Source organism: Beta vulgaris, chromosome 8 (assembly GCF_026745355.1).
Source record: "Beta vulgaris subsp. vulgaris cultivar EL10 chromosome 8, EL10.2, whole genome shotgun sequence".
In the NCBI taxonomy this organism is placed as follows: Eukaryota; Viridiplantae; Streptophyta; class Magnoliopsida; order Caryophyllales; family Amaranthaceae; genus Beta; species Beta vulgaris.
Genome location: NC_079209.1, coordinates 45947574 through 46091752, shown reverse-complemented (window position 1 = coordinate 46091752; position 144179 = coordinate 45947574). Strand labels below are relative to the sequence as shown.

The 144179-nt window shown below is 36.8% G+C and overlaps 6 protein-coding genes and 4 long non-coding RNA genes across 14 annotated transcripts in view; 3 read left to right on the top strand and 7 right to left on the bottom strand.

Annotated features, from left to right (window-relative positions):
• Positions 1–25465: 25465 nt before the first annotated feature.
• On the bottom strand, positions 25466–26593 carry LOC104884350 (uncharacterized). Its single transcript, XM_010668990.1, has one exon. The coding sequence runs from the start codon at positions 26591–26593 to the stop codon at positions 25466–25468; it is 1128 nt and encodes a 375-aa protein (XP_010667292.1).
• Positions 26594–30122: 3529 nt separating this feature from the next.
• Positions 30123–31154, bottom strand: LOC104884349 (uncharacterized). The gene is made up of 2 exons (XM_010668987.1): positions 30326–31154; positions 30123–30148 (listed from the first exon to the last, which is right to left on the bottom strand). The coding sequence occupies exons 1-2, from the start codon at positions 31152–31154 to the stop codon at positions 30123–30125; spliced, it is 855 nt and encodes a 284-aa protein (XP_010667289.1).
• Positions 31155–38063: 6909 nt separating this feature from the next.
• LOC125492523 (uncharacterized) lies at positions 38064–43291 on the bottom strand. Its single transcript, XR_007269133.1, has 2 exons — positions 42271–43291; positions 38064–41442 (listed from the first exon to the last, which is right to left on the bottom strand). It is a non-coding gene; the product is annotated as an uncharacterized LOC125492523 (long non-coding RNA).
• A 7473-nt stretch (positions 43292–50764) lies between these two features.
• On the top strand, positions 50765–68461 carry LOC104884348 (cytochrome P450 72A225). Its single transcript, XM_019247574.3, is given in 7 exon segments — positions 50765–51081; positions 64801–64948; positions 64950–64998; positions 65810–66060; positions 66857–67126; positions 67128–67236; positions 67598–68461. Coding segments are annotated over 7 exon segments (1527 nt in total). The 5' UTR covers positions 50765–50807; the 3' UTR covers positions 68024–68461.
• LOC130589735 (uncharacterized) lies at positions 59406–62377 on the top strand. Its single transcript, XR_008967368.1, has 3 exons — positions 59406–60132; positions 60750–60806; positions 61589–62377. It is a non-coding gene; the product is annotated as an uncharacterized LOC130589735 (long non-coding RNA).
• Positions 68462–94972: 26511 nt separating the features above from the next.
• LOC104884382 (uncharacterized) lies at positions 94973–98169 on the bottom strand. 3 transcript variants are annotated; one of them, XR_788716.3, is made up of 5 exons: positions 97842–98169; positions 97477–97580; positions 96527–96828; positions 96340–96416; positions 94973–95249 (listed from the first exon to the last, which is right to left on the bottom strand). XR_788716.3 is itself a non-coding variant. In XM_048635215.2 (3 exons), the coding sequence occupies exons 1-3, from the start codon at positions 96641–96643 to the stop codon at positions 95384–95386; spliced, it is 333 nt and encodes a 110-aa protein (XP_048491172.1). In that variant the 5' UTR covers positions 96644–97469; the 3' UTR covers positions 94973–95383. The 3 variants fall into 3 exon arrangements, 1 of the variants encoding a protein (XP_048491172.1); XR_008967441.1 differs by having other exon boundaries at positions 96527–96684; XM_048635215.2 differs by lacking the exons at positions 97477–97580; positions 97842–98169 and having other exon boundaries at positions 94973–95522; positions 96527–97469.
• Positions 98170–114621: 16452 nt separating this feature from the next.
• On the bottom strand, positions 114622–123459 carry LOC104884383 (uncharacterized). Of its 3 annotated transcripts, XM_048634962.2 has the most exons (3): positions 122980–123459; positions 122727–122809; positions 114622–122263 (listed from the first exon to the last, which is right to left on the bottom strand). In XM_048634962.2, exon 3 carries the CDS (start codon positions 119040–119042, stop codon positions 117831–117833), a length of 1212 nt encoding a protein of 403 aa, XP_048490919.1. In that variant the 5' UTR covers positions 119043–122263; positions 122727–122809; positions 122980–123459; the 3' UTR covers positions 114622–117830. The 3 variants fall into 3 exon arrangements, with proteins under 3 accessions (XP_048490919.1, XP_048490918.1, XP_048490920.1); XM_048634961.2 differs by having other exon boundaries at positions 122727–123459; XM_048634963.2 differs by lacking the exon at positions 122727–122809.
• Positions 114834–116050, bottom strand: LOC109133780 (uncharacterized mitochondrial protein AtMg00810-like). Its single transcript, XM_019247589.1, has 2 exons — positions 115944–116050; positions 114834–115566 (listed from the first exon to the last, which is right to left on the bottom strand). Exons 1-2 carry the CDS (start codon positions 116048–116050, stop codon positions 114834–114836), a joined length of 840 nt encoding a protein of 279 aa, XP_019103134.1.
• Positions 123460–124371: 912 nt separating the features above from the next.
• LOC125492460 (uncharacterized) lies at positions 124372–126272 on the bottom strand. The gene is made up of 3 exons (XR_007269059.2): positions 125960–126272; positions 125309–125376; positions 124372–124546 (listed from the first exon to the last, which is right to left on the bottom strand). It is a non-coding gene; the product is annotated as an uncharacterized LOC125492460 (long non-coding RNA).
• A 17011-nt stretch (positions 126273–143283) lies between these two features.
• LOC109133781 (uncharacterized) overlaps positions 143284–144179 on the top strand; it is a 4089-nt gene continuing 3193 nt past the window's right edge. Inside the window, exon 1 of the long non-coding RNA XR_002038967.3 lies at positions 143284–143831. This is a non-coding gene — a long non-coding RNA (uncharacterized LOC109133781). The remainder of the gene's footprint in view (positions 143832–144179) is intronic.

Below are 144179 nucleotides of genomic sequence, written 5' to 3'. Positions count from 1 at the left end.
AAAAGATGTTTAGAGTTTAGTTCAGTTAAAGTTATATGCAGATTATTATTTGATTATATTATTATTTATCTCTGCATGTTAGTTATTAGTATCATATTAGGAATGGTTATGTTTTAGTATGTAGTACTCAGCTTTGCTAATTACGTGCTTTGTTTGTGATTGTGATCATGGCTTTGCCTTATTGATCATGTAATGACCCATTTTGGTGAGCAAATTCAGTAAAGCATTAACATTATAGGTTTGCAGATGTGCATCATCGGGAATCTAGAATGGAGGCAATGTATAACTATTTATTTTATTTTTCTTCATTATTAGGAATATACATTATTATATTGGTTTGAATAAGACTCATTTAGATTGTTGATTTTTAATTACTTGTATATTTATTTACTTATTTATAATAAAGAGGTTAAAGTTTAGTTATATGTTTTCCGCTGCAAAATTCTGAATAAGCCGATACGTTATGATCACATGGGCGATAATACTTGGGCAATTCTCTAAGTTTTATATTATAAAGGTATTTCTGAAAAGAGAGAATTATCGGGGTGTTACAAGAAGAGCCTACAAAAATGCACTAGCCAGTGGTAGATCTTCTAGAAAAGGGACAAGATGCCCAATCAGAGTCACAATAATGACAATATGCAGTGAGCTTAGCTGGACTGCTGCTGTTGGTTGTTACATGAACTAACTCAACAGCTAAACTGAGAAGTTGATATCAGGTTTAGAAAGTGTCAAGTAGATTACTTGACCAACTAATCTTCTATGAGGTTCAGGATTTGAGAGAGGTGTGCCTTTATAAGGCTCCAATTTCATATGAGTATCAAGAGGAAGCTTCAAGAATTTTTGCTTGTCTACTCCATATATCTTTAACAAATCAAGTGCATACTTTCTTTGAGAGATAAATATGCCTTGAGATGTTCTAGAAATTTCCATATCTAGAAAGTAGTTAAGATCTCCCAAGTCCTTCATGTGAAATTGAGAACGACTAAGTAGAATTTTAACTCTTGTTATTTGCTTGTCATTATTGCTTGTGATGATTAAATCATCCACATAGATAAGAATGGCAGTGATGATTAAATCATCAGATGGATGCATATACAGAGGATTGTTGTTTTCAATGGTAGTTTTTGAGGTTGCTCCTCCAACCATTTTAGAGAAGTTCAAAGATGAAAACTTCAACTATTTCAACAACGTAATGATAGAAACTTTATACGATAGCCTTTCTCTTACCGTTCTCCAGCACTAATACCATCAAGACTTTTATATAAATAAGGAAAGGTGAGAAGATCAGCTGTTGTAATAAGCATCAACATCAGTAATTTTGGGTTTATAGGTTGGTAGCTCAATGATGGCTCCACCTGAGGTTTTGTATTAATTTCATTAAGGTTTCAATACTATAGCACAAGTGTATATACTAAGTTACAATCCGTAGAATGATCGTCCTAGTCCATGATCCTAGGAAACAAACAACAGACTACAAAAAAAGTCTAGGTATTGTGTTGATATTACTAGAGTCCTGTGCACAACACATGTTCATTACCTATTACTCATATTATTTTCTCTTACAAGAAGCAAAAAGCACTTTTATCTCAACATGAGCATCACAACTAGTCATTTGTTTCGGACAAATAACCAAATCAAGGCAAATAACTCTACTTCAACGACGCATACGAACTGTGGCGGTTTCCCAAGCACCGAAAATTCCAGCATAGGAGACTCATAAAGAGAGGTAAGTTGGTCCGAGCCAACCTCCCCGGAACAGGAACAATCTCATAAATTATATCCTTCTTTATCGGGTCATCAAAATAGGGTCATCATTTCAACACTCTCATGTTTCTCATAATTCCTAATAAGCATTTGGTTCGTAAGTTAACATACGAGCAACAAACGTAGCCTCGCTTCTTTAAATAATTCATCCCTACAGAGTTTTTTTAATAATAATTATTATATACTTAGAATTAGTGATAGTCTATTGTAAGCAAAAAATGGTGAAGAAAGTGCAATTGTTTACGAGGGGGCCTTATGATTCTATTGGTTAGTATCTATCATGATTCCTCCATTATATTCATTAATCATTTCAAAAGTTTTGACATTTTGACTAAAGGTAACTTCTTATCTTCCAAAATAAGATTTATCTTACTCCCAAACCCTAGCATCTCACTCAACCCCTAGCTAGCCACCATTAGTGTTCTGGTAGGGGATTCTGCGGGTAGTTAATAGTGGTTGGAATCCGTGCATTTTTTTTTATTTTCGTCGCTTTATTCTTAGTTTTATTAGTCTATATAGTTTAACCAATCGCCAATATGATGGTTCTATCCATTCTTACTTTGAGAGTCTTAATTTATTCTTTAAATCGAAAGTTTAAAGATATTGGAAATAGTACTTATTGGTTGAATATCAATATTATCAAGATAAAGGTCGTAACACAATTTATTATTACATGAGGCATAGAAATTGTTGAGCGAGTCATCGAATTTTCTTTATGATTCGATTATTATTATATTCAAAAAGCGGTTCCAATACGTGTATATTAGTAAACTAGATGAAGAATCTTGAATTGATGTTTTATCTTATACACAAGAGTTTTTATTATTCTAGATATCGTATGACCATTAATTAATGATAATGTTCCTATTCCGTTAAAAAAATTAACTTCTGTATTATTTGTATATTATTGACCAAATTTTGTCTACAAATAGACTAAAACAAAGGCTAGTATAATACTCCATTCATTCTAAGATATTCTTGACACTTATCAGGGCACATAGTTTTAGATGATAAGTTGCTGTTTAGTTATTAATTGTTATTCTATTGAAAAGGTTTATGTCATAAGAGTTACTAGGTAGTAGGAAGTTGTATTTTATTTGGAAGAGGGAGAGTGTGGACCAATAGTTAAAAACATAGAAAAATTAAAATAGTAATGAGTTATTTCGAAAAATAGATGAATAAAAAGTTATGAAACGGATGGAAAAGCAAAGTCTAAAAGTATTGTGAAACGGGTATAAGAGTATGCAATCTATTGTTAGATTCGTTCAATATACTTCAAATCTCATCTTTTCATAGGGTTTACTAACCAATAATAAAAATCAGTTTTTTCTAATGTCCATTTTATAAAAAGGAGTCCACTTTCTCTCCCGCAAACACCCACCACCGCCATTTCCGTCACAATCAATCCACAAATACCACCATCTCTGCTACCACCACCGGCCATAAAACACTCTCTTTACAACCTACCATTTACAATTAATTAAAGTGTTTTGCGTTGATTAGGGTAGCTTGACTTAAGTTAAGAGATTGTGACTTGAGTTGAGCTATTGATTGATTTGCTTTCATTAACCTAAGGATGTTTCTGAAAGATGAGAACTTTCATTTGATCATTTTAAGAATTGACTCACGTTGAGGACGATTGGAATTTAATGTTAGCCAATGACTCGTTCATGTAGTGTTCGTGCATTACCCATTTTACTTGATTCTCTAGTACTTATTTCATGACTAGTTCTTGGACCCCTTAACCTCCAAGGCTCCAACATCTTTCTTTACTTGGTACTTGTGAAGTTTATTATTATATACTCCCTCCATCTCATAATATAGTGTTTGTTTTTTTTTATACAGTCTCCAAAACGTAACTTTGATCTTTAATATATTCAATTATGTATTAATAAAAAAATATAAAAAGTTAATATTATGAAACTACAAATTGAGACAAATCTAACAAGATTTCACATGAATATGTTTTTTTATATATACAAATGAGAATATTCGGTTAAAGATTTTAAAGTTTGACTTACCAAAAATAAAGTAGGCACTATATTATAATACAGAAGGAGTATTTCATTGCTGATTGATCTTTATCCATAGTTTAGTTAAAAAATCTCACCCTTGTGGCTTCCAGCCTTCCATCTAGCTTACGATAGTTTGCAATATTGGTGTGTAGTTAAATATTCCATGTGGATAAATGACCCTTACTTGACACTCTACTTAACTAAGTTTAATTTGACTTTAAGCGATTAGTAATGGCGTAGGTTTCGTCTCTCACTTCATTGAGGTAGTATATGACATGACTAACTTCAAAATCTACTTTTTTTAATGATAAAAAAAATCATATTTCTGAACAAAAAATCAATATCTACAAACATCATATTTCTGAAAAAAATCAATATCTTCAAACATCTCCACAAGCCTGTATAGAAAATTAAATGCATACACCAAGCATTCAAATGATGATATGAAATCCCCACCCCCACCTACCATACCCGGATACCCCCACATGCATTGTGTCGTTACTTAGCAAGATATTAACCACAAATGAATGGAATTAATTTAATTATATATATCATCTTGCAAAAAATCAAAAAAAGTTAATGTTACGACACTGTAACATGTATCATGTTTCGACCTGTAATATGGAATATGAGATCAAGTTGAACCATAATGCATATATTCCATAATAATGCTTTTATAATATCACACATATTCAAACATACTAATTTGGTTACCTATTACATGTTAGGCTATAATTAGAAGTATAGTATTCTTCCATGATTAAGAATCTTGATCATCCAAACTTCTTTTGACAATTATGTACCATGAAACAACCAAACATGTTATATATACAAAAATGTGTTTATCATCAAATTAATGCTTAGGGACATATTGTCCTAACAAATTCCTCCTTTTTGATGATGACAAACACATTAAGCTTCCCCTCAACACAAGTATATACATTTTCAGATGGGGTTCAAAAACTATATACTTGACTTCAACATATATATAAAGAAAATTATTTTTCAAACAAGTGTTAATATCCTCACAATTGCTAATACCAACAAACACTAGAAAGATCAAGGAGAAAAGAAGAATGTAATCACGACTAATAAAGAGCAAGTGGAAGTCATATATACACAAAACTCTTCTCTATTTTGGCATCGTAAAAAATCATTAAAGCATCACAAGGGTACCACAAGAAAATTCAAGAGCATTACAGCTATTTACTATGAAACCACCGTCATCATGCAATGTTAGTAGCTCAAGCAAAAAATACTAAGGATGCTGGTGTTATATCATAATCCAATTCACAATCGGAACTCATGCAGTAATAAAAAGCCAACTCATAATCCGAAGTTATGAAGCAATAAATAATCACGAAGGATTATGGCTAGTTGGCTAAGACAGGAACATAAATTTAGGTAATTCAAGATTGAAGATTTGATATGGCAATTGGCTCAACAAGTTCTAAAACCTTACTTTTTGATATATAGCTTTCGAAAATTTTGTAGAACTTTCTTCACTATGGTAGTGTAAGTAATTTTGTGCCACTGAACAATCTATTCCCTTGCAAATAACTTATCTTCGCATATTTAGGAACCCAAAATGATCATTAAGAACTTCATAATTTTCTTCACATGAATCAAACTTGTTGTTTCATTATTTTGATAATGACAAATAATTAAACTTTATTTGATTTTAGTTTCTTTTTATTCGTATGTTTCTAGTTTATTTTGTTAGATTTAATTACGTGTGTTTTAACTTAGTTTATAGTGTAGATTTATTCTTTCAGTTTAATTAGTGTATTTATTTTAGACTTCACAAATAATATGTTAAATTACTTATGAAGAATTGATTAGGCGATTAATCAAAATTAAGTTGTTACACTAGTAGAATAAATGCTACTTGCTGCGGTTAAAAAGTGCCCTATTGCTGCGGTATGGGGCGCGCAGCAATTAAGGGCGCAGCAATAGATATTAATTATATTGTTGCGGTTTTAAACCGCAGCAATATATACCAATATTGCTGCGGTTTTTTAGCCCGAACCACAGCAATATATATATTTTTTATTAAAAAAATACAATATATTGCTGCGGTTTCTAGCCCAAAACCGCAGCAACAGGGTCCTGCCGACAAATTTTTTTTTTTTTTTTTTTACATTTTGTCATAAGATTTGAAAGATAAAACCGGGCAACAAACCCATCCACAAATGAGCATTATACCATTTAATATAAACTAAACTCAAAATGAACCCAACATCACTTCTCATTCACAATACATAAAACTAACAATAAGAACCAGAAAATTATATTATACAGTAAAATCTAAGTAAAAAACTGCACCAAATTACAACTGTAGCAACATACAAAAAAAAACAAAGATATAAAAACAAGAAAATCAGATCTAACAAAAAAAAAAACAAAGACCGCCATCAACCACCGTCCTCAACCGAAGAAATCACGGAAACCAATTTCAGATCTTACTCGCCGGTTTCTTAGCCATACTTGAAAGAAATAAAGAAGTAGAATTGAAAACTACAAAGAAGAAAAGTTGAGGAGAGAAGACGAATTTCATTCTTAGCTGTATGAGGGACGAAAATTTCAGATCTGAGGCCGAAACTCCGAAAAAAACTCGCCGGAAATTCATCGCGAGAAGATCTGGCCGGTACCAACAAATCTAAATAATAAAAAAAAAACGAAAAAAAGGAAACAAAAACAAAAACGAAAAAAAACCCGAAGAGAAGATCGGCTTCGTCGCGTCGTCGGCTTTGTCGCGTCGTCGGCTTCGTCGCGTCGTCGGCTTCGTCGCGTCGTCGGCTTCGTGGCGTCGTCGGCTTCGTGAAGTGAGCGTTGAGAGGTTGGGAGAGATGAGAGAGAGAAGAGAGGGTTGAGAGGATGAGAGGCGCTTAGAGAGACTGAAGGTGAGAGAGAGAAAATAAGGAAAAAACCTAAGTGTGAGGCGAGAAACCCCCGTCTTTTTTGATGGGTAATAGTCAGCTAATATTGCTGCGGTTTCCTAGTTGGACCGCAGCAATATATTAAAAAATATTTTTTTAATATATTGCTGCGGTCCTACGTGTAAACCGCAACAATATTTGTTGTTCAGGGCCCCACATTATTTTTAAAAAGTGTCCGTTAGACAATATTGCTGCGTTTTTGAGTGGGAACCGCAGCAATATTGTCAATTTCTATTTTTTCTTTTCTTTTTGCGTTTTATATTGCTGCGTATAGGTAAAACCGCAGCAATATTACCGCAACAAATAGCATTTATTCTACTAGTGTTAAACTTTATTTGTGACAAAACCGTTGATATTATGGAGGTAAAAATTATGATATATTATGAGTCCAAAATATTCTGTCTAGTTAATTTGTGTGCAGCCTTTTGTATATTCCATTAACAAGGAGCCGCCAAAATCTAACCTAAACAAGCGCCTAAAAACGATGCGTTGTGGTAGTTCCTATATTTTAGGAACCACAACAACCAACCTACTAATAAGGAGTGGGAAACTGGAGATGCGCGTGTTAGTGGCTGAGGTTGTGGACCATAACTAACCAACTTCCAACGGTCATATATCAACGGACATATTATGGGAGAAGTGGCTGAATTTAAGCTTCGTGTGATCATGGAGAAGATCATGGAAAAGATCATGGAAAAGATCATGGAGAAGATCGTGGAGAAGAACATGAGAAGATCAGTCTCTACAAATAAGTTGTTTGTAACAATGTTTTTTTGAAGTATGCTTTTCAGAATTTTAAGTGTAATATCTTAGTGGAAGTGTATTCAGTTTTTACTCTTCCTACTTAGTGCATTATAGATTAGGTTGAGTGAATCTAACTCTGTAATCATTTTGAGAGAAAAAGAGAAAGAGAAAGACAAGAAAGAAAGAGAAAAGACTTCGAGTGAAGTCAAGAGAGAAAGTCAACTGTTTAGGGGGAGCAAGCTGGCTAGGAACCAGTTCCTAGTGGAATAGAGTAGGTCCGAGTTTAGGTTGTACAAAAGTGAGTCTTTTGGCCTAAAGTTATTAAAGAGAATTGAGTCAAAATCCCTCGTGGTCAAGGTTTTTCTTCCTATTGGGCCTAGGAAATTTTCCTTGTAAAAATCTCGTGTTCCTAGTTCTTTCTTGTTCATGCAATTACTTCTTTCTTATTCAATCATTCTTTTATTTCCGCAAAAAGTTTGAAAATCTCCCCAACTACAATTCACCCCCCTCTTGTAGTTGTTTAAGTGTTCTTCCTAGACTAACAATTGGTATCAGAGCCTGATTCCTCCAAAATCAGTTAACACTGAGGAGTTAGTTCCTGAAAATGATGAACACATGAGGAGAAAGATTGGAAGAAGGTTACTCAACTCAGAGTACACCCATGTTTAATAGCAAGTATTATCCATACTGGAAGAATCGTATGGAAATTTTTATTAAGCCCAAAGTTATCAAGTTTGGTGAGTAATTGAGATTGGTGACTTTGAAGTCACAGAGAAAAATGAAAAAGGTGAAGACATCCCCAAACCTCTCTCCAAATATGACAAAGATGACTTCGACAAGATGGAGATGAACAACTTGGCCAAAAAGATTCTCCACTGTGGCCTTGGTCCCCATGAACACAATCGAATCATGGGATGCAAATCAGCCAAGCAAACGTGGGAACTTCTTCAAGGTACTCACGAAGGAACAAACGAAGTCAAGAGATCAAAAATTGACATGCTCATGCACAAATATGAGCTATTCCAAATGAAGCCTAAGGAGTCTGTTCAAGAGATGCTCACCAGGTTCTCCAACATAATTAATGAACTTGAATCTCTAGGGAAGATCATCACTCCGGAGGAACAAGTACGAAAATTTCTACGAAGTCTACCTCAGGATGAAAAATGGATGCAAAGGTCCTGCTTGAAACAAAAGATTTCACCACATTCAATATCGAGCAACTTTCCGGTTCCTTCTTGACTCATGAAATCCATCTAGGAACTCATGAAGTTGACTCTAGTAGGCCTAAAGCTTTGGCTCTCAAGTCCGATGATCTGGAGATTTAGAAACTGATGATGAAGAGGCAGCATTGATCGTGAAAAGATTCAAAAAGTTCTTCAACAAGAGTTACAAAGGAAAGAACTTGAAAAAGCCAGGGAAGCTAAGCTGTCACAAGTGTGGAAGTCCGGATCACTTCATAAAGGAATGTCCTCTCTGGAAAATGAAAAGAGCAAAGGAAAATACAAGGAGAAGGGAAAGGAACAACAAAAACCATTCTCAAAAGTTGATATGAGAAGGGCCATGGTTGCTGCCTGGGGAGAATCGGATTCAGACGAGGAGCAGGAACAACCAGAAGAGGAAACAACTCATTTATGTCTCATGGTAAAGACAGACGAGGAGAAAGACTTGCCAAACAACAAGGTACGCATTAATGTTATTGAAGAAGAGTTAAAACAACTTTCAAAGAATCAATTAATAAAACTACTTTTGGAAAATTTGGATGACTATAAGGCCATTTGTCCCAGAGAAGAAAATTTAGAAAAAGCCTTAGAAGTCACCAAAGGACATTCAAATTGGTTTAAATAGTGAATGCAAACATTGAGGAAAGATTCTTTGAAGTTTTTGATGAAAACCGATATTCGAGAAGCTTTTGAAAATGCTAAAAATGAATATTATTTGTTGAATATGGAAATGGCTGAATTGAAACTATTCGTTCCTGAAGGAACCAGTTCCTCTATAAATACCAGATCCGAGTTCGAAAAGTTAAAATTCGAACATGAAAAGGTTTTAAGTAAATATCTGGTACTTAAAGAGAAAATGGAATCTTCAAGAACGAAACTTCCTGATCCAGTGAGTTGGATACAAAAATATAAAAATGAAGGAAGAAGTGGGTTAGGTTTCAATCACAAGAAGAAACAAAATGAAAAAATATGTTGATCTTCCAAGCAGCCGAATATGCTCTTACTGTGGGAACAGTGGACCATTAGTGTCTGACTGTTCCTCTAGAGAAGAACATATTGAGATGAACACTCACTTAATTAAGCAAGTATGGAAAGTTAAGAGAAATACTAGCCCAACAGAGGAACCCAAGTCAGACTGGGTTCCTACCACTGACTGATTGTTTTGATACAGGCTAAAGTGAGGGGGAACAACCTGTGGTACCTCGATAGCGGTTGTTCTAAACACATGACGGAGATAAAAAGAAATTTCTCTCGCTTTCGGCCTATGATGGAGGAACTATGACCTTCGGAGACAATCTTACCGGTAACATTGTAGCAATAGGGAAGGTAGGAAAGTCTAAGTCACATTCCATGGTTGAGGGTTTAAAACACAATCTGCTCAGTATTTCTCAATTTTGCGACAAAGGGAACAATGTGAATTTTACTGATGAGTATTGCGTATTAAGTAATGCAGGAACAGGTACCAAGATTCTGGAAGGAACTAGGAAAGGGAACACTTACATTGTTGATCTCAGCCTTGTTCCTAGGAACAATCTAACTTGTTTAAGTGCCGTCGACAATGAACCACTTCTTTGGCATAAAAGGTGTGGTCACGCAAGTATGGCATTGCTCCAGAAGCTAAGTGGTAAGGACTTAGTTGTTGGATTACCAACAATCAAAGTCTCAAATCATGAAGTTTGTGGACCATGTGCAAAAGGTAAACAAGTTAGATCCTCGTTCAAATCAAAGAAAATGGTAAGTACACAAAGTCCTCTTGATTGATTCATATGGACTTATGTGGTCCTGTTCGAATCCAAAGTCGATCTAGTAAGAGATATGTGCTTGTTATAGTTTATGATTTTTCAAGAACACTTGGGTTATTTTTCTTCATAGCAAAGATGAGACATTTGATGAATTTGTTAACTTTGCAAAAAGAACTCAAAGAATAAGTGGTTTTAAAATTAAGCACTTGCGTTCTGATCATGGTAAGGAGTTTGAAAACTCCAAATTTGATGAGTTTTGCAGAAACGAAGGACTTGATCACAACTTCTCGGCTCCTAGGACTCCATAAAATGCGTGGTAGAAAGGAAGAATCGCACTTTGGAGGACATGGCAAGAACAATGATCATAGCAAGCAATCTTCCGAAGAATTTCTGGGCTGAAGCATGGAACACGCATGCTACATAATCAATAGATCATGCTAAGACCATTGTCTGAAGACCCCTTATGAGCTACTCAAAGGAAGAAAACCCAATATCTCATACTTTAGAATCTTTGGTTGTAAATGCTTTGTACATAACAATGGTAAAGAAAATTTAGGAAAGTTTGATGCTATAAGTGATGAGGCTATTTTTATTGGATAAATAGTAAAGCATATAGAGTTTACAACAAACGAACAATGTGTGTTGAGGAAAGTATCCATGTTATTTTTGATGAAACTAACTCCCTGCAGGAACTAAGTCATGAAAATGACTTTGAAATAGGACTGACTCGTTCTGAGGAGTCAGTGAACATTGATGAGGAACTAACACCTGCAGGAACCGACAAAAAGCATATTCTGAAGAAGAGATAGGTGTTCCTGATCCTGTTATAGAGGAGGAACAGCAGTAGAAATTCAACCAGTAAACGAAACGAATGAAGCTCCTCAAGCTGGAGGAGCAGAGACAAGGAGATTTGAACCAAAACCATGGAAACACCTGAAATCCCATCCATTGGATTTAATCGTAAGTGATATTGAAAAGGGAACTCAAACGAGATCCCAACTGAAAAATTTCTGTGCTTTCCATGCCTTTTTGTCTATGACAGAACCACGAGATCACAATGATGCCCTACTGGAGTCTGACTGATAAATGCCATGCAAGAGGAACTGAATGAGTTCCAGAGGAACAAGGTCTGGCATCTTGAGACCAAGCCAAAAACCAAAAGGTATTGGGCTAAAATGGGTCTTCAGGAACAAGCTGACGAACATGGAACAGTCATAAGAAACAAAGCCAGACTCGTACCAAAGGTATAATCAACAAGAAGGTATTGACTTCGATGAAACCTTTGCTCCTGTAGCTAGAATAGAAGCAATAAGAATTTTGATTGCCTTTGCGGCATTCATGGGTTTTAGGTTGTACCAAATGGACGTCAAATGTGCCTTTTTAAATGGATATTTAATTGAAGACGTCTATGTGGAACAACCTCCTGGTTTTGAAAACCCGATCTTCCTAATCATGTCTCTAAGCTAGATAAAGCTCTTTATGGGCTTAAGCAAGCTCCTTGATCATGGTATGAAAGACTTTCAAAATTCTTACTTTCTAATGATTTTATACGAGGAAAATTGATAGGACCCTGTTCCTTCGATCCAAAGGAACAGACATCCTAGTGGTTCAGATTTATGTGGATGATATAATTTTTGGTGCAACTAACGAATCTCTTTGTAAAGAATTTGCTGAGTTAATGCGTAGTGAATTTGAAATGAGCATGATGGAGAATTAAACTTCTTTCTCGGGTTGCAAATCAAGCAAACTAAAAAGGGAACAATGATCCATCAACAAAAATACGTAAAGGAGTTATTGAAAAAATATGGACTGGATCAAGCAAAAACAAACCATACTCCTATAGGAATAGGTACAAGGTTAGATGAGGACCAAAGTGGTAAGTCCGTAGATCAGAAACTCTATAGAGGTATGATTGGTTCCTTAATTTATCTAACTGCTAGTAGGCCTGATATCTCCTTTAGTGTTGGTTTATGTGCTCAGATTCCAATAAATCCTAAGGAATCTCATTTGACAGCTGTCGAAAGGATTCTTAGATATTTGAAAGGAAGTGATGATCTTTGTTTGTTCTATCCTCGAAGTGACATCTTTGATCTAGTAAGCTATTCCGATGCTGACTATGTTGGAGACTTGGTGAATCGAAAAAGCACCTCGGGTATTGTCCGGTTCCTAGGATCAAGCTTGGTTTCTTGGAGCTCAAAGAAACAGAACACAGTTGCTCTTTCCACAGCCGAAGCTGAATACGTGGCAACTTCTGCTTGCTGCTCTCAGGTATTATGGATCAAGCAACAGGTACGTGACTTTGGCATAAAATTTAACTGTGTTCCTATACTCTGTGATAATACTAGTGCCATTTGCATTTCCAAGGATCCAGTTCATCACTCTAGGGTCAAGCATATTCACATTAGACATCATTTCCTAAAAGACAATGTAGAAAAGGGATTAGTCAAAGTTGATTTTTGTCCAACTCAAAATCAAATAGCTGACATATTGACTAAACCTCTATGTATGGACAGGTTTGAAAAGATACGTTTGGAACTAGGAATGATAAAAATTGTTTAAATGTACACATGATGTTGATTCCCCTCCAATTGTTTCTTACTAAGTATGTCCTGCAACTTTCATGAATTAAAAATTCATACACCTACGGTCAAGTATAAGGACTCACATATGTCTTTGAATATTACCGTTAGTGTCCTTGCACATATTTGGTACGTATGTAGGTTGTACATTATGGATACATTTTATCATATGCAAGAGTAATTTTTGGTTTTCTATTTTTTCTATTTTTCCCTCCAAATTTCCTTGCTTCTCTTTCTTTTCATACCTTTCCTTCCAAAATTAAATACGTTAATATGAATTATAGCCACTATTACGCGTTCAATTAGTCTAAGTTAAATGAAGAAACTTCATTAAATGCCTTCCAAAACCCCATAAACCGTTTCATTAAACCTAACTCTCCACTTCTATTTCACACAGTATCATGATTACTTTATAACCCAACCCATTACATTACTGACCCCTCATAATTTCCAACTAGATCTCACATCAACTCAACTCTCTCTTTCATCGCTCATCTTCAACCTCTCTCTAAAACACTTTCACCATGTCTTCCAAAACCCAAAATACCGGTGATCGCGAAAATTTCCCCAGAGAGAAAACACCATCTCTTGATGAAATCAGTGCTCAAGAATCGTCCAAGACTAAAGAAGATTCTGCCGGGTCAAGATCAGAATCCTCTGCTCCTATTTCTCTCTCTCCGAAAAAAGAAGATGGTGAAAATGAGGTTGAAAGCGAACAAGAAAAGGAGATTTCAGTACCTACCAAGCGAGGTAAGAAAACAAAATCCTCACAATTTCTTGTGGGTTTCTGTATCGATGTTGCATGGTGCAAAAAGTCCAAGTGGACTGAATTATTGAACATCTTAAAATTTCAAAAATGGTGGAAAATTGTCAGTTTGGATGAGGGTCTTTATGAAAAAGAAATGAAAGAGTTTTGTCCAAGCTTTACTATAACTGAGGGTGTCTGTGTGTCTGTAGTAAATGGCTATGTGGTCACTATAACTGAGAAGAAACTGGGGGAATGGTTTGATGTCCCAATTGAGGGTTACAAATATTATATTAAGGGTAGGGCAAAGCTGAACATAAATGGAGTTTCAAATGCTAAAATTCTTGCTTTCTTTAACGACAATTCTAATGCATTATCTTTAGATCAAAAAGAATTGTCTCCATTTCACAACTTGTTATTCTAGTTTGTTTGGCGTTTCATTCTACCTCGTTCCTCAAAAAGAACCCAGGCAAGTCTAATGGATCTTTCCATTATGTATTGCCTTGCTAACAACATCAAAATCAACCTTCCCTCTCTGATTATTTCATACTAGTCTTACGTGCACGCAATGCGTGCGAACGCGTGATAACAAATAAAGTAGAAAAAATAAAATTAATTGGATAGAAAAACTATCTTTTTCTCAAAAAACTGATGTTGAGTTTAAATGTCCTACTTTTCCCCCTTTTTTCGTTCAAATGAAACAGTTAGTTATCCTCTTTCTTTCTTTTTTCTTTTTTTCCTTTTTCTATTTTTTGGTGTCCCCCATGTGTTGCCTTATATAATAGAGATCTCTCTCACTGCATTTCCCATAACACCAAAGTGGGTTATGAAAATCTTTTCTCTTCTATTTTCAAACACTGCAAAGTTAAACTGCTTGCCAATCCCTCTGATCTTTTTCCCTTGAGCCAGAAAATTATCTTACAAAGGACACTCTGACCAGGCTTAGTTTAAGGTTAGTCAATGGGAAGATAGACTTTGAGAGGGAGGAAACGCCTGTCAAGGTTGAGGTGGGTAGTAAGAGAAAGATGGGTGAAGAGGGGGTTCCAAGTGGATCTGTGAGGAAGAGTCAAAGGTTGGCTGGGTCCAAGTCTCTGAAGGAGCAGGATCAAGGTGAAACAGTGTTTATTCACCTAGACTCGGATCCAGTTCCTTCTACTGCTGTGGATTTTCCGTTGCTGTCTACTACTGGGCTCAACAAGTTACTCCGGGAAATTCAGGACTCCTTGACCCTTCTGCACACCAGGATCAATGCCATAGAGACCACTGTCTTTGTTATGGACTCTCAGCAGCAACAACTGATTGCCATCAAGAATGCTGATATGGGGATCAGGAACAAGATTGATTATGTGGTCTCCTGTCTCTTCAAACGCTCCAAGCCCTAACTTTCTATAACTTTGGAACAATTGAACAAGTTTTTTTGTGGCTGTAATTATTAAACAATTTCTTTTGGATTTCTCTTCTTGTGCCCTTCTGAGACACATGAAGCACTTCAAATTTCTCTTTAATTCTTTCGATTTCTTCTACTTTACTCTACATATTGCTTAAAATCTGATGTCCGTATTGTTGCTTTCTGCATGCTTATTTTGTTTATGTGTTTGGATGGCTAATATTATGAGATCTATGTTTGAGCTACTTGCTTGATGCCTAGACTGTTGACTCTCTAGTGCTGCAGGTACATTCCTTGGTTTTGATAATGACAAAGGGGGAAGAGATATTGTGTCTAAAATTTTTTTATCTTAGTTCCTGTGCATGTTTTTCTCATCCCTGTTTCCAGTCAAGTCTGATCCTGTTCCCAGTCTTGGTTGAGTTTACTTAAGTCTAGTTTGTGTATTTGTTTTGTTTTGTGAGTTATAGTCTTAGTCTCTAGATTTTTTTTCAAAACATAAAAATATAAAAAAAAATTAAATTATTTGTCATAATCAAAAAGGGTGAATATTGTTGTTTCATTATTTTGATAATGATAAATAATTAAACTTTATTTGAGAAAAAGAGAAAGAGAAAGACAAAAGATTTCGAGTGAAGTCAAGAGAGAAAGTCAACTGTTCAGGGGGAACAAGCTGACTGGGAACCAGTTCCTAGTGGAATAGAGTAGGTCCGAGTTTAGGTTGTACAAAAGTGAGTCTTTTGGCCTAAAGTTATTAAAGAGAATTGAGTCAAAATCCCTCGTGGTCAAGGTTTTTCTTCCTATTGGGCCTAGGAAATTTTCCTTGTAAAAATCTCGTGTTCCTAGTTCTTTCTTGTTCATGCAATTACTTCTTTCTTATTCAATCATTCTTTTATTTCCGCAAAAAGTTTGAAAATCTCCCCAACTACAATTCACCCCCCTCTTGTAGTTGTTTAAGTGTTCGTCCTAGATTAACAAAACTCTAGAAATTTTCAAAAACAAGTGCCTTACTCAGAATTTCTTTTTCTTCTATTTTTGTCATACTATGCAATATTATTAGCTAGAGTCAACCAATAAGAGAACAAGGAGGGAATAAATTAACTTGGACCTCATTTTGTTTTTCAAACTATCTCTTGGCACTATACCTTGTACACAATAGTAGTGCTTTCATTCTTTCACATATTTTTGTTCCTTGAAACCTTTTCATGTTCCGCATTAACTGATGTATCTTCTTATCTCCTCGTCTTATAATGACGTATTTTCCCCATAGATAATCATGAATCAAGATTAGAAGGACTTGTTGAATTTCAGAGCAATGGATGAGGAAAAGAAGGATGTAATAGAAAAATGAAGATAAGGCGATACACATGAAAAGAATAAATAATGAAGCACATATATCAAACTTAAAAGGAGAAAACTGGAATAACATTGGGCTAGAGATCAAGCTTCTTGTAGGAAAAGAATCAGCATTTCATAGCTTAATAGTTTGGTAACTCAGGATCATATAACTCATTAGCTCGGCAACTAAGGATCACAACATTAGGACAACATCATTAGATCACCATTATGATTGCTACATCATGCTCAAGTTACTACTTTTGAAAAGGTATACCAAGTAACACAAAAAAAAAAAATATTCTAGCCAATCGTCAAGGGAAAAAAATGTAAAAAAGAATATTATTTGCCAATCACTAGTATTAGTTCCGATCTAATTTTTTAATTCATTTCATAGTGAGAGGATTTGAAATAATATACGATAATTGGTGGTCGAAATTGCAATTCAAGCAAGCAAAAAGTATATCATGATACGATCGATAGTCAAGTGTATTCATTCAAGAAATACATTAGAAATATAATTACACACTATTTGTCTCTACAAAAATATCATCAAACCTCAATCAAGTTTAATGAACTGAAGTGTGAGAATAACTTACCAAACTTACCATGCATCACACTTCCCGTTATTAGGCTTTTCTAGTGAGGAGTAAAATTAGTTCAAATTGTATCCATTAAGAAATCATCTTCCCGAGGAGTATAGATTGCTACCTCTCCCCATGCCTACAAAAGAAAACCGAGTCTTGGTTTTCGGTACCCCAAATGAATTTAAGTCCCTTATCTTTTAGTTGGGCACTTAATAAATCCTTTTAGATGCATACTCGATTCACAAACTAACTATTTCTTAAAAAATGTTTTTATTTCCTTTACAATTATTAATTATGTTACCATTTTCCCCACTACAGGAACATATCAAATGCTCGGGTAAATCAACATACTTGCGTTTTTTAAACTCTTGTTCGAATTTTCTAGCATTGTGCCTTATCTTTTTTCCATTGTGTCTTTGGTCATTGTATCCTAAAACAAATATATCTCGGTTGTTGGTTGAATTAGACATATTATTCAATACTTTTTGAACAACTAACCATTTTTTATACATTTTGCGAGCAATATTCAATTGTGATTCCAAGTAATCAACAGAGGTTTTGAGATCTCCATTTCTTTTTTTTTTTGAAATTTACAATTCTTTCTTTGCTTTATCAAGTTCATCATTGAACTTGGCATCATGAGGTAGAATGAGTGGACCAATTATGGATCCTTTGTATTGATTGTTTCAACTCAGTTAACTCATGATTTAAAGACTTAATTTATTTTCAAGATCTAAATTTATAATGTAACAGTCTAAGACATAATGTCAAGAATAATTTCTTTCTTTCTCTAAAGACTTCTCAAATTTTAACGCGACCAAATCAACATTAATCTCTATCAATAATATTGTCGTAGTATGAATTTCTTTCTATAATTAAAACCATTGTTTTCATCTAGTAAAATCTTATTTTCCTTCTCCAAACCAACTTTTTGCTTGAATATAGTTTTCAAATCCTTTTCTGTTTTTGAAAAGTTATATATCATTCATCTCTTGAAAATTATCAATTACATTGCCAAGCAAAAGAACAAGTTTATTTTTGGATAAAAGATGAATTTTGGGCTAAAAGGACATAAGATTTACTCTTCATTATCATGCACATCATTATCGTTTGACTCCTTTGCCATCAAATAAAGATGGGAATCATCAAAGACTTTTGTCTTTGTCTATGTCTCTTCAATGGCATTGAGATTTATTTTTGCTTTATGACACATTGCATCATATTGTTCTTCATCAAAGTATGAATCCTCCCTATAGCGGCAGCCATGCCTTTCTTGTATTCTTTATCTCTTTGAACTCCACTTTCTTGGGATCTTTCATCGTCCCATAAAAGACACTCTTTGATCCTATGATTAATTCACCATACTTGAAACATCCAGATTTATCAACACTTTGATTTAACTTGGAGAGAAAGATTTTACCTTTAAAATTTTGAGTTTCCTTGAAAGAACTGTTATTATATTGAAACTTTGTGTAAGATAAGTAACCTCCTCGTCACTATCACTTTCTTCATTATCATAATCAATTTTTCAATGCTAAGCCTTTGCATTTTGCTTCATGATTTTTTGGAATCTAGAACAAGTTCATCAGTCATTAAAGACCCAATTAATTATTCTATGGAGATCGAGTTTCGTTAAGTCCAAAAGGCCTAATTAATCTTCGAGTGCAGCGAAGCTAGTCCACCCTAAGTCCATAAAGGCCCAATCCTCAAGGCTAGCGAAGCTAGTCCTCCTTAATTCTAATAAGGACAAATACTTGAGTCTCGCAAAGCTAGTCCAGCCTAAGTCCAGAAAGGTCCAGTGCTCGAGTCTAGCGAATCTAGTTCACTCTAAGTCCTTAAAGGCCTAATCCTCGAGTCTAGCGAAGCTAGTCCTCCCTAAACTCATAAAGACCCAATCCTTGAGTCTAGTGAAGCTAATCCACCCAAGTATATGAAAGTCCAAATTCTAGTGTCTAGCTTCCTCCATCAGTCCATAAAGGCCCAAATCCTGGAGTCTAGTGAACCTTGCCCTTTATAAGTCCATAAAGGCACCATCCTTGAGATTGGCAAAACTAGTCCTCCCTAAGTATATAAAGGTCCAAATTCTAGTGTATAGCTTCCTCCATCAGTCCATAAAGGCCCAAATGCTTGAGTCTATCGAATCTAGTCTCCCCTATTGCCATAAAGGCCCGGTCATTAAGTCCATTATGCATGCATAGTGCAGTCCACATCTGCATATGCATATAGTTAGGCCCATATTTGGTCAAAACCATCCTATTCCAAAAGTCTTATCATTTTCTAACCATCAATCTCATGATCACTTCTCATTATAAAAGTCATTTCTAAAAACTTATAAGTAAGGTCCATTCGATTTTTGTTTAGCACATGTGGTGAGATTACAACTTTGCACTAGTGGAAAAAACTTTATATGTCACTTAATAACATATTCGATTTTTGTAAAACCACATCCGAAAATCAACATTAAAAATGGGGGGGAAAGTTGAGAGGACAATATGATGCGGTCCTCTTCTGGACTGCATCAGATTAAGAAAACTGATGCGGTTTTTTTTAAATCTGATGCGGTTTGCTGGACCGCATCAGAAAAATCGAATCCCGCGTCACTTACTCCCTAGTTCCGCTCCATTCTTCCCATTGGTAAATTGGCCCAAATCACTCTCCAGCAAATTCTTTCTTTTAAGCCTGCTTTTTTTTTGCCTTATTTCATAGCCCAATTCTCCTCCCACCCACAAAACCCTAAACTCCATTGTCTCACACTGAACCACCACTCCGGTTCGTGAGATCGAAAACCGCCACAAATCGCCAATTTTCCATTTTGGTTTTCCACAAACAGCAACGAACCGCCACGAATCGCTACAAGATCTTATCGTCCTCTCTCAGCCATCACTCTTTCACACAAGATCTAGTCGAAGTCATTTTGAGTATGCTCCATTTCTTTGTCCTTTTAATTCAAATTCATTTCTCAAATTTCAACTAAAAATTTGGAGTTTTTTTTTTTTTCTTTTTAATAAGTTAATTTGTTAATTTTTTCTGCAATAATTATGTTCAGACAATTGGTTGTCATGGACACAGTATTCGAACCGCTGCGATTACGAATCAATCAGCTAGATTTATATCGCACAACGAACAAGGTTTAGGGTTCGTGAATTCTTATTTTTCATCAATTCGAGTTGAAAAACAACCTAATTCTTCGTTTTCGTCTGTTTTTCTCTACTGCTGTTGCTGAGAAAAGGAGTAAGAATTCATGATTATACCCGTTCTATTCATGTCATATTTGATAATTTTGCAAAGTTTGTTATGAGTACATGTTTGGATTTGTGGTGTTCCCTCGGCTCCTTTGTGTGCGCGATATTATCATGATTGAAAGTTGCCAAGTTAGCTTTGCTTGGTGTTTTGGTGTGGAAACGGTTAGCGTCCTTTACAAGGCCGCAAAGATGTGAGAGGTCACGTCCTTGCTGGAAAGCTGCACAAGACGCAAACGTAAGCTGCCCTCGGGGTGGTTCTGAGGAAACCTCCTCCGACGCTCAAGTCAGCAATTGGGCCCACTGGGATTTAGAGAGAGAAACTAGAGAGAGAGATAAGCTATTTTTTTAGTGTGAGATAATGTACCTGCAGAATAGTACCATTGGGGTATTTATAGAAGTACTATTCTTCTGACATGGCGTATAATCCTTTAACACGTGTATGGCTGTGACGCACTTGACAGGTTGGAAGATTCCCTTTCTTTTGTCTTGTTAGGCGTCCGCCAACATTGTCGGTCCTCAGGGGTGAACTGAATTCATTGAGCCGTAGACAACCTTAACCACACTCGCGTCCAGTACTTTGTTCGCGGACTCACTCCGTATGGCCGCTAATACACTTGGGGTTACACCCATACAACTAGCCCCCCAGCATCTTTTGGGGTCTTGACCGCTAAGGATGTTGTTGGATGGACGCGGACATTTTTGTGGTATTTAATTTTTTCATTTTTTGATGGAGTAGGTTTGACAAGTGCCACGTGCCGTTGCGGGGAGTTGAAGAATTTCGAAAAGTTAATGATTGCCTTTTCCGAAAATCCCGCCCAGCGCTTTCTAAGGTTTTATTACAGTCACGACACTTGGCGCACATCTGAGAGGGAGTTGGAGAGTTTATTTAATCTTGGCCACTTATTTTGATATAAATGTAACAGGCGGTTTATTTTCTGAATTTTTTATCCTCTTGTTCAAAAGAAATATCTTTCTTCTTCCTCGTTTTCTCTGACATAACCTCCATAGCTTGAACCTGCATTGCTCAAGAACTGCCTTTCCAGTGCTCTTTTTTCCTCGAAAAGTTAACCAACCCTTTAGTTTTCTTTTTCCGGCTTCATTGATACCAAGAATTTTACTTTTTCGTGGCTTGCATTTTCTGGGTTTCTTCTTCGTTTTGGTTTTCGCTGCTTCTCGGTGGTTTTCCAGTTAAAGACCTCAGCTTTCGGTGTTGCTTTCACTGTTGTTGGGACTTCGCTCATCTGTTATGGCGACTTTGCTCTTTGTTCCTTTTCTTTTTCCGGCGACCTTGCATTTCCAGGAAATTTTATAACTTCCTCATTTTCTTGATTCTCTTTCTAGGTCGGACCAATATGATAGCCATAATGCTTTTGATGAGGTTTTTATGACCGAAAGTGTTCCCTCTTCCCCTTCTGTTGACCAAAATTCTGAGCCTGATATTAGTCCTGTGGGAAGAACTAGGCTGTTAGCGGATATACCCCCCACAACTGATAGAGAAAGAGAATTGAGGTCTAAGTTTCTTAACGACCCTTCCACTCCTGAGGAGCATAATTTAACTTTGAGGTATTTGACCGCTAGCCAGAGTGGCGATGAGCAAACGCTTAGACACCAAATTTTAGCTAGGCGTACCCGTAGGCACCCGCCAGCAGATGTCGTCCCTGGTCTTGACGTTCCCTCTCTTAGGGAGCATGCTTGGTTAGATAGTTTGGCGGATGCTGGTGTTAGGGTATCATCCAATTTTTACGACCGCTTGCAGGAGTGTGCGACTCCTAACCCTTCTGTTGTTAATCTAGGTGACAACAGCGAGTTGCCTGCTACTGACATGGCCCAAGAAGATAATATTGAAATCGTTTACCAACATCGGACCGATGGCTCTTCTCGTTCTAAGGAACCATTAGTTGCTGAAAGTTCCACTTCTGGCCGCCATGATGAGGACGCCATTGGCCCTGGGAGCAATGCGCTTTGGCTGCCGGAGGATGCCACTTCTAGCCCGTTGACTGTAGAGATAGATATGTTGTGGCGTCAGGACGCTCTGGACTTGGGGTATCCTAGGATTGAACGAAATTTGTACCATATGCCATCTCCCTACAAGTTGATTGTGCCGTCTAAGGGATCTATTATCACCGAGTGCCCTCCCGGCCATGTGGCCGTTTATACTCATCATTTTGAGTTCGGCCTTCGTTTTCCCTTGATTCCTTCTTGGTCGAGATTCTGAACGCGTTATTTTTGTTTGGCGCAACTGACTCCCCTGGTGGTCCGTAACTTTATCGCGTATATCTGGGTGATACGATTTTTGGACTTTCCTCCATCAATAAACTTGTTCCGCCATATCCACTGGTTTAAGAAGAATGGGTCTTCGCGGCTCACTGGGTGGTGGTCGTTAATGACGGCCGACAAAAAGATGACGGTCCAGCACAAGATGACCAGCCTGAAAGGTTGGCAAGATGCTTTCTTTTGGCTGCAAGTTCCCGACGACTATCCTGTTCATCGTCACTTTACCGAGCCTTCTCCTCATATGGAGCATTTGCCGCTGGAGCCACTAACTGAGGAAGAGTTAGCGGCTTGTGATTATTTCGGCTCGACAGATTACGACATTACTTATGAGGATGGGAAGATTATTAGGTCTAAGGAGCCCTCAATCTTGCTTCCTCATTCGAAGTATATTCTGGGAGATAGGCCATTGTCGGCCTTTTTGTTGTCTCCTGCCTTTGAGAATGGTAAGTGTGCTGTCGGATTGGTTTGTTCGATGACATTAGTGAGTAGCAGCATTCTATTTTGCATGTATTTGACTTTGTCATTTCCTTTTACTTGTTTGCAGGTTTTGAGCATCTTGATCTCGACCTCCTTTGTGTTGATGAGGATTATCGTCCCTTAACTCACCTACCGGCCGCTCCTCTAAACGAATACGAGACAATGCACGGTGTTTCTAACGGTCGCCGGGAAGGAAACTGCCATGGTCCTCAAAATCTTCGGAGGGGCCGTGGAGCAGCTACCACCTTCCGCTTCCCAGTGGTCGCGGCCAATCTAGGCGCGCCATCCTCTCCTGCCATCCCCCTTCAGGCATCCACCACCCGAAGTGTGACTAGGGGTGGTCGTAATAGGAGGAGGCTGCGAGAGCCTACTGCTGTTGATGCTGCTGCAAACAAAAGGCAGGCTGTGGAGGATCCCGACACTTCAGCCGCCAGAGAGGTAGTCCAGATTGAGGATCTGGACGTGGATGCTGCGGAGGAGACCTAGGAGCAGGCAGCTGCAGCTACCGGTTCGGGGCCTCTTAGCGGTGCTTCCTGGTTATCAGGCTCTGTCTCTTCCATTCGGGAGAAGAGAAGGGAATTGATAACCAAACCCAGCTTTCTCACCGACCTTTCTCCTGGGATTTTTTACCGGTTCCGGGAGTGGGTAGAGGAGAAAGAGGTTCCGCTAAGCGATTCTGTAGCGGCCGCGTTTGCTGCTCCGCCTGTCACCCCGGGGAGGATTTATCGACTTGACTAGGACATCAGGGAAGATGAATCTCTTTATTCCGACATTTCGGAGAATGGTGGCATCCTTGCCTACCGGATTCTGAAGGGTATGCAGCTACCCTTGGATAGGCCGTCAGGGGCCTTGATAACTCCTGCGGCTCGTTTGGCTCACGACCAGCTTGTGGTACGTTTGATTTCAGTTCTCCCTTTTTTTTATTTTTTTTATACAGGACAATAATGCTGTCGTCGAATTGATAGAGCAGTACTTAGAGTACCAAAGGCTGGTGGGTACCTACAAAGCTTCTTTCGAGACTTGCCAAGGCCTGCTGAAAGATGCTGAGGATAAACTGGCGCCTCTGCAGGATGAGGTGACGACCTTGGGGCAGAGGGCGGCTCTCTTAGAGGAGACTGAGGAGAACGTCAAGGCGCTGACCAAGGCAGTGGAGGCCGCCGTAGCTGAGAAACAAGTAGTTGTATTGGACGCTGCCGCTGAAGTTGAGGCTCGTGGTGCCGCCAAGGCAGTTGCTGATTTCAAGAACTCTGATGACTATGTGGCGGAGCTCCACAAGAGGTATGATGGCGGCTGGGCAGCTGCCATGAGATGCGTCTGCAAAATCGTTACATGGCTTCAATATTTTGTGCTAGGTCTGTCATATGACCGTCAATGCATTTAGCCTGTTATATGGCTATAATTTTTTGTGCTAGGTCTGTCAAATGACTGTTAATGCACTTAGCATGTTATATGGCTGCGGACAAATAATGTAAAGAGATAATGCACAATAAAATTTATCAAAACACTAGTGAAGGTTGTATTATTTACGCAACTCAATCAGAGGCTCTCGGCGCATTACAATCCTTTCATTTACACGTAATATTTTTTGAGAACATCAGCATTCCAGCAATTTTTCAGCTCCTTCCCGTCCATCCCCTTAAGTATAAAGGAACCGGGGCCTATCCTTCGAGCAATGATGTATAGGCCTTCCCAGTTTGCAGTTAGCTTCCCCTCCGCGTGTGCTTTTCCGGTGGCGGCTACTCTCCTGAGAACCAGATCGTTAACGTCCAGTGGTCTTTCCCAGACTCTTTTGTTGTAGGCCTTACTGATTCTGTCTTTATAAGCAGCTGCTTTTACTTCCGCCATGAGCCTTATTTTGGGCAGGAAATCCAGATTCTCCCTGAGGGCTTGTTCATTCGCGTCCAGATTTTGATATTTCACACGGTACGAGGGCAGACCCACCTCGACCGGCAGCACTGCTTCTGCCCCAAAAGCCAACTTGAAAGGGTTTTCCCCCGTTGCCTCTTTTTCTGTTGTTCTGTTTGACCAAAGAACGGCATGTACCATGTCTGCCCATTTTCATTTGAATTCAGCCAGCTTCTATTTGAGAGCATTCAGAATTGGCTAGTTCGCGGCCTCCGCTTGACCATTGCTTTGAGGGTGGCACACAGCTGAATACGCGAACTTGACCCTGAATTCTGTTAAGAAAGCTTGTATTGGACGACAGTCGAACTGAACACCATGTTCGAAAACAATGGCCATAGGGATCCCAAACCTTGTCATTACATTTTGCCAAATGAACTTCTTAACCTGGCTGGCCTTGATCTGTGCTGTCGGCTCGGCTTCTATCTATTTTGTGAAATAATCAATGCCCACTACTAAGAACCTCCTCCCTCCAGTTGCTTTTGTAAACGGCCCCAGAATCTCCATCCCCCACTACGCGAACGGGATTGGACACAATATAGGTTGCAAATCATTAGCTGGTCTGTTAATGACGGGAGCATATCTCTGGCATTTATCACACCTCTTGACATAACTCTCAGCATCTGCTAGCATAGTCGGCCAATAAAACCCGGCTCTCAGCGCTTTTAATGCTAAAGCTTTTCCGCCAATATGATTTCCGCATATGCCCTCATGTATTTCTTCTAGGATTTTCTTCGATTCCCATGCCGTTGCACATTTCATCAGAGGCAGGCTAAATGATTTCTTATACAATTCATCTTGGTATATGATATACCAATTTGCCTGTCGTCTCAGTTTCTTTGCTGATGCGGGATTATTTGGGAGTGCTCCTGTTAGCTTATATTCAACCAGCTCGCTAAACCATTCTCCCTGCTGATTAATATTGTTAACGGTCACTGCCTGCTCTGAAATGCTTTTTTCTTTCTGCATGTCCACTGTGACTGTTCTTTCCACGCTAAATGAATTGGAGCAGGCAAGCTTAGAAAGGGCATCTTCTTTCGCGTTCTCTGCTCGCGGAATCGCTTGCACTTCGAAATGTTGAAACTGAACTATCAGCTCCTTAGCTTTCTCTACATACTTCATCATGTTTGCTCCCCTTACTTCAAAATCCCCTTTTAGTTGGCCGCTAACCAGCTGAGAATCTGTCTTCAGGAGCACGTGTTTTGCACCAGCCGCCAAACACATTCTCATCCCTGCAATTGCGGCCTCGTATTCAGCTTCATTATTTGATGCCGGAAATGCAAACTTGATAGCGTACTGGAAACTGTTCCCTTCTGGACTTGTCATAACTATTCTGGCTCCTGATCCGCTATTAGCGGCGGATCCGTCTACTTCCAATAACCAACTCTCTTTTTGTTCTACTTCCTCTTCTTCATACGAGGCTTTTACCACAAAATCCGCCAGGGCTTGAGCTTTGATGGCGGTTCTAGGTTTGTATTGTATGTCATACTCAGATAATTCCACGACCCATTTCAGCAAACGACCCGAGGTATCCATCTTCTGAAGAGCTTTTTCTAGCGGTTGATTTGTGAGCACCTGAATAGGATGACAATTAAAGTATGGTCTGAGCTTTCTTGCTGCTATTATTACTGCCAAGCCCATTTTTTCCACCAGCTAATAGCGGCTTTCTGGGCCGTTAAGAATGTGACCGATGAAGTATATGGGTTGCTGTCTTTTCTCCTTTTCTACCAACAGTACGGCTGCGACCGTTTTTGGTGACGCTGAGACATGTAGCTGCAGTACATCCCCTGTTTCAGGCCTTGTGATAGTTGGTAGCCTTTTCAAATGCTCTTTCACGGCCGCGAAGGCCTTACTCTGCTCTTTCCCCCCATTCAAATTTTTTGTTGCGCCTCAACAAGGTGAAGAAAGGAAAAGCCTTATCCGCTGATTTAGATGTGAATCGAGTAAGGGCCGCCATTCTTCCAGTCAATCTCTGAATGTCTTTCACACCCTTGGCCTCAGGCAAATTCACAATTGCTTGGACCTTTTCCGGATTCGCATCTATTCCTCTTTTGCTCACCAGGGAGCCCAGAAATTTGCCTGCCTTTACCCCAAATACACATTTCTTAGAGTTGAGCTTCATCTGATACTTCCTTAGCGCCTTGAATGTTTCCGCAAGATCTTCTAGGTACTCGCAGTCAGTCTTACTTTTGACGATAGAGTCATCAACATAAGCCTCTATGTTCGTTCCCATTTGATCTGCAAACACTTTGTCCACCAGCTTCTGATATGTTGCTCCAGCATTTCGAAGCCCAAACGGCATCGCCTTGTAATTGTAAACTCCACAATCTGTTATAAATGTCGTCTTCTTTCAGTCTGCTTCGAGAAGGCTTATCTGATGATAGCCCGAGAACGCGTCGATAAAACTTAGCAGAGCATGGCCCCTAGTAGAGTCTACTAGCTGGTCTATTCTGGGCAGAGGATAACAATCTTTCGGGCATGCCCTATTAAGGTCCTGAAGTCCACGCACATTCTCCATTGACCGCTAGCCTATGAAGCATGGGTATGCCTTCTTTGGACCGAATCCCGTACCGGGGACGGGGACAGGTCGGGGACGGGACGGGTACGCCCCAAAAACGTCCCCAAAACGAACCCGTGCTGGTGGGGACGGCGGGCTCATATGGGTACGCCTTGGGTGTAGAGTGAAGACGTCTTGGGGACGGGTTTAGATGCTACGAGACGTCCCAAGCATTTTCTCTCTCTTCATCTTCTTCACCTTCATTCTTCTCCCTTCATTTTTTTCTTCTCTTTCTCTGCCATTAGAAACCTTCAGCTGCTGTACTTTTCCCCCTTCTTGACCTCTGTTTTCTCTATTATTCTGATTTCTAGTTTCTCTCTCTATTCTTTTGGTTTTAAATTTCTGTCCTGACTGTCAATATGTCGACATATTTTACTAGTTAGCCTTACTTTTTCTTTCTTTTCTGATAGACTTTTTTGCAGAATGCATGTAATTGTTGTACTTATATTATAAATATAATATTCAAATACTCTACATGAGAGAGAATAGGAGAAGAGGAGAGACACCTCATTCACAGCTAAAGTTAATATACAACTGTCATCAACCCATTAAATCTTCCTCCCTTTCTTTTAAAATTTTAATTATTACTCATAAAACATTTGAGCTCACCTTTAACTAAAGAAAAATTGTATAATATGTTTCTTATTTTCTGAATTTTGCTTCAACATTAATTAAATTGTTCATTCACCTAAAAGTTGTATTTTATTTATGGTAGTGACTTATATATGAATATTAATTTATAAATTTTATTTTTATTTTCCCTTAAAACAAAAAAATTATTTTTATTTTTTTTTTTGCCGAATCCAAGCCGTACTCGTTTTCGGAAATTTTGATTTCGTCGTTTTCCGTCCCCGTATCCGTATTCGTCCCCGTACCCGTATCCGTGCTACCTAGCCGCTAGCCTTTTTTACCATAACTACATTGGCCAGCCATTCCGGGTAGTCGCATGGCTCAATGAAGTCAACTGCCAACAGCTTGTCGACCTCTTCTTTCACGGCCCTATTCTTTTCAACCGAGAAATTCCTCTTTTTCTGCTTGACAGGACGCACAGTGCTATCAATGTTCAGGCGATGGACCATCACAGCTGGGTCTATCCCTGGCATTTCGTCTGCTGAGAACGCGAAGACATCCACGTTATCCCTTAAGAGAGCCACCAAATTAATCCAGACTTTTGGGTCCATATCGGTCCCCACAGCTACTGTCCTTGCCGGATCCTCAGCCCGCATCTCCTGCTGAGTTTCTCCATCTGGCTGGGGCCTTGGCGTATCCTCAGGCCTGGCCTCCAGCTCTTCCATAGACACTTCCATCAGTTCTTCCTTATCTTGCACTTCTTCATTCCCTAAGGCTCTTCTCTGAGCGCGTCTTTGCTTCCTTGTTTGCGGATTCATTTCCTCCACTGGCATTCTTTTTGCTGGTTGTGATAGGTTGTCGTACACCCATCAAAAATAATTCCTGCAAAACCTTCTAACAATGTAGTAGGGTAAGTAGGGTCGAATCCAACGAGAGATGGTCGCTTTAATATAGTTTCTAAGGTATAGAGAAACTAAACAAGATCACAAATATTTAAATTAAAGTTCTAAACTAATCAAACTACGAAATCAAACTAAAAAGGATCTAGGGCAATGGTTCACCATGTTTATAACTATAATCTATCAAAATACCATCAATAGTTCAATCAATCAGATATCTAAAGCACAGGTTAATCCTTGGTCAGGCATTAACGCTCTCAAATCAACATATGCTAGTACGATCGCTCAACATAATCAAATTTGCTTATTGTACGTAAGCCTCTAAAGAGTACTATATCTCGATCTATGACTCGATATTAACAATATTTAATCAGACAATTGATCAGATTGCAAGATTAACAATAAAACACTAATCAATTAGAGAAATCAATAACTAATCAAACCACAAATAAATATCAATCAAATCATAGCATACAAACATGGATTCCCAAAACCCTAGAAATAAAAACTACTCTAACATGAAACAAAAGATCATATCTAAAACTATAAAAGAAAACATAATTAAAGAAATAAAGGAAAGAAACTAAAAGAAATCATGAATTAATGAAAGAGATGAAAACTAGGGTTTACCACTAAAAACTAGAGAGAAAAAGAGGAGAGAAAACTAAAACCTAAAAAGAATGAAAATTAACGTGAAAAGGGAAGAGAAGAGAGAAAAAGAATCAAAACTAATCTAAATGGTATCTTTTAACCTAATATGACTAGGAAAGTAATTTACAAGATAAGGAAAGTCTTACATAAATCATTAATAGGCGGATTAGTGATCCGCGCGTACGCATGGCAGATTCCAGCAGAAACAGTGCAATCTTCCAGAAAGCATAACTCCTTGACTAGAAGTCTCCTCGGGGCGTGCCACTTATCGTTGGAAAGCTCTTCAAGTCTAGCTTCCAAATCTGCTGGAATTACTCAATTACAAGAAGCACATCAAAAGTTATTATCAGAAGAGTAGACATGACTCCTTTTTCACATTTCTTCTAATGATTTTCTGCTTCGTTTTTGCTCAAACTCGTACTATGACATATCCATACGATCCTTATTCATTGTAACTCCTTTGCAAGTTCTCCTAATCCTCAAGTTTAGCTAATCATATTCCAAATACGTCTTTAATGCCTGAAATTCATCAAAAACAAGAAAACATACCGAATAGAAATAGAAAAACATAACTTAAGAATATAATGCAATAATGAACCTAAATATGAAACTAAATGCTCTAAAATGCAACTTAAATGCACCTAAAAACTATATATAAAAATGTTTTATCAGGCTGCTTGAGTGTTTTCAAGTAACATGACTTCGCTGCTTCTTGATTCCCTCTTAGCTTTGCTGTCGTTCCCTCATTAGTGACATACGACATTGTTAAGTGATATGCGGAGACAATTCCTTGGACGTCATGAATGAGTGAACGCCCAATGATGGCGTTGTAAGCGCCTGGAACATCAACCACTAAAAATTCTGTCATGACATCCCGAGCCTCGTCATCATCTCCAATCCTCACAGGGAGGCTTACCAAACCTTCTGGAGTCACGGATGCTCCCGTGAATCCTATCACCGGATATCTAACAGGCTTCAGATATTCCCTCCCTATCATCAATTTCTCGAATGTGGAAAGGTATAGAATGTTGGCGGAACTTCCTCCATCCACCAAGATCCTGTGGACCAAACAGTTCGACACCTTTAACGTGACCACTAATGGGTCATCATGCGGATATACCACGTGCTCTGCATCCTTCACAGTGAAAGACATGGCTGGCATGGCTGGCGGTCGCTTCCATTGCATACTTTCGTTGAAATTGACCTGGTGTCTGAACTCCTTCAAGCTGGCTTTAGCCCCATTCACACTTCCACCATGAATAGGTCCGCCACTGATTACGTGGATCTCACTGATCCTAGATTGAACGTTTCGATTTATTGGCTTCACCATATCCCCTTCCTTCGTCTGGGCTTTGTATTGACTGAAGTACCCTCTTCTTATCAAATCCTCCAAATTATCTTTCAGGTGCCGGCAATCTTCAGTTAGATGACCGTTATCTCCATGGAAATCGCACCACTTGCTCTTATCACGATTCTTATGGAACATCGGCTTTGGACGCTGCCATTTGTGGCTATCTTTGTTCATTAAAAATATCTTACTCCTTGAGGTAGTGAGCTGAGCGTACGCATCAAATCTCTCCTTGCGTTCACCCCCTTATCGGCTACTCCTCTCGCGGTCCCTACGATCGCGGTCATACCTCTCGCCTTCCCTTTCACGGTCATTTCCTCTTTTGACCATGTGTAACTCCTGCCTTTTGTCATCTCGGCCACGATCATTCTCGCGGCTCTTTTCCTTTTTATGCTTATCCTCCTTCTTATTGGATTCACGGTTGCCTACAGCTTTGTCAAACTCTTCTCCTCTGATATAATCATTGGCTTTGCCTAGGACGGGACCCAAAGAGGTGTAAGACTTTCGGCCCAGATAATTCCAAAATGGTGATCCCTCCTTGAGTCCAGTCATCAGGGCCAAAACTGCCACATCCTGCTGTAACCGTGGAATCGAAACTGCTTCAACATTGAAGCGGCCGATATAATCCCTTAATCTCTCATCATCCCCTTGCTTGACAGAGAGTAATTCTCCCGTACTACGCTCGCGGCGTCTGTTACTAACAAAATGAGTGTTGAATGTGGACGAAAGCTGAGAGAAGCTAGAAATGCTACCTGGTTTGAGACTCTTAAACCACGTCTGAGCTATGCCAGTCAAGGTAGAAGGGAAGAGCTTACACCATATGGCGTCCACCTCGGTGTAAAGGAACATGTGGCCTTCATAAGCTGCCACGTGATCATCCAGGTCTGAAGTGTCGTCATACTTGGAGGTCGGCATTTTGATCCTTGTCATCGGGTGATTCAGTATATCCATAGGGAAAGGAGAAAGCTTAGGCTTAATGAGCAGATGACCTCCCGTCGAATAGTTACTAGCGCCTGAGGCACTGTACTCACGACCAGAGCCACCTTGGGCCTCTTCCTCCGAACGGTATAGTTCCTCAGTTTCCAATATCTCTTCCTCATAGTCTGATTGATCAATCCTTTTCTCTAACTCCCGTCCGATGTGGTTCAAAGTTCGCATCTTACGAAGCGGGGTACCGTTAGCGTTCCTACTGGCCGTAGCCAGTGGTCGCTTACGGGTTCCGCCAGTTGGCTGATTGGGTGTACTCTGTTGGGGATTACCGGTCAACATTTGAATGAAGAATGCTACGGTTTTTAGCAGTTCAGGAGAAAATTGATTCAGTTGAGCCAAGTTAAGGGGTACATTACTGTTCGGAGTTTGTCCTTCAGGGGTCTGATAGTTTAATTGCGGGTTTCCTATCGCCCTAGTGATGACTGGCTGCGATGATGTCTGACCGGCATCTTTTTCTTTGGGACCTTGACTAACGTTGTTCACGTCACCCATGACTACTTCCTTGGAAGGCTGGGATCCCCTCCTTCTAGCGCCAAATTGTTTCGGTGTGGAAACGGTTAGTGTCCTTTACAAGGCCGCTAAGATTTGAGAGGTCACGTCCTTGCTGGAAAGCTGCACAAGACGCAAACGTAAGCTACCCTTGGGGTGGTTCTGAGGAAACCCCCTCCGACGCTCAAGTCAGCAATTGGGCCCACTGGGATTTAGAGAGAGAAACTAGAGAGAGAGAGATAAGCTATTTTTTTTTGTGAGAGAATGTACCTGCAGAATAGTACCATTGGGGTGTTTATAGAAGTACTATTCCTCTGACAGGGCGTATAATCCTTTGACATGTGTAGGGCTGTGACGCACTTGACAGGTGGGAAGATTCCCTTTCTTTTGTCTTGTTAGGCGTCCGCCAACATTGTCGGTCCCTCAGGGATGAACTGAATTCATTGAGCCGTAGACAACCTTAACCACACCCGCGTCTAGTACTTTGTTCGCGGACTCACTCCGTATGGCCGCTAATACAATTGGGGTTATACCCATACACTTGGGACTACACCAATTGTGTAGATGTAAGATGAGAGATAAGACATAGGTGCTTTTCGTACAATCAAATTAAAATAAGCAAGAAACTAGGAAGTGGAAGTGGTATGAGGCTTTTGCTTTTTTTTTTATCTTGATGAAGCATATGGTGTCCAAAGTCCAATTCGAGTATGCTACTGATGATAGAAAGAGAATTAGAGAGATGGAAGAAATATAAACATGAAACTAAGGAATGGGGTTGTGTGTGCAGCGACCGACAAGGGATGTTCAATGCACGAGGGGATGATGGAAGGGGATGTCAGGGGGCTGGGCAATGCAGGAGGGAGGTTGGCAAGGGATGTGAGGGGTTGTGCAATGCAGGAGGAGGCTGGTAGAAGGCTGTTAATCGTGGATATGTGAAGGGGGCTGCATGTCGAGGTGTGTGAAGGGTGTATGTGTGTGTAACTTAACTTTGTGAATGCAAAATGAACTAGTTAAATCTTTTATTTTTCTCATTTTACTAACTTGATGTCGTCTTTAATGTGCCTAATCGGCCAAACACCCTAAAAAACACAAATATATGGATGTAAAGTAGTTCTTGAATTTGCTCCGATAGCTTTTTTCGCGCATTGTATTACTATTAGATGTACTGGAAATTTGGAACTGTCAGATCAGAAAAAATAAGTTCAGATCAGATCAGATCAGTTCAGATCAGATCAGATCAGTTCAGATCATATCATGCTTATATTTAAAAACTTACTATTAAATATCTTTCATTACATATTAGTAAAAATTATAATAATTGAATACTAATAAAGTACTCATTGAGACGAATCAAACAAGACCCCACATGACTATATTTTTTCTTATATATTGAGAAAAATCTAAAAGATAAGATCTTGTAAATTAGATCAGATCAGATCAGATAAGTTCAGAACAGAAAATTTCAGGTGAACTAAACATAGCCTTAGTGATAGTGCTTGTTTCAAGTTTGGCAACAACTAACTCAAGGCAACAGGGAGAAGACTTTTGAGGGCAATGATTAAGGTAGTGATCCTTAGACCCATAGAGAGGACAAACCTCATGGATGCCTCTCATAGGTGCATAAGAATACACTTGAGTCATTTTCATAAGTCATTGTTATCGATCCTGACATTGGAGAGGTGATATTGATATTAAGACAAATTATGGCGAATTGAGTTTTGTCATCATTTTGTAGGGTAAATTTATCAAATTTTATAAGGTGCCCTATTTTTTTGGTTTAATGTAACACGGTGAGGGCATGACTATAACTCATTTGGGAGGAATGGTATCTTAGCCCGTTGGTCAACACGAGTAATATAGAGAAAGAAAGGTTTGAAAAAGGGTATCCAAGGTCTGTGGAGCCAAACATCATTTTTGTCAATAAAGTTGGAAAATTTTACGAGAAACCAACCATTAGCCAAATATTAAATGGATTCGTCATTACTGAAGCTTCAGTCCCTAGAAAGGTGATTGGTGATAGCAATGGTAGGAATACGGTCTCCCAAAACGTTTCCAAACAAACAGGAAGCTTGCAGCATAACAAGTTGGGCTTCATCAATAATTTGGGTTGAATGATATGCTTGGGTTATGTGTACTTAGAATGACTACGACAAGAGAACTTGGGTTCTCATGTTTATTGGAGGGCAGATGGAAAGTCACTATTATGATCCAGATGTTGGACCACAGTGGATCGGAGCTGGTGGAATATGTCTCACTGGGATTGTAATTCTAGATCGGGAATTGGAGGGGAATTGTCCCTATTAATGTCAGCGGGAATGGAATTAGGAGAGCTAGATGACTTGAGGACATTGGCGTAGTTTGGGGGTGGGGAGGAGTTAGACATGAATTGTGGACCATATGATAGGGGTATGAGAGAGTAAAAAGTAGAAAAAAAATTCCAAATAAGAAATAAAGTAAAAGAGGGAAGATCTTTTAAAAACGCACTTAAACGAAAGTAGGGAAGAACTTTAAGAAGCAAAGGAAGTAAATAGGAGGAAATATGCAAAGAAAGTATCTAAAAGGGGTAGGGATAAACAATAAAGGGAGGGGTATTTATAGAGAAAAATAAGATGAATTTTGCAAAGAAATGCGGTAAAAGGGAGCGAAAATTCAAAAGGAGGGGGGGTTTTAGAGTGGGATTGGGGAATAAGTAAACCAATCAAAATCAAGAAGACAGAGTGTATGAGAAATAACACCAAAACTCAAAATAAAACTTTTGCAGAGACGAATCACATTTGAGAAATAAATTAAGATAGATAGAAAAGTTGTAAAATCGCCTCCCTAAAGAGGCGAGTTTTAATTCAAATTTCCTGTAGATGAGAGAGAATTTGCATCTAGGCTCTTCATTGGTCCAAAAATGCAACTTGTTGGGGTAAGAAATCTTCACTAGTTGTCCGATTAAGGGAATAATTATGCTTTCTTAGTTGGATCTCAAGACGAGCGAGGTAAACCATATTTATTATCGTCGTAATGTAATCATGGCACCTTTGGAATTTCCGTTTAAATAACAAAAACAATAAGAAAGCGGAAATTCATTTGGAAGGCGAAAGGGGTAAAGGGGAAGAGGAAATGCAATTTGGGCTAAGATCTTAGGTGCAATTATATCAAGAGTTTTTTGTCAGAGACAACTTTTTAAAAACAATTTTTTGCGAAAGATAACCTTTTAAAATTTTTTGGGCAAGATCAAACCTTAATGAATTTTTTTTTTGTTGAAATCAACCTTAACCTCATTTCCGACGTTGACTCACCGGATTTCGGTGTTGACTCAACTTTATGAGTCACGTGACTTCATTAAACCCAATTCTTCCCCCCATTTCCCCTCATTCCCCCCCCCCCTAACATTCATCTTCACCTTTCTCTCTCTTTTCCTCATTCTCCATTTTTCCTAAAGTTTGAAGAATCTCAATTCTTCATCTTGTGTCTGGGTAAATTTCTGGCACAACAAGATTGGTTTGTGAGCGTTCAATTAAAGGTAAGTTCGAAATACCCTTTAACTTCGAATTTTCCAGTTTGTCACAAATTAGGGTTTTTTTGCCATTAAGATGAGTGTTGAATATTTTTGCAGGGAAAATGACTCCAATGATTGAGATGAGATGTCATTGTGGTTTACGGGTTGCAAGGAGAACCTCTTGGACTCATGAAAACCCTGGACGCAAGTTCTTAGCTTTTTTATGTAATCCTCTTTTAAAGTACAAAAAAATGAAATTTATGTCAAGTGTACCTTTTGGGTGGTTGAGTGCATTAATTCGCAGCTTCTCCACTCCTCTTGTTTAGTAATGGTGAGAGAGGGGAGTTGGAAGGGCAGTTATGGAAGGGGGGTGAATCATCTCAGGTGGGATGAATGTTAGGGGGGAGGGGAAAAGGAGGGGAAATGGGGGGAAGAATTGGGTTTAATGAAGTCACGTGAGGTCACGTGACTCATTAAGTTGAATCAACACCGAAATCCAGTGAGTCAACGTCGGAAATGAGGTTAAGGTTGTTTTCAACAACAAAAAAAATTCATTAAGGTTTGAACTTGCCCAAAAAAATTTAAAAGGTTGTCTTTCGCAAAAAAACTGTTTTTAAAAGGTTGTCTCTAACAAAAAACTCTTGTATCAATTATAGGTATCTTTTGAAGTGAAGGCGAAGAAAATCTCGGATTTTATGTTCAATAAAGGATCTTTCATGGAGTCTGTTTTGTAGAAGGCATGAAGGGAAGAAGATGGCTGGTAATGGGGCTTTCGTTTTTTTTTTCTTTTTTCCTATTAGGGTTTCTCTCTCTAAAACTCTTAGGCATCTTTTTGCTCCAACTTCTCTCTAAAATTTCCCTATTCGTATTATTGTTAGTTAGATTGCCAGCTCACTTAATAACATATGAATATTCTACTATCTAGTGCTAAATGTTTGGTCTTATTACTTCAAGACGGTCATGTAATCAAACCCCATTAGATGCTCTTTTGGGGGTGAGATTTCCCTTACCATACCCTCCCCCTTCCTTCCAAGTAGGGATGGGCATGGGTAGGGTATGGGTCGGGTTCGACCAGACCCTAAACCTGAACCCTAAAAATTTCTTTGGACCCTCTATAAAAGTTGGACCTAGACCCTTATGGTCTAGGGTTCGGGTATATGGTCTAGCGTATTTCCACTATTTTTATCCAATTTTCAATATTTTTATATTTCTTAACTTAAAATAGTGCCTACGCTGTGTAGGGTCTAGGATGTGAGTCTATGGTTTAGGGTCTAAATGACAAAAGTTGAGTATAGGGATCAAGATATACAGGGTCTAGAGTTGAATTAGCACTTCAAGTAGTCTAACCTGCAAACTTGACTGGTTAAAACTAAGGAAATGTGACAGTTTAGTAGGGTCTTTTATCTTACCTTAAAAAAATAACATGTATTAAATAAAGTCAAAATATAATGTAGTAGTGATGGGTTTTAAAATATATATCACAAGTGCACGGTGCCTGTTTAGCGGAAACTGGCAAATATGGGTCGTTCCACTTGGAGAGTAGTTATGTAGATTTGTGCTCAATTATTTAACTACTTTAAGAGAGGGATTTGATTGAATAATTAATAATTAAACTAGAATAAACTAGCATACAAAAGGATGGAAGTTTATCAAATAATTAAAAACCTAGGGCAATCAATCGGTCCACCATGCTTATCCTAATTTAATCACTACAATATAATTCAACAATACTTGGATTGAAGTTCGAATAATTAGAGTATTTTGTTAATCCATAGTCGGGTCTTAACAACTCTTAGATCAACATTTGCTAGTATGGTCACTCAGCATAATCAGACCTACCTATTGTAATAAGACTCTAATTAGTATGATCTTTTAATTATAACTCCTATCAACAAAACATAACCCATGATATTGCGCAATTACATGATTTAAATAATTATAAAAAATCAATAGGAATTACTCTAATCCAATCCAATTATTGAAGAACTTTAAATCACAATCAAAGACATATAAACATGTATTCTCAAACCCTAAAAATAAAAACTACTCAATCATGAAATAAATAAATAAATCTAAATCTACAAAGAAGAACATAATCAAAGAAATTAATGAAAGAAAAGAGATGAAAAAAATAATCTTATGAATCAATGACGAGCATGAAAAACTGGGGTACGGTTTACTCCTAAACTAGAGAGAAAAAGATGGAGAAAACTAAAACGAAACCTAAGGAATAAATCTAACGTGAGAAGGGAGGAGGAGAGCGAAAAAAAAATCAAAACCTAATATAATTAATACTAGGTAACCTAATATGACTAGGAAAATTATCTACAAGTTAAGGAAAGTCGAAATATCATTAAATGGGTGGAATTAGTGATCCGCGCGTACAAAAACAGATTCCAGCATAAACACTCCCAATTTCGGATAGGCATAACTCCTTGAATAGAAGTCTCCTCGGGGCGTGCCACCTATCGTTGGAAACATATTCAAGTCTAATTTCTATATATGCGGGACTTACTTCATTCTAAGAAGAAAATGAAAAGCTATGATCAGAAGAGTAGACGTGACTCCTTTTTCACATTTCTCCTAATGATTTATTTTCCGTTTCGTTTTTTGCTCAAACTCGTACTATGACATATCCATACGATCCTTATGTATTGTAGTTTATTTTCAAGTGCTCTTAATCCTCAAGCTTAGATAATCATACTCCAATAAGTTCTCAATACCTGAAATTCATCAAAAACCAAGAAAACATACCGAATAGGAGTAGAATAACATAACTTAAGAATATAATGCAATAATGAACCTATATATAGGTTTAGATGCTATAAAATACAACCTAAATACACCTAAAAACTATATATAAATATGACATATCAAGTAGTCATTGGATATGACAATTAATGATTTTAAACTAGACTTACTCTTGGTCTGACAGCTTGGGAGAACCGCATTACCAGCCATATATATACAATATGATAACACAAATCATTTTTTTGACAGAGATAACAAATCGTTATCAACTGAACTTACTAACATGTTGCTAATTCAACTAAACTATACTAATAACAGTTTGATAATACAATATATTGACCAATAACAACAATAATAAGATAAAAAAAACCAACATCTAATGTATAATATCTCCAAATGAATGTATAACCAAACCACTTTTTGTTTAATAAGTTGGTCTTGTAAGATACTGCTTACTTTTCATCTAAAATTAGGCAACAACACATTCCCAATGTTAAGAATAGAACGGACCATCTTTCCGAATAGGAAAAATTGATTTAATCAGTCCCAACTTTGGACGTCCTGACAAAAACAATCCCAACTTTCGTTTTTTATTGTTCAGTCCCAACTTTCGGGGGTCCTTTATACTAGTGGTCCTTCCCGGTAACCAACTTGCTAATGCAGGAAAACTTGTGTCACATGCCTCACGTGATCTAGTTAGTTATTAAAACCCTCATTCTCCCTTTCGTTTTCGGCCAAAAAAAAAATTGAAGCTTGCTTTCTCGTTCCATGGAGCACAATCTATGCCATTGTTTTGCATATCTAATGTGCAGGAGTGAAGAATTTCTTTAAAAAGGTAAGTCAAGTAGTAAGTATCCCCTACCCAGTGTAGATGTCATCCATAATACAGAAGGACAAAATAATTGGGTGGATTTGAAGGAGTTGGTGGCAGACAAAGCGGACCAAGCAGAGGCACAACCCTAGAAAACGCAAGATTCACAAAGTCAAATCTAATAGTCAAAGGAGAGAGATTCCCTCCTCTCCCCATCTCTCACTCTCACGCCAAAAGAGGGCTTGAAACTGGAATTTTAATTTCTTGAGGAGAAAGAATGGGAAAAATTCAGCGATTGAATTAGTTCCGCGAGTAAAGGGAAGAAGAAGAAGATGGGAGGAGCGAGATTGTGGATGAAATTTGATAAGTTTGGACAGGCGGAATTGATTGAGTGGGATAAAAGTACAAGAGGTTGTTCTGCCATGGAAAAAGAAAGAACAAAGCTTCAATTTTTCTTTTTTGGACGAAAGAGAAGAGGTGGTTTACTGATGTTGTGTGGGTTTGACATGGTAGTCAATGGGTTTGGGGTTTGGGGTTTTGGGTTTAACCAGGTGTGATGTGGGTGGGCTTGAGAGATGGGTCATATGATAGGGGAGGGGGAGGGGTTGTTGACGTCCCGGAAGAAAAGTGGTGCCGGCAGAACAACGAGGAGGAGAGAAAGTGGGGATGGGGATGGCAATGTGTCAGCAGGGGTTCAGGGTGGCAACGGGTCAACAGAGGCGAGGGCGGGGCTAGCAGGGGATAGGGAGGGCGGTGGCAGGAAGTCGACACTTGGTAGGGGAGAGGGAGGGGGTGGATGGCTGGGGAGAAGGAAGAGGAGGTGGAAAGGGAGGAAGGAGGGAGAAGAGAAGAAAAACAATAAAAACAAAGTAAAAAAATTTAAAAAAATTAACCTATTAAACCGGTTACTGGTTAACCTGAACTGTTATTGTAAAAGACCCCTAAAAATTGGTACTGAATGATAAAAAACGAAAGTTGGGACTGTTTTTGTCAGGACGCCCAAAGTTGGGACTAATTAAATCAATTTTTCCTTCCGAATATAGTAACTAGTTTAATCTATTTAGTTACCAACTTAACTCACATGCTTGAATCTATTTAGTGACTTATTTAATCCATTCGTTGACTAATTTAATCCATTAGGTAAGACCATCGAAGTATTTATTAAAACTATCTGATGTAGTTCGAGATTCAAAGGGAAACAAATTAAAAAAAGGAGAAGAGAAGGGACAACTAGATTGGTGTCAAATGTTTAGGAACAATGTTGGGTTAGAGTGGGATGGATCGGGTTTCAGACTTGTTAGGATAATGTAGATTTAGATTGTCTAGTTCTAACATAAAAATTATACCACCTATTCTAATAATTTGTATACCAAGGATCCTTGGGTTCAATGGTATGACTTTCTATCTCCCACATATGAGATTAAGGTTTAAATCTTGGTGGAAGCAAAAATTTCAATATTATTGTGTAGGGATAAGGGGTTTGGGGCTTTTTGATTTGTGGGTGAGTGACCTTGTACGAAAGTAGGAAAGAGTAAATTCATCTTACTACAAGATTATCTAAAGGCGATCCAAAAAAATTGTAATGATTTGTGTGGTTGAACATGAAATAGAGTTAACCAATAATATATGGTGCCATATCTCTCAAGTCGCAACTCTCAACCAATCAACAAAATACAAAAACCTATATAAAAAGTAACTTTTTTAAAAATATTTTGTCTTAGTGCCGGTATGGGCCATTAAGCAATATTGAGCACCAAACACGAATCTGCGTTAATGGATTCCCCACTTTGACATTGTCAGTACTGTAATATATATACATGAAATAAGCTTTACCTCGTGTAAGCAAATAGGTCCTTGCGTGAAGCCATTGGACAAATCCCCTGCCATATAGAGGTTTCTTAAACAGTATGATGATCAACGATACAATATCATAATACCTGCATTTAAATTATATATAGAGGTTTATATGTTTCTTTAACAGTATGATCAGTGGCGGATCCAGAAGTTTTTTAATGGTGGTTCACCATTAATTACCATTCATTAAATCAAAATCATTTTTGATAAAAAATACTCCAAACTAAATTTCAATCGAAAAGAAAACAAATATATAACCAATAATTATACAAAATACAACCAAATAGTACTAGAAAAACCAAATATCCAAATTATACTACAAAATACAACCAAATACTAGTAAAAATGATTACAATTGCTCACGAGTTTTCATGTTTTGATTCGATTTACAATATCATTCATGCTAACATTCAAAAACAAATCATTCTCTAAATAAGTAATCAAACAATCATTCAACATTTGATCTCTCATACTATTACGCAATTTGTCTTTCACTTGCGTCATTCCAGAAAATACCCTTTCTACACTTGCCGTTGCAACGGGGAGAAGTAACTCCAATTTTAAAAGCAAGTAGACCTATAACAACTAAATTTGATGTATCTCACCAAATGAAACATATGTCAATTTGTCATAAGCTATAAACTAATAAACTATCATCAACAAAATCAACAATAAAGTGATAACACTCAATTTAAATATAATGTAATTTCAATTATCAAACACCTATAACACACAAATCAAAATACAACAAGAAAATCAACATTTATAACAATTCTACATTACATAATCTGATATATAAACACCTATAACAACTAAAATTGCAATTTATTTTTCAATTCTCATGAAATTGATAAACCCTGATCTACAAAGTAAAACAAGAAATCAAGCAAATTGAGTAGATTAAGATGTACCTAGAGTAGATTCACGATTCTTGGAAGTTGTCCGACCACCGTCGTCCACCAAGGAACGAATTCCGATTTCCGACCACTTGAAGCCACGAATTCCGACCACTTGAAGCCACGAATCGCCCACCAATGAAGCCACAAATCGCCCACCAAGGACGAAGCCACCAGCAGTGACGAAGCCGCCACGAATCGACCACGAAGGCGCCGCTGGTGAGGCCGCTGGACGAAGCCAGTCAAGCCACCGGCGAGAAGGTTTGAGGTTTTATGAGAGAGAAAGGTAAGTCTGCGATTGTGAATTTGTGAGCGAGAGAAAAGAAGTCTGCGGACTGCGTGCGTGATTTTTTGAAATTTTTTTTATTTTATTTTTTTATTTTATTTATTTATTTATTTATTGCTGGTGCACGTGCACGAGTGTGGTATGAGGTAAATCCGCCACTGAGTATGATGATCCATGATACTGTATTATAATAATTGCATATAAATTATAAAGGTTTCTTTAACATTGATGATCAACAATTATTATATCATAATAATGAGCCATTAAGCAATATTGTGATAGAATTTTTTTACAGGCGCATAATTTTGTAATTTATGAATTTTCATTTATTGGAATAATTTGTTACAAACTTAAGGGAGATACATATGACATGTGATATGCAAGGTTCTATAAGAGAACGCTTTCTTATGAATGTGGTAGGAAGTAAATATGACTCCACACTTCTATGTACAATGCTAACACATATTTATAGGAGTGGTATATCTCAATCTACAATATTTTACACTAATCTTATATGATCTAATAATATATGATGCTAAATTATTCTAAATTCTTCATTCCTAGATTTTTCTATAATATGTCTTAATTACAATAGATATTTGTTTAGATAAATCTAGAATTCATCTTGATTTTTACACTAGACTTTTCTAGATTACTATTTCTAACATATTGATCCCCAAACACGGATATGTGTTAATAGATTACCCACTTTGACGTCGTCAGTTGTTTAATATATACACAAAAATAAGCTTTACGCCTTTACCTCATGTAAGCAAATGGGTCCTTGCGAGTTGCGGGAAGCCATTGGACAAATCCCCCCGCCATATAAAGGTTTCTTACTGTCAAACGACCAACTCAACCAAAAGCTTAAGCTTATGGTTGAGGCCCCAGAAATAGATCTATACTCTATCACGCCCCCTCACGCAATAGCCCTTTGGGCTTGAAGTGTGGATACAGCACATGCCTCCCTCATACCTGGCGCGAAATATTCCACTGAGGAAGGAGGGGTAGATGAGATTTACTAAAAATATCACCATACTGTGGTTGATTTTCTTCGACATAACCATTCCTCAGCCACGACCGACAGAGAGCATAGAAAGAAGCCCTATCTGTTATCCTGACCTTTGATCTCTGAGAGTGACCAACATATCATCAGTACCTTTGTCCAACGGATCTTTAGAATCACTACTATCAGCGATAAAGTAGGGAGATGAACCAGCCTTAGACTGAGGAGGATTATTCAAGGGAATGGGCCGGGTCTAGCAGCAGCAGGAGCAGGTGATATATGAGCATTAACAGATCGAAGTAAAAGATGAGCAGACGGTTGATGCTGATACTGCTGATGCTGAGTAGAATTTGGACGAGTGCATCCGAGTGTAGGAAGAATTCCACGTCCCGAAGAAGCTAATGGGTACCGAATAGGCTGAGTTTGGCTTTGAATCGAGGTTGGTGCAGTAAATGGCACAGGCTGAGGATGATGTTGTTGATGATGTTGGAAAGAGTGTTGAATTTGTGGATGATGTTGATGATCAATGATACAAAATCGTAATACTTGCATATAAATGATAGAGGTTTATATGTTTTTTTAACAGTATGGTGATCCACGATACTATATTATAATACTTGCAAATAAATTATAAAGGTTTGTTTGACGTTGATGATCAACAACTATTATATAATAACTAGTTATTAGGTCCGGGCTATGCCTCGGGTAAGAAAAAAATTTCATTTATTAATATAATACTTTATAATAACAACACTAAATACAGTTTAGCCTAGTGGTTAAAACTTTAGTATATGTACTTGAGGCCTTGGGATCAAATCTTAGATTATGCAATTTCTTAATTTTTTTATTATACATGGATTACATGAACTAAAACTCTCTCAGCATATCAAATAATAAATATTTAGATATAAATAGAGTAAATTTTATTGGAAAAAACTGCTCCTAGGTAGAATTGAATCCGCACCCCTTTGCCCCATCCCTTACTACTTTACCACTGATCCAAATGCTTTTCTTTTGTTTTTCTTTCAAACATTTAATACATATAATATATTTCGGGACCCCTTTATTTTTGGGACTCTATTCTGTCGCCTATATTGCATGGGCCAAGAACCGCCCCTGAGTCTAATAAACTAATGTTGGATCTAGAAACAATCTTTAGTAGATTTAAATTGAAAATTATCCGTTTTGGTGGGTTCAAGCATTTAATTTTAGAGCAATATGTGAAAATTTTCTTAAAATTTATAAAGAAAATTTACAAAATATTCATCATAACTCATGTGGAGTCAATTGATCCAAATATTTCTTTATACTACCTCCTCCCCTGCTAGCAGATTATACTTTCGCCTAGATCTATGTATCTATTTGATTTAACTATATTTATAAGATCCCTTAAAAATAAGAGACAATATAAGATCTTTTTTATCCCTAAGTAAAGGCGTAATTGTAGGCTTGTTTTATTGCCCACGCAGGATTAACGCGTATTTGACTACCTCATTTTAATGGTTTTAGTTTTAAAAATATTGTGAAATAGAAGTCCCCAACAAGTCTTTAAAAGGAAGACTAATAAACTGAATTAGATTTTGGGGAACGATAAAGACAACGTAGGGACTTACCCAATGTAGATTTCTTCGTCATGACTTCATGATTGGTCAATGAACCAAAAATAGAGTTTGAGAATGAGGGTTGAAACATGATAATGAATCAAATTCCCATTGTTATCCTCTGCATAATATGATTCATGTCTATATTTATGCAAAAAAGTATGCAAGAAATATGTACAAGTAATATAAAAATTAAACTACGTTGGTTCTTAAAACAAAAAAGACTAATTTTTGGTGATCAGTTATTTAAGCAATCAAAATTACTCAAAACCTATCAGGTTGTCAAAATTATCTAAATTTAATATTGGAACATTTATTTACGTCTTTGATTAGAAATAATAAACTTGCATTGTCTGGTAATTAATGAAAGCGATAAACATATAGCATGCATATGAACTATATAATATGTATAGAAAAGAGAAACATTAAAGGTTAGAATTACAAGACGACGTGAATCTTTTGTGATTTACATCATGAAAGTAGATTGTTAGCAAAGAATTAAATTGAAGTTGATAATCAAGAATTATACCTTTATCGCTTGAGTCTCGTGTAACGTAACGATCCATATAAGAAGTTAATAAAAGTGTTTGATTATGTTTTTTAGAGTTTTATTTCGAGAGATTTTCTTAGTGGAAGCGTATGAAAAGTTCGTATGGAAAGTATAAGTATAACAGAAGAAACTGGATAAGTTTTGAGGATGTGTGGCGCGCATCACGACGTACTGAGTGCATCCGCTTTTGCGCTTCTGAATTTGGCTGATTGTATAGATGTTGAACTTGTGCAATGTTAGCTCACCAGACGCATTTAATTACGCGAAGCGCATATGCTAATTTAGCTTGGTTTTTTTTTTTGTCCAGTCGTACACTCGTACTTTTAAATATTCTTTTTATCCTCATTAAATGTAATCTTTTGGATTCAAGAAATCATTTATCTTAAGGAATAAAAATCTGATTTTCATAATATCTTTGTACTTGGAAAATATTTATCAAAATATAAATAACTATCAGGAATAACTAAAATTTATTTAAAATGAATTAATTATCAGGAACAATAAATTGGTCTTTTCGAAGTAGGGTTTAGAAATGCAATTATTTATCATGAAAAATTAATTTGGTTTCTAAAACTAGGTTTGGAATAGCTACATAGACTTTATGTTCATAAAACGGTTTTAGGCTTAGCTTGTTGGTGCTCTTCTTTTGGACTGTATCAATCAAGATGACGATATGCTTCATAATTGGGTGCTAAATGGGGAGACACAATTATGTGTCTATAGAAACCTCCACTTTGACTAAGGTTCGTGAAATCAAAAGTCAAAGTAGTCTATATTAGGACGGCGAACAATTCTAAATATTGTGCAGTCTAGAATTGGTCTATATATAGCCAATTTATGCAAAACAAAGTTAGTATGCAAGATGATAACTACAAGCTATTTATTAGCCTATAAGAGAAGATATTAGGAGGTAGGTGCAAACAACTAAGATTAAAATGCACATGATGATGCAATTATGCAAACATAGACTCTCTAAGAATGCATGAGATACTATGCAAGGTCGGAGTTATACAAAGCTATGATAACTAGATAGACTCTATGCAAGGTTACGGTATGTGAAGCTAGAAGAGATAGACAAAGACGATATGCAAGGTCAGAATCATCAAATGTAAAATATCCCGATTGATATAAAGAGATAAATTAATCTTTGAAAACTGTTTTATTATATATCGGGGTCCGCAAGTGAGATCCACATATTACAACTCTTTGGAAGTTTAATTTGGAGGAAGCACCACATATAGAGAAAGCCTCACTTTGGGAAAGCTTGTCTTGAATTAGGCACTCTAAGACTAAATAAGAAGATAGTTGTCTTCAATTGAGCATTCAGAGGAGCATTCAAAGTTCTTTTTATTTGGGAGTTAATGTAGGCAAAGTCGTATAATACTGACCATGGAAGTATTGTAGAGTCATTGAGGGACAAGACTTTGGAATGGAAAATTAAAAGGTTTATGATGTGGCTATGATCAAACTCGAGTCTATGTTGGCATCTTGAAAAAATATGCTTCTGAATTCTATAAAGTTAATTAAATCATTTGACCTTGATTAATTTTGTTTTATTGACGCGGTCGGACCTCGAGATGAGGATTCCTACGTATCCTTACATAATCAGACCATTCGTAGTTCTTGAAGTGATTATTTTTGGTATTGGAAGGTTTGAGGTCTACTTAAATGGAGCTTTGAGTTTGAAAGGATTATTTAGTAAGAGATTAATAAATTAGTCGATGGCTTAATGAATTTTTTTGTTGTTGCTTGAAGATGGTTTTATAGATCTAATGGCGTTTTTGAATAATGGAGGGAGAGATAAATGATAGGCGTGTCGCTCACCTAATAAAAATAAATAACCTAAATAATCCTTATAATAATGTAGTAGGGTAAGTCAGGATCGATCCCACATAGAGAAAGTTGTTTTATGATTAGCCTATTGATAATGGTAAGACTAAAGAAAATAAATATCAAGAATGGTATAATCAACTATACTAATGAATATATATATATATACATATATATATATATATATATATATATACATACATATATATATATATACATACATATATATATATATACATACATATATATATATATACATACATATATATATATATAAATAAGAATCTAGAGTTAAGTATCCCAAGTTGAATGAATCAATATAATAATAATTATTCCTACCCTAAACTAATCAATTAAATGTTCACAAAGAAAGGCGACCTTATAAAATATCATAAAAATCTCTCAATTATCTATGGCGGCTTCCCTAATATGCAATACACTACTCCTGTAGAATTTCATATCCTTAATTAAAATGTTCAAATTTGTTAAAACCCAACTCCCGTTGTGATCAAGATAATGGAATGACAACAATACTAGTTACCCCCAATCTAGTAGTATTGGAATATGCACAATCAATTAAGCAATTAATTTGGGAATTTAAAGGTATAATCATGAATTAATTCATACTAGGGCTCAAATTAACCATAGATTATAGAACTACAAAATCATAATTGAAATAAATAAATAAACCTAGACAAGAATATTAAAACATCATAATAGAAAGCAAGGACAAAAAAAGAAGAAAAGATATACTTGAATTAATGGAAGAAAGGTAGAGTCTTGAATAATAGTGGATAAATCTACAAGTTTCTATCTCTAACTTATGGATTAAAATATTCTCTTAATCCTCATTAATTAAATATTATCTTTTGGATTCAAAAATCAGTTTATGTTAAGACATGCAAATCTGATTTTCATGATATCTTTATATTTTGAAAATATTTATCAATATATACTTAATTATCAATAATTAATTAATTAATTAAGATTAATTAATATTTATATAAAATACAATTAATTATCATAAATAATCAATTAGGACTTCAAAATTGGAATTGGAATCAATGAGTAGACTTTATGTTTATAAAACGATTTTGAGTTTTGTTCGTTGGATTGTTGTTCTTTTGAACGATATATATTATATATATCTCATCATTACATGTAAATGAGAAGAGATGATTGTATACAAACTACAATAAATCCGCACACGGCTCCGCCTAGGTAGAAACGTGATATGGAGTTATTGGGTTATGGACTTATGGACACAGCTCCACCTTAATTAGACAATGACAACGGTGATTGCATCTTTACCATTGACCAAGTACTCAAAGATGAGTTTTGACCTAGCTATATGACCTCGTGTTAGAGATGGCCAACAGTGCGGGTCCATCCAGCCTACCCATCTTTTGGGTCGTGTGGACGGATCCCGCAAAAAGCCCGGTCTAGCCCAACTCAAATTGTGAAATTGGTGGTCGTGTGGGTCAGATTTTTTGAGCCAACCCATGAATGCCCGCTACTAAGACTGCCCAGTTCGGTCCAGGAAATTGGTCCAGCCCGGCCCATGAATCAGACCAGCCCAACCCTTGTAAACCAAATATGTATACTTCCTCCGTTTTTTATTAGATGTAACACTTTTCAAATCACGGAATCCTAGGTAATTTTTGGAGAGGAGAGAGATGGAGAGAATGAAAAACAAAAGGGTCCCATGTGAACATGTGATAGGAGAGAGATAGAGAGATCTACTCCCTCCGTTTCGTAAAAATCTTTCCACTTACTATTCCTACAGATACCAAGGAAAATCAAGTTGTGTGGGGCATGGTGTGAGTAAAGTAGGAGAGAGAAAGGGGTTAAGATAAATAAACAAATAAAAAGATGTTAAAGTAGGAGAGAGAAAGGAAGTAAATTGAATTAATAATGTAATGGTGGACCATATGATAGTGACATGAGAGGATAATTAGGGAAATTTGTTTTGCCAAATAAGGAATAAAGCAAAAGAGGGAAGATCTTTTGGAAACACCTTAAACGGAAAGAGGGAAGATCTTTAGGAAACGGAGGGAGTAATTTAAAACTTCCTAAAATAGAAAGTGTAACACTTAAATAAAAACGGAGGAAGTATTTTAATCAAATTGTATGTATTTTAATCAAATTTCATATACTTCCTCCGTTTTTTTTAGATGTTACACTTTTCAAATCACGGACTCCTAGGTAATTTTTGGAGATGAGAGAGATAGAGAGAATGAAAAACAAAAGGGCCCCATGTGAACATGTGATAGGAGAGAGATAGAGAGAAATTATTACCCAAAATAAAAGTGTAACATCTAATTTAAAATTTCCTAAAATAGAAAGTGTAACATCTAAAAAAAAACGGAGGAAGTATTATAATTCAATCAAATTCAAAAACAATGAAATTATTCATTAATATTAATAATTGTATAAATTTTATTTAATTTTAAAAGTTTTATATAACAATATAAACGACTCCAATGATTAAATAATTTTGAAAAAATAAGTCATACTGGTCCGCCAGCTCAATCGGTCCACGAACCGCCAAATTCGCTTTTTCGAACAGTGAAAATCAGTAACAAAGCGATGTGGCCAAGATTTTTCATCCCCTAGACCAACTTGTCCAAACTGTAAATTTCACGGTCCGGTTCTAGGCTATATAATCTCAATACGGCCTAGTAGGGCCCGCAGACCACCAACCCAACCTGCACCGGCTATTTCTACCTCGTATTCTGTGTGTTTTACTCCCTCCGTTTCCTAAAGATTTTCCATCTTTCCGTTTAAGTGCGTTTCCAAAAGATCTTCCCTCTTTTACTTTATTCCTTATTTGGAATTTTTTTCCCCTTTTTACCCTTTCATGTATCTATCATATGGTCCACCATTACATTATTAATTCAATTTTACTCCTTTTCTCTCTCATACTTTAACCTTTTTTTATTTGTTTATTTATCTTAACCCCTTTCTCTCTCCTACTTTACCTACCCCACACCTCATACAACTTGATTCTCATTGGTATCTGTAGTAATAGTAACAAAGATTCTTTAGGAGACGGAGATAGTAATAAGAAATCGTATTTTGAGATATTTTGCATACTTTGTGACGGCCCCACAGTCCACAGACCCAGTATGGGTCGTCCACTCAGTGACTCAACTACTCCATACGAGAGTCGAGATTCTACGGCCTCACCCCAGATTGCATTGCTGTCTATATAAACTACGTACCGACTTTGTTTGCATGATATGGTACTAACTACTAAGCAGTAAAAAGTTAAGAAGCATGGAAAGAGTGCATATTATTTGTGCTGCTTTTTTTATAGTCTTTACACATATAGCATTTTATTTCATCAACAAACTTTGGTTAAAGCCAAAGAGGCTGGAGAATTTCTTGAGAAAGCATGGATTTCAGGGCAATCCATACCGTTCAATTCATGGAGATCTCTCGGAGATCACTCGTCTCACACGATCTGCACTTTCCAAGCCCATATCATCCCTCTCTCATGATATTATTCCTCGCATCATGCCTTTTGTTCATGAAACCATCCAACAATATGGTATTTTTCATCTCATCATATTTACCCATCTTAATCTTTTGTTGTCCAGCATTTTTTCTTTGTACATGCATGTAGACATGTAGCTTCTTTATATTAAAACATTTGTGTATTTTCTTGACTTCATAGTTTATACAATCAGATTTTAATGATCTTTAAAATACTATAATTTATTCAAAAATCACAGTAGTTATTATGCAGAGAGCAAGATATTCCATTGCATCCAAACAAAGAGTGCAATTAATAATTTTCACAAATGAGTAAAAACCAAAAATATCAGCAGTAACACCTAAAGCAGAAAATATCCCCCTACAATAATTGTAAAGGAGTAAGGTAAAGCCAAATGAATATTGACAAAATTATTCGCACACTGTTGCTGTCTTGCGGAAGATCAACTATGGGAATTTCAGATTAAGGCATAATACACTTTTTTTTTTTTTTTTTACATCAGGAAAGTCTGCAAGATTTTGAATAGGTTATGTCTAAGGTCAAATTATGGTTTCACGGTTTACCGCCCTTTAAATAGAGGGTGGGATACTCCCTCCGTTTTTTTAGATGTAACATTGGACTTTTCACATTTGCCGAGGCACAACTTTGACCGATAATATCTCCAATTGTATAAAAGTAAAAATTTTAAAAAAATATATATTTGGAAAGTGTATACCGTGACGAATCAAACAAGATCCCACGTGACAATTTTTTTTCTTATGTATAAATAACAATTAGTGGTCAAAGTGTATTGGATGAATAGTGCCCAAAGTCAATATGTTACATCTAAAAAAAACAGAGGGAGTATTAATTATAAATCTATTATATTATATAAAGGGAGAGGGGCGTCTTGAAAACTTTGAGGCCCCGGTTTTAAAATGAAAATTGGGCCCAATATAAATAAATTAAAAATATTAAAGTTCGAAAGTTAAAGGGGAAAGTTCAAATATTAATGATAAATCGTTAAATTTTTCTTATTAAGAGTGAAAAATAATGGTGATTTGCTTTTTTTTTTTTTAAAAAGGAAAGGAAAAAACTAACAAAGGAAAATAGTCAAGTAAGAAATGTTATACAGAGAAGACTCGAACCGTCATCCTCAAGATGCTATTTATGGAGTATTAAAGTCAAAGACCAACTCCTCCAACCTCTGTAATTAATGGTGATTTGCTTTAATATGAACTAAAATTATTATAATAATTATATTTTGAGTGTAATACTCCGTATTTTTAATACTAATTTCGTACTAATTAAGAAAATATAAAAGAATTAATAAAAAGGTATTTTAATTTATTTACAAATTAATAGGAATAAATTATTGTCAGTATGAATTTGTTAGGAATTTTCGGAGTTTTAAAAGAATAACCTAGTCTTCACTTGACCTAGGGTGACTATCTTTTGAAAGGAGTATAAAAAGAAAAGGAAGGGAATTTCAGAAAACCCTAAAAACCTCTTCTCCTCCCTCTCCTCAGCCGACTTCCTTTGCCTCTCTCTCTCTCTTTCGAATTTTCTTTTCTCTCTTTCAGATTTCTCTCTTTCTCTCTCGGATTCTCTCTCAAACCCTCGCTGAAGTTCCTCTCGCCTCCTCCTTCTAGTCGCCTGCGGTTGTGCGAACTCAGGCGAGGGTGGGTGCGAAGGGGGTCGAAGGTTTTGTGCGGTTCGAGAGTTTGGTGCGAGCGACGAGGTGGTTCGAGCGCGCGAAGGGACGGGGTCGTGCGAGTGTAGCCGCGCGACAAGGCTGGGCGGTGTTCGAGAGGCTGCGAGAAATCGTCGCAGGTTGGTTCGTGGGTTGTGCGAGTTCCGTCGCACGAGGGTGTCCGAAATTTGCTCGTGGTTTGTGCGAGTTCTGTCGCACGAGGGTGTTCGGTTGTTGCGCGGGATTGTGCGAACCAGCAAGGCTGGTGTGGGTGTCCGTGGGCGACGAGCGAAACCGGGCGAGGCTACTGTGCACTCGTGTGGCGTGGTGCTTCGGTCACCGGAGTTCTTTCGCCGGCGAATTTAGCGGTATACCCTATTATGTACCTAAATTATTATATCAGTTTTAGTACTTATATTTACTGTTTTCGTAGTTAAGAAAGGTTTGTAAATTATAATTAATAATTAGAGTGTTTAGTAATTTATTAGATTGTTAACTAGTTAAGTTATTGTTCTGTTTTAAGTATAAATTCTGATTAGGTTTGTAATTGGAATAAGTTGAAAGTAGGAAAAGTGTGTCTCATTATTAGTTACAGTTATTATTGTTTCAAGAGTAACCTGTTTCATGAAATCTGACTTTGGGACGTATGACTTACTTTTGGACATGGAACTTACCTTTTGGACATATGACTTACTCTTGGACATATGACTTACTTTTTGGACATATGACTTGACTTTTGGACATAAGACAGGCTGGACTTATGACATTTTGGATTGGTAAATTAGTGGACTAATGTACTAAATTAACTTAGTTACTCACTAATTCTGACTTCTAAAAGACGTTAAATTCACTAGATTAGAATTATAACGAAAGTTCTGGAATAAGGTTTTAACTATTGCGTAATTCGAATCGTTAGATCGTTATGGTCTTAGTACGTAGTTGTTGTTAGTGTTATCAAGGACGTAACACTTAAAAGCTTTGTTTTAACGATTTAGGTCCCCAATTTCATAAGCGGCTCGTTCTATTAAGTCAGCGAAATTCTCCGCTACAAGGTACGTACGCGTACCAGTTTACTTTCAAAGCTTAGTATCATGTTTAGGTTGCAGTTCATGTTATTGGAACCTAGTACCATGATAGGGAACATTTGATTGTGATTGTTTGGTTAGACGTTTATAACGTGAAATCAATATGATGCATTGAAATATGTTGCATTGAAATGCGAAGTTCTATCGTAGTGTAACATCAGCATTATTAATCTGATCTATAGAGTAACAAGAGTGTTACTAGGGATAAGATTGAGTTTGGTAATTAAGAGAGTATGGAAATGACTCCTTAAAGTTATAAAAGAATGATTGGTAATAAAAGAAGATTATGGCGATACTTGTAGTTGGACTCCCTACAAGTATAGAACAATGGGGGGAGTGTAGGACTTGTCCTACACTCCTACGCAGGCCTACTGTGACGACAGTAGTGTCCTTATATTTTGATAACTCAAGTAGGCGGAAGGTTTCGTTCGATCTTGGGGGTATGCATACTAAGGTGATGGGTGTGAGACGGAACAAAATCGTATTTGCATTTCATCTAATAGACCAAGTTGTCTATTAAGGATTCAGTAGCCCGTATGATTCTAGTAAGATGACGGTGCCCGTTCGATGCCAAATAATGAAAGATTAAAGGATGTGAGATAACGTAGGTTCATATAACAGTTGTAATGTATGCATCATTTATGTTCATATAGTTTCAATGGTTCATTACGTACTCAGCATAGCTGACCCTGTGTGTTATTATGTGTTTGTTGTCCTGTGATGAATATTGATACTTCAATGGGGAGCAGACTAGGTGAGCTGGTGCTGCTGCATGACATCAAGCATATGGGGGCTAGACTGTAGTTTGAAGTTAATTTTGGTTTGATTATTAATGAATTTTATAGAACATTGTTACATGGTTTGAGTTTGAGTAAAGAGGGGTCATCTATGATTCCCGAGTTGTAATTACATTTTCTATTCCGCTGCAGTTTGGTTTTGAGACAATGAATTTGATAAGCTTTTCTTCACCCTAACCTGTCCTGACGAGAAAACAGTGCCCTTAGCTAGTTACTATCTGCAGGGGGATGCCCATTTCTGGTGGACCCAGGCTAAGGACAACCTTTCAAGCCAACCGGGTTTCGGGTGGGAAACTTTTAAAAAGGCCCTAAGAGACAAGTACTACCCTCCGTATCTTAAGAAACAAAAAGCCCAAGAGTTATGATGCTGGACAAGGGACCATGTCGGTAGAGGAATATTACCGAAAATTTATTGAACTGATGAGGTTTGCCCCAGAGATTGCCCCTACTGAGGAGGCTAAAGCCTCACGTTTTGAATTGGGACTTACCCTTGACCTGCAGGGTAGACTGGGGGGAGATACATTCACCTCTCTGGACCATGTGTTTGGCAAAGCTGCCCACCTTTATGCTATCAGGAAAAGGGAGGAAGGGGGTAAGCTGGGCGAGAAACGTAAGGATAACCCAAACCCTGAGGGTCAAAAGTTTGAGAAAAAGCACAACGGGAACCAGAATAATCAAAACCCTCAGAGAAATTTTGGTAAGGGACCCAATAATAACCATAATCCCAACAACAACAACAACAACCGCAACAATAACACCAATAACCGCAGACCTGAGCGTGTATATCGGTGTAGAAAGTGCCCGAACAACCATCCTGGTAAGGATTGTGAGGGTAACAAGGTTGAATGCCGGGAATGTGGGAAGATGGGGCATAGAGCCTATGAATGCTATTCGAAAAACAAGCTAAACCCCAATGGCCAAAGGAAGGGGAACTATGGGGACAAGCCCCGAAACGGAAATGGTAACGGGAATGGTAACGGGGGAGGTAATTACAATGGGAATTCTAACTATTCCAAGCCCGCTACCAAACCAGCAACCAAGTCTCTAATTAACAATGCAACTAGTTCCCAAGATAAGGGCAAAGGGAAGCTGTACATGATGACGGCTAGTGAAGAAGAGGCTCGTAGAGACGTTGTCACGGGTACATTTTCTATCAACTCCACTCCTGTTAAAGTTTTATTTGATTCTGGAGCATCCTTGTCATTTATTGCCCATGCAACTGTTAGAAATTTAACATTGGTCGAGTCTGAGTCGATTTCTATGCCTATAGTCATTCCATCTGGGGAGACTGTTAATTGTTCTAAAAGATTCCTAAAAGTGCCATTAAAGATAGGTGAGGGATACTTTCCCTCTGATCTGATAGAGTTTAACTTATCAAACCTAGATATCATTCTGGGGATGGATTGGCTTGGGAAGTACAGGCTAAGATAGATTGCGATGCGCAAAAAGTGGAACTAAAGGACCCTTCGGGAAAAGAGTGTCATATAGGAGATACCTCGAGAACCAGGAATTAAAGTTATCAATGCGTTACAACTTAAGAACTACGTAGACAAGGGTTGGCCCCTATTTATGTGTTCAGTGAGAAGAATGGAGGATGATCCGTTAAGGCCTGAAGATGTGCCCATAGTCCGAGAATTCCAGGATGTCTTTCCTGAGGAAATACCTGGTATGCCTCCAAGGAGAGATGTAGAGTTCACCGTTGACCTAGTACCTGGGACTGGACCCATTTCGAAAGCCCCGATATCGGATGGCTCCGGCAGAAATGAATGAGTTAAAGAACCAGTTAGAGGAACTCTAGAAAAGGGTATATTAGACCTAGCATGTCGCCATGGGGAGCACCCGCTTATTTGTGAAAAAGAAGGATGGTAGCTTGAGGTTATGTATAGACTACCGGGAGTTGAACAATGTCACTGTGAAAAACAAGTATCCATTACCTAGGATTGATGATTTGTTCGACCAACTTCAGGGTGCGGGGATGTTCTCCAAAATGACTTAAGGTCTGGTTACCATCAGTTGAGGATTGTTGATCATGATATACCTAAGACTGCCTTTCGAACCAGATATGGCCACTATGAGTTTACGGTTATGCCTTTTGGGTTAACCAATGCACCTGCAGTTTTCATGGACCTTATGAATAGAATTTTCCGACCCTACCTAGACAAATTCGTCGTAGTTTCATAGACGATATCCTGATCTATTCTAAGAACAAGGAGGAACATGAGGATCATTTGAGGTCATTTTGCAGACACTTAGGGACAACCAACTTATGCAAAGTTTTCGAAATGTGAATTTTGGTTGGAAAGAGTGTCATTTTTGGGTCATTTTATCTCTAAGGAGGGTGTATCAGTCGATCCTGCGAAAATCAAAGCCGTGAGTGAATGGCCTACTCCAAAGAATGTCACGGATAACGAAGTTTCTTGGGTTTAGCCGGTTACTATAGGAGTTTGTGAAAGACTTCTCCAAAATAGCAAAACCTATGACAAACCTGATGAAGAAGGATTGTAGGTTTACCTGGAATGAGGACAGTGAGAAGGCCTTCCAAACACTCAAAGAGGTTAACCTCAGCCCCTGTCCTAACCTTGCCTAATGGGAACGAAGGATATGATGTGTATAGTGATGCATCCAAAAATGGGTTGGGTTGTGTTCTGATGCAAAACGGGAAAGTTATAGCTTATGCGTCCCGACAGTTGAAGCCATATGAAGTCAATTACCCAACACATGACCTAGAATTGGCCGCCATAGTATTTGCACTCAAAATCTGGAGACACTACCTCTATGGGGTAACCTGCCGTATCTTCACCGATCACAAAAGCCTTAAATATATCTTCACCCAGAAAGACCTCAACATGAGGCAGCGCAGATGGTTAGAGCTCATCAAGGACTATGACTTAGACATCCAATACCATGAGGGTAAAGCCAACGTTGTTGCTGATGCGTTAAGTCGCAAGTCTAGCCATAGCCTGAATACATTAGTCGTTGCCGACAAACTTTGTGAGGAATTCTCTAGACTTCAGATAGAAGTTGTTCATGAAGGGGAGGTAGAAAGATTGCTGAGTGCCCTAACCATCGAACCTAACTTCCTAGAGAGAGATAAGGCGAGTCAACCTGGGGATGTGAAACTTGAGCGAGTCAAGGCAAAGCTTAAGGAGGGCAAAGCAGAGGGGTTTGCGATCCATGAGGATGGAAGCATACGATATAAGGGTAGGTGGTGCGTGCCACAAAAGTGTGAAGAGCTGAAACAAAAGATAATGAGCGAGGGTCATAACACGACTTATTCTGTCCACCCAGGGGGAGATAAGTTGTATAAGGACCTCAAGAAGATGTTTTGGTGGCCTGGTATGAAGAGAGCAGTAGCTGAGTTTGTTTCCAAATGCTTAACATGCCAGAAAGTCAAAAGTGAACACAAGAGACCTCAGGGAAAGATTCAACCCTTAGACATTCCGACATGGAAATGGGACTCGATATCCATGGACTTCGTTGTCGCCTTACCTAGGAGTCGGGGAGGCAATAATACCATTTGTGGTGATAGTGGATAGACTAACCAAGACAGCAAGGTTCATACCTATGAAAGATACGTGGAGTATGGAAGCCTTAGCCAAGGCTTATGTGAAAAATGTCATTCGATTGCATGGAGTACCCACAAGTATAGTATCAGATCGAGACTCTCGATTCCTGTCGAATTTCTGGAAAAAGGTCCAGGAAGCATTTGGTAGTGAGCTATTAATGAGTACAGCCTTTCACCCAGCTACCGATGGTCAAACGGAACGAACTATTCAGACCTTAGAGGACATGTTGCGAGCATGTGCTTTAGAATACCAAGGGTCATGGGAAGACCATTTGGACCTCATAGAATTCTCATACAACAACAGCTACCATGCTAGTATTAAGATGGCACCATTTGAAGCGTTGTACGGGAGAAAGTGTCGTAGCCCTTTGTGTTGGAACGACATCAGTGAGACTGTAGTGTTAGGACCTGATATGATTCAAGAGACGATGGATCAAGTGCGAGTCATTCAAGAAAAGATTAAGACTGCACAGGACAGGCAAAAATCCTATGCGGACCAGAAGCGAAGGGACGAAAATTTCGAAGTTGGGGAAAAAGTGTTGCTTAAGGTGTCCCCAATGAAAGGAGTGATGCGATTCGGGAAAAAGGGGAAGCTAAGCCCTAAGTTCATAGGACCCTATGAGATACTGGCGAGGGTAGGGAAAGTTGCTTATCGCCTGGATTTACCCAACGACTTAGAAAGGGTCCATAACGTGTTTCACGTATCCCAACTCCGGAGATACGTACCTGATGCGTCACATGTCCTTGAACCTGAAAACGTAGAGATAGACGAAACTTTGTCCTATGAGGAGAAACCTGTCCAGATCCTAGACCGCAAAGTGCAAAGTACGAGGAATAAGGACGTCAGAATTGTCAAGGTGTTGTGGAGAAATCAAACTACCGAGGAAGCCACATGGGAAGCCGAAGATGCAATGCGTCTGAAGTACCCTGAGCTTTTCCAAGAGGTACGTGAGTTACGGGGACGTAACTTTTCTTTTAAGGGGGGAAGAATGCGATAGAATTTCGCGCTTTCACCCTAAAGTATGTTAATTATGTTGATTATGTTAGTTATATGCTAGTTATGTGTGAAAATGCTTATCTATTGTGTGAACGTTAGAAAACGCTTGTGAAATTTGGGACTTAGAAGTGCAAAAGATCGTCGTTAAGACGGGCTACCTCAAAGTTTCGGGACGAAACTTCTTTTAAGGGGGAAGCCTGTAATACTCCGTATTTTTATATAATTTCGTACTAATTAAGAAAATATAAAAGAATTAATAAAAAGGTATTTTAATTTATTTACAAATTAATAGGAATAAATTATTGTCAGTATGAATTTGTTAGGAATTTTCGGAGTTTTAAAAGAATAACCTAGTCTTCACTTGACCTAGGGTGACTATCTTTTGAAAGGAGTATAAAAAGAAAAGGAAGGGAATTTCAGAAAACCCTAAAAACCTCTTCTCTCCCTCTCCTCAGCCGACTTCCTTTGCCTCTCTCTCTCTCTTTCGAATTTTCTTTTCTCTCTTTCAGATTTCTCTCTTTCTCTCTCGGATTCTCTCTCAAACCCTCGCTGAAGTTCCTCTCGCCTCCTCCTTCTAGTCGCCTGCGGTTGTGCGAACTCAGGCGAGGGTGTGGTGCGAAGGGGGTCGAAGGTTTTGTGCGGTTCGAGAGTTTGGTGCGAGCGACGAGGTGGTTCGAGCGCGCGAAGGGACGGGGTCGTGCGAGTGTAGCCGCGCGACAAGGCTGGGCGGTGTTCGAGAGGCTGCGAGAAATCGTCGCAGGTTGGTTCGTGGGTTGTGCGAGTTCCGTCGCACGAGGGTGTCCGAAATTTGCTCGTGGTTTGTGCGAGTTCTGTCGCACGAGGGTGTTCGGTTGTTGCGCGCGGATTGTGCGAACCAGCAAGGCTGGTGTGGGTGTCCGTGGGCGACGAGCGAAACCGGGCGAGGCTACTGTGCACTCGTGTGGCGTGGTGCTTCGGTCACCGGAGTTCTTTCGCCGGCGAATTTAGCGGTATACCCTATTATGTACCTAAATTATTATATCAGTTTTATACTTATATTTACTGTTTTCGTATTAAGTAAGGTTTGTAATTATAATTAATAATTAGAGTGTTTAGTAATTATTAGATTGTTAACTAGTTAAGTTATTGTTCTGTTTTAAGTATAAAATTCTGGTTAGGTTTGTAATTGGAATAAGTTGAAAGTAGGAAAAGTGTGTCTATTATTAGTTACAGTTATTATTGTTTCAGAGTAACCTGTTTCATGAAATCTGACTTTGGGACTATGACTTACTTTTGGACATGGAACTTACCTTTTGGACATATGACTTACTCTTGGACATATGACTTACCTTTTGGACATATGACTTGACTTTTGGACATAAGACAGGCTGGACTTATGACATTTTGGATTGGTAAAATAGTGGACTAATGTTACTAATAACTTAGTTACTCACTAATTCTGACTTCTAAAAGACGTTAAATTCACTAGATTAGAATTATAACGAAAGTTCTGGAATAAGGTTTTAACTATTGCGTAATTCGAATCGTTAGATCGTTATGGTCTTAGTACGTATAGTTGTTAGTGTTATCAAGGACGTAACACTAAAGCTTTGTTTTAACGATTTAGGTCCCAATTTCATAAGCGGCTCGTTCTATTAAGTCAGCGAAAATTCTCCGCTACAAGGTACGTACGCGTACCAGTTTACTTTCAAAGCTTAGTATCATGTTTAGGTTGCAGTTCATGTTATTGGAACCTAGTACCATGATAGGGAACATTTGATTGTGATTGTTTGGTTAGACGTTTATAACGTGAAATCAATATGATGCATTGAAATATGTTGCATTGAAATGCGAAGTTCTATCGTAGTGTAACATCAGCATTATTAATCTGATCTATAGAGTACAAAGAGTGTTACTAGGGATAAGATTGAGTTTGGTAATTAAGAGAGTATGTAAATGACTCCTTAAAGTTATAAAAGAATGATTGGTAATAAAAGAAGATTATGGCGATACTTGTAGTTGGACTCCCTACAAGTATAGAACAATGGGGGGAGTGTAGGACTTGTCCTACACTCCTACGCAGGCCTACTGTGACGACAGTAGTGTCCTTATATTTTGATAACTCAAGTAGGCGGAAGGTTCCGTTCGATCTTGGGGGTATGCATACTAAGGTGATGGGTGTGAGACGGAACAAAACCGTATTTGCATTTCATCTAATAGACCAAGTTGTCTATTAAGGATTCAGTAGCCCGTATGATTCTAGTAAGATGACGGTGCCCGTTCGATGCCAAATAATGAAAGATTAAAGGATGTGAGATAACGTAGGTTCATATAACAGTTGTAATGTATGCATCATTTATGTTCATATAGTTTCAATGGTTCATTACGTACTCAGCATAGCTGACCTGTGTGTTATTATGTGTTTGTTGTCCTGTGATGAACTATTGATACTTCAATGGGGAGCAGACTAGGTGAGCTGGTGCTGCTGCATGACATCAAGCATATGGGGGCTAGACTGTAGTTTGAAGTTAACTTTTGGTTTGATATTAATGAATTTTATAGAACATTGTTACATGGTTTGAGTTTGAATAAAGAGGGGTCATCTATGATTCCCGAGTTGTAATTACATTTTCTATTCCGCTGCATTTGGTTTGAGACAATGAATTTGAGTTACCGTATTTCTAATTATGCCTTGCGTTCCATCGCGGCGGTAACACTCCCGAAGTCGATGCGACGTAGCTTTAGACGTGTATGGATTTTGGGGGTGTTACATTGAGGTCCTTATAATTTTGAGGCTCTGTGCTGTATGGCTCTTTGCACACCCTCATCTACCCCTCTGTAAAGGGAAGCGGAAGAAAATGGTATCCCCATTTTAAAAATGGTAAATTATCCTTAATGATCTAATAGATGGAAAAAAGTTATAAAATAAAATTTAAGAACAACTTGTCATTCTAAACAAGTTAAAAATGGTATATGCATTAAATATTCCAATCAAAAAAAAAAAATGGGCAATATATTTTGACATGTACTTGGCATTCTAAACAATTTAAAAATCCTCTATGCATCAGATATTTAAATAAAAAAATAGATGGATAAAATATTTTGATACTTTTTTTAATAAGAGAAATATGACATACATGACGTGCACATAAAAAGTATGAAACACTCACTACTTTTGATACTTTTTCATTCAGTCAAACTAACTCATTATGTTTATTATTTTTGTACAAAATTCAGTCACAAAAAATTAATACTTCATCCGTTCCGAATCAAATGCAACATATACACTTTTTCATATCTCGAGTCATTATTTCAATCACAAATATCTATAATTACATATAAATATACATTATAAAAATTACGTTTTCTAAAAGTACGTCACAAGACGTATCTAACAAGATATCACTTGACTATGTTTTTCATTATGTATAAATCACAAATCTTAGTCAAAGTGAAAAGTGTGAATAATGAAAAAGTGCATTTGATGCATTTTTTATTCGTAATGAAAGAAGTATTAAAAATCACTCACAACCTTTGTTAGTTTTTTCATTAACGAATTAATATATGTAAATTCATCTATGTCTTAATCTTTCATAATTTGAGTGTAATCATAAATATAATACCGATAAAATATATATAAAAGAATGACAACTTTTCAAATTAACAAACCCACTAATGTTGGTACATTGTTAAAGAAGAAATAAGAAAAGTTGTTTGGATGCAAAACTCTAATTTTGATAAATTTGGGGGAGGGTAGAACAGATATAATGACAATATGCCCAAAATTTGTCTAAAACTAATATCCCCACCAACAAGAATGCACAACAATATATATATTTTGTGTCAATTCCTTATTGGATTTCTTTACACAATCAATTATCAGCTATTTGAAATTTGTTTTAAAGAGTTGTTTGGTAATTGACTTTTTTAATAAGCTAAGAAGCCAATATTTTTCATCCAAAAATAAATTTGAAATGTAAACCTAAACAAAGAACACTAATTCATTGAAATATAATATTTTAAGTTCAGATGAACCATAAACTGTAAAATCGTTGGGTTTTATCAAAGATCCATCTCTAATCTTTCTTTCTAAGGGCAACAAGAATTAGGGCATGTTCTCTTCGGTATAAAACAGCTGAACTGAACTGAACTTATTGGAGCTGAACTGAGCTGAACTTATTGGAGCTGAACTGAACTGAACTGAACTGAACTGAACTAAAATTGAATTGAATTGAATTGAATAAAATTAAATTGAATTAAATTAAATATAATAAATATCTAAATAATATTTTAAACAATAATAATATGAATACTCCCCCCGTTTCCTAAAGATCTTCCCACTTACTGTTCCTACAGATACCAAGAAAAATCAAGTTGTGTGGGGCATGGTGTGAGTAAAGTAGGAGAGAGAAAGGGGTAAATAAACAAATAAAAAGGGGTTAAAGTAGGAGAGAGAAAAGGAGTAAAATTGAATTAATAATGATATGATAGTGACATGAGAGGGTAAATAGGGAAATTTGTTTTGCCAAATAAGGAATAAAGCAAAAGAGGGAAGATCTTTTGGAAACACCCTTAAACGGAAAGAGGGAAGATCTTTAGGAAACGGAGTGAGTACTAAATAATAATTATAATGATAAGTAATAATAATGAATAATAATAATAGTATTTTGGATATTTTTAAATGATAATTATAAATAAATAATATTAATAATCATAAATTAATAATAATAATTAATAATAATAATGATAATTAATAATTATTATTTTATATTATTTGTATTAATATATTAATACTCGATGATGATATATAATAACAATAATATCTAAGAAGTAAATTAATATTACTATTTTAATAATATAAAAATATTTAGTAATAAAAATAATGATTGGGTTGGACCGCGAAAATTACATCATAAAACGTCTTGACGCGATTTGATTGGTTTATGGGCTAAAAAAAGTGGGTTTATTTGTGTTTTGGCCTAAACCATGTTCCTCCTAATAATAATAGTAATAATAATGAGTAAAGGTATAATAAACAAAATAATATATAGAAACAACAATAATAATAATACTTAATAGTAATGATATATATTTAAATAATAATAATAATAATGATGATGATGATAATAATAATAATAATAATAATTAGAGTAATTAGTAAAATAAATTATACCAACATAATAATAATATTTAACAAAATGATTATAAAATAATGGAGCTGAACTGAACTGAACTGAACTTATTGGAGCTGAACTGAACTGAACTAAACTGAACTAAACTGAACTGAACTTATTGGAGCTGAACTGAACTGAACTGAAAATAAGTTGGGGAGAACAGACCCTTACTTGATCAAATTAACCGAACGAAATCTATCAAAGAGGATAAAACACAATGTAACTGGTAAAGAAAAAAAAGATGGTTCTCATTGATTGAATGTTATAGTAGGTAACACATAAGATGGTAACTAGAATATATCCACTGAAATTAGTGGAGAAATCAAATAAGTTAAGTAAAAGTTATTATTGGTTCCGAAATATAAGCGATCCTGTCTTGTTGATAGTTATATACAAGAGTAATATGTACAAATGGTGATCAAAATTCTTAGTAAAAGTGAAATGAATAGTGACTATAATGTAGAAAGATTAGATCAATTAATAAAAATCGTTACATGCATGCAGGGCTGAAGTCTTTTATATGGTACGGTAGAAGGCCAAGAATCAACGTCACAAAGCCAGAACACATAAGGGAGATATTCACCAAATATGAGGTGTACCACAAGGAGTGCCCGACGGGGAGTGGAACTTTTGGCCTAGTAATGCGAGAGGGTCAAAATTAGACGAATTCTTAATCCTGCTTTTCATGTCGAGAAGTTAAAGGTAAACATTATTTTATTGACATCGTAAAACCTTTAATCATATTGTGAAAAATGTAATTAATGAAGCAAAAATAATGAACAATTACAACAAGAAATTAATGGAGTACAGATTATCGAATATGTAGGAATAAATTAATTATAAGATTATATAATACCCTACTAATTAACTTAAAACAGAGGGGCCTAAATGCGAAATTAAAACAGACTTGATATATTAAATAGCATATACTGAAAAGTTTGGGGGCAAAGCCCCCTTACCCCCAACAGGGCGTTTCACCCATGGACTTGTGCTTGGTTAATCCTAGCATCAGACAATTAATTCAAAGCATAGTTCAACAAATATATACCTTGAACTTGGGCGGCTTACCGCTTTTTCACATCATTTAGTCTTGTAAGAGAACGTCTACTTTTAATTTAGAAATAGGTGCGGCCCAATTCCAATATTAAGAAGAGAACGGACCACCTTTCTGAACATAGTGACTAGCTTAATCTATTAAGTGATCGTTTTAATTTATTTAATGATCAATTTAATCTATTCAGTAATTATATCGTTTAATTCATTTAGTGGGTGCCAATAAAATTAATTTATTCCTACATATTCGATATTCGATAATCTGTTACTTTATAAAATCGTACTTTTTTTTTTTGTGAATCTTTTACATTCCCAGTCATGCTGTAGTGATTCTGATTACTTTTCCGCACTTAATTCCAACTCCAAGTTCCAATGAAGATATTTTTATATTGCTAGAGCAATTGATGTGTACTGATTAATTCAATGCTTTTTCTCTCACCACGCTTTTTGCATTATGCAGAACATGGTGCCAATAATGCAATTAAGTTGCGAGACAATGTTAAAAAGATGGGAAGGAATGGTGGCAGAAAAAGGATCGTCTGAAATTGATGTGTGGTCTTTTTTAAGTAGTATGTCAGCTGATGTAATTGCTAGAGCAGCATTTGGAACTTCTTACGAAGAGGGAAAACGACTATTTAAGCTCCAAGATCAACATGTAATAATCACCTTTCAACTGCTACGTTCTGTTACTAATTACATTCCAGGATGGAGGTATGATCAACAATACTCCAAAAGATCAAAATTTCATTCATTTCTTTTAAGTTTTGAGCACAAAGTATCGAAAAGAGTAATTTTATATTGAAAATATGCAAATAATACAAATGAATGGGAATAATAAAAATGGTTGGAACGATAAAAGTTTGAGGCAAGGAGTAGTTTATTCCTTTTTTTTTACACAGAGTTCTAGGAGAAATAATGTTGTGGATCATATAAAGAAAGAGAAACTATTATTTTATATTAAAGTTGAATGTACGTGTGATGAAAAGTTAGTGGTCCCACTTCAAAAGTAGAAAAAAAAGAAAGGGATAAACTAATAAGAGACAATCCAAAAAGGAATACGGGTAAACTAATAAAGACCGGAAGGACTATATGATAACGTTGAGGGGTGCTCATCATTGTTTGATTCAAACGCTTTATTTATTAAAGGGTACGATTAACTGTTATAACTATTAGGGATTTAGTATTGTTAAATAGGGTGTGCAAAAATGATTTAGAGTACGAAACCCTTAATTAAATTCTAATATGGTGATGATAGTTTTTTGAGAAATAATAATTATTGCTAAATAACTGTCCTTACGCTTATTTATACGAAGAATCAGATGGCCTACTAGATCAAGTTTTTCCTTCTTTGTTTTTCTTAACTATGGAGAATGGTCTTTTGTTGTTTTATCGTTTTGTACAATAGGGTATCTACTATTTAGAGCGTTAATTAGCGTGATAATCCGAAATCAAACAAGTAGCTAGTAAAATATGTCAAGCTGAAAATGGATGTCGTAATAATTTGCAGGTACATTCCAACAAAGATGAACCGAAAGAAGATCAAGGTTGAGCGTGAAATCCGAGAAATAGTCAAGAATTTGATAGGCAAAAGGAAAGAATCGCTAAAAAAAGGTAAGTACGAGTACAAAGATGATTTACTAGGAATAATGTTGGAGTCAAATGAAAAAGAGATTGAAGAGCATGGAAGTGGGATGACAATGGACGACATAATTGAAGAGTGCAAATTGTTCCATTTGGCTGGAGAGGACACCACTGCAGCTTTGCTTACATGGACAATGTTTGTTAAGTCAATACCAAGATTGGCAAACTAAAGCAAGAGAGGAGGTTTTTAAGCACTTTGGAAAGGATAAGTCTCCCGATTTTGAAAGCATCAATCATCTTAAAATAGTAAGCTAATTTTATTATTTACTCTTCGTACTTTTATTATTCAAAAATTCATAAGCACTACCTCCGTCTTTTTTTTATTTGCTACATTTACTTTACCACATACACCAAGGAAACATGTGGGGAACATTGAAAAGCATTGCAATGAAGCATGAAATAGTTGTCTTTTTGTGCGATAAAAACAAAAATAAGGGTATAAAGGTAAATAATATGTGAGTACTACATACTAAAAGTAGAAATATTTGGCAAATATAGCAATTAAAAAAATATGTCTAAATGGTAAAATGTAGCAACTGAAAAAAAGACGGATTGAGTATATCTCATAATGCCGAATTTCTAAGACATTGTTTATTTTCTATGGCAGGTAGCTATGATTATAAATGAAACTCTGAGATTTTATCCTCCTGTGACATCTCTTTCTCGGATGATCCACCAAAATACCAAACTAGATAAGTTACCTCTACTAAAAGGGAAAGAATTCAGTTTGCCAACTATTCTTGTACATCGAGATCCAGATCTATGGGGTAGTGATGCAAACGAGTTTAATCCGGGTCGTTTTGCACAAGAAGTATCAAATGCAGCTAAAGTCCCAGGTTCCTTCTTCCCCTTTGGTGGTGGACCTCGAGTGTGTATTGGCCAAAATTTCGCATTAGTAGAGGCGAAGCTAGTTTTGGCAAAGATTCTTCAACGCTTCTCATTTCAACTCTCCCCCTCTTATGTTCATGCTCCTAGATGTCTTGTGAGCTTAGAACCACAATTTGGGACTCCTCTTATTCTACACAATATCTAAGTACTTACGTGAATCTTGATTTAATTTTTTAATTGTACTATTTTGAATTTTAGCCTTTCTTTTCAAGTCAATGTTCCTACTGGGAAAGACATGCCGTTACAACGGCGACATGTGAATGAAGTTATTTATTCGAGTTTTGATTCACTATTTGAAATTTAAATTTTTATTGTTAAATCAGAACATTATGACACTTAAACATTATAAAGAGGGTAGTGTTTGGTTTGCAAAAATTGAGGTATAAAAATAGAATTTGGATATATAATCCTTTAAAAATATTTTGGTTGGATGATTATCAACATACTTAACTCTTTAAAATACAAAATCATTTTCCCCATTTTGAAACCATTGCAATTCTTACTCTAAGGTTTTACCTTGTTTTCTTCTAATAGAAGTTGAAATCTTCTTCCCCTCAAAAATAAAAAAAAAGCAACATGTTGTGGCAGGAAGCATATAATAATAATAATAACAATAATAATAATAATAATAATAATAATAATAATAATAATAATAATAATAATATGTCAAGTTATGTTGTTTTACTCCCTCCAATTTTTCATGTTTTGTGCATTTACTATTTGGGGGAAACAAACTAAGAATAATTTATTATAATGTAAGTGGGGTTAAAAAGCAAAAAAAATAGATTGGAGAGAGAGTGTGTAAAAAGGGAAAAAGTAAGAAAAGATGGGAAAAGTAAGGGAAAGTAGGGTTAAAAAGCAAAAATAGATTAGAGAGAGAATGTCCCAAAATAGAATAAAGCACAATGCATAGAACATCACAAATCGTCCATATGAGGAAATTCACAGAACATTAGAAATCAGAGGGAGTAGATACCTTATGTAAACCCAAAAATGCAAGGGTATTGACAATAATTGCTTTGGAATGATGCTGCTATAGGAAAATTGATTTCGGCAGTAGAAAATAGTATTATAGAAAATTAAAAGAATAAACTTGAAATAATAAGAATAAATTGTTTCGTCCCTCGACATAAAGTTAACACAAAGATCTCTAACTTTGTACACCTAGACCTATGATTAGAATTGCTCAGATCAACAACTGTTTGTAAAAGGAAAAAGTAAGATCGTTTGTAATCAAGCAATCCCTAAACTATCTAACTATTTATAACACCTAATTCACCAAAACTAGTGTAGTGGCTTGCTAGATCGATCACTAAGGAATGAGGTTTCGAATATCTAGTTCTTACGCACATAATCTAATTCGAAAACAACTTTTGCATTTGAATTATACACTATCACTACACTGAGCGATAACAAACTAACGCAAGAAAAGTTATGCAATAAGAAGGTGCTAGGGGAATCAGATGCACTCCTAAGCTAAGCAATTGGATAATCGGGATTGCACAAACATATAACAAGCAACAATTAATTGTAATAGAATTTCAACAAATCATGAAGACACTCATAATTCCTAGACCTAGTTCTCACTACAATCTAGCAATCATGAGTATGAATCCCAAATAAAGTACTAGTGATGCAAATTGAGCACATATTCTCATGCCATACTTAATCTACGCACCATGAGTACTATGCAATCACTAGTTTGATCACTCCTAAAGCATGCACAATCATGAAAAATCTATTATTTAATCAAACTAATCACAAGATTGACATTAATACAATTTTAATTTCTCTAATCAACCAACTTAGAAGTATCACCATATTCCTAGCACGAAAATATACTCAGTAATCATCATTAAGCTATTTTAAATAGCATATGAAAAGAAATATAAATCTAAATCCATAATTAACAATCAGAAAAAGGAAAATCTATCCTAATCAAACCAAATAAAATTAAGTAAACGAACAAATCAAAGAATACGCTACTAATTAGAGAAAACAAAAATAAATAAGCAATGAAAGAGGACAAAAGGTATAAAATGCTCATTGATTAATTGTTAAAACTTGAATATAAGTTGTTACTGCTTGGATTTCAAAACATCCAATCTCTCTTCGAGTTTTCTCACTTTATCTCTCTAACCTAAACTATGTAGGTTAATCCTTCTTAAAACCCTAAACTAATCTAAGCTAAATAAAAATGGGTGATAGACTGATACTTTCCTACTTCCTACTGCCCCTCTTTTCTACTTATCTTTCTTAAGATATGAGTTAGGATATTTATACAACCAAAATTAAGGAGGAAAATAAAAATAGGATAAGAAACTACTCCAAAAGAAGTTAAAATGATGGAAAAACAAAAGGTAAAAGAAGGAGTAATAAGAAAAAGGGGTCCCTTTAAAAAAAGAGGAATAGGGGTAAAAAACATGATTGCTAAATGCAACCTAACTTTACTAAGCACAACCCTACAGAATACCTAAAATACCCTTCTTGTTCATAACTCCTTTCTCTCTCCTGTGTCAACAAAATTAGGGCTAATACCTCCATATTCTTACCTAATTTCTGCAACATCAACCTAAAAATGCAATGGTGAAATTATATAATTTTTAAGTTGGACCCAATGGCAAACAAATAAAACCAATCGCACCCTTGGTTTCTCAAACATATAAAATGAAGAATTCAGATGACCGTCATCTAGAAAAGATGACTCAATGTCTGTGATTTTGTACAGAAAATTCCTCTGAAATATAGCATTATAAATGGAGAAGAAGACTAGAAGAGGAAAAGGGTGGTGGTAGAATCTCTAGGATGGTTGACCGAACCCCAAAAAAGACAAAGCCATTGAAGGTGTTGGAGCTTCTTCAATTTATAACTCAACCCTGAACTCTACAAATTTTTGGAAGAATCCAAGAAATCTAAGGAACTTTCTGGCGCGAGGAAATATATTACTTTGCATTGTTTCATACAAGTGGGAAGAAGCATATGTATATGTTTTATACAGTCACCAAGAAATAGTTTAACCTGTTTAGTTCAATTTGCATGAAATAAAGTACTCTATTTCTTGTGTATTGCATGATATAGTGCTAATTATATCATAGAAATTGCACGAAATTTAGTAGTTTTGAGAGAATTTTTTTTTACTTATATCAAATTGAAGTTTGTTTGGTTCCAAATTATCGTCCATTGATTATCAAATTCAAAATTTCAAAATAAGTCTTTTGCAATTTATGTTTCTCCGATAATAGGAAGGAGATCCCCCTCCTCATGTTATGGAAGTTTTGTTCGTCGTGTTTGGAGGAATCAGGGGGTTGATAAGGTGGAAATGTTAAGGAATGGAGTGTTTATAGTGAGATTTCATTCATTGGAGAAACGTGATTTGATTTTAGTTGGAACTGGGATTATCTTTGATAATAAGTCATTGATTATGCACGTTTGGGAATAGGATATGGATGTTACTAGGGAGAGATTTGATGTTTTACCTACTTGGATTCAACATCATGTTAATTTCAAATATTGGGGTGAGAACTGCTTGAGGAAGTTGGCGGCACTAATTGATAAATTTTTGAAAGTTGATCAAGCTACGGCTAAGAGGGAGAACTATGCCAGAGTATTGATTGAAGTTAAGGTGGACGAAGAGTTCCATGATCAAATCTCTTTCATTAATAAGAGAGGGTTCAATGTTATGTTTGATGTGGTGTATGAGTGGAAGCCTAAATTGTGTTAAGGTTGCAAGCAACTCAGACATGGTATAGAGGAGTGTAAGAAGATAGATAAGCGGAAGAATGGAGGCTAAAGCCTTCTCAGAAGCAGCATGAGGTGGTTATTCAGAGTAGTCCTTTGAGGCCAGAAGGTGAGATGCAACAGGATGAATTCCAGTTGGTGAGGAACATGGCAAGGAAAACTGTCTCTCCCAGTAGACCAATAGTGGTAACTAATGCATTTGCTATAATAGATGATAGGGCTACAAAGAATGTGCTTGTGGGGCAAGTTGTCTGTGATGTAATTGGTGTTATATAGGGTAGGGGACTCTCCTGGTGCTAATGGATAGTACAGTGTGTTGGAACGTTCAGGGGATCAACTGTTTGATAAATATAAGGATGTGAAGAAATTTATGAACATTAGGTCCCTTGGATTAGTTTGCCTCATTGAGACAAAAGTGAAGGTTAATAAAATGGGTTGTTTGTATCATAATTTTTTTGTTGGGTGGTGTTTTACTACTAATTCTACCCGTCATCCGGGGGGTAGAATTGTGTTAGCATGGAATCCTTTAAGCTTTGATGTTAGCATCTTGTTGGTTACATTGCAGTTAATTCATTGATGCATTGTTCTTAAAGGTGGTGGGGTGGGTTTTTATTATTCTCTTGTTTATGCCTTTAATCCAGCCGATAAAAGAGAGAGTTTATATAGGGATCTCATAGCCTAGCTGAAAGAATTAGCGATTCTTGGGTGTGGATGGGTGATTTTAATTGTGTTCTAAATAGGGAGGAGAGGATTGGTGCTCTTGTTAGGCCGGTACAATGAAATGAGCCCTTTTAGACAATGTATAGCTATTTGTGGGGTTGAAGATCTCTCTTCTGTTGGGTGTTATTACACATGGAATAACAAGCATAATGGGGAGGGGAGGGGAGGGTTTTGAGTAAAATTGATATAGTGATGGGGAAACTATATGGGTGAGAAATTACAGTCACTTGAGGTTGCATTCTTGCTTGAAGGAATGTTTGATCATTCTCCAATGTTGATTAGTGTCATGATGTTATCAGAGGGAGAGCTTCGTTTAAGTATTCTAGAATGTGGAGTCAAGCTCCAGATTTCTTGAGCAGAGTTTGGAATGGATGGCAGAACATTGTGCAGGGGTCTTCCATGTTCCATGTTCCAAGTTGTTCAAAAATTGAAAAGTGTGAAAATTAAGCTGAATAATTTATATAGAACTAAATTCAGTAATTTGCAAGTTATTGATAGCGTAGTGTTAAAGGTTCTTGAAGAATGTCAGAAACAATTACATTCCTATCCAGGAGATAAAACCTTGGGTGAAAATGAGCTAAAGGCAACAGCGGAGTATAAAATGGTGCATTCATTATATACTTCTTTTCTTTATCAAAAGGCTAAACTTGCATGTATTCAAAATGGTGTTGAGAACAACAGAGTTTTCACCAAGCTATTAAAGCAAGGAGGCTTTAGAATAATGTTTACAAGATTCATTATATGAATGTTCGATGGGTTGAGAAAATTCAGGATGTAAATGTAGCTTTCTTAGAGTACTACAAAATTCTTTTGGGTTCCAGTAGGACTACAAGATGTCAGGTTAAGAGGGAGGTTATTGAAGCAGGTGAGGTGTCAAATGACAGGCACCAGGAATTGGTTTTAAAGGCTATAACTCCATAGGAAGTAAATAATGTCATTTTTTCTAATCCTGGTGTAATATCTCGAAAATTTACAGTTGGGTAAACTAAATGATCATAATTACTGGTTAAATTTTCCTTTTAATTAAGTGTGTGATAAAAAATTTGTCACTCTACATCCAAGTATTGATAAAAGATATTCAATTCTTTAAATAAATATATGTTGTATGTATTACGAGAATCACAAATAATAATAAGTGTAGGTGAGATTAAATAATATTATAAATAAAACAATAACTAGAAGTTAGGTCAAAATGATGGTGTTAATAAAAAGGAAAAGAAAAGGAGAAAGAAATAAAGATGACTGAAAATAATTAAATAAAAAATAAAAAAACTATAGAAACAGTAACTTGAGTTTCCTTCCCCATCTAAGTTTTTCCTCACAAATAATCCACCCGTGAATTTCTAATCCAAGATGAAATTTTGTTCCACACTAAACTCTACTTCAATTTGAGACTCCAATCCAAACCAAACTTTTCCCAAAATTCAATTCTTTCTTTCAATTCCATCAACACAACTAGGATCCCCACCAATAGCTATAAATAGCCATAGTTGCTCCACCATTCATTATCCATTCACCATTCACTACTTCACTATAATAGCTCACCAAAAAATTGACCCAATTTCTGCCAGAAACGGCCACCCAAAACACCATACAAACACCTACGTTTTTCACACCAAAAGACCACCTTCCTACCACCCAGTGCAACACTCCACTAGCGCGCCTCCTGTGCGCCACCCACCGCACCGGCAACCCAGCCCATGTTACCTTCTTTATCGCTCGCATTCTCTCTCCTCTCGCCCAAACTCTTTCTCTTTCTCTCGTGCCTCCCTCCTCGTTGCGCCGTCGAGTCGCGCCTCATCGCCGCCCCAGCACCACAACACCCTGCGCCTACCGTCGTGTTGCCACCTCACTTTCTGCCTCACCTCGCCGTTCAGTTGCCGAAGCTGCGACCCTCTTCACTGAAATCCACCCCATCGTGCTTCATCAGTTGAAGTAGTAATTCTTGATTTCAGTGTGTTTGTAAAGTTTTGTTGGGCTTTGATATAATGGTTTGATAAATTATTTGGGCTGATTTTATTAAATCAGTAAATGGAATGGACTATTGGGATGGTTAATCAATTATGTTGATTTGTTCTAATTTAGATAATAACACAAACATATATATAGGGGCAAGATCACATGAGAATGCTTCTTTCATGAGAAATGAGAATGAATCTCAACAATACGATTGGATTAGACCTACAACACTTGTTCCTTAGAGCTACAATTATTTTTGTTTTTTAATTTTTTTTTTCAATTTTTTTTCTTGGAGTTATGTCACTTTTTCATCAGAGTTACATCAGTTGTTCATTACAGTTATAGCACGTAATCCATTCTCATTTCTCATGTAAGTATGCATTATTCTCATATGAACTCACTTCTATATATATATATAATACTTGCGATGCGATTATTATGAGACTATATTATGATTCATAAACGATTAAATAAGGATATACTATGTGATAATACTATTAAGTATATCTCATACTTATTTGTAACTCTAATATATCAACTAAAGAATAATGCAAGTTAAGTATAGTTTACTTGTCAGCTTTACGCAGGCACTTACATATATTACACAAATGAAATAGTTATATTACGAGATCTATAATTACAAATTATTAAGCCTAATTTACGAATCAGGAGATTAATGGCTATTATTTTGATTAAATGACAAATATGTTTAAAGGGACCCTATGATTAATAGAATGAAGTTTTGAATTAAAGGTAACAAAATTATAACGTTTTGAAATTGTAAATTACGAAATGGTTAGAGTCAGACGTCGTCTATAATCACAAATAATGAAATTACGACTTTTTATCAACGACCAAAGATCTAAATATAAAACTCCTAAATACCTCCTAAAATGGATACATGATGGAAATGGATCAATAAAACTCAAAATTTAGAATAATATATTAATAAGTCTTTTATTAATCCCTGAATTGAGTAGATTAAAATGGAAGAGATATTACAAGCCATCCCTGATAATCAAAGTTGTTAAGCAAGATTTCAGGTAACGTCTACTACTAATACCCGCACTCCCTTTCCAAGTACGTTTTATGGTGCTTTTATATAATGTTTATGCTATGTTTTGTATGGTGTACGGGATATGAAATGGTTGGCTATGTGTATGATTTGATGACGTTATGCAATGACTTTACTATGACTTCTGAAATTTACTTAAAAAAATGAAACATGATAAATGAAAGTGAAATATGGTGAATGGCAGTACTATGTTCTCTGGGCCATGCACGTGTCGTTTTGTTATCTGGCGGCAATGCCACCTTCTGATGGAGGACAACGTCCTTGGTGGCACCCGCATTATCGCATTATATGACACCTTCTGATAGGGGACAATGTCCTCGGTCGCTTTGTCTGGCATTATATGCTACCGTCTAATGGGGGATGAATATCCTCAGTGGTTTTGCCTTATGTTACGATCTATGGCATTATATGCCACCTTCTGATGGGGGATGAATATCCTCTGTGGCTTTGCCTTTTGTTATTGATCTATGCGGGCATTATATGCCACCTTCTCATGGGGGACTTAAGTCCTTGGTGGCTATGCCTTCTGTTGCACTCGCTAAGTAACCAAAGAAAGTTTTATGACAATGAAATGTGATAATGGAGATTGTAGTAATGAAAATGACTTTTAGATTCCTGATTCGAAGTGTATGTTTATGAAATGGTTTTACTATATTCTCTTCTCCCTGTTTGCAAATAAAATGAATTGAGATGAATTTACGTTACTAAAGTAGTTAGTTACTGAGCCTCAACCCATGACATTTTGTTTTTTCTGTTTTAGGTATGCATACAAAGATGGGATGACGTAGCAGTGAGATTAAAGTACGTTAATTCATGCGACTATGACAATTATGTAATCCAAGTTTATGATCACTAAAGTACATAACATTATCTATGCTTAAGCTATCTATATATATTTCTAGAATTACTATAAGTGTTATAGAGGTTTGGTTATATGAAAGAATGTTGCCTTGTACTTTCCCGGACAGAGAGTACGACAGTGACGCATCGACTAAGTACGGAAGGTCTTTTGTTGCTAATCTTTGTAATTAATTAACCTAATAGTAATGCTTAGAAGTCGGGGAGTTACACCTGGGGATAAACCCCGGGTCCCGATGCGTTTGGGTCGTTTTTCTACAAGGACACATGGGACATTGTTGTTGAATTAGTGACGGGTGGAGTTTTGGATTTTTTCAACTCTACAAACTGTTGAATGAGGTAAACACTACCATTTTGACTCTTATTCCTAAAGTCAAATGTCCAAGTAGTGTTACTGAGTTTATGCCTATTGCCTGTTGTAATGTAATCTATAAATGCATTTGTTGAAACCTAGTTTTGATGATGACAAAGAAACAAAGATGCAAACTAAGTAGTGAACTAATGAGTTTCTATGAGTGTATGATGTTTAAGGTATTAATGAAAGGAACTGGGAGAATACGAAGTCAAGGAAGAAATCAAGAGATGATTTCAAAGGCTAAGTAAAGAAGTTTCTATAAGTTGATACTGGAGAAAGCATTGGATCAAGAAGAATAAAAGCTAGGCGTTTTATTTTCTAGTTCCAGTGTAAAGGAACAAAGTAAGGATGGTAAGGAACAGTGACAGTTTATTTTGAGAATGAGAGTTTGTTCCTTTGTGAGGAACAAACTAAGTGGCACTAAATGAATCTGTTAAAGGAACTTAGTTTATAAAAGGAACTAGCCTTAGGCGTGCAAAAGTATAATGGTTAATTGTGCAATTGAGTAAGTCATGCCTAAATTATAGGAAATTAGTTTTATCTAATTTCAAATGATAAAATCAGTTTTAATAAAAAGAAAATCCGTTTAAGAAGAAGATTTTGTTTTCGGAAAAATAAAGAAAATAAATATCCGGTTTTTAGAAAGAATTTGTTTAAAAGATATTATTTTCTTAAAGATTAAAAATTCAGTTTTAAAGATAAAAGCTGTTTTTATAAAACTAATTTTCGGATAAAGCTCAAGGAACTCCTATTACTTAGGAGTAGTGGCTAAAATATATCCACGTTCATATTGAGATCATGGGATCATTGGACATGATGAGAAACGTGTTCCTTGGGGAAGGAACATCATGGGTTAATGGACTTAACATGTAATCAAGTTTTAATCCCATGTTCTTTGTGATTATCACTGTAAATATTGAAGTCTAGATAAGTTCCAAATTGTGTCTGACTAAGTAATTAAGTGAGTTTAACTAATTAAGTGTCAGTGCCTTCATTCTCTCATAATAGCCATTTGTTCTTTGCTTTCTTACTCTAATTCCACTAAGCTTATTTCGATCAATTGTATTTTGGTTTTTGGGGTAAGAGAACTTTGAGTGAAGTTCTGTAAGAGAAAGGCTTTGAGTGAAGCTTGTATGAGTGAGAAAACTTCGAGTGAAGTTGAGAGGAACTACTGTTAAGGGAACAATGGCTCAGGAACTTGAGTTTAGGAACTCATGGTGTGGCTCGAGTTAGAATTAGGTTGTAACAAAGATGTTTGGCCTAATTAGTGAAAGAGTTGAGTTTAAAATCCCTAGTGGTCGAGGTTGTTTCTTCTTGTTGGCCCAAGAAGTTTTTCCTCGTAAAAATCCCTTGTGCTCTAGCTTATTTATTCGTTTAAGTTTTGATTTCCGCAAAAAGTTACGTTTATTTCTACACCTACAATTCACCCCCTTCTTGTAGTGTTCCTAGGAAAATAACAATTGGTATTAGAGCTAGAACTCACGTAAGATAGGAAACCCTATTGAGAAAAAGATCCAAGGAACAATGAATACCACCGAGAAACTTGAAGAAGGTTATTCCACTCAAAGCTCTCCTATGTTCAATGGGAAGTACTACAACTATTGGAAGAACCGCATGGAGATATTCATCAAAGCTGAAAACTATCAGGTATGGAGAGTCATTGAAGTTGGTGATTTCGAAGTCACAACTACAAATGACAAAAATGAGGTAACTCTAAAACCCCTCTCTGATTATGATAAATCTGATTTTGAAAAAATGGAAGTAAATGCCATGGCTATTAAACTGTTGCATTGTGGACTTGGACCCCATGAGCATAATAGGATCATGGGATGCAAATCCGCAAAGCAAATATGGGATTTACTAGAAGTAACCCATGAAGGAACTAATGAAGTTAAAAGATCGAAAATTAATTTACTTATGAATCAATATGAACGGTTCTGCATGAAATCTAAGGAAAGCATACGAGACATGTTTACTCGTTTTACTAACATTATTAATGAGTTGGCTTCTCTTGGAAAGTTTATTTCATCTGAGGAACAGGTTCGAAAGGTTCTTAGGAGTCTTCCTAAGGACAGATGGATGGCTAAAGTCACTGCTCTTCAAGAAACAAAAGACTTCACTAAGTTCAACCTAGAACAGCTGGCAGGGTGACTTATGACTCATGAGCTTCACCTTGATTCTGAGTATGGTGAAAGCTCCAAATCAAAATCAATTCACTAGTGGAAAAATGAAGAAGGGCTGCGCTAAAAAAGGCATGTAGGGCTGCGCTTTTTGACAGCAGCCCTTTCAGTAGCAGCCCTTCACTTTTTAAGTAGGGCTGCGCTAGAAAAGCGCATCCCTTAAGCTAGAAGGGCTGCGCTAGTTAGGAAAAAGCGCAGCCCTTCTAGCCCAGAAGGGCTGCGCTAGTTAAAAAAGCGCAGCCCTTCTAGGCTAAAGGGCTGCGCTTTTTCCTAACTAGCGCAGCCCTTCCTACCAAAAAAAAAATAAAAAAAAATTTTTTTTTTGTCATTTTTTTACTCATAATCTCACATTTTCTGAAATTAAACAGAAGAGAAGAGAAACGAAACGAAAATACTAAACCCAAAACAATAAAAAGAATGAAACGAAAATGAAAAAAAGGAACAAAAACTAATATACAAAGAGAAGTATACAATAAGTATACAAGAACATTAATCAAAACAAAGATGAAAATACAAGAAATTATATAGAAAGAGAAGTATACAAGAACATTAATCAAAATAAACAAAGAGAAGCATACAAGAATAACATTAATCAAAATAAACAAAGAGAAGTATACAAGAACATTAATCAAAACAAAGAGAAGTATACAAGAACATTAATCAAAACATATAAACAAAGAGAAGTATACAAGAACATTAATCAAAACATATAAACAAAGAGAAGTATACAAGAACATTATAGATCTGAAAATACAAGAACTACAACCTAATAATGTTTAAATACATAAAACAAAACCCAAATACATAATTTAAGGAAAAAAAAAATTTCGAAAAAACTTAAAATGGCTATTTGGAAGCTTAAACGAACTCGGATGGCTTAAAAAGCCTAAACGTCACGGCGTAGCGGTGAGTTTGACTCGTTGGCTCATTCCGCTTCCGAAAAGGAATCACAATAGGCAATCGGACTCCGTCGCCATGTTTAGTGCAAATCATTTCAAGGTTTTTGTCGCAAATGTTTATGGGAGATTTTGAGAGAGAAGAGAGGATGAGAGGATAAGAGAGAAGGAGGAAAGGAATAATGAGGGACGTGAGAGAGGAGAGAGAATGAGAGATAATATATTTGACGAATCCCCGCTCAATATTTCAAAGCCCGCGATTCCGAAATTTCAAATTTTTTCAGAAAGGGCTGCGCTTTTTTAAAAAAGCGCAGCCCTTCACTTAGTAGGGCTGCGCTTTTTTAAAAGCGCAGCCCTTCTTACCTACAGAAGGGCTGCGCTTATTTAAAAAAGCGCAGCCCTACTATTGAAGGGCTGCGCTTTTTTAAATAAGCGCAGCCCTTCTGCTTAGTAGGGCTGCGCTTTTTTAAATAAGCGCAGCCCTTCACTAGTAGGGCTGCGCTTTTACGAAAAGCGCAGCCCTTCCTGCGCAGCCCTTTATGTTTTTTCCCCTAGTGATTGCTCTCAAAACAGATGATGAAGATGATTCGGATTCAGAAGGAGAAGAAGCAACCCTCATGGTTCGAAAATTTCAAAAGATGTACAGGAACATGAAGAATGGAAACTTCAAAGGTAAAACTAAGAAATTTTCTAACAAAGCTGCTTGTCATAAATGTGGTAGTACAGATCACTTCATCAAGGAATGTCCTCTTTGGGAAAATGACAAAACCAAAGAAAGGAACAAGGAACGCTTTGCTGAAAGGAACAAAGAATCAAAGCACCTTTCTCTAAGGCAAATGTGCGCAAAGCTATGATAGCTGCTTGGGGAGATTCAGAGACGGAAGAAGAAGAGGAACAACCAACTGAAGAAACAGCAAACCTTTGCCTCATGGCAAACACTGACGAAAAAGAAGATGAAGAAAAAGTTGAGGTAAGTCAACATGGTCTTGAGTCAGACTTAGATGGTAAAACTAGGCCTGAAATATATGATCTTCTTTATGATGCAATTCTTGAATGTAGAGATGAACGTGAAAAACGTAAACAAACGGAACAAGCCTTAAAAGTTGCAAGGAACACATAAAATGGCTTAAGAAAATGAGAACAGATGTTGAAACAAGATTTTTGATTTATTTGATAAAAACTTAAAAATCAAAGAATGTTATGAAAGTTTGAAAAATGAAAATTATCTAATTAATTTAGAGATTTCACACTTGAAGGATTTGTCCCTGTTCTGAGTTCCTTTGATATAAGATCAACCCCTTTGAAAGGATACAGATCTGAGATTAAAAATGAATAAAGAGAAAAATATTTTAAAGGAACAGATCTGTAATCTTAAAAAGGAACTGGTTGTCGCAAGGAACAGAGGCAAAATCATGAAAGTTCCTAAGTGGATTGAGAAACCACAGACCAAGAGGAAGGAAGGTCTTGGTTTTGAAAACTACAAGAAAAGGAACAAGACAAAGAAATATGTTGATCTACCTAGTGAAAGTTTGTATGTATTGTGGCAAGGTAGGTCATTACATAAATCAATGTCAATAAAATCTGAGATGATTGGGAAAAATGTGACAATAAGTAAAAAAAATGGGTTGTCAAAATAAATCCTAGTCAAGAACAGGAACCCACGAAAGATGGGGTTCCTACAACTAACACTAGTTGATTTTTGCAGGTTGGAGTGAGGGGGAACAACACATGGTATCTCGATAGTGGTTGTTCCAAGCACATGACAGGAGACAAAAAAGTTTCTCTCACTCACAACCTATGAAGGTGGAAGTGTAACATTTGGTGATAATAAGAAAGGTAACATAGTTCTTGGGTAAGGTGGTAAGTCACCACTACACTCCATTGAAAATGTATTTTTAGTTGAAGGTCTAAAACATAATCTATTAAGCATTTCTCAATTCTGTGACAAGGAAATACTGTAAAATTTGATAAAGAAAAATGCTTGATCATCAACATTAAAACTAAGAAGGTTATTTGGAAGGAACAAGGAAAGGGAACACATACATTGTGGATCTGGAACTTGTTCCTCAAATCAATTTAACTTGTCTTAGTGTTATTGAAGATGATTCACTTCTTGGCACAAGCGTCTAGGACATGCTAGCTTTTCATTACTTGAGAAACTTAGATAAAGAGATCTTGTTTTAGGATTACCATCCATAAAATTTCATATTGATCAAGTTTGTGATGCATGTGCACGAGGTAAGCAAGTAAGATCCTCTTTCAAATCTAAAACGATTGTAAGTACCACTAAACCATTAGAATTAATTCATATGGACTTATGTGGACCCATGAGAATTCAAAGCAGAAGTGGAAAGAGGTATGTACTTGTGATTGTAGATGACTACTCTAGGTAACTTGGGTTATTTTTCTCACTAGTAAAGATGAAACTTATGATGAGTTCCTTGTCTTTGCTAAAAGAGTTCAAAACTTAAGTGGCATAAAATAATGCACATTAGATCAGATCATGGAAAGAATTCGAAAATTATAAATTTGATGACTTAAGCAGAGATAATGGCCTAGATCATAATTTTTCTGCCCCTAGAACACCACAACAAAATGGTGTTGTAGAAAGGAAAAATAGAACTTTGGAGGAAATGTCTAGAACCATGTTAATTGCTAGTGAACTTCCAAGGAACTTTTGGGCTGAAGCTGTTAATACTGCTTGTCACATAATTAATCGTGCCATGATGAGACCTATCATTAATAAAACTCCTTATGAACTTTATTTTGGAAAGAAACCAAATATCACCTATTTTAGAACATTTGGCTGCAAATGTTATGTGCATAATAATGGAAAAGATAATCTTGGAAAATTTGATGCAAGGAGTGATGAAGCAAATTTTTAGGATACTCTCACATAGTAAAGCTTATAGAGTATATAACAAGAGAACTATGTGTGTTGAAGAAAGCATTCTTAATCTTTGATGAATCTGACAAACATAATCCAAGCATACAGGTTGATGACTATGAGATGGGTTAGACAACCAAGTACAAGGAAGCAGATTCACAAGAAGAAGAAGAAGTGAAAGAGGAAAGGAACGAGGAATTTGAAAATAATGACATCAATGATGTTCCTGTTCCTCAAGGAGGAGAAGATTCTCCTGTTCCTCAAAATGAAGGAACTGAGTCCACCGAGGCTAACAGAGGAACAACTGAGCAGAGTTCCTCATCTACTCAAGGAACTCATGAGGAACAACATGTTCCTATAAGAGAGTTTCAACCAAAACCTTGGAGATTACAAAAAGTCACATCCATGGAACTCATAATCAGCGACATATCCAAAGGTACGCAAACTAGATCTCAGTTAAGGAACTTTTGTGCATTTCATGCGTTCCTATCAATGATGGAACCAAGAAATCATGAAGAAGCCTTAACTGACTCTGATTGGATTACTGCAATGCAAGCTGAATTAAATGAGTTTGAAAGAAACAAGGTATGGCATCTAGTTCCCTCATCTAAACAACAAAAAGTAATTGGCTTAAAATGGGTGTTTAGAAACAAACTAGATGAATATGGAACCATTGTAAGAAACAAAGCTAGACTTGTAGTAAAAGGTTATAATCAACAAGAAGGAATAGATTATGAAGAAACCTTTGCTCCTGTAGCTAGATTAGAAGCCATTAGAATTTTAATTGCATTTGCTGCTTACATGGGATTTAAATATATCAAATGGATGTTAAGTGTGCATTTTTAAATGGCTATCTAAACGAAGATGTATATGTTGAACAACCCCCTGGTTTGAAAATAATAATCTCCCAAATCATGTCTACAAGCTTGATAAAGCTCTTTATGGGTTAAAACAAGCACCTAGATCATGGTATGAGAGATTATCAAAGTTCCTTTTAGAAAACAATTTTAAAAGAGGAAAGGTTGATAAAACCTTGTTCCTAAAATCTAAAGGAACTGAATTTTGCTTGTTCAAATATATGTTGATGACATCATATTCGGAGCTACTAATGAAACATTGTGCAAAGAATTCTCAAGTCTCATGAGAATGAATTTGAAATGAGTATGATGGGTGAGTTAAATTTCTTTCTTGGATACAAATCAAACAAACTGAAAAGGAATAATTGTTCACCAACAAAAATACATAAAGGAACTATTAAAGAAATATGGCCTCGAAAATTCAAAGATAAATCACACTCCTATGGGAACTTCAACTAGATTAGATGAAGACTCCATAGGAACAAGTGTTGATCAAACAAAATATAGAGGAATGATTGGTTCACTTTTGTATCTAACTGCTAGTCGTCCAGACATAGCTTTCAGTGTTGGTTTGTGTGCTAGATTTCAAGCAAATCCAAAGGAGTCTCACCTTACTGCTGTAAGAGAATTCTTAGATATCTTAAAGGAACAGATGATCTTGGACTCTACTATCCAAGAAGTGATACATTCGAACTAAAAGGATATGCAGATGCAGATTATGCTGGAGATCTTGTAAATAGGAAAAGCACCTCAGGTATGGCACAATTCCTTGGTCATAGTTTAGTTTCTTGGAGTAACCAAAACAAACAAGTTGCTTTATCCACTGCTGAAGCAGAATATGTAGCAGCTGCTGCATGTTGCTCTCAAATGCTTTGGATAAAACAACAACTTAGTGACTATGGAATAAACTTTGAATGTGTTCCTATTTATTGTGACAATACAAGTGCTATAGTATTCTAAAGATCCAGTGCATCATTCTAGAGTAAAGCATATACATATCAGACATCACTTTTTAAGAGAAAATGTTGAAAAAGGTTTGATTAAACTTGAGTTTTGTCAAACTAGATATCAGATTGCTGATATCTAACTAAGCCTTTGCAAAGGATAGATATGAAAAATTAAGGCTTGAGTTAGGGTTAATAAAAATTAAGTGATTGTTCCTACATTCCCCCCATGTTTGAATCAATTTGAGTGACTTTGTATGCTTAAAATAATTGTGTTTAATTGCCTAAGACCATTGCAAATTGGAATGTTGAAAACATAAACATGAATTCAAAGAAATTAAACAACTCACAAATGTCACATAATACTCCCCTTACTGTTCCTAAGGTAAGAAACATGCATGATATGAAGGACATTGATATGTAGCATTAGTTGTTCCTATAGCACAAGTTCCTTAGCATTTATTTTCTTTCAAAAATTAAAATCATAAAAATCCGAAAAATCCGAAAAATCCCAAAATAAAAGGGAACAGATTTAATTAAATCTTGTTCTTATTTTATCTTTTCGTTTTCTTTTTCTTTTTATTTTTTATTTGCTTTATTTTTTCCCGCGTGTCATAATACTATTACATGCAAAACCCTCCTTCAATTCATCTATTAGAAACCGTGTTCCTCAACTCTTCATCTTCACCATACCGAAACCTATCACACACCCTTTGATACTCCATAAAAACCTCAAACCTTCAAAATCATGGCAAAAACTTCAAGAAACTCCCTTTTCCACATCAAAAACTACCACACTTCAAAAATGGAAAATTCTTCATCTCCAACCAAAACCCTTGAAACCGACTAATTCAAGAAACCCCCATAGAGGAACAACAATTAGAATCTCCCCGAAGGAGTATGCGTAGAAGAAAGTTAATTGAGGAAGATGATGAAGAAGAAACCCCGGAACAACTCAGGGGAAGAAGAAGAAATCACCCTGTTCCTTCCAAAGGAACTGTTTCTTCATCTTCCAAGAAACGGGTCGAACGAAGTGAATCTAGGTATGTTTGGGTTTTTGCGTCGATTTAGAATGGGCAAATAAAGTGAATTTAAGAATTAACTCCATTCTAAAGGAACAAGGCATGGAATTCTTGTTTGAATTCGCCTTTAAAATGCTCTTGTTCCTTAGCTATGGATGAATTTTGTGCAAATTTGTAAACTAATGGCTTGCACAACTGAGGTTAGAGGAAGAAAATTAAGGTTTAATCAAGCCACATTGGGCAAAGTATGGGAAGTTCCTTGCAAAGGAACTGATTTGTACTTTAAACGGAAAGGAACTGTTTCTTTTCCGAATTTTCCTCAAGACAAAATTTTAGAATATTTTGGAGGAACTGCTGGTCCAAAACAAATAAACCATAACCTACTCTCTCCCTTCACAAAGTATTTTAATTGGTTGGAGAGCACTCATTCCTCGAACTGAAAAGAGGAATGAAGTGGGTCTCTTGGATATGTGTTATATGTTTTGCTTGGACCACCACATCAAATCAACTTCCCTTCCCTCTTCATTCAACATCTTAACTCACTGTATTGAAAACAATTGTGTATTGGTACGGTGCTTTGATAACTTCTTACTTCATCACTTTGAAGTAAGACTTACTGGTTGGACACAATAGGAGTAAAACAAGGGAACATTTTAAATGAAAGACTCTAAATCGACTTGGTCTATCTGTCCAAGAAGGAGTCCTCACTCAAGGGAGAATAGCTCCATGTTCCTCAAGTAAAAGAAAACTGCCTAAGCTTGATTTAGATCGAAGAAGATAATGATGTTATCTTGGAGGAACCTGTTCCTAAACCGGAGGAACCGAAACCTAAGAGGCGCAAACACATTGCTACCAAGCCTAAAGTTTCTGTTCCTCAGAGGGTGAGGAAGAGCAATAGCTTAAAAATTGCTCCCATTGTTTCTGTTCCTTCCAACAAGGACTCTCCATTAGTCCTTTCGGATGCTGAGGAACAAGAACCCTCAACTCTCAAGGAACCCACTCCACCTCCATCTCCTAAACTCTCTGTTCCTTTCACCAAACTGCCTTCCATTTCACCCTCATTCTTCTCTGTTCCTTCCAGCTTTGAGCAGTTGAAGGATGAAATAAAAGGCCCAAACCCTTTTGCTTCAACCTCCACCACTCTTCCACCAACACTACCATTCCTTCCTCAAATTTATCACCCTTCACCTTCTGTTTCTATTCCCGGAACAGATAAACCTACCATTCTAACACCTCCAGTTCCTTCACAAAATCCACCATCTGCCTCAGGTTCCAAGGGTAAGGAACAGGAAACTCCGGATGATGCTAGCTGGGTAAATGATGTTTGTCTTCCTGCTCAACACATGATCAAATTTTATAATCATCTTCACTGGACTTTGGATGCTAAAACTGATAAAATGATGAGTCTTATGAAGAGCTTGAGTGATACAGTTGTTGCGCAACAAAAGAAGATGGACTCTATGGCCCGTGCCTTGGAGGAGTTGAAGGAACAAGTTGGACTCAACCATGGGGTGGTGATGAAGAAATTAGAGGATGTGGTGGAAGAAGAAGTTGTAGAGGAACACCATTCCCCTTCCCAGTCTTTTTTTTTTTGTTGTTGTTGTTTCTGTTTCCTTTTTAAGGAACACAACTTTTGTTTAATCCTTTTTCTTTTCTTTCTTTGTTTTGTTATGGAACAAGTGCTATATAATCAATGACTTTTGCTATTATGTCTGTGTTTCCAAATGATTTGCATAATTTCTTCCTTGGAATGGCTAGTATTATGTGATTGATGTTTGAGCAGTTTACTCTTTGATATTCTAACTTAACCACCAATGGTGCTTGTATATTGGTCTTAAGGTGTTAAATCAATTCATCAATACATGCAGAGTCTATTCTTTTTGAGGATGACAAAGGGGGAAAAAGATTTAAGGAACAAACTGTACATAACTTGAAAAAAATTGAAAATGAAAAAATTAAAAATTGGATAAGGTAAATGAAAAATCAAAAATAGGTTAAGGTAAATGAAAAATCAAAATTCAGTTACTCACATAATTGTGTTTTATTTTTCATTTTCTTCTTTATGTTTTTGTCATTATCATTCACTTATATTATTTGTTATTTCCTTAGTTTGTACCTTTGTTGTCATCATCAAAAAGGGGGAAATTGTTGAACCCTAGTTTTGATGATGACAAAGAAACAAAGATGCAAACTAAGTAGTGAACTAATGAGTTTTTAAGTGTATGATGTTTAAGGTATAATGAAAGGAACTGGGAGAATTCGAAGTCAAGGAAGAAATCAAGAGATGATTTCAAAGGCTAAGTAAAGAAGTTTCTATAAGTTGATACTGGAGCAAGCATTGGATCAAGAAGCACTAGTAGAATAAATGCTATTTGCTGCGGTTAAAAACTGCCATATTGCTGCGTTTTTGGGCGCGCAGCAATTAAGGGCGCAGTAATAGGTAACTAATATATTGCTGCGGTTTTAAACCGTAGCTATATTTGACATATATTGCTGCGGTTTTAAGTATAAAACCGCAGCAATATTAGTATTTTAGATTAAAATAGTACAACATATATTGCTACGGTTTTTTACTTAAAACCGCAGCAATATACGTTGGGCAGGAAAAAAAATTTTTTTTTTTTATTTTGACATCAGATTTGGGAAATAAAAAGGTTGAAATAAAATAAAACATTACTTATTGAAACTAATGACAACAAGTTATTATATAAAATTCAAAAACATAAAAAAAACACAAATAAAAAAAACATATTATGTTATTACTTTTTTTGAAGGCAGATTATAAAAAATCTGCTATGTAACTTCAAAAAATATAAGAACAAATTTATACTATAAATATAATAAGATAATACAATAAAACACTAGATTTGAAAATATTACAACAACAATAACCAAAATAACAACAATTACAAAAATAACAATAGAAAATAATAACAGAAAAAAAAACACAAAATTCTGAAAAAATAATCTAAAAAAGAAACCGACGACGGAACGATCTGAACGGCCCAAGAAGGTCGTCGACTAGCGCGAGGTTGGGGCTTTCTTTGTCTCGATCTGAACGGCCGACGACGGATTGACTTCGACCGACGAAGCAATCGAACAGCCGACGACGGAACGACTTCGACCGACGAAGAAATCAAACATGCAACGGGGACGACTTCGACCGACGAAGAAATCGAACAGCCGACGAAGGAATGACTTCGACCGACGAAGAATTCGAACAGCCGACGAAGAATTCGGAAAGCCGATGAAGAAATCGAACAGCCCACAATGAAAACGACGAAGAAATGGAAAATCTGACTAAGAAATCGAACATCCGACGAAGAAAACGAGATAGATCTCATAAAATCACCCAATTTGAGAATTGATGTGTTGATTCATTCGAAGAATTGAGATGAGAGGCGAAAAATTGAGAGTGAGAGGGGAGAGAGAGAGGCGAAAAATTGAGAGTGAGAGGGGAGAGAGAGAGGAGAGAGAGAGGAGAGGGAGTTGAAAAACGGCCGAGAGAAAAAAAGAGAGGTTGAGAGATAAGGAACCCTAGCTAATAGCATACTTTTAATATTTGACAACATAAAGCCCAAACCCGCGCGTCCTTTTTTTTAAAAAAAAAAAGCATACAATATTGCTGCGGTTTTTGGCGGGAAACCGCAGCAATACATTTTAAAAATATTTTTTTTTATATTGCTGCGGTTCCCGCCCAAACACGCAGCAATATTAGTCTTTCCAGGCCCCACATTTTTTTCAAAATGCATCCGTTGAACCATATTGCTGCGGTTTGGGCGGGAACCGCAGCAATATAGTTATTTTCTATTTTTTCTTTTTTTTTGCGTGTAATATTGCTGCGTATAGGTAAAACCGCAACAATATCACCGCAGCAAATAGCATTTATTCTACTAGTGAAGAATAAAAGCTAGGCTTTTTATTTTCTAGCTCCAGTGTAAAGGAACAAAGTAAGGATGGTAAGGAACAGTGGCAGTTTATTTTGAGAATGAGAGTTTGTTCCTTTGTGAGGAACAAACTAAGTGGCACTAAATGAATCTGTTAAAGGAACTTTGTTTATAAAAGGAACTAGACTTAGGCGTGCAAAAGTATAACGGTTAATTATGCAATTGAGTAAGTCATGCCTAAATTATAGGAAATTAGTTTTATCTAATTTAAATGATAAAATCAGTTTTCAAAGAAAATCCGTTTAAGAGAAGATTTTGTTTTCGGAAAAAATAAAGAAAATAAATATCCGGTTTTTAGAAAGAATTTGTTTAAAAGATATTTTTTTCTTAAAGATTAAAAATTCAGTTTTAAAGATAAAAGCTATTTTCATAAAACTGATTTTCGGATAAAGCTCAAGGAACTCCTATTACTTAGGAGTAGTGGCTAAAATATATTCACGTTCATATTGAGATCATGGGATCATGGGACATGATGAGAAACGTGTTTCTTAGGGGAAGGAACATCATGGGTTAATGGACTTAACATGTAATCAATTTTAATCCCACGTTCTTTGTGATTATCACTATAAATATTGAAGTCTAGATAAGTTCCAAATTGTGTCTGACTAAGTAATTAAGTGAGTTTAACTAATTAAGTGTCAGTGCCTTCATTCTCTCATAATAGCCATTTGTTCTTTGCTTTCTTACTCTAATTCCACTAAGCTTATTTCGATCAATTGTATTTTGGTTTTTGGGGTAAGGGAACTTTGAGTGAAGTTCTGTAAGAGAAAGGCTTTGAGTGAAGCTTGTATGAGTGAGAAAACTTCGAGTGAAGTTGAGAGGAACTACTGTTAAGGGAACAGTGGCTCAGGAACTTGAGTTTAGGAACTCAAGGTGTGGCTCGAGTTAGAATTAGGTTGTAACAAAGTTGTTTGGCCTAATTAGTGAAAGAGTTGAGTTTAAAATCCCTAGTGGTCGAGGTTGTTTCTTCTTGTTGGGCCCAAGAAGTTTTTCCTCGTAAAAATCCCTTGTGTTCCTCTAGCTTGTTTATTCGTTTAAGTTTTAATTTTCGCAAAAAGTTACGTTTATTTCTACACCTACAATTCACCCCCCCTCTTGTAGTGTTCCTGGGGAAATAACAGCATTGCAAAGATAATTTGCAATAGGTTGAAGTTAGTTCAACTTGAAATTGTGGCTGAAAATCAAGGTGCATTTATTCAGGATCGTTTAATTACACATAACATTTTGATTTGTCAGGACTTAGTCAAAAACTATGGGAGAAAGAATACTAGTTCAGGGTGTATTATGAAGATGGATATGAAAAAAGCGTATGATTCCATATATTGGAATTTTCTTGAGGATATGCTTGTGGCGCTGAAGTTTCCAGACAAGTTTGTTAAAATAATCATGGAGTGTGTTTGTTCCCCTAGGTATAGTTTGATGTTGAATGGGGAATTAATTATTTGGTTTCTTTGAAGGGAAGAGAAGGCTTAGATAGGGGGATCCTATGTCCCCTCTGATATTTGTGTTGTGTATGGACTACCTAACAAGAGTGTTAAAGCTAGTGGGATGATGTCATTTTATGTTGTAAAGGGGAGTTTGCTACTATGTATACAATGATGAAGGGATTTCAGCACTTCTTTGAAGTTTCCGGCTTAGATCAAGATACTTTTGGATATGACAGGTTTTTAAGCTTGGTAATCTTCCATTTAGATATTTGGGTGTTCCCATTTATCATAATAAGATTTCCAGTCATGAATGTCAATGTTCAATAGAGAAGATAATGGCAGCTAATCACAACTTGGAGGAGTAAGAATTTGTCTTATCAAGGCAGATCAGTTCTAGTAAATTCTGTGTTGATGAGCATTAATGTGTTTTGGGCTCAAATCTTCAAATCATTATTCTTTCCATGTGATGAAATAAATTGAGAGGATTTGCAGAGTTTACATGTGGTATGGGTTTAGATTCAGTCAAGGTGCTGGTAAAGTTGCCTGGGAGCAGATTTGTTTACCCAAGAATGCAAGTGGTCTGGGGCGGTTGGTTGTTACGTTTGGGCTATAAATAATGCTAAAAAGAAGATAGTTTGTTGCTTAAATTGGTGAATGAAATTTATATTAAAAATGTTGAGGGGCGAGGGTAGAATCTCCTACAAATTCCAGTTAGTACTAGAAGAAATTGTGTGATGCATGTGAAAAAATAGATGAAGGTTTCTAGAACGCACAGTCAATTGGGGAATATGGGTAGATATTCTATTCAGCATATGTACTCATGTTTGGTTGGGGAATAGAGAAGAATTGGGTAGGATAAAGTAGTGTGGAATAGACTTGTTTGTCCTAAATACAGGTGCATCCTCTTGTTGGTGATGAGAGACAGATTGCAAACAACGGAATGGCTTTGTAAATATGGGGTGAGTAGTCATTCTTTGTGTCTGATCCTTGGGTTAGAATCAGAAACTTTGTTGGATATGGATGTTCTGAGATGTACAATTACTGGAATAATTCACGAGCTGCTAAGGTGTAGTTATTCCAGAACTCAAAAACATATAGTCGATGCTGCTTTGAGTGCTATGGTTATACCATCTGGTGGGTCAAAAATGATGCATTTTGGAATATGAAGGTAGATGTTGATGCATTTTGGAATATGAAGGTAGATGTTCCTAGTTTAATTGTATAAAGAATAATTAAGTATAGTGTTATACAAATATGTTATAGTGTTTTTCCCAAAAAGGCATCTAGGAGTGATAGGGATTGGTTGAGGAATTTATCCTTAAATCTGTAAGTAGCTTATGGCCTTTGTGTTTGAGCATTGGTTATAGGATGTATTTGGTGGTGTGTTTAAACCTAGGTGCTATAATATTTTTCTTATTAAGCAAAAAAAATATATATATATATAGGAAGGAGGAGGAGAGGATATTTTTTTTAGAGAGAAGGTTTTTATCAAAGACAATATGATAATGAGGGTTTTTAGGGTTGCGTTTAGCAATGTAGAGTTGCGTTTAGCAATCCCAAACAAAAACAAGATGAGAAAAGAAAAAAGAAAATGAAAATAAAAAATATATATAACATCAACCCCCAGCTTCTTCATGTTTCTTCTGAGGGGATTGCTCCCCTAGTTCGCCATACTACGCCACCAACCCTCATCAACGTCCATCATCATTTTCTATCAATCTTCGCCATCGAGCTTCATTAAATCTGTGCATGAAAAATTGCAGAGCTGCGAGTGCGGTATAACATTAGCTGCGGGCGCAACTCATTGAGGGTTGTGGGCGCGATAATTTCGTCGAATTCGATGCAGGTAAGCATGACACATACATAAGGAGGTTGCGAGCGCAGTGTACTAAAGGCTGCGTGCGCAGCCGAATTGAGGTGATGGGAGTTGCGTGCTACTTAGGGGTGTTCATAAGTATTCGATCCAGTTGACCCGATCCGTGATTCGGCCAATCTGATTCAATTTTTCAGATACCCGATCCGCTTTTTTTTAGTTTTCGGATGTATTGGATCGGATCGGATATTCGAATATTTTCGGATCCGATACGGATTGACATTTTTTATTTTCGGATATGCGATCCGAAATCTCTGCTTTCAAGATCGGATATCCTAAATATTCGATCCGATCCGAAACTTGTTTTATGAACTTTCCTTTGAAAATTTCAATTTTTTTTAGTTTTTGATCGAATATCTGATGATCCGGTCCGAAAATTTCAAATATCCAATCCAAAAATTTTCGGACCGGATTCAGATTGCTTTTTCCCAATCCGAAATTTTCTAATGTTCGAAATGAACACCCCTAGTACTATTGTATTGCGGTGATGGCTGCGTTGTTGGTAAATGTGGGTGGCTGTGTTGTTGGTAAATGTGGGTGGTTGCAAGGTTTCTTATGCAGTTGTAGGTGAGGGAAATTGAAGATTTGTTGAGATGGAGTTGGGAAAGGAGATGGAGGGTTGATTGTTGTGGCTGGGAGTGAGATGAGGGAGATGAAATTGAGATATCGGCCGTCTAATGAAGTATGGAGGCCCTGTGCGATCCATCAAAATAGGGCCCTTCAAAAAAATTGTAAATAAGAAATTAAATTTTTTTTATTAATATAATTTATCATTAATCGTTCGTTACAGTTTGATAACTAAACCAAAACTAAAAGAAGTCTAAGAAAAACCAAGCAAAGTAATTTCAGATTACATTGAGATTGTTATAGTCTTACATATTACATCAATTGAATTAGGCAAAATTGTGTAAGACAGAGTTGAACTCTATCAACGTGCCAGCAAGTATTTCGCATGAAGGAATGGACAGATGAAACTAGTTATGCGAAAACATCCTACATTCATGTAGTTTTCTTAAATTGTAAAAGAAAACTAAATCTACCCAATGAAGATTTTTTATTTTTCCTTTGTTTGAATACTGGGAAACAGTCAGTAGATGTTCTTGTTTTTTAATCAACTCCATAAATCCAAAGTTTGAGTTCTATTAATCCCAAACTTGCATTGTTTATAAATCAATATTCTCCTGGTTTGGTGATACAACAACGTCTATCAATTATCATAACACTAGGAACTAGGGAGAATTGCAAAATTCCTGAAAAATCAATCAGGTAGAATTGCAAACAACCAAATCATGAAATCGAAAATAATAAGAATTACATATTATAAATTTAAATTCAAATTATAAAGTTTCGTAATTGATATAAATCTCTACTAAGCATAAAACAAAGTGAAATTACCTTAATAATAAAAACTTCGATAACAAATTAGTCTACAAATTCTTGATTTTTCACCTTCGAACCTCCCACAATCAAAATTGAAGACTTTATTCCTCCCGTATTTCTAATTTGTAAACTAACATTTGAATCTTTTTCTCGGATGATTTAAAAAATCGATTTCTTGCATATGAGTTGAGAGGAATAATTGGATCTGAATCGCAAATAAATAGCAAAAGAATTCTTCCCGTTAGAAATCTTCATTTTTGATGTTCTTGAGGAGAATTGGGAATATGGAAGGAATAACGAAATTGAGCTTTTTTTGGCGAAAATTAAAATTGAAAATGAGATGATTTCTTGAATAAAGAGAGTGATAATTAATTTTAATATGGGAAGTTGAATAATATGATAATTTTTTGGGGATTTCGATTTATGAAGAGGAGAGAGACTCAAAGAATTGTGCAGTGATAAGTGAAAAAGATGGAAAGTATTGTTCTTACGGATGAGTTACGAGATTTCTAATTACACTACTACATTAAAAGGCAAAGGCAACACACAAAAATCGTTGCAATAGGTCCAAAAGTCGTTGCAGTAGACCTATTGCAACGGTTTTGAACCATTGCATTTGGAGGCGTTGCAATAGGTCTAGTGCAACGACTTTTGGGGCCTATTGCAACGACTGCCAAAAAGTCGTTGCAATAGATGTAAAGAGCCGTTGCATCGTCTATAAGGTCTATTGCAACGCCTCTATATCTATAGCAACGCCATTCGATAGCTATTACAACGATCCTAATATTCATATTGTGTCCCATTTTGGCTTCTATAGCAACGCCTCTCTATATATTACAACACTATCATATAGCTATTGCAACGCCTTTATGACGGAATTTTTTTTAAAACCCCTCCTGATGCCTACCGAAAACCTATAAAATTACAGCATGGTATATATTAGTACAATGCAACAAATGCAAAAATACTCTTGAAATGCCAAAAATAATTGTCATATCTATATTATAATTTCCAAAATAATTAAATTAAGAGTATACATGAAAAATCCTAATTAACGAAAATTATTGTACTTAATCAAACCTAACTAATAAATATTTGTTTTGGACCACAAATACTTCTAATGAGTACATATAAATCATTTTTCTTCTAACCACCAAGTACCGCATCACTATAATATAGCTAGTTAAATCTGGCCGATAGTATGTATAGTGAGACGTCTACGTTTGATCTCCTCCTGTTGGTTCATCATTCACCTAAAAATTCAAACATTGTAATAGTTAGTAAACGTACCCATCAACAACACAAAAAAAGACAAAATTACAGTACCTTGCATTATTGCTATAATAAGAATAATGTGTGATGAAGATGACAATATAAAAGAGACAACTCAGCTGGTCCGAAGATGGACATTGTGCTGGAAGAAGAGGGACAGCAAACAGGATTTCTTGCACAATCCGAGAATGAGTATGCAGAAGCTATTCTCGAAGTTTTGAGAATGCCACAGACTGCCCGGCTTAAGATTGCAGCTGCTGCCAGGAAGCGAGCAGGCCGATTTTCAGAGCAGAAATTTTATGAGTATTTTAAGGCCTCAGTTCGACAGTAGACAGACAGTAAATTTTGTCTAATTGTAAGTTCCATGGGTACCGAGCACACTCGTGGAGTTTTATGGGAGGCAGCAGTAGGAATTAATATGATCAGGTTATGTTGGATGTGATTGCTTTGCCTTTTATACTAGATATTAGATCAAGAATTAGCTTCACATAGTTCCTTTTGGGACTAAATGGTGTCTCATGTCACGGAGAGACTTGGTGGTTCAGACTTGACATATTGATCTCTTATTGATTACTGGGTGTTCATAGTAAACCTCTTAATTCCAACAATATTGCTAATTTTAGGTCATTTTCCAGTGTGGGAATAGGTACAGTAGATAAGAAGAGACCTAAAGAATGTTGTGTGTTAATCTATAGGATGAACTTACTTTGGTACATGGATCACCAAAAAGAAGAAATTTATTTGCATTTTGTATTTCCGCCCGCAATTATTACAGATTAAGCTTTTGATTTAGGTTAAAACACAAAAGCAGTAACCAAAGAAGTGCTATTCTTTGCATGGTACAGTCTGCTTGAAATTTTTGGTCCATCCTAGGCCAAGAGTTTGTGAAGAAAGATAGTCTTGCTTTTCTATAATTTTCCATAGCATCATATTTCTTAGAATTTTATCTTCTGTGAGTACATTTCTATCTCTTTGTCTTTCTTAGAATTTTATCTTTTGTGAGTACATTTCCATAACAGTGGTGCAGTACACATCAAAATATTCTTAAATACAGAAGATTTAAAAGTGCACCTTTTAGTGTGCTGGTGAACCATCCAAAATGAGGAAACAAGATCATTTGAGGACAGGTTCAAGATGACAACAGGGTCCTGTTACATATGTAGTAGATTGTTACGAAAAAGAGCAAGGGGGGAAAGAGCGTGCTGATAACCACTGGTATAGTGTATGAACTACGAACTACGAACTACGAACTACGTACCTTCTCCATAGTCCAACCACTCTGAGCAAACAACAAAAGATATATGGGTTTCCTGGGATCAGCAGCATGTATATGAGCGCATCTGCGAGACAAAATTTTACCCTGCTGTAGCTCCATGCCTTTTCCATCTTTTGTCCTTTGCCAGATTGTGAATTCAGCTGGACAAGGAAGTCGATTCTCCAACTTCAGTGGGGAGTTTATGGAAATTTTCCAATCATAAACAGGTGCATTCAATTCTTTGCATACGAGTGAAAGATTGATTCCTATGTCGTTCTAGGATACTACGATTTGGGAGATAGTGGCTGAATAATTGAAATAATCTTTCACACTTGGTTAAGAATAATCAGTGAATCACAGGCATAAGAATACAGAAAAAAGACAAAGCACGATAATTATCAACACATAATTTGGACGAAATATAAAATGAAAAAATTGTGCTTGAAATTTGATCAGCTAGGGATGGAGCATGGACAGTAAGGATATGAGTGAACATATATGTAAACTGTTGAGCAAATTACAACTTAGTACCAGAACCAACATTCTCCCCTGCACCAATGTAATCAGTAGAATTAGAGGAAAAGGCAAAAAATCCATAGGGCATAGCTTTGTCCAACTCATAGCACAGATTAAAAAACCATGAATAACATCGGCATACAAAATCCTAAATTCAATTCTTAATCCCAAAATACTCAATTAAAAACCCTAACATTCTATTCTTAACTTTTACATACAAATTCATGACATCAAATCCTCAAAATGAGCGATAAAAATCCAAAATAAATCAAAAAATCCATCGACCAACCAAATTTTAAACATAATCACAAAAAACCAAGAATATCGAAAGTCCGCAAAAAAATTGATACATTCAACAAACTTAAAGATGAATAATTCAATGAAATTGAAAATAAATAAAGTGCAAGGAAAAAAGGATGAGAGAGAAAAACACTGACCTTGAAGATCAAAAGAGCCATGGTAGGAGATAAGAGCGAGGAATTGAACGGCATCGAAGCTTCAATTTCTCTCTCTTTTGAAGTAACTTTGAAATTGTATAATTCTGGAAAAAGGCAAGTTATAGACATAGAAAGCGAAAACAAAAGTTTAGAGTTGAACCCTACTAAGCTGATCAGTGCATCATGAACTTGAAATTCGGAAGTGAAAAACCAAAAAATTTGGGAAAAGAATTAATGAAATAAATAGTGCAGCGACAGACAAGAATTGAAGGAGAAGTGAAAGTAAAATGATATCGACAACGAGCACAATCTCGCTGCTATGCATAATTCGAAAACCCCATGACAATGGAAATTGAAGAACTTACATCTTGTAACTCTGAATTTCGCCTCTTTGTTGGGTTTTCTTGAATTTCGTCTCTTTACTTGAGTTTTCTTGAATAATTTCACCTAATTGCTGCGCTCAAGACTTGAATTTTGCATATATTTATGAAATTTGGAAGAATTTTGGAAGAAATCTCGTAAATTCTTAACCTTCCTCTTGCAAGATGTGGGGGATTGGATTTCTGTTCGTGGTGTTTATTTCTTCGATCAGTTATGTGTTAATGGTTTTTGTTCCTGGTTTCACGACGAAGTATAGCGGGTAATATAAGCGTTTGTTTTTTTTTTTGTAAAGTTTTTGAATTTTCGGATAAAAATATAGAGGGAATTGATTAATATATTAGAATTTGTGCCAATTAATTAATTAATAAAGACGTTGTCATATATAACACCTACTGCAACGACCCTATTTATAATTTCATCTAATGCAACGACAATCACTAAACCATTGCCATAGATATACCTAATGCGACGGTCAACGTAAAGTCGTTGCAATAGCTCAATCCATGAACCTAAATTGAAAAGGACCGTTGCAATAGATGATCCTACTGCAACGGTATAAAAAACAGTCGTCGCAATAGCTTATTTTAGCCATTGCTTTTGATTAAAAATGTAGTAGTGTTATTGTTTTCTTTTTCTCCTTCCACTGGCCAACCAAACTTGGGACCCAATTAATTTTTGGGGCCCTGTTCCACTGAACTAGTTGGACCGGTGTTCAACCGGGCCTGGTTGAGGTGCTGTTGAAGTGGGTGTGTGATAGTTGTGAAGGTGGTGGTTGATAGGTCGTGGTGTGGGTACTGTTTCGAGATGCGTGCGAGTTATTGTAATAGATGTGGTGTTGGATAAGAAAAGTGGGGTAAAGGATAAAATGAGTAGAATTGCTAAAAAATCACCGTGTAACTTGACTCTGAGCCTTGAAACTCGCGTCTCGTGTCACTAATATTCATCTAAACTTAAGAGAACAAACCACAAGATAAATGGATGAATATAAAAATAAAGATAAAAAATAACAATAAATAAATGGATATAAATAAATAGAAACTCAATCATGAAAACGAAAACTAAACTAACTATAAAATTACTAAAATATAGAAAATAAATAAATTATGAAATCAAAAGCTAAAAACTAATAAAAAACACTAAATAAATAAAATAATCTACAAAATATAAGAAGAAGAAATAAATGGTAAAATAGATAAAAGAAAAATAATAAATGAAAAGAAATTATGGATATAAACTAAAAACTACACTCCAAGTGACAGAAATGTCGCTTATTACTGTTTAAAAAAACTTAGAGAGAGAATAGAAAGTCTATGTATTTAGGGTTACAATTCGTGAATAAATATATCACAAAATATCTGAAGGGGTATTCAACTATATATATGGGAACAACAAAAGAGGAAATATTAGGTAAAAAAAACAAAAGAAGAAATAAAATAACAGTTTTTTCACCTGATACCCCCGAGTTTTCAAAAAAATTCACCTCGTACCCCTATGTTTTCAAAATTCACCAGGTACCGCTAAGTTCCAAACTTAGACACTCAGATACCCTTAATGACTAATAGCGTTAACCACCGTTAGTCTAAACCTCAATTCACCCCTAAATAAACCCTAATTAACCTAATTAAATACTAATTAACCTAATTATATCCTAAAACTTAACTAACTCTAACCCTCACCCCCCCTTCCCCACCCTCCCACCACCCAGGCACCCCCTCCCCCACCCCTCGCTTCACCCATCGCGACCCCAGCCCCCACCCCCCGCTGCACCCATCGCGAGCCCAACCCCCACCCCCCATCGTGAGCCTAGAATCCTACCCATCCCCTTACCCTCCGTCGCGAGCCTAGAACCCCACCCCTCTTCGTGAGCCCAAAATCCACCTCTCCCCTACCCCTCCCCGCGAGCACAAAACCCCACCCCTACCTCCCGTCGCAAGCATCTTGTTCTGGTTACTCAACGAGACCTTGTTCGCGAATTAACCAAAAGATCTCGAAAATGAAAGGTGGTGGTGATGTGGCAGGCGCAGGAGTCGGAGAGGGGGGCTTTTTCGAAATCGAGGGGGGCGCGATGGTGGGGAAGGGGTAGGGGAACTGGATTTGGGCTGCAGCGGCGCGGGGGTGGGGGATACGGTACGACTTGGGGAGAGGAGGCTGCATGGGTGGTGAGAGGGTGGGGGAGGTGTGGTTAGGTTTAGGTTTAGGGTTTAGGGTCTAGGGTTAGTGTTAGGGTAAGGGTAAGGGTAAGGGTAAGGGTAAGGGTAAGAGTAAAGGTAAGGGTAAGGGTTAGGATTAAGATTAGGGTAAGAATTAGAGGTTAATTAGGGTTAATGACTTATGGCTGTTAACGACGTTAGTCAATAATGGCATTTGAGTGTATTTACATAAAACTGAGGGGTACCTGGTGAATTTTGAAAACATGGAGGGTACCAGGTAAGTTTTATGAAAACTCAGGGGTACTTGGTGAAAAAAACGATAAAACAAAGGAAATTGCCAAACCACGTTGTCAACTCTTTTGCATGATAGGGCGAGAGAATCCACCAATCAGGGAAGATAAAAAATATCGTTAACTGACATATCGGCCAAAGTCGCTGAACGGGAACTACACTAAATCAAACTTTTGTCAGGATTGTCGCCGAATCAGGTAGAGTTGGGTCGATCTGGCGGTCTTGCATAACCGCATTTCCTTTAGATAACATCTACCATGGGCTATTGCTAAAGAAGAAAATAGCTTATGAGTGCATGCACATCGTAAAATTTATACATTTAGTATCAAGATTTGAGGACATTAAATCTCTCATTTCAGTTAACCTGGATCAGACAAGTATATTTGTCAGACCAAAGAGAACTGCAACTCAAGTCACAAGATTCACATTGGATGCTTCATGATAAATCGCCAATAAATCTTTAAAGGAAGACACATAAACCTATTCGGATATTTGGAATCCATAAGATATTTTCGTGACTTATCCAATGCAGATTTTCCCATTATGGCTTCATAATTGGTCAATAAACCAAAGATTCAATTCGGGGGTGAACATATGAATATGATCATCAATCATATTCACCCATCGTTGGCCTACTTAATACGATTCATATTCTAGTTTTATGTAATTAAATATGTAAGCAATAGTTTCAAGCATCCTAAAAATTGATCTATTTTGATTTAGTAAACATGCAAAAGACAAATTTTTGTGATGTTTACTTTAAACAATCAAATTACTAGTTTACCTAAGTCGATTGTACAAATTATCTTATTAGGTATGAGAATATTTGTTTAGGTCCTTGATTATCAAAAATAAACATATGAAGTGATGGAAGCAATAAACACATAGACATGAATATATACAAAAGCATATAAAGAAAATATTATAGATTTATAATACATAAAAAGACATGAATCGTTTAATGATCTACATCAGGAAAAGTTCATTAGTGATGACTTCAACAACTAAACTGGAATCGAAAGATTAAGGACCCTAAAGCTTATATCAATGTCGCTTGGGTCTTTACAATCTTTAAGAGAAGCAAATCTTGGAGCTTGAGGACCAAGAGAAATTATAAGTTCTATGAAGTGTCTAAAGTATTTTTTTTGAGGAGTATGTTTGAAGTATAGTACAGAGGAAAGTCATCGTCATTGGAAATTACGTCGAAGATGTGTCCTAAAACCAGGGGGAATGAGGTCTATTTATAGGGAAAACAAAAGAAAATTTGAACTTGCGCGACACGTAAGCCTAATGTGCTGGACACATAAGCGATGTGGGGCTCGCAACTACAATGTGTATCATGCACGACAATCCGCCGACACATCCTGTTGTGGGTTTCCTGATTTTGGTGACTGTCAAATGTAGTGCATGTGTACCGTTGGTGCGCGGGATGCAATAGTCTACTCGTCACACAACCGCAAATTTGATCTAGTTTTATTTGTTACCTGAAAATAAAGGATTCGTGTTATCTCTCATTAAATATTATCATTTGTATCCGAAAATCACTTATCAAGAAGATTTAATCTGATTTTCATAATATTAATTGGGCCTTTAGAATTGGGCTTGGAATCTTTTGAACAAATAAATAAACTTCGCATTTTTTAATGATTTTAGGCTTTGCTCTTTGGATTACACCCCTTTCATATCAGACCACTAAAGACAACAATATGTATCATCACTGTACACAAATTAAATATGGTGAGATATGCTTATGTGTCTATGGAATCCCCCCCCCCCCTCCTTTGGCTGAGGTTTAATAAACCAAAAGTCAAAGTTAATAATGTCGGGATAGAAAACAATTCTAGATGTTTTGCAATCTAGAATCGATCTATATATCACCATTTTTTGCAAAACAAAGTTAGTCTGCAAGAAAATAAACAAAAGCAAATTGCTTAGCTTGCAAAAGAAGATTTTACCATATAGGTGCAAACAACTCAGCTAATAATACAACGACTATGCGCTGATGCAAATTTAGATTCCATAAGTAAACATGAGATGCTATACAAGGTAAGGTTTATGCAAAGTTAAGAGATAGAATAAAATGAGATACATTGATTGCAAAAATTCTTTTGATAAAAGAGGGATTTGTGGATTACAACTCTTCAGGACTTTGATTAGGAACTTGGACATAATAATAAATGAAAATTGACTTGGATTAAGAAAAAATCATATATCTCTAGGGATCCCAAAAGTATCAAAAATTCATTCAGGGTAGGAGAGTTGATATTGAAAAAAATAAAAAGGTTAATTTGCGACTTACAAAGATAGAGCTGGAAAAGGCTTTGACATAGCTAGATTCAGACTTAACTCAGAGTCTACGTTGGGATCTGAAATGAGTATGCTTCTGAATTATAGAAAGTCAGATCATGAAATTAAACCTTGAGTAATTTTTTTTTATTAAAGCGGTCAGATCTCAAGATGATGATTTCTAAATGTCCTTGCGGAATAAGATTATTTGTAATTCTTGACCTAATTTTATTTTATGCCCTAACTTTTTCTTAAACTGCCATATTGGGTTTACAACTAAGCGTGCTTGGACATACCTTCAATAAAAAGTTAGGATTTGTTTGAATGGCTAAAAAGGTATGAGGTTTTGGAATTTGGTGATTGAATTGGATGGGACAAGATAAGGACTATCATGATTTGGGATTATACGGGCCTAGGTAAGGGTTATGACTTCTCTTTTTGAATGCCAAGGTAAGGTTTTTGGCTTTTATTGGTTTTATGGTATTTTAATGGATTCAAGGATTTGCAATGAGGGGCACAACATGTGTTTAAGCCCCCTTGCTTGACTTTTATGCCTTTGTCTCTATTTTTCTTTTTTATTTATTTACTTTGCAAATTCAACATGGTGACCTCCTACATTTAGTTTTTCTATTTGGTGGTAGGCAAAAAAACGTTTATACTAAATGACATCCTACTTTAAGCAATTATACTTAGTGACCTTAATCCAATTAAACTATCGCTAACCATCCAATTAAAGTTGCATTACTAACCCGCCTCTAAGTTAACTATCCTAAAACAAAACCCTCCTATCATTCGTGTTTTTTTTATCACCATAAATCCTCAACTTCCTCTGTCATTTCTCTCATCCCTCTATTCTCCTTTTTTCGGTGCAAACTCTACAAAGTCGTATCAATCTGAGGTTAAATTCGAATTGAGATAAATTTGCAACTGTTATCAGTCTGAGGTCCGAATTGAGGTAAATTCACTCACTATTGGAAAAAAACCTATATGTCAAAAGTTAATGTAACAGCCCGAATTCTCCCGACCAGCTTACAGAGGATTAAGCACAACGAAAGAGACTCTGGTCGAGATAACCCGAACTATTACCATCACACTCACCGAACAACATCGGAGAGTATGGAACTCAATTCCTAACTCTATTCAAATTAATTAACTATTGCAACTATGCTCTGATTCTCAGACTTTATTCCCAAAAATTTCTACAGAAAATTCGGCAAAATTCCCTTTGAAAATAGGACAACACTAAAGCGAAAAATAATATGAATCTGTTACGGTTTCAAAAAATAAAATATTTCCAAATCCCAGAGCTCATTAACCTCAACGCTTTCGCGGAGCAACAACTAATAGAGAATCAGGAGCACTAACGACTCTTAAATACAAAGAATTAAAACAAAAGTTTGATAACTAACTATTACAAGTTAAGCGCCCTCACTTTTGTAACAACTACGATAATACACCGTCTCGTATCAGCTTCAACTTGCAAAAGATTAACTCACGGCTTCAACCTGAAACATTTAAGGAAACTGCCACCCACCAAGTGACAGGCCACAAAAATGACAAAACAACATACACACATCAGCAAAGCTGAGTACTAAACCCGTAATTAAGAGTAACACATGCTTTGGTGGCTTTTACTTGAAAACGACTCAGCAGTCAACATAATCACATTGTCATAACATGCATCACATCAACTTATGTTGACAACATACTTATACATCTTTATCTAATTGTTCCTTTTCTACTACATCGTCGTTCACATAACAGCAAACCCAACAACGTGACTTCAAACAATCTTATAACAGTTACATATCTCATATAGAAACTAATTAGTCAACCTTTCAACATATCACGATTCCTTATAAGGAATCTGGGTTTACCAACTTTGATATAAGTAATATACTTTACTTCCTTCAATTAATTTCTTATCAGAAATCCAAACTTATGCTTTCATACTCTATCAATCACTTCCTTATATTCTATAAACAACCTCTTATCGGATAATAAATATCATAACTTTCACTATAACGATTCCTTATCGGAAATCCACATAACAAGATACGATTCCTTATCGGGAATCTACATAACAAGATACGATTCCTTATCGGGAATCCAACATTAGTATAACTTACCATGATCTGCTTCCTTATCAGGAAACCAATATCAATATTCATATTCATATACTGAATAAACATTCATTACTTACCTGATATGATTCCTTATCGGGAATCCGATATCGAAACAACTTACCACGATACGATTCCTTATTGGGAATCCACTATCGATATAATTTTCATACTTTGAAATAACATTCCTTTAAACTAGGGGAAAAGAGAACGCGGCGGAGGAGACAAAGCTTGCACTCCGACAGTGGGGGTCGTCACCCAACCATATTCGCTTTACTTTTGGCCAATAACCGCGACTAGTCTGGAGTACATTTTTCCGCTGATTTCATCAGCCATCCACAGGTTTCACATTACCTGATATATCGCCCGATTATCGCCTCCACAGAGCAATGGGCAGGTTTCCCTGTGAGGCCCCCCAAGGTTCACAGTCCATGGGGCACTGTTCATGTCACCTCATCCGTCGACTCAGACGAGGCTACTTTCCCCTTTCAGATTCCTTTTGAGTATCGTTCATAACTCAATCGCCATTCTTAGAACTATTCCATAGTTATAGTAATCCTTGACAATCATTGAACAACAAGCAAGGCTTCTTCTTATAGAGTTATAATCGCTTAAGTATTTCGAGGCCAATATAGTTATGCATTTCGATTCAACTCAATTACAATTACAAAAATACTTACACACAAGTAACCAATCATATTCTGTAAAATACCCAACCATAATGACAATAGGTCTCTAGCTAGAATTAACTAGCGAGAGTTACTAACCCGATTCCACACATCACATACTTTTGCATATAGATAGTTCATACTACTTCTCTTTTCATACTTATCAATCTATATTCATCTTGATAATAGTATTCGTTATCAAGTCTTGGCAACACCTACCATACCTATGTCTCTCTCTTAGAATTAACTAAGGAGAGTTATTGAATCACTTACGCACTAACTCACACTCTTGTATGTAAATAGTTTATATCCCCTTTATACTTCATGATTATTTAATCGACATTTAACTCAACAATGATAACAACTGTTATCAAGCATCAACAACAATTACCATAGGTCTCTCTCTTAGAATTAACTAAGGAGAGTTAGTGTAGATCCCACAACTCGAGATTCATGAAACAAAGGTCGATTAGCCCTAATCAATTATGGGCCATGTTATCTCGTATGTCCACTTCCAATTATCCTTATAGATGATAACCATTAATCAATTGTATTCTTAACTAATGGGTACTCCAATTACATATCATTAATCATGATTAAACACCATATTCATAATCATATAAAACGAACCTATCTTGTTCCAATTAGATTATGTAACCATATAACCGAGGCTAAATTGATGTAATTCATAAACTTATACTTGAGTAATCTCAAGTATTGACTTGGCTCTATGAGAACCAATTAAACAATACAACTTTACCATATTATTCCATCTTTATTAATTAAACTAAAATCATTTATTGAACACATCCTCAAATCTAATCCATAACAAGGTAAATTAACTCCAATAATCTTCAAATAAACAATAGTAATTGGTTACATTTCTTCGACTTCTTGTGACATTACTAACTAAATTGGTGCACTAAATACTATACTGACACTATTCTTCCATATAGGTTCATATGAAGTCTCTAGTCGTATCATCAACCCCTCTTCGAAACTAATTGCTCATGAATGCACATTACTATAGACTTTCATGTGATTACTCGTCTTCTTAGAGTCATAATTGACAAGAAAATCATTCTAGTTATAAGTAAATCATCATGTTTCAACTCCATAACCCAATCCCATCATTTCACCGCAATTATGTTAACGAATAACAATAACCATCACTCAATAAAACTCATTTCAAGAATTAGTCCAATTCACTTTCTTAGTATAACCATTTCAATAATCTAAATGACAATTTCTGATTAAGAACATTAATCTAATGGTATAACTTACTATCAATGTAACAAGAGTAAGACTTCCCATTAATCAAATGAAACTAGTAAGTTTTATAGAACTAACTTAAGAACTTCTAATCATAATTCTTTACCACAACCAACACATCAACTATGTTTATTGGTAAGTGAAGGTGCTACTCCAATTTGAGTTCATCACAACCAAGAGGAGCATCTACAACAGAGGTGTAGAACAATAACAACTAACAAAAATAATCATCAGCAACATCGAACAGCAACAGCCAACAACAACAATAACAATACAACACAGCAACAATACCACAACAACACCACTGCCAATCTACCACAATAACAACATATCCACAATACCCTTTGGGTTTTTAATTTAAATAAACAACATTAGTTCAACATAACTATTCACATAATCAACATAGTAAGGAAATTATAAACTTCAATTAGAACAAACCCATTTAAAAGAAAGGTAAAAAAAGGTTAGTACCTCTGCTCTACTAGGAGCAGCGAAAAACAGAGAAGAACCGAGAAATAGAGGGGTTGAGGGAGATTTTCGAAGCTTCAGTGCACATCATCGGAGCTCCGGCGAGGCTAAATGACAGCAGCGCAAGGCCAACAGCAGGATTTATGCGGTCGTTCATCAATGAGATAACGCGCCGCAACAAATTGCTCGCTAGACAATCCACGAACAGAGCATGAACAACTAAGAAGAAGCGAGAGAAGTACGCCGTTGTAAAACAACGCGGCTCTGGTGAGCTTAGGACGCCGGCGAGACTAGAAAACTCCGGAGAGCAGCGACGGCGAACGAGAGAGAGGAGGTCAGGTTTCGCTGGGGTTGGGGTTTTCAGTTTTGGAGTTTTGAAGTTTGAGAGACACGGGGAGAGAGAAAGAACTTGGGGTGGGTTTTTGGTCTCATCTCCCAAACCGACAAAGGGAGCTAAATGAAATGAAAACCGACCCAACTTAATAAAACGTAACAATTCAGTTTCATATTTTGAACATATACTATTTAAATAAATTTTATATAATTGAAAACCAAAATATCAATTAAATAACAAAAATGATAACTTCTCAAAATCAAATATATAAATATATTACAAAAGCGACAAATAAAAAATCATAATCCAACATAAATAAAATAAAAAGTATGACACACAATTAACTTAATAAATATAATTAATATTTAATTACATGCACTTAAAATAGGCTATTACAGTTAACTAATCTGTAATCTGGTTCTTTAAAAACCGGATAAGTTACAAATAAACTGATCCAATTAGTTTAAAACAAAATGAGTTATTATTTGGTTTTGGAGCGAAAATTGTCAAAAAAAAGAAAAACTGATGCGGTCCATAAACGAACCAGATCAGATAGGGCTTGATATTCTATATAAACCGCGACCCATTTAACTCTCATCCACTCAAAACTTGCAACACACCCTAATTCCCTCTCTTTTCCCCTCACTCCCCTCGGTCCTCTTTTGATTACCTCACACACCTCTCCTCTCAAACCCCCCCCAAACGCTAACTCCCTTCTCTCCTCTTCGCTTCATTTCTCATCTTCTCTCGCCTTCTCACTCCTCTACTCAGCAACAACCACCGCCACAACATCCCAACAACAACGGTAATTTATTCTACAACTCACTTCAAAACCGCTATCAACAACAACACCAACCACCATGCTACCCACCTCACAACCACTTCTCACCTTCTCACAATCTCTCTTCCCCGTGTCTCTGATCTTCATCGCCGTGTCTTCTCGAGCCGTCGCCACCGTCTTCCACCGTTTCTTCTTGCACCGTCGCCAATGAAGGAGTTAAGTGGTTCGTGATTGCTCTTCAAACGAACATCGTGTTCTCTTCTTCAGCGAACCAGCGCCAACACTCTCTTTTGATTTTTGTTGTTTACTTGAATTTGTTAGTTTTTTTATATAAATTTCATGTAATTTCGGATCAAGAATGTTTTCTCTTTTTTTGTGTGAAATTGGGTTTGTTATCCACGGAAATGGGTTCGTTTTATCTGAAATTGGGTTCGTTTTTATTTGAAAATGAGTTCATTTTCTAATTAAGGTTTTCGATTTTAGTTCCAGTTCTAATATCATTGAACTTTTTCGCTTTTTAGTTCAAGATTTATTTTCATTTCGTTTATTTAGTTTAGATGCAATTAAGTTTCTTTTTTTTTTTTCCTTTTTCTAGGGTCTAGGGTTATAATTTATTCTTTAATTTTCCATTGTTGTAAGATTGTATAATGTTTGTAATTCAATAATATATTTTTTTGAATTTATGGTTGTTTGTAATTTGATATAATTTCGTTCAGATGTAAATTCTCTTGTATAGCCTATGTTAATTTGTTTTGTTGTATTGTTTTGTGTTGTGTTGGAATCGAATTTATGTGTTATGTTGGAATTCAATTTATATATCGTTAAGACGTAAATTCAATAACGGTTTTTTCACCAAATTCCCCGAGTTTTCAGTTTATTCACGAGGTACGCACTTTTGAAAATACACGAGGTACCCCTCAGTTTCACGATAATACATCCAAATACCCTTAATGACTAACGGCGTTAACCACCGTTAGTCATTAATCCTAATTTTGTGTTTTAAACCCTAATTAACCTTAATCATAACCCTAATCCTAACCTTACTTCTAACCCTAATCCCTAACCCTAACCCACCCTCTCACCACCCCAACAGCTCCCCCTCCCCCACCCCAACCCTCACCCCAACAGCTCCCCCTCCCCCACCCCCGTAGCCGCCCTCCCCATGCACCCCGCCACCCCCGCAGAGCAGCAACCCTCCTCCACCCAAGTGTGACTCTCTCTCTCTCTCCGATCTACATGTGCGACTCGACGGGGTGGGGAAAAGTGGTGCAAAAATCGACGGGGGTGGGGGAAAGGGGTGCGAAAATCGAGGAGGGTGGAAGGAAGGGGTGCGAAACCGACGGGGGTGAGGAGAAAGGGTGCGAAAATCGACGGGGGTAGGGGGAAAGGGTGCGAAAACCGACAATGGTGGGGGGAAGGTGTGCGAAAACCGACAGGGGTGCGAAAGCTGCGGGGGGTGGGGGGCTGCGGGGATGGGTGGGTGAGGGGGCAGCTGTGGGGTTGCGGGGGTGGGGGAGAGTGGGGGTGGCGGCTGCAGGGTGGGGGAAGGGGCCGCTGCTGGGGTGGTGGGAGGGGTGGGGGTGGCGGCTGTAGGGTTGGGGTGGGAGAAGGGGCAACTGCTGGGGTGGTGGGAGGGGTGGGGGTGGCGGCTGCAGGGGTGGGGTGGGGGAAGGGTGGTGGTTGGTTGGTAGTGAGGTTAGGGTTAGGGTTTGAAATTAGAGTTTAGGATTGGGATAGGGTAGATGTTAGGGTTTAGTTAGATGTTAGGGTTAAGTTAGGTTAGTTAGGGTTAATTGGGGTCTAATAAGGGTTAAAACTAACGGCGTTAACCGTCGTTAGTCACTAAGGGCACGTGAATGTATTACTGAAAATTGAGGGGTACCCCATGTATTTTCAAAAGTGCGAGGGTACCTCGTGAATAAACTGAAAACTCGGGGGCATTTGGTGAAAAAACCGATTCAATAATATATTTTGTTCCGATGTAAAACTGGATAAGCATGAGTTTGTTTTGTTTGTTGTGTTGTGTTGGAATTGATGAATGTAGCAGTGGCAGCAGCCTGTGGCTACTGGTACACCTTTTTTTTTTTTGACATAAATTACCCTCCAAACTGATGCGGTTCTAAGGTGAAAATAGGATCGGTTAACTTATAATTAATTCGGGCTTCACCTTAAAATCGGATCAGTTAACCTACTGGTTCGGTTCTAGAACGGATCAGTTAATTATTGTACACTACTGCGAGCCCACCCAGTTCGGACCAAAATCGAATCGATAAATCTCGGATCGGAAGGGCATTTTCCCACTAGTGACGGGTTGCAATCAATCTGAGGTACAAATTCAGGCAAATTCGTTGTTGCTTTTTTGAGTTTTTTCTAACCTTGTGTCTGAGATATTACTATGTGTGTACTCGTATCAAATACTTGCATCTATGTCTCTATCATTCTGGTTCGGTATTCATCCTTGTTAAAGTTAATAGTAACACCGTCCGCATAAAAATTTTGATGGACATTGAGAATAAGAAAAAGGGATCGAAGGAAAGCCATAACCAAGTGCACTAATTATTAGTTAGTATTAGCTAGGGAAGGAAACGGGTGTGGAAGGAATAAAGAAAGGGGAATGCAAAGTTAAGAAGGGTATATCCAGTAAAACAGGCTAGTGAGAAAACTCAGCATAACAACCATACCTCAGTTGCAAAACAAAATTCAAGATAGCGTCTCTCACCATACCGACCACTACAAGGCCTATATCTTGCACAGCATAAATATCTAAGAATAATCGAAATGCGTTAAAACCTAATTCATATTGTTTGAATTCACACAAGGCAATATTTCTGATACAGGGTATGGACTATTCATACGAAATCTACTAGCCTCTTGCTAAAAACTCCTCAAAATTAGAAAACATACCAATCAAGCACTTCATCATCTACTGCAACAGAAATGTGATGCTTTTTCCAATTCCAATCGCATACATCACCTCAAATAACAACAATAATTCAAGAAAAACAACAAAATTAACAATAATTCATCTCCACCCATTTGATGCAACCATTAATTGCCATCTTTGTCTGATGAGCAACTGCAAATTTAGAAAGCCATAGAAATCGCATGGGGGGAGAAGAAAAAAAGAACATTTTGGCTCTGTTTGGGGAAGCATTTTAGCTACCTTAAATGATAAGGTGCTAACATATTTTAGGTGCTAAAATGATTAGCAGTGTTTGGGAGCACCTAAAATAAAATTTCAGGTGCTAAAATGACTTAAATGATAAGTTAAAAATTTAGCTTTTCACAATCAGGTGATGAAATTTTGGAAAAATCTTCCAAAATTTTGACAACAACTAATTTTGCTAAAAATAATTTATCAACTTAATCAACTAATTTTGCCAAACAATTAAACTAATCAGTTCCTTATCAGTTTCAGCACCTTATCAGTTTCAGCATTATCTTATCAGTTTCAGTTAACTTATCAGTTTCAGTTTGATTTCAGCTAGTAATGCCAAACAGAGCCAAAGTGTTTTTGAGGAGGAACAAAAAGCGTGGTTTTGTTTATATTTTGTTAGGATAGTTAACTTAGGGGACATGTTAGTCATTCACTTTTAATTAGGTGGTTAGTTATGTTTTAAGTGAATTAGGGTCACTAAGTATAACTGTTTAAAGCAGGATGTCACATGGTAGAGGTAACAACTTAGGAGGATTTGGACAATATGATGAGGTTTATAGGAGTGTAGAGGATATTATATTATTTGTGGAGGATAGAGGGAGTCATAGTGAAAATGTGATGATGAGTTAGATACCTAGGGAAGGTATTGAAGCAAAAAAAAAAAAAAAAAGGCCATATATAAAGCTAAGATGGAAAGGCAGAGAGAAAGAGAAGAAGCTGAGACGCAAAAGTAGAGAGAAAAGGGAAGTTGAAAGAAAGTAACGTAAGAGAAGAAGTCAGGAAGAGGAGCTATTTAGGCAGAGAAAAAAAGGAGGATTTAGAGTTAGTGAGGAAGGATCCAACATATGATGGCCCTGAAATTTTGGACAAGTCCAATGTTGAGCCACTATCTATAGATTTCCTCGAGCCCAAACCCAAATAAAACTCTAAACGCCAAGTACAACCCCCAAAACCAAAGAAAGCCTAAACCCTAACAAGAATGAAGCAAACTGTCAGAAAAAGTAAGTCCCCTACCAAAGCCCAAACCCCCAACCTAAGCAAAAACCACAACCTATCAAGCAATACCTGGCCTATGCCCACAAACCCCAAATCAAGTTTCACTCCACCAACAGAGCCCATCTCATCCCAACAAACTTCAACTCCACAGTTGAGCAACCCAACCAAACCCCCACCCAGATTCACCAACCCATAATGAGTATGCTAATCCAACTTCACCTTCTAATACTGACCAACCCACTAAAACCATCACAAACCCACACCAAACCCCACCCTAATCCACTCAAAACAGTTAAAGTGCAGCAAGAAATATTAAGCAGCTTAGTTAAAAATTTCAAATTGGTCAACCTTGTCAAACATTTCTAACTGAGCAGCCAAGTAAAACGTTCCCTAATGAGCAACCATAGAAACCCTTCCCTAGTCAGCAAGCAAGTCAGTCTTTCCCAACTCAACAACCAACTCAATATAGTTTTTACCAAACTACCTAGAGGCATGAAAGACCTAAGAAATTGTCTAGGTCAACAAAAAAACTAGGATTACTCCTAACTCCTAGACATATAAAAAGTACTCAAGAGGCTGAGGATAATGCTGAACTGAATACAAGGAGTAAATTCAGGGGTGAGGATTCTAACATTGGGTTGAGTGAAAATGAAGCAAAGGTTGGTGATGATGATGATTCCAATGATATCTATTACCAAGAGGAAGTAAGTGTTGATGATAAATCAGACTATGAGATCAATGTAATGAATGAAAGTGAGTTAGAGGATGAGGCCAGGGCATATCTAAATTTGATCCAAGTGGTTTATGAAGAAGATGGGTATGACCAAACTACTTACAAAGGGTGTAGCAGGCTACTCTAAATAGCATCTTAATTAAGACCTATTACTATGTATCATAGATTTAAGCATCTGAATAGATAGGTTGGTAGGGAAGACTTACACACCTTCTCTACCTTTCATGCTAGAGAAAGATATGTAATCCGGTAGTATACAAGCATATTACGATAATAAGTTAAAGTAACATAGTTATACAACATAACTTGAGTACTTAGAGTATAAACCGAAAATAAATGTTTAACAAGCCAAAATCATTGTATACATTAGATTATCTTATAGCAGCGGAAGTAAACACATTGATCATGACTACAATGCGAACATTCACTTTAATCCTGCATCTAGTACATGTTTAAAGAACAAAATGGGTCAGCTCACACTCAAAACAATGAAGTGGCTGAAATTACGTAATTGATTCTTAATTGTACTCAAAGCAGAAATATTGTAATATTCATAAATGTATTTATATATACTCAAAAATCCATTGATCTTCCTCATATATACTTTTATACTTATTTACAAATAAGTTTATATTTGCTCAGAAACACATTTATTTTTTTCTTTTTAAATTTAATAAAAATACGTTGTATCTTCCATAGTCATATTCCAATATTATTTATTTTAAAATATTATATATCAATTTCAATACATGATACAGATATATATAATACTCTTAAAACTAATCATAAAACATATCAAGGAAGGAACACGATTGGAGAGGGCTAAGCCACATCTCTAGAATTTAGTGGGACGTCTCCCCACCTTTTCATACTTTTCTTGCAAGACTTTAAGGTCATGACCCTACACAAAGGAGTAACTCCCGCTCCAGAGCAATACTTGCTCCATACACAGTATGAGCAAAACCCATTCTATAAATGTTGTTCATCACTGCTTATTCAACTACTTCCCCTTATAAAGCGGAACTTTACTTATATAAGATACATATACTCAAATACTTACTTAAATACTTATTCGCAATCACTAGCTAATTAAATATTTACAACAAATTTTAACATATAAAAGCAAGTTTCGGAGAATAAGCTTGCTATGTCAAGTTCCACCGTTGCGGGAGGGAGACTAACAATAGAGGTTTTACAAAAGCACCATGGCTATTTAGGATGGTTGAAAAGGTAACTAACATTATATGGCAACATGTAGAGGTTTCATAAAGAGGCTCTTAATCTGAGGGAGAAACTATGCCACGCAAGCAAACAAATATCAAATTCATGCATGGTACTTGGTTTTGTGTCAAAGTGTGGCGGTTTAGACATGAGAGTATATCATGATTGATAACTGAATGGTCAGTAAACATTCTCACACTCACAGAGGAATATCAGAGCACAGAAGGAAATGAGAGAAAGAGAATTTTTGTATTAACTGATCCACCCAACTTGGCAGCACACAATACAATTATATAGGAAGCTTTTAACAACCAGACAAAATAGGTTACATCATTCTCTCTTAGGTATAAAATATCTTAAACATGTATTTAAAAGACTATAGTGCCCTTAATACTCCCCCTTAAGCTGAGGCGGAAGGCTTGACTGAAGCTCCCAGCTTGGAAACATGCTTTTGATGTTGTTGCACGGAGAGAATCTTGGTGATTATGTCTGCAACCTAGTCTGATGAAGTGACATGTTGAGGAATAATTGTGCCAGCCTTGACTTGATCACGGATATAATGACAGTCAACTTCTACATGTTTGGTGCGTTCATGTAGAACTGGGTTTGCAACAATGGCCAGAGCTGCTTGGTTGTCACAGTTAAGTGTTGTAGGAGGAAGATGCTGAAGACCAAGGTCCTTCAGGAGGGCTGTAAGCCATGTCACCTCACATGTGGTTAGGGCCATGGCCCGATATTCTGCTTCAGCTGAGGAACGAGCCACCACAGGTTGTTTTTTTGCTTTCCAAGAGATTTGAGATTGACCTAGGAAGATGCAAAATCCAGTGGTTGATCTCCTGGTTACTGGACAGCTGGCCCAGTCACTGTCACAGTAAGCAGTGAGGTGAGCACCTGAGGTGGAAGCCAAGAAAATACCTTGGGTATGAGTGCCTGATAAGTATCTCAACAACCTTTTAGCAGCTTGCATGTGAACTGTGGTAGGCTGATGCATGTATTGGCTTAGGAGCTGAACCGTAAAGCAAATGTCTGGCCTTGTGATTGTAAGGTAAATTAGTTTACCAAGGAGCCTTTGATAGGGAGTAGGATCAGGGAGAAGGTCTCCTTTATCAGGGGTAAGCTTAAGGTGAGTATCCATGGGAAGAGAGAGTGGTTTAACTTGGTACATACCAAACTCTTTTAGCAGATCAAGGGTATACTTGTTTTGAGATAGAATGAAACCAGCAGCACTTCTGTCAATTTCAATGCAAGAAAGTATCTCAAGCCACCTAAGTCTTTCATGTTAAAGTATGAAAAGAGCATAGTTTTAAGGTGATGAATTTCAGTAGAGCTATTGCCACAAATTAGCAAGTCATCAACATATATGAGTACAAGAGTGACAGAGGTGGATGTGTGTTTGACAAAAATACTGTAATCTGATTTTGATTGTGTATAGGTAAGGTGAAGAAGGGTAGTAGAAAGCTTGTAGAACCATTGACGGGGAGCTTGCTTTAGGCCATATAAAGCTTTGTTTAGTTTGCAAACATTAGAAGGAGGGTGAGGAGATATGGAGGAGTTAGAATGTATTCTGCAACCATGATGAGTGTAGCCCAGAGGGAGCTTCATGTACACTTTTTCAGTAAGATCACCATACAAAAACGCGTTTGTCACATCCATATGAGTGGTGTGCCAAGATTGAAGGGCAACAACTGCCAGAAGGGTTCTGACAGTGGTCATTTTAGCCACTGGTGCAAAGGTTTGGTCATAATCTTCTCCAGGCTTTTGTTTACAACCAAGGATAACCAACCTTGATTTGTGTCTTTCTATTGTACCATCAGGGTGGTACTTGGTTTTAAATAACCACTTACAGCCAATAGGGACTTTTCCTTATGGGAGAGGAGTGACATCCCAGGTGTTATTTTTTTCCAGGGCTGTAACCTCAATGTTCATAGCAGTGATCCAGTGGGGGTGCTGAAGGGCAGCTTTAAAATGTATAGGGTCTTGGTTATTGGTTAGAGTGGTGAGAAAGCACTGGAATTCAGGTTGAGTAATGGTGAAAGCCATATTAGAGATGTGAGGTGGGGGATTAGTTATGAAATCTTGATGCCAGGAGGGGGGGAACATGGGTTCTGGAACTCCTTCTGAGAGGAGCGGGTGGGAGGAGATTAATAGGAGGTATAGGAGAAGTAGGATGAGGAGTGGTGATGGGAGAGCTTAGGGCAGGAGAGGGTGAAGGTGTTACATCAGAGTAAACATAGTCATCAAAGATGGGAGTCAGAGGAGATGGTTTAGGATCAAGGATAGGATGCATGTATGAGTTCACAGATGTTGTTAAGAAAGGAAATATAGTTTCATTAAAGCGCACATCTCTTGACACAAATGTGAGCATGGTGGTGAGGTTGAGAAGTTTGTATCCTTTTTGAGTTGAGGGATACCCAAGAAAGACACAGGGAACTCCTCTAGGAGAGAATTTGTCATTTGGAAAAGCAGGATTAGTAGCAAAAGTAAGGCAGCGAAATATTTTTAGGTGATCATAGGATGGTGGTTTGCCAAATAAGACTTCATATGGGGTTATGTTATGAAGGATTGGGGTGGGAAGCTTGTTGATTAAGTGGACAACAGTGAGTGCAGTCTCCCCAATAAGAGAGGGGAAGACCAGCTTGAAATCTGAGTGCTCTGCTGATTTCAAGAATGTGTCTATGTTTCCTTTCAGCACGGGCATTTTGTTCAGGTCTTTTAACACAAGAGGTCTGATTTGTGATTCCATGAGAAGTGAAGAAGAGTCTGCAAGGTTCATCATCAAACTCTAGGGCATTATCAGACCTTATATGTTTGATGACTTTGGAAAATTGTGTTTGGGCATAGGCTAGAAAGATTTCCAGGGTTGCAAGAGAGTCAGACTTGTATTGTAATAGGTAGACCCAAGTATGTCTTGTGTGGTCATCCACAATTGTGAGAAAGTACTTGTATTTGCCTTTGATACATTCTCTATATGGACCCCAGATATCCATATGAATGAGTTCAAAAGGTTGAGAGGCATGAGAGGTGCTGAGGTTGAAGGGAAGTTTGGTGAACTTGGCCATGGGACAGGTGAGGCAAATTTTATGGGAAGTAGGAGTGTTAGGTGGGATGCAGGGAAGGAGTTTGATCTTGGCTACAGGGGCATGCCCTAGTCTGTGATGCCAAAGGTCTATAGGATTCTGAGTGTTTATAGTTGAGGAGACAGTGGCTGTAAGAGATGAAGGTGAGTTGGAGGTGCTTGTAGAAGGAAGGGAGAGGTAATACAGGCCATGTCTAGCAGTGTCAGTTGCTAGGATAGTTTTTGAAGTGGAATCAAGGATGTGACAGTGGGTGGGAAAGAATTGGACTTCACAGTTAGAATCTTTTATGAGTTTTTGGAATGAAAGGAGGTTGTGATGGAAATCAGGTACACATAGGACATTGTAAATGACAAGTCCATTAGGGAGATGGGTGGTGCCAACATGAGAGACAAGGCTTGTGGCACCTGTGGGAAGGTTTATGGTGGACAGTAGGTTTTGGTAGATGTGGGTTCAAGGTTCGAAAGGTGAGGAGTCATGTGGTCAGATGCTCCACTGTCCACAATCCATTCATCAGAGGATATGGAGTTAGGTTGGCAGGTAAGCATGCCTGAGAAATGAACATCAAGTTCATCATCTGTTTCTGTATGTTTGGTATTTGTGATTTGAGGCAGAAGTTTAGCTAATTGAGCAAGTTGTTGTGGGCTGAAGAGAAGGCCACCAGTATCAGAGGTAGAAGGAGCATAAAGTGAAGTGTGAGCATTGTTAGCCAACTTAGGCTTGTAAGGTTTAGATGGAGAATTCCATTTGGAGGTAGGATAGGTGTATGGCTTGGCTTTGGGTTGAAATGTTTTAGGGTTTTGATTCCTCTTTGGGAATCCCACAACAAACCAGCATTTATCACCTGTATGCGCTTTTTTGTTGCAAACATTACACACAGCCAATTTTTCAGAATTGTTGTACACATTCATAGCAGATACTGTATCATCAATTTTTGGTCTATGCAAGAGAGCTCTTTGAGCTTCCTCTTGCATCAGAACAGCACAAGCATTCTCAACATTGGGAAGGGGGGTCAGCATCAGTAATTGACTTCTATGGTGACTGTAAACATCATCTATGCCATTTAAAAACTGAAATAATCTAGACTCTTCTTTGTGAAGTTCAATGGTATCTAATAGGCTTTTTACTTCAACACTGGGTTCAGCAATTACAGGCAACATATTTAGAGTATCCAACTCTTCCCACATTGATCTCATTGAGGTATAATACTCATTTATTGACACAACATTTTGTTTGACTTCAAACAAGTCTTTGTTCAGTTTGTATTTGCGTGAACCATTAGTGAGAGAAAAGCGTTTTTCAAGATTCAGCCAAATCTCTTTAGCATTTGTCATGTACATCACAGATTTTCGAATTGAAGATGAGAGATTGTTAGTAAGCCAAGCGATTACCATGTTATTGCAGGTTTCCCAGAGCTCAACTTTGATTTCATCATCAGTGGGAACAGGCACAGTTCCAGTAACAAATCCGAGCTTACGTTTTGAAGCAAGGTTGATTTCCATTGTTCTGCGCCAAGCTCTATAATCAGCTGGTCCCTGAAGCTTGTTAATTTGTATGGAAGTTGAGCTATCAGAGGGATGAAGAAATACAGGGTTCAACATATCTTGAAATGAGATTCTTCCTGCTGCCATTGTTTAGGAGAGAAGAAGAGGAAAAAAGGAAGAAAGGAACACACCAAGATTCAATTTTGTATGTAAGGGAGAAAAGGGAGGCTCTAGATTTTGGCCTAGAAGAACCACGGCGTAGGAGGGTGTCAGTTTGAATTTAGGGTTTTTAAGAAAGAGAAAAGAAAGTTTCAGGGAGAATTTTGCTCAGTCCAGTGTGCAGTGTGGTGGCTCTGATACCATGATAATTGAATGGTCAGTAAACATTCTCACACTCACAGAGGAATATTAGAGCACAGAAGGAAATGAGAGAAAGAGAATTTTTGTATTAACTGATCCACCCAACTTGGCAGCACACAATACAGTTATATAGGAAGCTTTTAACAACCAGACAAAATAGATTACATCACTCTCTCTTAGGTAGAAAATATCTTAAACATGTATTTAAAAGACTATAGTGCCCTTAATAATGATTTATATGCTTAGCTAGGGGTTTGGTATGTAGATGAGTGAATGGGTATATGAAGTATATAGTCGATATTCAGAGGAACAAATAACCAAGGAAATGATGGTTAATTAGTTTAGAAAAACAACTAGGAAAAATCGATTTTTAGGTGTTTTTTTCTAATGAAACTTAGATCGCGTGTGCCATATGATGGGAGAAAAGTAAGGTTTTTTTCCATAATCAAATCATGAATTTTCGAAAATCCTAGCATGAGAACTCAGTCGTAAACGAGCTCACTAATGAAGGCTCAAATAAGGTAATAACAAGGTTCAACTTATTAAGGGGGGGATTTAACATGTATAGGAGTTATATTATATAATTTATTCTCTTGTAATAAAGTTTGTTATAAGTTAGTTAGAAGTTTGTTATGAGCTAAGTATATAAGCTATAGCTTGCTTCTCTCATCCTTGTGAGATAACATTTCTATCAGTAATACAATTCTTCTTCTCTTTCTCTCTCTAAATTCTCTCCATGTTTAGATTTCTACATAGTATCAGAGCTCTAATCTCATTCTGAGATTGAGGTTTCGAATTTTACATTCTGAAATTCTGTTATTTCGTTGTGAATTGTTGCGTAGTTTCTTGCAATTGCAAAATTTCTTGCACAAATCTTGCGACGGAAATTGAGTAATTCTTTCTGCAAATTGATTTGATTCTTGATTGTGATAACAATGGTGATTGAAGATGTTAATACAACTGAAACTTCTACGAATAATTCTTTGCAATTGATCAAAGGAGGTAATTTTGATCCTTATTTCGTTGCTAACTCTGATAATCCAACATCTTCATTATTTTCTACTGTTTTTAATGGTGCGAATTTTATTTGCCGGAACAGAAATGTAAAACGTGCTTTAATAGCTAAAAACAAAGAAAGATTCATCAATGGTGAAATATTAAAACCTGCTGAAAATCATAAAGATTATCCTAAATGGAAACGTGCTTTACTCTACAGCTGATAAAGAAGAAGATAGTCTGTGGATGATTCAGTTGGTGCAACTGAAATGGTTAACAGTGACATGCTGAACACTATTTGTCAACAGGTTATGAAGGCAATGAAAGGCAAGCAACAAGAAGGTGGTGATATCAGTGGTGCAACATGTTCTTATGCTAATTTTGCAGGTACAATTTCTCACTCTTTTAATTGTACTATGAGCAAAATGCAACATGAATGTGTATGGATTGTAGACTCAGGAGCCTGTGATCATATGACATATGATGAGAGCATATTGTCAAACAAAAGAGTTATAAATAAACCTATTAAGGTTGGACTGCCTAATGGGACTCAGATTCATGTTGAGGTTATGGGAGATGTGGTTTTAAATGACCAATTGGTGTTATATGATGTATTGTTAGTCAACGAATTTAGACACAACTTGATGTCAATTGGTAAGCTGATTGAACAAAGTGATATTCAAGTCAAGTTTACTAGAACGGGGTATATTTTCCAGGACCCTTCTACTTCTCTGCTGCTTGGTGTTGGCAAAAATACACATGGTCTCTACTATTTTATTCAGACTACAACAAGTCAAGGTAATGTTGATGAGTATGTGGGTTGTTACACAGTAGAAAATGTACATAATGATGGTGAGAGTGTACATGTGCATAACTTGCCAAATAAAACAGCTACTAGCATGCTTAAACCTAAGATTGATTCCAAGAATCAACTAGATCTTCTTCATACTAGATTAGGACATCCTTCATTGTCCAAAATGAAATTTTAGTGCTGAATGGTGTAAAGGTCTTACTGAATATAATTGTGGTGTTTATTATCATTCCAAACATCATAAATCAACACAAAAAATTTACATACAACACTTCGAAGTAATCACTTACAATTCATGTATGAATCAGTAAGTTATATCACATCATATTTTCGAAAATTCACATAATTTCCACAAATCAATCGCTACACATAAAAGCTAAAAGAATATAGTTTTAATCCTTATGTAGCTTAAACCGATAATCCAAGTTTTTTCTCGTATAAAACAGAATATTTTCCTTAAATGATTTTCCACAACCTTAGATATGACAAGCATGTATAGATAACTCATAATTATCCCAAAAACAGTAAGCTAAAATCCTAAAAACAATCAGTTTTACTATAGCTTACCTGTTCTTGTATATATTCAACTAAACTCCTCTTAGATGGCTTGAGATACCACTTGCCTAAAATCATACACTACTTAATTGATCCAAAAATGTGATTGCATGCAATTGCCAGAAGAAGAAATCAAGAAAAATGACAGAATAAGGGGAAGGATCTTGCTCGCCATTCTGGCGTAACGAAGGAGGAAGGGAGGAAGTTATTTGAGCTCAATCATTTTCGATGATTTTAGATGAAGTAAAAAATGGTATCCCCACATTGGTATTTATAGAAAAAAGGTGTAGGGTAGTTTTGTAATTTGGCTATATTAACAACGCTAATATGGTCATTTTATAATTTAAGTACTTTCTAGAATTCTCTAATTTTCCTTAGATGTTAATGTAACAACCCGCTCTTCCGAACTGCTAGTGAAACACACTCAACTACTACAAACTAAAATTAACTCTTAATTAAATTTATTCACAGCGGAAAATAAACCTTAATTACATCAATAGCTCCACTAAAATTCCCAAATATTAAGTATATACAATGAAATATGAGTACTATTCTCGAATCAACTAACTAAATCAAAACTTAATCATTAATCAATACGACATATTTATCTTACTCCACTTCCAATTCTGAGCTCTGAATATCAAACCTGCAAAGTAAGGGAAAAAATACACAAGCAAAATTCGAAAATGAGTGAAAAATAAACTTGTAACCTTTACTTTAGCCCGTTATAAATATTTTTATTTCAAATCATTTCTTTCCGTTACAACGATATCATAGCTCATTCTCTTAAACAAATCAGTGGCAAGTAAGGACAAACGCTGCCTCTAAGGTTCGTTATGGAGCCCAACAATACTACCCCCATGGTTCGTTATGGAGCGTAGTCGACCGTATTAGGTCAAAAGAATAACCATCCTCTACACGTACCTTGCCCACTTTCTATTTTAAGTTCATAAACTAAGCCAGAAAAACAGTTGCATATTTATTTTATCTAATAATGTTTCCACAATCAACACATTCATAACTAGGGCCATAACTTATATATCAAAAACAGAACAGAGAGATCCGCACATGAGGGCATAAGTAATACATCTGTAGAACATAAAAGTTACCTAAAATGCAATCCAGATTTCAATAATACAATCTCCTTCATTATTCTTGTTCTCCAAATGATACTTCACTACATAATCATCCTCTGACAATAACAGTAATGATGATATCAACAACAACCAGAGAAACAACCACAAGGAAAACAGAACAACACATCACAGCAACATGGTCATCATCATCTAACAACAACAATATAACACAACAATAACAACAACGACAACATCATCTAACAAAACAGGAAAAGAGGGAAAGTACCACTAAGGGGTGAAGAACAGGAGCAATATCAACAAGACCAGCACCACGGCGACAACGACGACGACGACACCTCACTCGCGGTAGCAGCACGAACAAAGGAGAGAGATGCAAGAAGGGGAAATGGAACCAGTGACAGCAACAACAACAACAATTCTGACAGCGGTAGCACCGATACAACGCCTCGCATCACCGGCGAGGCAGATAACAGGAGACGCGAGAGAGAGATTGGGGATTTTGGGTTTCCTCTTTTGCTATTCAATTTATGATAGATAAAATAATAATTTTTGGTATAAGAGGTTTAAGAAATCAACCTGGCATCATAGATGGAAGACACGAAGAATAGGAGGAACAAAAAAACAGGTGTTGGCTTTTAATGAGCAAGCCATGAAGAAGGGGAAAAGAAGAGGGCACAGGGAGGGGAGAGAAAATAAGAGGGGTTGGGGTTCTTTTCTTTAATTTTAACTTCAATACTTAACCCATCTAAAGCTATCTTATTAAAAAATCAAAATACTACTTGAAATATATATATATATATATATATAAATATATATTATATATATATAATATATATATATATATATATATATATATATAATACTAACAATAATAAAATAATAAAAATCGTTATTAAATATAATATTCATATTTCAACCTAAATCATATAAGAGTATTTAATATATAACTTGGCTAATAATTATAATTAGCATTCTATAAACTCTTCTAATTTTTAAGGTTGTTGTGGTTAATTTATCTTTAATTAAGATATATGCTTTAGTATTCATAAAATAAATCCCCAAAATATGTATCATACTCCAATGAAGTCATTTTGGCAGAATTAGCCCTTAAATCATAATTACAGAATATCTCAAATAATACCGATATTATTTTAAATTCTCATAACTCTAGAATGAAACTTAACGTTCTTAACGTAATTGATAAATGACTTATCCTAACTCATAATTCAAGTAATTTAAAAGATAATAATACATAATACTCACATGATCGACAAAAATCCACATAAGAAGCCATTCACAATTACTGATTAGTACGTTTATAACTTTAATAATCCTTATTTATCAAAATAATCTTAGCTCAAAAAGTGAGGTTATTACAAAGGATCTATAAGAATGGAGTAATTTATGAGGATCTTGCACTAGTGGAAAAAAGCCCATCTGATACGGTCAAAATCGGACTTACTAGTGCGATTTTTGTCCACATCAGATGGGCCTGCAGCAGATTATACAAATTAACTGATCCGGTCCAAAACCGGATCAGTTAATGTTCCACTTTCTTTAGAAAACATATTAGAGTACAAAGCATGGACAATTCAAGAGCTGTTATGCTGCAGTTATTTAACATTTAATAACAGCAAGGCAAAAGGTATTACTACTACTAATACATAAATTAATTATTAACTATTACAACTAAAAGGAAATGTAATTAATTAATACACTCCTATAACAAACCATAATTCTAAACTATTGTAGCTGAAGTCTTAACTTTAATAAATCTACATCTAGGTGAAATCAACGCTCTCACCCCAATATAAGCTAGTCACCATCAAGCCCTGCACATTGAAGACATGTAATATCAGCCAAAAGGCTGAGCAAGATTTCATACCAATAACAACTTTGAACTATCCAATGTGCAGGTGGAATACAAATAGTATTCCACAAAATCATTTCACTTGTGCAACAGTCTAACTTGAATATAATAGACAACCTTCAATAATTCAAATCCACTTTACTTTCTTTCTAAACCATTTTGTAAAACTTTCAAATATAACTCCTTTGAAAACTGTGAGTAGGAAGTAATAAAAATCCAATGAGCTAGCTAGGCTCACTAGATAAGGTAAACACCAAAGTCCCTAGTATGCATACCCCTAACTTGATAACGTACCAAGAAGGAAGACAAATGGCAAGAGTATTGATCAACATACTCCCAACTACTAAAATATATTGTTGAGACACTGTTAACTCAACATACTTCCAAACTCGGAGAATACCGCTTACCGGCAACCCCACAATAAATCTCTATAAACCCTCGTAAGGGTGAGGAACTTCCTCCTTTCAAAATCTCAACTTGGTAACATAGAGGAACTTCCTCCTTTTAATAATCTCAAACTTGTCTCACGAGGAACTTCCTCCTTTTAACAAACTCAAACTTGTCTCATGAGGAACTTCCTCCTTTTAATAATATCTTAAATAATCTCATAAATTATATGCTCCATAAATAGCATTGTAAAAATGATTCCAAACTCAATATAAATCACAAATCAATATGAAATACTTTCTGTAATAATCTGTACAAGCTTAGTATGAAATCTTACCTTATTAGCAAACCACTATCAACCAATCTCAATTACAAGTCAAAAGGGTTCTTCTACGAACCCGCGATCTACAATATAATATAATATGGTATAAATCACTTGACTACAACCTTTACATAGTTTATACATAAACGACATAACCTAGTTAATGAGCCTTGACTACCTTTAAAAACAACTCACTTTAAATTTAATCCAAAGAGAATACACCAAAGTCAACACAAGTCAAACTGGTCAACAAAAGTCAAACTGTAAATACTACTAACTACATGAAAATAACATGCATTATATTTAATTTCAGTAGAAACTTAAAATAGGGATAACTTTCTCCTATAAAGTCCAAATGAAACGTTTCTTGAGCATATCTTGGGCGAAATTTTGATACGAACAACTTTTGTGAAATAGTATTTTGGCCAAAAACGTCCATAAACTGACGAAAAACACAAATTACGAATCTGACCTGGAATTCCTACGAGTTATAGTTCTTGTTGATAAACTTATTATTAATAAACAAAATTCCTTTCAATCAAGCTACACCCAACACTCATAATCAAAACCCCCAATTCAATTTAACTCAAAAATCCTAAACTAACAGAACTCCAAATTCAGAAAAATTAACACATACTAAACTTAAAATATGGAAAACATCCTTACTTGATTAATAACGCAATTAAAACGTAGAAGAGTGTAAAAAGACACAAAATTCCGTCTTCTTGATCCGATTTTCGACCCGAAAGTTGCAAGTATAAAACTCAATCCTCTCTCTTTGAAATACCCACAAAAACTGAGAAAGCATTGAAGAAAGATGAACAACAATTGAAGTGATGATGGTTGATAAAGAAATTATTAGTTTTAATCGAGTTGAAGGTTGAATGAAAAGAAAGAAAGGAAGATGGAGTTTAGAAGGAAACGAAAAAGTGTCGTGGTTTCTACAGCTTCCCCCTTCTAAGTTCTAAATTTTTTTTTTCTTTTTCCTTTTTTTTTTCTATTCCTTTACTTTTCCTTTTCCTTTTTTTTTTTTCTATTCCTTTACTTTTCTTTTATTTGGTTTAGCTAACTTAATGATACTTAACCTAGTCAAATTAGAAATTAACTTTTGACCCTTCTAAGGTAAGATCAATAAGTGTGAAATAAAATATATTGACTAAAAGGACATTTAAAAAAAAAAATTATTTTATAAACTAAAATAATAATTAATTGCTAAACATGTATGAAAATACGGGGTGTTACAGTTAATTTACTTAACCGATGCGGTTCTTGAGATGACTGCTGCATCAGTTTATTACCTTTGGCTATTAAAAAAAACTTGAGGCATGCATGTGTTGGGGAGGGGATGTAAATTGTGCATCAAGCCTAGATGAGAGTGCATCAAACTTGGAATTTAACATATTAATTGCATTAACATCATACCTCCCCCCTTTTGTAGGGGTCTCTCGTTCTCCTTTGCTCCAATCGATATAGTTTTGGACGACATCCTCAATTGTTCGGAGGGCTTCCGTAGGTTGTTTCTTCATTATCCCCCCCCCCCCCGATGCCGCATCGAGGCACAATCTGTTCTGTTTTGAAAGCCCCCTATAGAATATGTGTAGGAGTATCCAATCATCCATCCCATGATGGAGACAATCTTCCATTAAGCTCTTGAACCTATCCCATGCCTCGAAGAGAGTTTCATCTCTTACCTCATCAAAGCTAGCAAGCCTTAACCTTAATTCAACCGTCTTCTCAAGAGGAATAAACTTTGATAGGAAAGCCGATGTGACTTGGTCCCAAGTAGTCAATGAATTCGGGGGCAACTTATCAAGCAAATCCAATGCCTTCCCGGTGAGAGAAAACTTGAATAAACTCATTTGGATGAACTCCGGTGTAACTCCATTTGCCTTCACGGTGTTGCAATATTGCAAGAATTGTCGGAGATGGGCTCGGGGGTTTTCATGTTTAGCTCCAGAAAATTGGTGACCTTCAATAAGACCGATGAGGTTGGCCTTGAACTCGTAGTTGCTAGCCTCGTTGGTGGGAGTAGCGATCCCGCTCAGATCCTCATATGGTGGTGCATGGGGCACCAAAATCCCTCAATGTTATGTTTTCTGCCATTTCAAACGGATTTGTGAAGTCCTCGGGCACACTAGACCTCGGTGAATCTAATGGAGTGTTACTACCACTTGATTCGAGTGAGTTCAGGGTTTCGTGCACCGAGTCCTGCCTAGGACTCCTTTGGGAGCTGCTTGAACCTGATGTATTAGTTATCGCTCTTCTTCCTCTTCAGATAGCCTTCACGGTTCTTTCAAGCTCAGTGTCAAAAGGTAGAAGTCTGGTAGAACTCTATCACTACGCCTTGGCATACAACAAAACAACTAGAGTGGAGATTAGTTTCCGTTAGTAAAAAAAATATAAAATAAAATAAATAAAATAAGAAAATAATGAGTTAGTCTCATAAATTTCACAAAAGACTCAATGCTTAAACGCCATTCCCCGGCAACGGCGTCATTTTGACATGGTGCGAATTATAATGTCGTTGCACAATTCGCTCAATAAAAACCTAACTAACCAAATAACAAGTATAGGGCAAGTAAGGATCGTGTCCATAGGGAATGACTTTGAGACACCGAAATTTGCGAAACAGCTACAAGCTAACTCGATCAATAATTTGGGTTTGTTAACTAGGACTACAACGATTAATAAAATCAAGAAATTACCAAGAGGGAAAAACGTTAGGGGTAGACAGGATCCAACACCTACCAAGCCAATGAGTCAACCAAGTTCGGGTGAAAAAGTGACAGTTCGGGGTAATCTATGAGATACTTGAGAAGTCTTCTCTCGAAGCACAAATCAACGATGCATAAACCAAATAGTTAGCTAGAACAAGAAATTATAACTCAAGGAAGGGAAGGGGATTTTACTCACTAAGTCTCTCGATCTTGTAAGAAGAATCAAGCACAAGCAATTGGGTTCTCCCTCCTACATTACTTTGACTAATGCATCCACAACCATGAATTAAACAACTAAACTCCAACTAACGATTTAACCCAAAAATCCAAACGACGGCCTACAACCTAACTTCATCTCTCAATGCAAGATTAGGAGTAGTAGCATAAGCATCTTGCGGCCACCAAAACACACATGCAATTAACCAAAGCATGAATAATTGTAGCTCAATCCGAATTCATCACAAAACACCCAATGTTATTCGACCCATGGATTAGTTGGGTTTTAATTCAACCCCTAACTAGAGAACTACTCACACATCATATTTAAACTGAAATCAAAGCTTCTAAACACAATCATTAGCAACATGGAGTAAAACTTAGTACAAATCAACATGCAACAAAAACAAAAACAACAACAAAATAAAGTAAGGGAGAGAGAGAGTATATTAATAAGCTTCAAAAGTAGAGATGAGAAACCGAAAATGCTTGAATAAATCTTCAAAGTTGAGCTACAAACTACTACTAGTAAGAGTTTTTAGGAGAGAGGAAATCTAGATCTAACAATGGAGGAGAGAGAGAGATAAAACTAAGGGGTAGAGAGTAAGAAGTTAAGAGTTAGAGGATTTTCAGCCCCCTTAGATTACAAGCCAAAATCTCTTATATAATACCTCCAAACCGTGCAAAACATACAACCCAAAAACAATACTAAACAAAACGACGTAGTACAAAATGTCGGGTAGAGCAGACCCACACGGTCGTGTCAAAAGTGGCACGGTCGTGTGAGGTGGTGGCAGAGAGGTCAGGACCAAATGTAGAGTTCCTGCCTCCAAAAATCCTCAGCAACACGGGTGTGTCGTATGTGACACGACCATGTACTCAGCAGCAGCACAAAAACACAGTATCAGGTCCACACGGTCGTGTGAAAAGTGACACGACCGTTTGGCTTTGAGCAGGGGCAAGCTTGCTTCATTTCTTCAACTCAAAGCTTCGGGACATGGTCCATATGTCCAACAATCCTGCGCAAACCGAAGCCCGTGTAAGCATGACTCCATAGAATATGACCTACAAAAACCAAACGAGACCAAGTGCAATAAACCACAACCAAAATAGCAAAAACACACATATACACAAAACATGGTTAAAGTTGTTAAATATTGCAAAAACTAACAAAAATAAACTAACAAAACTACGAAAAACTACCTAAAGTGGGTTCAAGAACCCACTTATCAGACAGCCAGCTATTAGGCAACAGATTGGTATGTGTCAACTGATACCCATTCAGGAGATCCCTAATAAAACGGTGCAAGGGAAGTCTTAAACCTATTTGCATGCTCTGATGATAGACGGAGACACACCCGACTGGATGTGTCAGCATCGATTCAACATTCTTGGCACGGACAACGAAAAACGGGTCCTGGATCCAAAATTTAGTTCCAATGTATTTGGCGCTCCACTCCGTATATTTCATAAAAGTGGCCTCGGGAAAGTATGAGCAAGGGCCACCCTCCGGGTCTAAAGGAGGGAACTCCTGTCCTGATGTGGTAGGGGCCTCGTCTTCGGCCTCCTCGGATACCTTAACGACCTTGTCCGATATAAGCCGATCCAAGAAGCTCGAATTACAAGGTTTCTGCACTAACGAGACTTCAAAGGGTCCGGGAACAACTCCCTCATCTTCCTCACTAAGAGAATCCGAAGGGCAAGGGAAGGGGAACGACCTCGGGAACACTAGAGGGGTCCTCACAAGGCACCCGAGTGCTGGCTAAAAAACCATCTACCCCCCGAATCTCATCAGATAATCTAATTGGAGGGGAAGCAGGAATGGCGGGATCCATCTCGGGATCCATCCTAAGAGCCTAGAAACAAATAAAGAAAAGGAATAAGAGGGTCACTAAGAGGCGTACCTTCTCGAAAAATCACAGTCGGGAACGAAACTGATGCGTGCACTCGAAAGACTCGGGACCAGATAGAGCAATGAAAGATTGTAGAGAGAGAAAGAGGAGATTGCAAAGAGAGAGAGATTGCAAATGATTTGAAGTACGTAAATCCTCTCTCTCCACCTCCATATATAGTCGCTATCTTCGTCCCCGCTTCATGACAACCTCTGGACCACATAATGGACCCCAAAAGGTCTGGGCTAAAAGGTAAAGTCCCAAAGAAAATTCAGGGAACAAGGCCCAGCTTAACTTGAGGCCTAAAGGTCCAGCACAAGGATAATCAAAGGTCAACGGTCAAAGGACCCTGGTCAATAGTCCAAAGTCAATGACCCATTGCTCTTCACCGACCAAAATCTCAATCACCCCAACCCTTTCCGAGTTGGGTACCCCTTCTTGGTCAATCCAAGAGGCTCAACACTTAGAAAAATAATAGCAAAGGTCATCCATGACCAACTCGGGGTCACATGGGAAGGCTCATTAGCCTCCGAGTTGGGTACCCCTTCTTGGTCAATCCAAGGGGCTCAACACTTAGCAAAATAATAGCTAAGGTTATCCATGACCAACTTCGGATCACATGGGAAGGCTCGTTAGCCCCGAGTTGGGTACCCCTTCTTGGTCAATCCAAGAGGCTCAACCCTTAGCAAAAATAATAGCTAAGGTTATCCATGACCAACTCGGGATCACATGGGAAGGCTCATTAGCCCCCGAGTTGGGTACCCCTTCTTGGCCAATCCAAGGGGCTCAACATTTGGCAAAATAATAGCTAAGGTTATCCATGACCAACTCGGGATCACATGGGAAGACTCATTAGCCCCCAAGTTGGGTACCCCTTCTTGGTCAATCCAAGGGGCTCAACACTTAGTAAAATAATAGCTAAGGTTATCCATTACCAACTCGGGATCACATAGGAAGGCCAATTAGCCCCCGAGTTGGGTACCCCTTCTTGGCCAATCCAAGGGGCTCAACGCTTAGCAAAATAATAGCTAAGGTTATCCATGACCCACTTGGGATCACATGGGAAGGCTCATTAGCCCCCGAGTTGGGTACCCCTTCTTGGTCAATCCAAGAGGCTCAACACTTAGCAAAAATAATAGCTCAGGTTATCCAAGACCAACTTGGGATCACATGGGAAGGCTCATTAGCCCCCGAGTTGGGTACCCCTTCTTGGTCAATCCAAGAGGCACAACACTTAGCAAAATAATAGCTAAGGTTATCCATGACCAACTCGGGATCACATAGGAAGGCTCATTAGCCCCCGAGTTGGGTACCCCTTCTTGGTCAATCTAAGGGGCTCAACACTTACCTATAAGATAGCTAAGCATATTCATGACCAACTCTGGATCCCAGACTAGAGCTCATTAGCCCCCGAGTCGGGCATCATACCTCGAAACGCTCATGACGAACTCGGGGTCTCCAAGGTAGTATGCATTGGCCCCCGAGTCGGGTATCGTCCCTCGGACAAACCAATGGCACACTTAGCAACACAGATTGAACGCACTCATATTACCCTGACCAACTCAGGTCTCTCAGAGGGGAGACGCGGATCTCGACCCCCAACTCAAGGTCTTTCAAAGGGCCTCACAATCTCGCGGCATAACGGGACGCCCATACACCCTATAGTGTCGGGGTCGGGACCTCTCGCGATACACAAGCGACATATCCACTTGGAGTTACGATCCATCACCCATGACCCTGCCCTAGCGCATTTCACTACAACCGGGTCAGGGAAGCCAACTCCAAAACCCCGGCATCACTCAAGGCGTGCGCCCCTTAGGGCCTTCTCGGGATTTAGTAGGCGAGTTCCCTGACCATGTGGGGGATTGACACTCTCGTGTCGGGAGTTCCAATCACGGTTTGTGCTTCTATACGAGATCGCCCATACATTCGACAGTCTCGGGGTTGAGACCTCCCGTGATGCCCAAACGACAGACCACCTGGAGTTATAGTCCCAGGTCGGGAATCCAAATTGAAGCCAATTAATCGTACAAGCACACACGCACCCAGACCTCCTCAGGGTATGGCGGAGTAATCCCCCAACCAAGTCGGGAGGGATACTCCCGGGTCGGGGGCCCAAATAGGGGAAGGGTATGAACAATTTTGCCAACCAACCGCATTCCAGATCGAAAGTCCACCTTCGATTATTTGGCGCGAGGCTTATTGTTTGGGCCTACGGTCTAGCCCAATAAATATCAGAAGGCCCTTCTTTCAAGGCCTAGGCCCTATATGTTAAGGGAGATTCATCAGCTTTAGGGAAAAAAGCATCTTTACCTCAAAAAGGTGGTGGCTCCCCTAGGTATTGGGATGCTCCCCAAAAGGGTTTCCTGTCTGGGAAATCCCCAACACTATAAATACCAACAGTCTCATTAAGGAAGAGGTATTGAATTCTCACCTAACCAAAACAGAGCATCTCTCTCTAGACTTGCTTACTTTCCCTCTCTACCTCAATCTCAACTGACTTGAGCGTCAGAGGGGCTTTCTTAGGAACACTCTCGGGCTAGGTTTTCCTTGTTTTGCAAGATTGGCAGTTACGAGACTCTAGATCATAATCCAACTCGGGATTTAACTCTCACCCTAAGCACATTACTCTTTTGACTAGTTTCTAGGCAGAAACAGTATCTGAACTAAATGTGGTAGTTTTACAAACTGCCGCAGGTGACGCAGTGATGTGGTGGTGTTGGTGCCTCGGGAAGGGTGAGAAAGCTTAATGATATTGGGAGATATTATGAATACCAATGAGGTTACACCATGGATGAATTTGTGACCAAAAGTAAGCTAGGAGTGCATTCTAACACTTGAATAAAAACTTGTAAAGGAAGAAAGAGAACAAGTTTGTAAACAAATTTCTCGTTTATTTAACACTAATGCGTGCAATTCCATTTAATGTTGTTAATAATCATGAATATGCGATCTTCACTAGTACATTAGGTCAGATGGATCAACTGATAGAAAAAGACGTCAAAATTTGTAATTTATATGGCTCAATTTCATCTACCAAAATCAACAAGTTTTCTCGAACGAACAAATTAATGAATATTGTTGTTACTCACTTGGGAATATGCCTAGTTCGTTAGTCTCTACTAGCTAAAGTGTTGCAAAAAATAAAGACACATCCGAAAGTTCATCAAAAACTAGAACACTTGAACAGAGCTAACTAACATTAAAAAAGCATAATTAGCAAATAAAGGTCGACTTCTCTTTTTACAACCCTTTTAATATGATAGGTCGGGTTCAGCCCACTTCCTTGCAACTTAACTACAACTTTAATCAGAAAGTGAATGCATTTACTAGTTTCAAGAGTTTATGCATCACACACCCAAGACTAATTTTTGCTCATTTGAAATTATCATTTTTAATACATTTTTGCTTATTTGGATGATTTCAAAATGAACGATGAGCAAAAAAATAGTCTTGGGTATACCATGCTCACAATACACCCTGGTGGATGATAAATTTTTTGCTACTTTCAAGACTTTCAACCTCTCTATTAAGAATAGCATTTGTCACCAAATAACCAAAAAATAAAACTGGAAATTTTTATCAGCTTTAATTGCCTGAACCAATAAAAGACAGTAAGGTGGGTATAAGCCAGTAGCAATGGAATAATGATTGGGGAATGTTAAGGTTGGGAAAACTGAGATCAAACCTAATTCAACTTTAGTGCCATTATTGATAAGACGATGAATATTGGGTGTCGGAGCTTTGAATTGGTACCCAAATCAAAACCCATCAAATGAAATTAAAAGCACAATGGGGTGGGAAAGTTTGGTTAGTGTTCGGGCGGTTGCGCGGATGATGGGTTCGTGTCCGAGTTTAACGGCGGAGGAAAAGAATAGGACGGCGAAGGAGATGGTGGCGATGACGGCTGTGAAGGTGGTGAAGAGGATAGAGAAAAAGATGGTTTTTTTTTGTTATGAAAGTGGGTTTATGGGTGGGGGGTGGATCTGTATTAAAGGATGTAGGAACGAAGACTGGAATAGATAAATTAAACTTATCTGATTCGGCCAAAAATTAATTAAAAACCGTGGCGTGAAGAAATCACTGCCCTAAAGTTGAATTTGCCCGCAACAATATACGGACTCATAGCAATCAACCTCCAGGGGTACACGGTTTCTGTGTTTCCAGTGTTGATGGGAAAAACAGATTGAGAACGATCTTGAGTATTGCCCAGAATTTGAGGTAGAGAAAGAAAAAGAGAAGAAGGAGTGTTTTGTATTTTTCTGTGTTTAATCAAATAATAAACCTCGGTATTTATAGAGAGAGGAAAACCAGAAAGAGAATGAAAACGTGGGTACAAAAAAGTCACATAGTGGGAAGAAAATGGCAACAGTTATGGCACGAAATTAGGAGTAAAACAAAAGCATTGATATCTTGCTCATCTAAGCACTCTTTCTCGGCTAGAAAGGTAGTAATAAAATCAGGTCCGAAACTAGACTCAGTTCTAGCTCTCTTACTCCTTCTAGGTTCTAAGATCTCACTAGATGATGCAATGTCACGATGCAAAATAGAAGAAGATGTAGCAGGCAAGCATGATTGTAAACTAACTTTCATAGGAAAAACATGCTCAAAAAATTCAACATCTCTTGACTCTTTAATAGGACCAAAACCAGATACATCCTTAAGAACGAGTCTATATGCAGTATTGTTAGACGCATAACCAATAAATATACCATCTACAGTCTTAGTTCCAATCTTACTCCTCTGAAAGTCAGAAAGTCCTATCTTCCCCAAACACCCCCACACTTTGAGGTATCCCAAATCCGGCTTGAAGCCTTTCCATAATTCATAGGGAGTCTTATTTAACTTCGTATGGGGAACTCGATTAAGGACATTTCAAGAAGGAAGGATAGCCTCACCCCCACATATTAGTAGGCATACCTGACTTAATAAGCATAGCATTTATCATATCTTTAAGAGTTCTATTTTTCCGCTCAGCTATTCTATTCTGTTATGGGGTATAAGGAGCTATAACCTCATGTATAATCCCATTAGACTCACAAAATTTTCTTAAGGGAAATACCATCATATTCTCCACCCCTATCTGATCTCACCCTTTTAATCTTAAGGTCCAATTGGTTCTCTACTTCGGCTTTATAGATTAAAAATTTCTCTTCTGCCTCATCCTTAGAAATCAATAAATAAACTTTAGTATAACGAGAAAAGTCATCAACAAAAGTAATGTAATATTTCTTTCCTCCCCTACTCATGGAATTCTTAAAGTCACCTAAGTCACTATGGACTAACTCTAATAAGGTAGAGGAACGGGACACATTTTTGTTGAATGCTTTCTTAGGGTGCTTAGCTTCTACAGACACTTCACATTTATCAAAAGAAGTATTGCTAAAGTCGGGAATAAGACTAAGCTGTTTTAGCCGTTTAATAGAGGCAACATTCACATGACCTAGTCTAGAATGCCATAAAGAGACAGACTCAACAATATAAACAGAAGTAGTAGAGTTTTTATTATCAATAACAACATCCAAAACAAAAAGTCCAGCATTACAAAAGCCTTTACCCACAAAAATACCATTTCTGGTTAATACAAGTTTATCAGATTCAAAAGATAACTTAATCCCTGCTTTGTTTAAAAGTGAACCAGAAATGAGATTTTTGCGGATGTCAGGAACATGCAGGACATTCTGCAAAGCAATGGTTTTCCCCGATGTTAATTTCAGGAAAACCTTTCCTTTTCCTAAAACATTCACAGTGCTTGAGTTGCCCATGAAGGCGCATTCAGATTCTGGAACTTTGTGGTAGTCCTGGAACACTTCCTTGTTGGCACAAATATGACGGGTTGCACCAGTATCCACGATTCATTCGGCAACATTGCTTACCAAATTTACCTTGGACATCACAGTAGCAATGATATCATCTTCAGCAAGGCTGTCTTGAGGTTTGATGTCTTTGGCTTTGTTTGGAGCTTCCTTCCTTTGACGACACTCATTGGCAGCATGCTCATACTTACCACACACAAAGCAATTTTTCCCTTAAATATACCTTTTCCCTTGAAGTTGTTGTTATGCTGCCTGGTACCATGAAACTAATTCTGACCCTTACCTTTTGGTCCTTTACCTGCAGCGGCCTTACTTTCCACAAGATTAGCAGAAGAAGAAGAATGATCAACTGATTTTCCTTTTATTTGGATACGGTTCTGTTCCTCAATCTTAATATGGGATACTAACTCTTGAAGGGTAAAATCTTTCTGCCTACGTTTTAAGGAATGAACAAAATTCTCCCAGGAAGAAGGCAATTTCTCTAATAGGCAATTAGCTTGGAAAAGATCAGGAATAGCCATACCCTCAGCGACAATATCAGCACATAAATCTTCATACTCATGAACTTGATCAAGCACAGGTTTATCGTCATTCATCGAAAATTTCAACCAACGACTACATGCATATTTCTTAGTCCCAAAATCATCAGTCCCATACTTAGCATTCAAACCATCCCAAATCTCCTTAGCATTTTTAGACTTACTATAAATCAGATAAAGGGAAGCAGTCATATAATGCAGTAACATCCCACGACAGGTCTTATTATATTTCACAAAATCCCTAACAGAATTTTCAGGAGCAACATCAATAGCCAAACAATAATCAACACCAATATGACCCAAGAAAAATTCCATTTTATCAGACCACATCCTATAATTTTTCCCATCAAACAGTTCTAACTTAGACATATTAGGGACAAAGGGATTGGTTATAGGGACAGTATTAAAGACACGCACATTTTCATCAGGAATTTCACCAGCCATAGTTCCGAAAAACAGAAAAAGATTCGGAAAATTCAACTTTAGAATGTAGGAACGAAGACTGGAATAAATAAATTAAACTTATAAATAAATCACTGCCCTAAAGTTGAATTTGCTCCACAACAACACACGGACTCATAGCAATCAACCTCTAGGGGTACACGGTTTCTGTGTTTCCAATGTTGATGGAAAAAACAGATTGAGAACGATTTTGAGTATTGCCCAGAACTTGAGGTAGAGAAAGAAAAAGAGAAGAAGAAGTGTTTTGTATTTTTCTGTGTTTAATCAAACAATAAACCTCCAGTGTTGATGGAAAAAGCAGATTGAGAACGATTTTGAGTATTGCCCAGAACTTGAGGTAGAGAAAGAAAAAGAGAAGAAGAAGTGTTTTGTATTTTTCTGTGTTTAATCAAACAATGAACCTTGGTATTTATAGAGAGAAGAAAACCAGAACGAGAATGAAAAAGTAGGTACAAAACGGTCACATAGTGGGAAGAAAATGGCAACAGAATGTTGACCCAAAACTTTAGCTAAGTTAAGTTTATTCCCCAAAGCCCGAGGCCTGAGGCCCATCGCCTTGGCCCGGTCCGGGCTGGGGCGTGCGTGTGGTAACTCCACTCACCACATACCCACTAAAAGTCTCTTTGCTACACAACTCAATGGGTAGAGGAAGTGTAATGGTTAAACCTTTACACTCCCTATTATTCTTTCAATGTGGGACAAGAGACTCTTCACATTCTTTTGAATCAACTCTTGAGTTTCTTTGAAAAATCTTTATAAACTCCAACAAAGGAGAGGAGTGTTGTTTTGGAGTTTGGAAGGTCGTGTTCTTCTTGTGGGATTGGAGTTGGTGGGTTTTGATCGGACACCATTGTTGAGGTGAAGTTGTGGCGTTAAGTTTTGGACTCAGAAGTGAGTCAGAAACGTGGAAATACTGGATTTGGAACTTGAGAGGTTAATGGTTGTTGACTTCTCTATTTCTTGTTAGGTGACAAATTTGGAGGATGAGTTTAGACTTTAGAGTAAAGGTGATCGTGGCTGGATGGAATCGGGCTTTGGCTAAATGAAGTGGCTCATTTTGGACAAGTCTCGAGATGAAATTTCTGCACCAACTACGTTATTTTGGGTTGGGCCAAGCAGGTTTTTCGGGCCATTTTAAACATCGCCAAAATTTAGTTTAATTTTCCATATTTAGTTTGCTCGTGGCTTGACAGGCAAATTTTTTTGTTCAAATCCCGTCTATTTTTGTGCCGCGCCCATGTTGATCTTCTCTAGTTCAGAGGTTAGGTTCTTTTTTACCATGTTTTTTTATATTTAGTTTAGTCTGGTCGATGTGATCTAGTCTGCTCTTGTAGTTTAACTAAAGTTTAACTATAATTTTAAATTAATATGTAAGAAGAAACATGTTCATGTAAATTCTTGTTACATGAGTATTAATATATAGTTTCAAAAAATCTATTGTTTTAGTTTTTACAATTAGAAAATTAGATGTATTTTGTAATTTCTAAAGAAATTAAAAAGCTATGAACTAGTTAGGTCTAGTTTTTCTGGTTTGCTTTATTATGATTTTGATATGATTCTAACAATACCGAGTAATGAGTAGTGATGTAAACTGGATGGGACGAGTACAGAATATAGTCCTTTCAAACCTACACCTGCCTAAAAATCTCATCCCTAACTATGCCCCACCACCCATTGTTGGGGGAATTTTCAGACTGATCAAGGCCTCAACGGGTAAGTATCTAATACCACCCTTGCTCAACCACCCGCTTGGATACTTACATGATCACACCTACTTCATGCCCACCTGAACTATCCACCCAAAGACATTTTGCCATTACTACCATGACATAATATAGTAAAAGAAAAAAATTATATATAATCATAACTAAATCGTAGATTGAAGAATAAAATATTTAACAATTGGGTAATTATGAAAATGCAAGGAAAAATAGGATTTAAGATCAAAATTACTTTCAATATACAATATTAAAGATGCAAATTAAAGATATATCATGAAACAACTCTCTTCAACGAGAAGTCTATGGAGGAGAAATAGGATGGGCGGCGATGGGGTAGGTATAACATATAATCCACACCAGCTCCACCACCCATTACTGGTACGATTTTCATCCATTCGTGCCCCACCCTCAACCAAGCCTCGACTAATCCCTACCCAAGTAAGGCGGGGATGGAAAGTGTCTCATACTTGACCTGCCTCACTGACATCTCTAGTTATAAGTTCCTAAAATAAGGTAAAGAGAACATAGCTTCATATGCATTTGTTGATAATCGTGGTCTCATGTGCATTTGTGAATTCATGTTGTTGTGTTTGAAAGTGTAATTGTGAATATCAATTCCATTTTCCTAGTATGACTAAAGTAAGAAGCTAGAGTTTAGTTTATTGCATTTGTCTTGTCCTGATTTATGATACTTGGTTTCAAAATTAATTGAGTGAACTAGTACTTGATGATGATGATTATTATAGACACTGAAAAGCGGAAGGATGTAGAAGTAGGAGACCCGAAGGATAGGGCTGGGAGTTTCAGATAGTAGGGTGGGAAGGGAGGGTGGCGGGGGAGTGGTGGTAGTAAGGGGAGGTGGGGAGGGGTAGTGGGGTGGAAGGGGAGGGTGTTAGGTGGTAAGGGAGAGGAGGAGGGAGGAAAGAGGAGGAATAAGATAGAAAATAAAATTATTTTAATTAGTCAACCTTTGTAAGGTCTTCCTATATTAAGTCTATCTTTTGATTATTCTTATGATTGCGTTAAGCTTGTAGTACTTTCTTTTAATGAGGCAAAATACTTACAACCTGAACAATAAGTTTTTCTGTTTTATTATACATTTTAATTTAATTTTTTTACTTCTTATTTTGTTTTTTAATTCTCACTACCACATCCCTTCAACAACCACTACCCAACCCACTAGCATTACCACCCATAAACCACCAATAGAAACCCCCCACCAATCTAAAAAAAAGCTAAATTCTAGAAGTCCTAGTTCCCTTGATCCCTTCTCACTTCCCATTTTCTTCCTCCTCATCCCTCACTCGCTCTCCTCGAGAGAAGAGACGAATAAAAAATCACACCTTCAAAGAGAGGAGATATAGAAAGAGAAAGAAAGCGATGAAATCAACCCAAAATTTAATTATCTTTTTAAATTTCTGTCACCAAAAAATTAAACCAGTACAAAAAAAATATGTTAGAAAAAATCCGCCATTGTTGTGCATTAAGCTTTTTTTCTCTCTCCTCTCGTCCGATGCTTAACAACATTCCATCTTTGAGCTTATACAACAACATCAACAGAATATTTCTTCTCTTAAGCACCGGTGCCGATGGCCAACATGGAAGCGGCGGTATTATAGTTATCGCTTTCGGTGTTTTTGCTGGTCTAGCTGTTTTCGCTGCCATTGTTTATAGCCGTACATAACAGTTTGACTCTAGAAAAACCTCCCCAATTTGATTTTGATTTCGTATTTTCCTTCTGTAATTAATTTTGATAACAGTGAAACCCGAGATTTCGTTTGTGATTGAGTGATTATCAATTTTTAGTTTGTTTTGGGGTGGAGGAAGTCTAGGGTTAGAAATTAGGATTTTTTTTTTTTTGAGGTTTTTGTAAATTTGCAATAGATGAGGGGAGAAATGGCCTAGAGGGGGAGGAAAGCGAAAGATTATTTAATAATGTTATAAAATTTAATCTCACACATTAGTAAATAAAATAATTTGAGGCATTATCGATGGAGGCCAAAAACTAAATTTATTTCAAAAATGAACCCAAATATAATCTAAATTACTATGAGTGGGTCTGGCTTGATTTATCTTGTTTGCCAGTGTGAACTATGGATCTTGATAACTGTTTTTAGGGTAAGGGTGTGAATAACTTAAATAAAAGTCCAAGTGACGTATTTTTCTTACAACTTTCTCTATGTATTGTAGTTTTAAATTAAAAATATTATTTCTTTTCAATTATAATATTTTTTTTCTTGAAGTGCATATTTGAATTGATTAATTATAATAAAATATGTAATAAGCTTTTACTAGATTCATCGAATATTGATAGTATCATTTACTATCTTGTGATGTTCGGATAAAGATGTCAATATACATTTTTGAAGTGATAAGTTTGATTAAATTTACTGATATGATATTTTTTTATTATATATATATATATATATATATATATATATATATATATATAAACATCTAAGGTTAACTGTATTGTGGACATAATCAAAGTTGTAGCTTGGGATCGATTTTATTTTATGAAGGTTCGTGCGAGGATCTCTTGATTAGGAAAAATTTTCAAGGGAAATTAGGATTTTTACTTGAGGAATTAGCTAGAAAGTAAGTAGCCCAATTGCAGTCATGAAAATTTTGAGTTTAAAAGTTGAAGTACGTTATAATGTGACGTGAACTAGTATTTGATGTTATAGTTTTTGCTGAACAACGAATTATGGCTTTTAAGTGAAGCATTAATTTAAGAAGTTAGATAAATTATTAGCTTGAAGGAATAAGGATGTGCCATTTGGAGATATAATAACTACTTGGAGTATAACTAGGAAGTAAACATTTGGACGTCGAAATAAATTTTGAGAAGTTCTTAACTATTAAGGTCATTATATTTTAAAGATTTTGGACGAGACATCTTGTATATGGAGAACTAGGTATAACACTTTGTGACAATGATAACTACCTTAGTATGGTTATTCAGATAAGTTTGGGAATGTGTAATAGATAATTGTGAGTGCTCAGGTTCATATGAAAGATGACACGTTGCGATAAATGGGGAGAAAATTGAAGTTGGGATAAACAGTAAACGCTATTTGGGTTTGACAAAGCGAGCAATGAACCCTGCGCATATCAGGTAAATGTATAATTAGGTTGGAAATATGTTACGACCCTGTTAAGAAAATAGATGCTTAGCTTTGGGATAGTGATACTCAAACAAGTTTAATAAGACGGCTGAAATTAAGGTTATGTGGATAAGAAATAGAAAATTTGAGGTTTTAGGAATAAATTACTAGATGATACTATTATAATTTTGATGATTTCAAAAATCTGACAAAGTTCATGCTATAAAATGATGGATAGTGAAAAAATAAAAGACCTACAGATGTGTGCAAGGAATAGTTAAGCCAGGGAGGATTATAAACTAAGGACAAGTTTGGTTAAATTCTATGGGCTAAGGATTTTTAGGGAAATTAGGTGAACCAAGTAACAACTTGTGTTAATGACGGAAATTGATTTTTGGGAATTTGACATATCTTTAGCATGGTGAAGTTGGTTTTGAGATTATGTGACTAAAAGATATAAAGACTTAAATGAGGAACAAAATTGTGATAATGAAGATAGTACATGAACCTAAACTATTATTTGAATGATGAATGACCTTATTGGATAAAAATCATTGGTGCATATGTTGGAGGAAGAAAGAAAGTATAACAAAATCACTTGTAAGGAGTGCTTACCTTACCAACCCTATCTCGAGATATTCTCAAAGCCATCAAATTCAATGATATTCTTGAGTAAGGCTATAATACTAGTTCTGATTAGTGATAAGTCGTTAATAATTGAATTTTTAGATATAAGTTTGATGCCTTGGAAATATTGATAAAATCATATGTAAATACGTACATATGCTTTAGATCATAATAAAAAGATGAGTAACTTAGTACGAATGAATATTTTTCCGTGACCAAATAAATGTGTTGTGCAAGGTTTTGAAAATTTAATCTGCCGATTAATTGTATTATGAATTATGAGATTTCATGCCTGAATTTAGCATTTACTATGTAAAAAAAATGTATGCACTTTATTTTGTTTTACCAAGTTTCGAGGCTGAAACTTTTTCTAAGGGGGAAAGGATGTAATATCCCGAAAATTTAAACCTCCCTAAACTAATTAATAATAATTAGTGATTAAAATTTTCCTTTAATTATAAGGTATGACTAAATTTTGTTACTCTATACCCAAGTAAAGTAATAATTAATTCGTAAAATATATGTTTCTAATAATAATAACAAGGTATGTTAGATTAAACAATAAAATTAATCAAAGTAAGAAAACAAAAAATAATAAACCAATTAGATACTAGAACTAATTCTAATCCAATAATAGAACAAATTAGTGGTATTAGGAATAGAAAGGAAAATAAAACGAGAAAATAAAATAAAAGAGAAAAGAAAAGAAAAAAGAAAGAAAAAGGAAAACATCAAAATAAATTTCTGTTCAACCCATCCCCATTTTCTTTCTTCAAAAACCAACCCAAGTACCGACAAGGAGTTTTAACTCCACCCATGAATTTTATTCACAAACAACTCTTCTGCAAAAAAACTTCAATTCAAATCAAACCCACCAAAAATCTAATAATCAAACCCACCCAAATTTCAGTTTTCTTCATCAAATCAACCCATCCAAATTCGGAAAATTCAACCCCCAATAGTGCCTATAAATACCCATTATTTCCTCCCTCAATTCACCACCACCACCAATCCACTGTCTTTGCCGGAAAATTTTCATCCTCGCCGGAAAAACGCCTCCAAAACCACCCCCAAAACCTCTGTTATTTTTGCCCCTCACCACCCCTCTCTCTCCCCTCTATTTTCGTTCAACCACAACAGCACCTTCGCGGCTGCCACCGCCACCCTCCTTTCACCCAAATCGACCTCCACCCTCTGGCCACCAGCGTGCGCCCTCGACCGACGAACCACCTCTCTCTTTCGCTGGACCTTATTCTCTCCCTCTCGCCCAGTTCATTCTTCCCTCTCCCCTGCTTGGTCTGCTGCGCGCACCGCCAGACCACCGCCGTGCCTCTACCGCCATTTTGTCCCTCGCCTCGCCGTCCAGACGTCGGAGCCCGACCTACTCCCAACCGACCTCCCTCGTCTGCTCTCTCTTTTCACGTGTGCTCAGTTGGAGCAGGTATAAAAATACCTCCCTTCTGTTGTTTTAAATATTTGATTGAAGTAGTTGAGCCAAAAACACCTATTGATTTCTCATAATGTTAGGCCCAAAATTCTAGTTTTAATTTTAGTTAAACTAATTAACTGAATTCATATATTTAACTTATTGAGCTTAGAATTTATATTGTGTTTTATGATTGGACTAATTTTATAAATCAGTAAATAAAAGTGATCAAGTAAGATGGCTTAATAGTTATTCAAATTAATGTTGATAAATTCTTTACCTAGTATCTAAAACATAATAAACAACTCACTATATATTATATAATACTTGAGATTTGATGATTAAATAAGGATAATACTTAAT

Excerpts from the sequence above, each read along its gene's own strand:
- LOC109133780 (XM_019247589.1), bottom strand. The coding sequence starts at position 116,050 with ATGACCACTGTCAGAACCCTTCTGGCAGTTGTTGCCCTTCAATCTTGG. Across the intron at positions 115,567-115,943 it reads GGTGATCTTACTGAAAAAGT|AAGTGCTGCTGGTTTCATTC; the intron begins GTACATGAAGCT and ends TGAAATTGACAG.
- LOC104884349 (XM_010668987.1), bottom strand. The coding sequence starts at position 31,154 with ATGAACAAAGATAGCCACAAATGGCAGCGTCCAAAGCCGATGTTCCAT. Across the intron at positions 30,149-30,325 it reads TCAAGAAGCAGCGAAGTCAT|GCATTAAAGACGTATTTGGA; the intron begins GTTACTTGAAAA and ends GATGAATTTCAG.
- LOC104884383 (XM_048634961.2), bottom strand. The coding sequence starts at position 119,042 with ATGGCAGCAGGAAGAATCTCATTTCAAGATATGTTGAACCCTGTATTT.
- LOC104884382 (XM_048635215.2), bottom strand. The coding sequence starts at position 96,643 with ATGGAGCTACAGCAGGGTAAAATTTTGTCTCGCAGATGCGCTCATATA. Across the intron at positions 96,417-96,526 it reads GTGGTTGGACTATGGAGAAG|GACCCTGTTGTCATCTTGAA; the intron begins GTACGTAGTTCG and ends CATATGTAACAG. Across the intron at positions 95,523-96,339 it reads GTTCACCAGCACACTAAAAG|CTGCAATCTTAAGCCGGGCA; the intron begins GTGCACTTTTAA and ends TCCTGGCAGCAG.
- LOC104884350 (XM_010668990.1), bottom strand. The coding sequence starts at position 26,593 with ATGGGCTTGGCAGTAATAATAGCAGCAAGAAAGCTCAGACCATACTTT.